The sequence below is a fragment of the Microplitis mediator genome, chromosome 7, assembly GCF_029852145.1.
Source record: "Microplitis mediator isolate UGA2020A chromosome 7, iyMicMedi2.1, whole genome shotgun sequence".
NCBI lineage: Eukaryota > Metazoa > Arthropoda > Insecta > Hymenoptera > Braconidae > Microplitis > Microplitis mediator.
This window is the reverse complement of record NC_079975.1, coordinates 9,818,209-9,962,387: the sequence shown is the minus strand read 5'-3', so window position 1 is coordinate 9,962,387 and position 144,179 is coordinate 9,818,209. Positions and strand designations below refer to the sequence as shown.

The 144,179-nt window shown below is 27.9% G+C and overlaps 14 protein-coding genes, 2 long non-coding RNA genes and 1 pseudogene across 22 annotated transcripts; 10 read left to right on the top strand and 7 right to left on the bottom strand.

Moving 5' to 3' along the window:
* Positions 1-8,599: 8,599 nt before the first annotated feature.
* On the bottom strand, positions 8,600-12,744 carry LOC130671745 (nibrin-like). The gene is made up of 2 exons (XM_057475816.1): positions 11,294-12,744; positions 8,600-10,384 (listed from the first exon to the last, which is right to left on the bottom strand). Exons 1-2 carry the CDS (start codon positions 12,648-12,650, stop codon positions 8,811-8,813), a joined length of 2,931 nt encoding a protein of 976 aa, XP_057331799.1. The 5' UTR covers positions 12,651-12,744; the 3' UTR covers positions 8,600-8,810.
* Positions 12,745-15,156: 2,412 nt separating this feature from the next.
* Positions 15,157-17,234, bottom strand: LOC130671111 (uncharacterized protein MG328-like). The gene is made up of 2 exons (XM_057474814.1): positions 16,459-17,234; positions 15,157-15,382 (listed from the first exon to the last, which is right to left on the bottom strand). Exons 1-2 carry the CDS (start codon positions 17,232-17,234, stop codon positions 15,157-15,159), a joined length of 1,002 nt encoding a protein of 333 aa, XP_057330797.1.
* Positions 17,235-17,631: 397 nt separating this feature from the next.
* On the bottom strand, positions 17,632-46,084 carry LOC130672428 (jmjC domain-containing histone demethylation protein 1). Its single transcript, XM_057477017.1, has 8 exons — positions 45,810-46,084; positions 45,408-45,687; positions 42,984-43,671; positions 42,578-42,911; positions 35,351-35,633; positions 34,988-35,283; positions 33,901-34,914; positions 17,632-17,781 (listed from the first exon to the last, which is right to left on the bottom strand). The coding sequence occupies exons 1-8, from the start codon at positions 45,849-45,851 to the stop codon at positions 17,770-17,772; spliced, it is 2,949 nt and encodes a 982-aa protein (XP_057333000.1). The 5' UTR covers positions 45,852-46,084; the 3' UTR covers positions 17,632-17,769.
* LOC130672431 (uncharacterized) lies at positions 18,718-28,455 on the bottom strand. The gene is made up of 3 exons (XR_008990697.1): positions 28,262-28,455; positions 28,067-28,155; positions 18,718-24,434 (listed from the first exon to the last, which is right to left on the bottom strand). It is a non-coding gene; the product is annotated as an uncharacterized LOC130672431 (long non-coding RNA).
* LOC130672429 (glutamic acid-rich protein-like) lies at positions 18,840-28,050 on the top strand. 3 transcript variants are annotated; one of them, XM_057477018.1, is made up of 8 exons: positions 18,840-19,007; positions 22,413-22,734; positions 23,789-24,076; positions 24,157-24,479; positions 25,893-26,136; positions 26,296-26,593; positions 26,667-26,970; positions 27,736-28,047. In XM_057477018.1, the coding sequence occupies exons 1-8, from the start codon at positions 18,840-18,842 to the stop codon at positions 27,895-27,897; spliced, it is 2,109 nt and encodes a 702-aa protein (XP_057333001.1). In that variant the 3' UTR covers positions 27,898-28,047. The 3 variants fall into 3 exon arrangements, with proteins under 3 accessions (XP_057333001.1, XP_057333003.1, XP_057333002.1); XM_057477020.1 differs by having other exon boundaries at positions 26,377-26,593; positions 27,736-28,045; XM_057477019.1 differs by lacking the exon at positions 18,840-19,007 and adding an exon at positions 22,169-22,310 and having other exon boundaries at positions 27,736-28,050.
* Positions 46,085-46,206: 122 nt separating the features above from the next.
* LOC130670831 (coiled-coil domain-containing protein 42 homolog) lies at positions 46,207-53,049 on the top strand. Of its 2 annotated transcripts, none has more exons than XM_057474390.1 (5): positions 46,207-46,342; positions 49,071-49,231; positions 49,309-49,597; positions 49,690-49,929; positions 52,541-53,049. In XM_057474390.1, exons 2-5 carry the CDS (start codon positions 49,116-49,118, stop codon positions 52,889-52,891), a joined length of 996 nt encoding a protein of 331 aa, XP_057330373.1. In that variant the 5' UTR covers positions 46,207-46,342; positions 49,071-49,115; the 3' UTR covers positions 52,892-53,049. The 2 variants fall into 2 exon arrangements, with proteins under 2 accessions (XP_057330373.1, XP_057330372.1); XM_057474389.1 differs by lacking the exon at positions 46,207-46,342 and adding an exon at positions 48,441-48,642.
* A 198-nt stretch (positions 53,050-53,247) lies between these two features.
* Positions 53,248-57,692, bottom strand: LOC130670830 (coiled-coil domain-containing protein 63-like). Its single transcript, XM_057474388.1, has 6 exons — positions 57,526-57,692; positions 56,690-57,393; positions 55,653-55,876; positions 55,228-55,490; positions 53,546-53,835; positions 53,248-53,431 (listed from the first exon to the last, which is right to left on the bottom strand). Exons 2-6 carry the CDS (start codon positions 57,373-57,375, stop codon positions 53,248-53,250), a joined length of 1,647 nt encoding a protein of 548 aa, XP_057330371.1. The 5' UTR covers positions 57,376-57,393; positions 57,526-57,692.
* Positions 57,693-65,050: 7,358 nt separating this feature from the next.
* LOC130670829 (bicaudal D-related protein homolog) lies at positions 65,051-103,999 on the top strand. Its single transcript, XM_057474387.1, has 5 exons — positions 65,051-66,948; positions 90,777-91,109; positions 91,232-91,401; positions 94,395-94,671; positions 103,153-103,999. The coding sequence occupies exons 1-5, from the start codon at positions 66,706-66,708 to the stop codon at positions 103,774-103,776; spliced, it is 1,647 nt and encodes a 548-aa protein (XP_057330370.1). The 5' UTR covers positions 65,051-66,705; the 3' UTR covers positions 103,777-103,999.
* LOC130670827 (uncharacterized) lies at positions 95,696-100,697 on the bottom strand. The gene is made up of 7 exons (XM_057474385.1): positions 99,981-100,697; positions 99,762-99,906; positions 98,104-98,238; positions 97,847-98,031; positions 97,298-97,539; positions 96,396-96,818; positions 95,696-96,311 (listed from the first exon to the last, which is right to left on the bottom strand). Exons 1-7 carry the CDS (start codon positions 100,539-100,541, stop codon positions 96,029-96,031), a joined length of 1,974 nt encoding a protein of 657 aa, XP_057330368.1. The 5' UTR covers positions 100,542-100,697; the 3' UTR covers positions 95,696-96,028.
* Positions 104,000-106,749: 2,750 nt separating the features above from the next.
* Positions 106,750-110,906, bottom strand: LOC130670828 (transcription factor 25). The gene is made up of 5 exons (XM_057474386.1): positions 110,644-110,906; positions 109,906-110,562; positions 108,168-109,025; positions 107,128-107,321; positions 106,750-107,031 (listed from the first exon to the last, which is right to left on the bottom strand). The coding sequence occupies exons 1-5, from the start codon at positions 110,779-110,781 to the stop codon at positions 106,995-106,997; spliced, it is 1,884 nt and encodes a 627-aa protein (XP_057330369.1). The 5' UTR covers positions 110,782-110,906; the 3' UTR covers positions 106,750-106,994.
* A 1,506-nt stretch (positions 110,907-112,412) lies between these two features.
* Positions 112,413-116,748, top strand: LOC130671259 (SET and MYND domain-containing protein 4-like). 2 transcript variants are annotated; one of them, XM_057475037.1, is made up of 5 exons: positions 112,413-112,736; positions 113,347-114,387; positions 114,457-114,728; positions 114,821-115,126; positions 115,227-116,748. In XM_057475037.1, the coding sequence occupies exons 2-5, from the start codon at positions 113,349-113,351 to the stop codon at positions 115,476-115,478; spliced, it is 1,869 nt and encodes a 622-aa protein (XP_057331020.1). In that variant the 5' UTR covers positions 112,413-112,736; positions 113,347-113,348; the 3' UTR covers positions 115,479-116,748. The 2 variants fall into 2 exon arrangements, with proteins under 2 accessions (XP_057331020.1, XP_057331019.1); XM_057475036.1 differs by having other exon boundaries at positions 112,414-112,795.
* Positions 116,749-117,418: 670 nt separating this feature from the next.
* LOC130671104 (uncharacterized) lies at positions 117,419-122,784 on the top strand. Its single transcript, XM_057474805.1, has 3 exons — positions 117,419-118,514; positions 118,582-118,850; positions 120,890-122,784. Exons 1-3 carry the CDS (start codon positions 117,419-117,421, stop codon positions 120,962-120,964), a joined length of 1,440 nt encoding a protein of 479 aa, XP_057330788.1. The 3' UTR covers positions 120,965-122,784.
* Positions 122,785-122,794: 10 nt separating this feature from the next.
* On the top strand, positions 122,795-125,044 carry LOC130671266 (uncharacterized). The gene is made up of 3 exons (XR_008990492.1): positions 122,795-124,037; positions 124,131-124,550; positions 124,721-125,044. It is a non-coding gene; the product is annotated as an uncharacterized LOC130671266 (long non-coding RNA).
* Positions 125,045-125,863: 819 nt separating this feature from the next.
* On the top strand, positions 125,864-128,771 carry LOC130671261 (SET and MYND domain-containing protein 4-like). Of its 3 annotated transcripts, none has more exons than XM_057475041.1 (5): positions 125,864-126,058; positions 126,153-127,234; positions 127,304-127,572; positions 127,666-127,971; positions 128,321-128,771. In XM_057475041.1, the coding sequence occupies exons 2-5, from the start codon at positions 126,205-126,207 to the stop codon at positions 128,570-128,572; spliced, it is 1,857 nt and encodes a 618-aa protein (XP_057331024.1). In that variant the 5' UTR covers positions 125,864-126,058; positions 126,153-126,204; the 3' UTR covers positions 128,573-128,771. The 3 variants fall into 3 exon arrangements, with proteins under 3 accessions (XP_057331024.1, XP_057331023.1, XP_057331022.1); XM_057475040.1 differs by having other exon boundaries at positions 126,140-127,234; XM_057475039.1 differs by having other exon boundaries at positions 126,116-127,234.
* Positions 128,772-129,322: 551 nt separating this feature from the next.
* On the top strand, positions 129,323-132,444 carry LOC130671103 (SET and MYND domain-containing protein 4-like; annotated as a pseudogene).
* An 832-nt stretch (positions 132,445-133,276) lies between these two features.
* Positions 133,277-136,109, top strand: LOC130671260 (SET and MYND domain-containing protein 4-like). Its single transcript, XM_057475038.1, has 5 exons — positions 133,277-133,408; positions 133,736-134,782; positions 134,851-135,122; positions 135,204-135,509; positions 135,607-136,109. The coding sequence occupies exons 2-5, from the start codon at positions 133,744-133,746 to the stop codon at positions 135,853-135,855; spliced, it is 1,866 nt and encodes a 621-aa protein (XP_057331021.1). The 5' UTR covers positions 133,277-133,408; positions 133,736-133,743; the 3' UTR covers positions 135,856-136,109.
* Positions 136,110-137,713: 1,604 nt separating this feature from the next.
* LOC130671262 (SET and MYND domain-containing protein 4-like) lies at positions 137,714-140,344 on the top strand. The gene is made up of 5 exons (XM_057475042.1): positions 137,714-137,880; positions 138,016-139,053; positions 139,126-139,394; positions 139,476-139,781; positions 139,871-140,344. Exons 2-5 carry the CDS (start codon positions 138,024-138,026, stop codon positions 140,120-140,122), a joined length of 1,857 nt encoding a protein of 618 aa, XP_057331025.1. The 5' UTR covers positions 137,714-137,880; positions 138,016-138,023; the 3' UTR covers positions 140,123-140,344.
* The last annotated feature ends 3,835 nt before the right edge of the window (positions 140,345-144,179 follow it).

Here is a 144,179-nt window from a genome sequence, read left to right as displayed (position 1 = left end):
TGGCTGCAATGCTTTATTTTATTTTACTTTTTTTTATTTTATTTTTTTTTTTGTCAATCCTTTTTGTCATTTTTTTTTCTCAAGTTTCTTCATTTTTTTTTTTTTTTTGTATTTTTATCTCTCCACTCACTTTTTTGTCTCATGAGCCATATTTTTTATTCGATTTTTCAGCGGCTTTATTTTTAAAAATCCAATAGGATAAAGGAGCTATTTTAATCATCTTAACTTTTATGTACAGTTATTTACAATCGTACAATACAACATCAATATATTTTGAATTTAGTAATATAGATCCCATGTGAAGTTTATATAAAATTTTTAAAACAATATGATTTTATTAAAAAATAAAAAAATTTCATCAAAGCAAATTTTAAAACAAACAGCGAAAACGAATTTTTTCATTCAAATTCAAATAAAATGACATTTGTGATGAACGCTTTAGCTGCGAGCATAATGTAAGCTTTTGACAATAGATCAATTATAAATCATATTTTTATTATAACTTTAATATTAAAAACTAGCAGTCTAGTAATAGATGTTTGTAATTTTTTTCTGTTCAATTATTGTTATACAGTTTATTTAGTACACACGATAAATGCTTCGAAAAATAAACAAACATTTTCTTAAATAAACAAAAACAATATTCGGAACCGTTATCTTTGTTTCAGTTCTATTATTCTGCTGTACAGACACATAGACCAATTTTTAAATGTTAGTAATAGTGTATACATGCTCTAATAATTAACACTACGAAAAATGATAGACGTTATTATTCAGTTATTAGATTTGATAGCAATAATGAGATACATTTTTTAAATGCATAATTGTTTTTAATACATATAAAGCATTTTAGATGATCATTAGGGTGGAGTCAAAAAGAACGTAAAAATTTTTTTATCTCAATGTCTTAAGATGTCTCATTAATATAAAAAATTAAAAATCGAGGTCATTTATCGGAAAGTATGAAAATTATTAATCGATATTTTGTAAAATATACACGCTGAAAAAAAAATGATAACTATAGTTAATATATTAACATCTCGCAATAGAAAATGATTATCATATTGTATGTGATAATAATTATCATATTGTATGTGATAATAATTATCATGCTTTTGTGTTAACCATTCTTTTCTCATATAGTAATAGTAACTATCTAGATAGTAATATTTCTTATATTTGAAAAATTTTTTAATTTTGCTATCTAAGATAGAAATGATTATCATCTTGGATAAAAATGGTTCTCATCTCCGATAGCAAAAATTGATATAAAAGAATCTTCAAAACGTAAAGATGGAAATAGTTATAACTATAGTATATACTTCGTTAAGATGGGAGTCATTACCACTTTTTTCTCAGCGTGTGCGATATGTACAACAATTTTTAATAAATAACAACATATTTCACTTATTTTCAGGGGAAAAACAATTTTTATTTTTTTAAATTAGTGGAATACCTCAAACTGTTAAGACAAAATTAGTTTTTTTATACATTATGAAATGTATCCTTGGGTAAAAAAAAATGGTTGTTATATTTTTCACTTCGTCTTAATGATTAACCTTAACTACTAATCTCAATGAAATTCGCAGTTTCTATGCTGTAGCATGTTTTCGAAAACATGATGAAATTATTATTATTTGTTACACGCTGAAAAAAAAGTGATCATTCTTTCCATCTTAACGCAGTAACTATTTCTATTACTATATAGAGGGTAACTGTGCCTATTGGCAATAATAAATAGTACAATACGAGAAAAGAATGGTCAACATATCGCGTTACTAATTCTAAAAGAACTTATAATTTCGTACGCCCTTTTGGCTTTCGAGAGTTTCCTAAAACTAAAAGACCGTACATTTTTTTTTTCAATGCTAATTGCTTTGGGGACTTATTTTAATACTAAAAATTGAAAAAAAAAATTTCGAAAGCCGCAAGAGCGTATAAAATTATGTCCTTTTCGAATTAGTAACGCGATATAAGCATGATAATTATTATCACATACAATATGATAATCATTCCCTAGTGCAAGTTGGTAATTAGTTATCAATCTTTTATATAATAAACTAGAAATTAATTATTTTAAATTATATATATTTTGAACATTTAGTCAAAAGTATGTATGTGTATTTTAATGGTGTTAAAAGAAGTCAAGTAAATAATTTATTCAAATAAAGTGTCAATAATTGGTACGCTGTCTATTCTACTTAAGGACTAACGATTCAAATATTTTCATTATTTAAATTTATGTAGACCTATTACATATGTCTAAGACGATCTAAATAAACAGATCTAATAAGGTAAGGTTGGTTCAAAATCTACCTATTTCTATATAGAACTATATGGAGCTTTTTCATGGCTTCAATCTATTTCAATCTTAATCAGTTTAAATATTGAATTCGAAAATTTTTCAATACAAACTAAATTGACGTTTTGCTACTAGTGTTTGACAAAAAATAAATAGTAGAAAAACAATACATATACAAGTTCAAACTTGCTTTCTGTATCAATCAAAAGAATGCTTTTTCCAAACAAACAACCAAAAAAAAAATAAAAAAATATATTTATCGAGTTTTAATAAATTTTTTTAGTTTTATATATTGAAAAATTGGAAAATCGACAGCTTGCTTCGAAGAGCTTAAAGAAACTACTTTTCAATATTTACAGAGCTTTTCACGCGGTTACATTTTATGAAATAGTATAAATAATTTTTTTAAATAAATTAATTAATTCGTTATAGTTTTTGATTTATTCAAAAAACCAGCAATTTAAAAAAAAAACTATTTCCAATTTTATTATTCATATAATTCGCTAGTTTGATAGATTTAAAAACATAACCAGCGGCAATTCGTAAAATATTTTCGATCTTATAAATAAAATAGACAAAGATTATTACAATAAATAAATTCACATTTTTTACTTGTTACTATCCACAAAAAAAAATTCCTATTTAAAACGTATTTAATCATATTTCAGAAATGAAGTTATATATTAAGTATTTGGTGACATATGACATTTTAAAGAGGAAGTAATACAAATGTCAATTACCAAAATCGATTCACAGTAAAACGTGTTCATTATCCGATTAAAATATAGTAGTAAAATTTTGAAAATCAGGCAATTAGCAGAAGCACACAAGCGATAAGCTGTTAACGTAAAAAAAATTTATTTTTTTTTTCGTCTTAAAATGATTGAGTGGCTGTCTACCATATGCGGTGTTAATTGCTTTCTTTTAGACGTTATATCCCTCTTTTTACCCTCGTTTACAGCTCGTTCAGTTTCCATGAAACGGGACGAATGAGATAGTTATATCCTCTACATATATACATACATATATATAAATTCGTCCACGTCTGAACTTTGAGAGACCATATCAAGTGGCTAATTCGTCAACATTGCAACTCTATCCGGTCTTCATATATACATATATTATTTATAGTGTGCGTATATATATGAATCAATACCAAAGTATAGCGTCATCCCTAAAACATACAAATCCACACGTTCACCTTTATCTTTATGTGTAGTCATGGTGTGAATGTGAAGAGAAAAATATTTCGACTCGATAAAATTTACGAGCGACACGCGACAAAACCCAAAAGCTTTACTATAATAAATATTTGCATCTATTCTTTTGTTAAACTTTTTTTTCTTTTTTTTACTTTCACAATATATAGGTTTGTATGTATAAAAATAAAAAATATCTATATATATTTGATGTTTGGCCTTTTATTCCGGTATAAAAATATGTTTGAGTATATTTATTATATATCTAATAATAAAATGACAAGTCATTTATATGATGATATAATTAAAAATATGAAATGAATATGTATGTATATATATATATTGGAATATAATACAAAGAGTAAATATATATAGAGAGATATTGGATGAAAAACATTCACCTGTCACAAAAGTTGATTACTACTTTCAAACTGTCTGTATGAGTAAATTAAAACCCTCTAATCTCAGTAACCCGCGTGGCTTCTTGTCGACAGCCTACTAATTTTATCTTCCGGACATTCCTTGCCACCCTGAACTGACAGCAGCTCAAATTAGTCAGCTGATTAGTCAACAGTAAAGTTCTGAGGATGCAATTTTGTCGGCAACTTCCAAGAAGGAAATTTACGTTTCTTTTTTTTTTTATTTTTTTTTAATTAAGTTAAATGAAAAACGGATGAATGAAAATTGGTAATGGTTTTGAAAATAAAAATAACATTTTTTTAATAGGGTGGATTTCAATTCGTGGATAAGGTTCTGTGACACTTTTTTTTCTCTATTTCCGTAAACTTCTTTAGTTGATTTAGAGAAAAATGAAATTTAAAAATAACTGTATTATAAAAATAGAAATAATTTTTTTTTAATTACTTATCTAGTATTTAAATAGTTAACATTTTAAATATTCAATTATTACGGGAGTTCTCAGACAATGTCCCCCAATTTTTAAAAATATTCAATGACTTTCAACTGTCCCAACAGTATTGAAATTTTATTAATTAATCAAAAAATAATTAAAGCATTAATAAAAAATCTGAAAACCGCCTGACCCTGCGGACCATCCCCAAAACTTCCCGCTGTTTTCGAGCTCAGGGAGCTCGAAAATATTAGTACATGTAAATTTTTTAGCTCTCTGACCTCAAAAAACTATTAGACCAATAAAACACACATTTTACTGAAAATATATAATTTTTGTCCGACGATATCTTTGGAACGAATAAATCGATTTGAACGTTCTTGATGGCAATTGAAAGGGCTTACCAAGATTTAGAACTTATTATATTTTGAGGTAAATCGGGCATAGGGTTTGTGAGTTATATGCAAAAAACCAAAAACAAAAAAAATTTTTAATTTTTATTCTTCGTATAACTTGTAAACTACATGGCCGATCTACCCCAAAATCTAATCAATTCTAAGTTTTTTAAATTCTATACACGGAAAGAAAATTATAGCAGCGGTTCCCATAATTTTGTGAAATTTTTTCCTATACCATCATAGGAATTACGACCATAAATTATGGGAGCGGTTCCTATAATTATGGGAATGTTTCCCATAATTATAGGAATAGTTCCTATAATTATGGGAATGATACCCATAACACTATAGGAATAGTTCCTATAATTATAGGAATGGTTCCTATAATTTATAGGAATACTTTCTATAATATTATGGGAATGGTTCCCATATTATCATGAAAAAATTAATTTAAAGAAGTGTGGTAATCACTTCTACAATACACAGAAATATTATTAAACATAAAAACAAAAATTCAAACATTGAAAAAAAAAATCGTATTTGGCAAAAAAACATTAAAATTTTTAACAAGAATTTTTTGTCAGCACAAAACATTCAAGAAAATTCAAATTTTGGGAAATTTCTACACTATTGTGCAAAAAAAAAATTTTATGATATTATAGGGATGGTTCCCATAATATTATGGGAATAGTTCCCATAATATTATAGGAATAGTTCCTATACCAATATGGGAACCATTCCCATAATCGTATGGGAACGATTCCAATACCATTATGGGAACCATTCCCATAATGGTATGGGAACTATTCTCATACTATTATGGGTATGGTTCCCATAATATATGGGAACAATCCCTATAGTAATATAGGTACGATTCCCATACCATTATGGGAACCATTCCCATAATGCATAGCAAAACTTCCCATAATTTTCTTTCCGTGTATTTTAGCGAAATTGTAACTACGTTGTGCTTTTGTCAATTAACACTTTTACTTTTTTTTTCAATTAATAAATCACTCCGCTAAAAAAAAATTCTATTCAATCCGTATGCGAAGTGATTTTTTTTAACTCCGAAACTCCACGTGGATTCAGATTTAAATAAAATTCATATTCACGCCCGATTATTAACAGTGTAGAGAATTCAGGTTGCTCATTATTTATTAATGAATTAATTTTATAAAATGTAATATGTAGAAAAATTTATCAAAACATGAAAGAATATCTTTACTTTTTTAATTTAACGGGTATAATAAGAGGGTGTTGTTAGCAAAAACAAAAACACAATTGTCTTCGAGTTAATATATATGCGTGTATATTTTATAGAGACTAGAATGAGCGCGCAATAGTTCGTGAAAGTTGACTGGCTGTAGACAAGACCACAAGATGAGGGATGTAGCCACGCCAGCTATGTTAATTAAATGCATTACTAGCTCCTGCATAGCCCTATAATGGTGTAGGAAAGGGACAAAAAACCTTTCCAAGGGATAAGGAGGGCAATACCAGAGAAGGCTGTGCCATATAATGAATGAGAGGGTAGAAGAAGAAAGTAGACAAGAGGTAGACCATGGAAGTAGCTGTGAATATAGCAAAGAAACGGCTGCACGACCCAAATGAAACCTGCCTGATGGCTAATAACATGTCCCGGACATGACAAACGTATGCTACTCAACCAACCCATCGTTTTCTTCTTTTATTTCTCAACCCCCTTTATTTCTCTTCCATTCTCCGCTTATATTATATTACATTAGTAAAAGGACTTTTGCTCACCATCATCAGCAATGTGTTTGACACCGTGACATTCTCGACCTCTGGATTTCATGGAAATTAGACTCCGCTTAAATTATATTTAAATAGATATTATTTTAACATCAATATAATCTATTGAATAAAAATATTAATTTATTTAAATTAATTAATTTTAATTTTGTTTAAAAATTTATTCAAAAATTAGAATCTTATATATTTATCTATAATACTAAATATTGTTTAAAGCTACTCTGCAAAAAATTTACGGAGTGAACGCGGAGTAGATTATTTTTTATTTATTTAATCCCTTCGTAGAAAATTTCACTCCGAAGAGGAGTTTTGAAAAATATTAATTATAAAAAACATCTGCAGAATGAAATCGTAGTAAAAACTCATGGAGTAAATTACTAACACATAGTAAGGTAAGAGATCCAGTACCCGATCAGAGAACTAGTACCCGATCACTCACGTATTTGTATATAAATATTGACTAAATATAGATTTACAAATATACAAGTGATCGGGTATACTACTTCCCTGATCGAGTACTAGGTCTTTCACCTTAGGCTCGGTCTCTTATATTTTGCCATTTATATTGAGTACGGAAATAATTACGACCTCCCTTTACATACATTCACGTGAAATAATTTTAAAAAATTATATGCAGTTGACAATAAAAACTTTCACGTTTATGAAGTTAAAGGAATAGACTTTTTATTTTCCATTATTAATAGAATTTCCCTAAGTCAAAAACTGTCATATGACTTTACATATCAACTGTACCACGAAATAACATTTTATATTGTACTGAAATATAAATTATTCCCATAAAAAAAGATTTAATCTTTTTACTATGTATTGTATGAAGTTATAATTTAGCGAGTTACTAAAACATTTCATGAATTAAAAACATAAAATTTTGTTTAATTATTAATACTTGAATTAATTATTTATTAAAATAATTATATTTCCCATATAGAAGTAATTTCAATTAAATATAAATTTATTTAAGCATTAAAACTCCGGACCAGAGCGAATGCGGAATGGAATAAAATCCGCGTCACTCTGAAATCACTCCTTAAAAAAAAAAATCTTATTCATTCCGCATGTGGAAAGTTTTTTTTTAAAACTCCAGAACTTCGAGTGCTGGAGTGAATTCGGACTGAAATAAAATCCGGATTTACTGCCGATTTTTTTATTATATATACAGCTGCAATAATGAATATATATTTACTTGCAACTGAAAATTATTTTTATCATTGAAAAAAGTTGACTCGACTCAATATTTAAAATACATTGTGCGTAAATTTACATAGATTGTAGTCGTTAAGGACTCTAGAAGTTTATACTACTTTCAATAAATAAAAAATAATAATAATAATAATAATAATAAGTTTGTAATAGAACTGTTGATCTTTTAATTATTTCATAAAATAATAATTTTAATTTGCATCCAGTTTCATTGATTAAAAAAAATTAATGATGTAGTGAAACTTTGATATACCATTTAATAAAACAGTATAAGAAAAAATACTTTTTTTATTACATGAAATTTACAGGTTTTTTCTCAGTACGTTTTATAATTAATCATTTTGATTCCTTACACTAAAATCAACATTTCTTAAAATTAGCTCAGGAAATATTCTCTATAATAGATTATCTAGACTCATTCATTCATATACTTTAATTATTTAAGTTCACGTTATAAAAATATATTTTTATTAAAAAAAAAAAAAGAAAAAAAAAGATTTTTTATTAAGGGCATTTTTAGACCTCCCTTGCCAATTATTTAATAAATCTAATTACCTCAACCTGTCATAGCCATATTAAAATTTTATTAATTAAAAAAAATAAAAATAAAACACTAATTGAAAAAAATTTCACAAGGATATGGGTTAAAAAAAAAATAATTATACTTGTTTCAAATTAGCCCTCGGCGAAATTTTCAAAAAAAAATTTCAGCAAAGTCATCATGTTAAAATTATAATTAAAACAACTTTAAGTAATTTTTTTTTAAATCTATATCTTTGCAAAATTTTTTTTAATCAGTACTTAAAGTTTTTTTTTCAAATAATTAATAAAATTCTAATATTGTTATAAACTTCAAGATCATTGCCTTTAATTCTAATAATAAAATTATGATAATTTTTAAATTATTGATTTTTTTTTTGATTCTGTTATAATAAATTTATTTAATCATTATTAATTTATAGAAAAGCATATTTTTAATTTAATTGTATTCTATATCTCTGTATATTCATAACATAACAATCTTATGGTTTAATCGTAAAAAAATAAAAAAAATAATTTTCAAACTATTTAAAAAAAAATTTTGGTAAATTATTATCATTACTGCGATTAAAATTAGGTTTAATATTATTTTCTCCAAGAATAACATCATCATCATCAATTGGACTTTCCAAAAAAGGTGAATATGATTCTTCTCTTTCACTGGATGTGTTAGGAACTAAATGAACATCAGCTTGAGTAGTTACATAAACGTGATAATCTGGTGAATCTGACGAACTAGGTTGACTTAAATCTACATGCCGGTTTTTTTTAATGTCTTCATCAGAATAATTATCAATCGTAAATGTTACGAAGCCATTTTCATCCAAATTTGACTCCTTATCACTATCAGTTATTTCTTGACTAACTTTACTTGCTTCCCGATGATCAGTCCTTTGAATTTGATTTGAAGTCATCTCATTTAGACACACAGATTGTGCATTAGTTGGTAATTGAGAACAATTTGTTTCATTTACATCTTTCTTTGAACGTAAATTATATCTTTTTTCTTTTGGTGATTTAATGCCACTTGTTTTATCAGTAAGACTTTTAAATTGTCCAGAAGTAATACTTTCAAATGAACTATCAACAACCATTTCTTCATCTGCTTTTTGAGTTCCAGCCTCTTCAATATCAATGTCATCATCATTTTGTACTTGAGTTTTATCATTCGTTACTCTAGATATTTCCGGATTTTTAGACTGATTAGCATTTTTTAAATTATTTTCCTCCAAGTGTTGACTTTCATCATCCCATAAATTATGAGATTTATTTTTACAAGGCTGAACTTTTTTATTTAACTGCCCTATCGATGATTTCATGCCACCTGTTTTTATAAGAAAATTTTTAAATTGTCCGGAAGTAATACTATCAAATGAATTATCAACAATCATTTCTTCATGTGCTTTAGAAGTTCCAGCCTCTTCAATATCAATTTCATCATTTTGTACTTGAGTTTTATCATTCGTTACTCTAGATATTTCTGGATCTTTAGACTGATTAGCATTTTTTAAATTATTTTTCTCCAAGTATTGATTTTCATCATCCCACAAATTATGAGATTTATTTTTACAAGACTGAACTTTTTTATTTGACTGCCCTGTCGATGATTTCATGCCATTTGTTTTATGAAGAAAATTTTTAAATTGTCCGGAAGTAATACTATCAAATGAATTATCAACAACCATTTTTTCATCTGCTTCAGAAGTTCCAGTCTGGTCAATAATAATTTCATCATTTTGTACTGTAGTTTTATCATTTGTTACTCTAGATACTTCCGGATCTTTAGACCGATTAGCATTTTTTAAATTACTTTTATCTGAGTGTTGATTTTTATCTCGCAAATCATCAACTACCAAAATATCATCATCAGATGTATTTTTACCAGAGTTAAATCTTTTATTATCTTTATCCAAAGACTCATGCGCTTCCCTTTTATCTAACTTACGTTTATTGTTTACTTTTTTATCTTCATTCTGTTTATTTTCCAACGATTTAGTTGATGATTTATCACAAACATCACGAGTCTTGGGAACATTATTATTAACCTGCTCACATATTTTACTAACTCCAACTTCTGGTTTTTTTTCTTCCTGACGATCTGTAAAAAAACATTTCTAAATAAATAATAAAGTAAAAGACCTAGTATCCGATCAGGGAACTAGTACTCGATCACTCATGTATTTGTATATCTATATTTAGTCAAATTTAGTAAAAATATATATACAAATACATTAGGTCTCTGACTTTATTAAGGGGGGAAAGGGGTCTGAGATACAAAAAAAAAAGCATATTTTTGTGATTTTTTTTTTCAGAGTACCTTCGTTAAATTTTCATAAAAAACTATTGAAAAATAAGCCAGTGATAGTGGGTCGAGCTGAGTCACCTCAAAAAAAAAGTCTTCATGCCGTAGGCAGGATAACTTATGACTGCCTCATCTGAAATTAAAAACCCAGAAAGATTTCTTTAGTACATAAGTTTATTTTAGATCTGAACGAAGGTTTTTTTTTTTTTAATAACTACTTATTTTTTAATTAAACAAAAGGGACAATTTTTGGTAAAAATCAGAGTTTTTTTTATTGCACCTTTACCAAAAATTCAAAAATGAATATTTTGTTTATTCCTTCGTTCAAATCCAAGATAAACTCATGTACTAAAGAACTTTTTTTTGGTTTTTTGATTTCAGATGAAACAGTCATGAGTTATCCTGCCTACGGCATGGAGATTTTTTTTTTGAGATGACTTGGCTCTCCCTACTACCACTAGCTTATTTTTCAATATTTTTTTATGAAAATTTAGCAGAATATTCTTCAAATGATGCTTAATAATGTCACAAATTTTAAGAATTTTAATAACGAATGTACTCTAAAAAGAAAAATTACAAAAATATGCTCTTTTTTTTTTACCTCAGACCCCTTTTCCCTCTTAATAAATTATTTCAAAAGTTTAAGTGCAAAAAATGATTAAAAAATTAGTTTTATAATTTTGAATAAATAATTATCAAAATTACCTGCTATTTTACTATTAGATTTGAGTAACGATAATTGTGATAATTTATCCGAATTTTTACAAGACTTGGTATCAATCCACGGCTTTTCATTAACAAGATTCCTAGACTTTGGCTCTCGATTAATATTGTCATTATTGTTATTAATCTGCTTCTTGTATTTATTTTGATTTTCTTGTTTGTCACAAATAACAACAGAATCATTTGAATTATCTTCCCCAGCATAGTTATTTAAATTCTTTCGTTTATTTAAATTACCATCATTATCATCACGAACTTTATCATTAACTACATTACTTTTTTCCCTAACTTTATTTGATTTTTTCTTAGGTGATTCCCGCCAATATTTATTTAAACTTTTAATCATCGGGTTACAATATTTATTAATTGAGCAAAATAAAATAGCGCTTATTATTTCTTTACAATTAATCATTCTCTTTTTTGATTTACTAAGAAATAATTCCATTTCATCATATTCTCTATCACTTATTAACTCAACTCCAGTATTTCGTTTAGTTTCAGTACATTCGATAATAATAATATCCGGCTCAACAAGTTCACTAGGATCAAATGAAGATTTATGATAAATATGTGGTCTTCCACCAGCTGCTTTGATAATAATTCCATAATTATTACACTGCTGTACGTTAAAAAATATAAAATTTAAACCATCAAATAAATTTTTTCTTTCATTGACTGGATAAAATACAACATCTTTAAATTCGTTTTTGAAAATATCATTCGCTACTGTGTAATCAAGTGGATTTGGTAATTTCACATCACTTTTGACAGCACACATGAAAGCTTGCCAGTATGATTTATCAGTAATTGGCAAACCGGAACTAAGAGCAAAAACAAATTTTGACGTTACTCTATTACACATTGTCACAAAATGGGTACATTTCTGATTACACTCATTGTAAACAGTACCGCCAATACTTTCGATAGCTCTAACAATATTTCTTTTATTGTCATTGCAATAACCACAAGCCAAAAGACCAATTTCGTAATATTTCAATGTCCAAATATTTTCACCCATTCCAAATTTTATTTTATCACCTGGTTCCAGTTGATAAGATTTTCCTGGTTCTAATTTTATATGGGTATTTCTTATAATATATGTATGATATTTTGAACCATAGTCTATTATTTCACATATTGAATTTCTGTTATTACTGACTTCAAAATTATTATTTTCTATTTTATTATTTGGATAAACAAGTATTTTAGCGTGATGTTTACTTATTGATCGGTCAGCTGCTATACACAAAGTGGAATTTGAATTTCTACCAATTTTCAATTCTTTTTTACTTAATGGTAAGTGCATTATATATCCAACCGGATGCTCTAGTGACCACATTTTTTTTTTATTTTAATTATCAAAACTTTTAGTTTTTTTTTAAACCAAACAACAATTTTTTTGCGGCTTGTAGCTTTTAGTATTTTAGAGGTTAGTTTTGTAAATAACAAAAAAATAAAGTTGACTTTATTTTGAGTTTAGAATTCAAATGGTAAGTCCTCTATAATTAAATTGTGTCGGTAAAATAAAATATTATTATTACTATCGTCGATATTGAAGTTATCATCTTATTTATTCTTATTACTTGCGCGGTAAATTTAAATATTTGAAAAATAAATTATTAGAAATTGGAGAAAACTAAAAATCGTACGTCAAAATAAAATGGCAGCGGAATATGATAGAAAAATATTTTTAAAAATAAACACGCAAGTGTTTGAACAAATTTTGGTGGGGAAATAATATGCAGAAGAATGTCCTTATACACTTGGAGATTTAATTTAAACTGCTCCAAAGTGCATTGTTGCTAAAAAAAAACGTCAACCTAATAGCCTCACTCTAAATATAATTACTTAGCAAGTTCTGAAGTGAAGCATCTACAGCTAACTTAACGACAAGTTTCTGGTAAGCCTCGGCTGGATAATACTTGCGTGCAAGTTGATGCAAATCTACTGCCATCATCTGAATGTAATTTGACAGAAAAAACTAGCTGTCAATTTGAAGTGAAACTTTCAACCAACTTAACGTCATTCTCTGACAGTAACACTTGTAGTCAAATTGAATTCAAGTTACAGACAATTTACTGTCAACTTAAAGGTAACTGCTTGCTCTCAAACACTCTCCTTTAAGTTGGCTTCAGAATACGGCTGTAGCTTGAAGTTAATTTATGGATAAAGTGGCTATCAGGGAACAGCTACTATTTCCCACCAGACGATGCCAGATGATTTTGCTCAGGAACTTGGAAGATATCAGCATCAGCAATTCGCAACATTTTGCACTAGCACTGAACACTCAACACTTAAAATTATTACAGCAAAAATATTGTTTCGTAAAAAGTTAATTACAATAAAATGTTTAAATTGTAATAATAAAACTTTATTTAGTATTTGGTGCAATAACGTACTAAGTTACTTAAATTTTTATTCTAGTTAATGAATGTCCTTCTGCAATCTAGTATTTTAACTCGAATTGCTTAACTCGATTTTGCAAAAGTTTTATCCCAGATAATTAATTTGTGTTAACAATTTTTTTATTTAAAAAAATTTTTTAACGCTTTTTTCAACTACTCAAAAAAAATTTTTCAGTAACAAAAGAATTACTTGGTACAAAAATTTTGAAAATCGATTATTTGTGAGTTGACTCGTTATTGCTCATCTGCGTTGATTTATCTACTAGTACATTAATAAATTTACTTTAAAAATTATAAATATAATAATTTTAATTTTAATTTTTTATTGGCTTGTGCCAATTTATTGTTTATTACTGGTAATAAAATTTGCTAAGCAAACATTTATTGCGACTGCATTAATGTTTTATTTAATGGCATAGTGCTACAATTAAAAGAATTTTTTTTTTTTTATAAGTCTTATTGACAAAGATTCTTGAATTAAAAAAAAAATGTAAATCTAAATAAATTTAGAAGTGACCTTTTTTTAAAAAAAATTGAAAAAAACTTTTTTTAACGCTCAACTGCTTGACAAAAATTTTATTGTTACTAAGGAATCATTCAATACAACAATCTTAGAAATTGATTTATCATTGGTTGACACGTTGTTGCTTATCTACGTCTAATTATTTTCTAATGAATTATTTTGATTTAAATAATAAAAGACAAAGGTATCAGTATTCAATATTTAATTTTGTATAATAATTGTTACATAATAATCATTATAAATTTGTTAAATTATTATTTAAGGATACAAAAGCATTACCAAGCAGGACGGATACGCTGCTATTATATAATTTATATTTAATTGTCGCAGTAGTTTTTAAAACTAATTCTCTTGTATAAAGAAAAAAAAATGGTCGAGTACATATTTTTAAGTATGAAAGCTTTGTAAAAAAAGTAATGAACTAATTGTAGCATTTGGACACTAGTACATTACTGTACTACGGACACTAGTATTATAATATTTTATAAATGCTGAGGTTACTTTGTTTTTTAATCATAATAAATTTTATAAAATATTTGAGTATTATTTTTTAATTCTAATTGTTTTAGCACTTTGATTATATCAATAATGTAAATTCAATTTCCTAAAACTGTAATAAAAAATAAATTATTATTTTAACAGTAAAGGAAATAAGATTTACAATTTTATTTAAATTAACTGATGCAGAATTTTCAGCATCAAAAAAAATTAATAATTAGTCGTTTTTTTTAAATTATCAGAAAATTTGCTGACTATTCATCAACAAAAAAAAAGTCTTTAAAACGACTTGATTAAGTAAATACTAATTAGTCAAATGTTATTATCAGAGAACTAAAAAGAGTTACCGAAGCCACTGATAATACGGAACTAAACGCATTAATGAACAAGAATAAGAACGTAAACAAACAAAAAAATGTTTAATGAAATCCTTTTTTGGCGAGAATTTCTAATTCTTTTTGCAATGACGCATTGCTCATAACATCAGCGTAAGTTTGAGAAATAATTTTCTGATCGCTTTCAGACAATCTGTGCCACTCATCTTCTAATTGTTTCATCAGAGCTTCTCTCAAATGGTCACCTTCAGTAATTGGTGAATTTTTATCTTCTTCGACCCATTTATTCCAAATGCGCTTAGCGTCTTCACTGGAATTAAAAAAAAATAAACATATTTTATTTGCATATTCTTTTGTTTTAAATATATTTATTAATTATAAATTATTGATATAAATTTTTATATGGAAATGAAATTGTCTCGAATCAGTGTTTTTTTTTCTTAATAAAATATTTCTTCATTTTTTTTTTTTTATTTTTAACCCACAAGAGTCCCGTGAAGTCTCTGATACTCCAGACAATTTTAAACTCCAAATATCTCAATATCTATTCATTTTAAAGAAAAAGTAAATCACATCTTTGTTGTATAGAATTTAAAGCCCGACTAAAAAGGATTCTTACAATTTTTTCGACAATTCAATATTTACATAGATATTCTAAAAAAACTAATTACACTTTTTTTATTAATTATTTTGAAATTTCCGATGGAAAATTTTTCACTTGATTTTATAAAATAAATATACTCTTTGTAAAATTAAAATTAATAATCAATCTTATGTCAAAGTACATTTATTCCTCAATAATTTGCCACAAGATTTAATTAAAAATATTAAAAATTAAAAAACTTATTCGTTTATTTTTTGTAAACTTATAATTAAAATTTATAAAAATCAATAAAAATTTTTATAAAAATATTTGAATATTTCTTCTAAGAAATGGATTAATTAAAATTATATCATTATGATTCAAACCGGAAGTATGACTATTGCGAATTAAAATTAAAAAATTATGAAATTTTTTAGTTTCCGTCATTAATTAATAGGCAAACAAAAAGTTAAATAAAAATAACAAATTTATAATACAAAACAATTAAGATTCAGTATTAAAAACATGAGTTACTGGCTCTAAGTTGAATTTTATCGAGGTGTTACCAAGTAATTTTGGCACAAGAAACACTAATCAAAGTATAGACTACTAGCATACATTGAATCGCGAGTGAATCACTATTACGACATGATTTAAAACCCTTGGCATTGCTTAGACGGTCATGTATCGTCGCTCAGAATGATTAGCTGGTTAAATTATTTTAACAAGCAAGTCATGCATCAATAAAATAAACAAAATAAAATGCAAATAATCATAATATTAAATAAATATTTTATATTTACCTGTACATATTTGAATCAGCGCAAGTATCTTCACGTTCTTTAAGCTGAATACTACGTCTCTCGATATTCTTTAATGCCACTTGTTTATTTGATTCATCAATTTGCAAATCATCTCGCTGATAAATTTTCTTTTCTCTCAAAAGTTCCAAACGATTGCGCATATCTCTCAAACGTAAAGTTTCTTCCCAAAGATGTTTCATACTAGCACGATGTTCTCTTACCTCAAGATCATTTATTTTCTTTTTTAAATCATTGTGAGTAAGATACAGTACCATCATGTCTGATGAATTATCAATTGATGTCTCTGCAGAATCTTCTTTAACTGAATACTCAGACATTTTATCTTGTTGTTCAAATGTATCATCAACTTTTTTACTTGAATTAATTAATCCTTCAAAATCACCAAATTGCTCTTGATTATCTGTTTTATTTGTTGAATTAAAATCAATTACATCATCACCCGAATTTTCGTTATCAATATTTTTACCATTTAGATTTTCAATTGAAGTATCCATTACTGATGTTTCATCGTCATTGTTTTGTTTTTCATATGAGTCATTTGAATGTCCCGCCGTATCAAATACATTTGTATTTGCAAGACTTCTATGCGCGTAACGTTCAGTATATTTCCTATCAGGTATAAAATCCATATTTTTACCATAATTTTCATAGTCCATATGATCTGATAATGATTTTGTACGATTTTCATTAAATGCAACAGCTCTTTCATCAAATGCTTTTTCATTTCGTTCATTTTGTTCATTTGAAAAATCCATAGTTGATTTTTTTTTATAATTATAATTATTATTAAATGGCGAATTTGATATTCTTTTGTTTAAATAATAATTATTATCAAAACTTAATCGAGATAAATTACGTGTTATTGGCTCGTTAAATTCTTTCGAATCGTAACGTTCTGTTTCAACGGGATCAGTAAAATATGATTTTAATCGACGATGAGTATTTGGATTATACAAACTCAATTCAGCCCGTTTTTCTTTTAATTTATCTTTTAATACTTCTAATGATATTTCGTCTTTTGTTTTTATTTTATGTGATTTTAATTTATCACTCTCACGTTTATATTCCTCGTCTTCACTCTTTAAGAGCACTTTAAGTTTATTACGTCTTGAGTTAAGTGTTTCTGTTTTTTTAATATTATCCCAACGAACTGATTTAACTTCAACGTTCCAAGTGTTAAATTGTTTAGCTTTTTGACTTTCACGTTCAAAATATTTTGCTGTTTGATTGTAATAATTTAATTTTTGATCTGTTATATTGCGTTTATGAGCTGCTAATTGATATCTTTTTTCAGAAAGTGACCTAAATAATAAATGATTTATTTAATTAATAAACATCAAGTACATTATCAATTACGACACTGAAGTTAGCCGACATCTAATAATTTTTGGAATTTTTAAAAAATGATAAATTTGAAAAAAAAAAAATATTTAAAAAAATTGCACTTGTAGTTTTTTAAATTTTTTTCATGTGCATATTTTTAGTTTTGTTTTTTTGCAAGTGATTTGTTGAAAAAAAATTCAAAAATTATAAGACGTCAGCCAACTTTAGAGTCAATATTGTCAATTGTCTTATTAAAAAATGTTCTTGCAATAAATTATTAACAAAAATTTGTTATTTATTAGTATCCATAATTAAAACCAATTAGACAGATAAAAAGATTTTAAACCAATAAACCAAACAGTGAAACTTTTTTTTAATAAAAATAATCAATTTAGTAGCAAAGAGTAATCAGATAAAAAAATAATGCAGCATAGGATAATTATTGTAGATATGAGTCTGTGATGGCGTCCTAGAAGACGTCGATCAGCTATTTTTGTACTCTCATTTAGTGACGTCATACTCCGAAAATATAAAGTTTTTGGCCGCAACAGAGGGAGGAGGTAGCAGTCACGGCCCTGGCGAATGGTCCAGGTCTAAATCTTTCCTGACTTGAGAAAACTAATATTTTCCAAGCAAACTAACGAAATAATAAACTCAGTGTGGTCAAGCTTACCAGTGCGCTAACCCGTGTTTAAGCAATCAAGAGTATAAACTTCTGTATTATCTCTTTCTTCATTAAAACAAAAAATTACAATATTGTTATTAATTATTATTCATTATTTTTAATCTGATAAACTTTATTTTATTTTGAGAAACATGATCCGAGAAGTTGTTGAGTAAATACAAAAATAAATTTTTAACAAAATAAAATTTTATATTTATACTTTTAGTGACTTCAAGAGTTTTTTTTTTAAATAATAATAATTATTATTTTTATTTGATTTAAAAGAATTGATTACGACTATTTGATTAACGGAAGGTGATATTTAAAGAATAAAAATAAAATATAAGGGCAAAAAGCCACGAGTGAGAAAACTATGCCGGGTGCGGGAGGTCAGCAACCTCAGAGAACAACATTTAGACCGCCGTGGGTCAAGGATGGACCAAATCCACTACCAATGCCCACAGCACCCTGGTCACTTAATGCTAGAAGAGAATCTAAGACTAGTGAAGATGCACCGGCATTTACTAAAGTCACATTAAAAGTAATTATTTAATATTATATTAATGCTTGGATGTAGATAAGCAATTTCGTGTCAACTAACATAGAAGACATTCTGAGAAGATGATGTTTGAAGATTTAAAACTATTTTCAATAAAATTTATCTCGAAATTACTCGAGCACGAATTGCTTCTATGAGCTTTTATTAACAAATGTTCAGGAAAAAAAGTATAACAGTTTGATGATTGATAACAAGCAAATCCATAAAAAATGAACTTAAATTTTTTATTACGAAATATAAAATAACCAAACTAATTCTCAAAAAAGTTTCGTACTCATTAAATCCAATTAATCTAAAGTAACTTGACACTGTACTGCTAACATTATTACAGCAAAAATATTGTTAATTACAATAAAATTTGTATCTTGTAATAACAAAACTTTATTTAGTATTTGGTGCAATAACGTACCAAGTTACTAAAATTTGTATTCTAGTTAATGAATGTCCTGCAATCTAATATTTTAACTCAAGTTACTTAACTCGATTTTGCAAAAGTTTTATCCCAGATAATTAATTTGTATTAACAATTTTTTTTTACGCTTTTTTAAACTACTCAAAAAAACATTTTTCAGTAACAAAAGAATTACTTGGTACAGAAATTTTGAAAATCGATTATTTGTGAGTTGACTCGTTGTCGCTTATCTGCGTCGATTTAACTACTGGTATATTAATAAATTTGATCTAAAAATTATAAATATTACAATTTAATTTTAATTTTTTAATGGCTTATGTCAATTTATTGTTTATTACTAGTAATAAAATTTGCTAAGCAAACATTTATTGCGACTGCATTAATGTTTTATTTAATGGCACAGTGCCACAATTAAAAGAACTTTTTTTTTATAAATCTTATTGACAAATATTCTTAAATAAAAAAAAAATATATAAATCTAAATAAATTTATAAGTGACCATGAATTAAAAAAATAAATATTATATAAACTTATTTTTAAAAATTATTTAAACATAAAATAATGTATATATAAATTATCTACATATACATATAAATGATGGATTGGGTTATTTTGATTATATTAAAAGACGGAAAAAGAGATAGCGAGGGGTAAAAGATTTTAAGTTAACCAGCGAGACAACGTCTTTAGATGCAAAGTGAAAAGTGGCTCGTATATATAAGCCTCTGGGTCACGATTATTTCAAGCACACGCCTCGATTTAAAATGTCTCATGTGTGAAGCTCTATCTCTTCCTCTTCGCTAGTCATATAATATAAACTAAGTAATTTAATATGTTATTATTTATCGTTATAAATATTTTTTACAACTTTTACTTATATATATTTAATGTATAATAAATTTTTTTTTTATTCAATATAATAAACGTAATGTTGTTATATAAAATATTTAAATTCTAATAAATTGGAGCATGTAATTCTTATTAAAAAAAAAAAAATAAATGATATTAATAATAATTCACATAAATCGCTGCGAATATATATGAATGATCTATTTTTTTTTATACATCTTTTTTTATATTTTTAACTTGTAAATGATGATGGTGTAAAAGTTTATAAAAATAGAAATTTTAAACAACAGCGAATGCACGTCTGGAACTGACGTGATCAGTAGTATAAAAACATTTGACATTGGTATGTCTAATAAATGTATTATACATATTATTTCATATATACAATTAGAGTTACCAACTCAATTGTTTTTAGCTTCGGACATTAAAAAAAAAAAATCAGACAACTAAAATTTTTAATTACCCCAATAAAATAAACGAATTTCGAGTAGTTTTATTTTTTAAATAAATAAATTTTCTCACCTCCGGGCGGAAAGTGCAACTTTCGTCCCGCTGTGCAAAACGAAGTTGCCGCTTTCCTCCTCCGTCGAGGAGAAAAATAGTATACACTCCTCGGGAAGTAAATAAGAAAGCCTCAGATCACATGTTTGTTGACCTCGGCTTCGCCTCGGCCAACAATTACATGTGATCTGAGACATTTCTTACTTTACTTCCCTAGGTGTGTAATATACTATTTTAATAATCAAGCTTCTGTTTGCTAATAATTATTTTTTTATTGAAAAACAATTTTTAAAAGTAATATTCACTATCTCGAAGATATTTTTTAAAAATATTAATTTTTATTAAATCGTCTTTGCTTAATTATTTAAAAGTAGCAAACCGGCAATTGGATTGAGTTTGAATTTGTTCCTTTCTTTTGTCCATTAGTAAAAAGTTTCTTATTTTTTTAGTATTTAAAAAGTAAATGTTAAAAAATTCAAACAGAAAAACACCTGCCGGAGTGCCCGGACACTTTTAAAATTAAGACATGTCCGAGAAATTCTAGACAGATGTCAACCTTTTTATATATTTAATAATAAACTTTTATAATAAACAGACATGCAATAACAGAGCTCCCAAATAAAATTTGAAAAAACTAGATAGGCATCTTGATAGCCACATGTTCTGTTCAAAAACTTGTTCAGTATCTTGGGTCAAGTCTATGTCAAGTTCTGCTGTTTCAAGTTTTGATTGTAATATGAATACAACATGAACATGTAATACCACAAGTTGACGTAAATCTATAGCCGTAATAGGAATGCAAGTTGAATCAAAAAATTGCCTTCAAGTTGCGGAAAAAAAAACGAAGAACAAAAGTTAGTTTAAATTTGAGAGTTGCGGGAAAAAAACTTGAATGAGCAAAATTTAACTTCCAAATTTACTACAAGTTACCGACAACTATTTGCAGTCAACTTGACATCTTTTTTCAGTCGTAGATTCCTGTCACTTACGATCAAAGTGACTATCAGGACAATTAGAAAAAAATGGAGATTTCATAATAAACAAAGTGTAAGAATTATTTACTGAGGATGTACACATCAACATAAATAATAATAAATTTAATTATATCATTCATGACGTCAAAATTTTCATTTTTTCTTGTGTCATAATCCAATTAATCATGCAATTATTTTAGAATATATTTAAATATATATATAGAAGAAATATATATCAAAGTATTATTTAAAGAAAATTAAACGACTTGCCAAATTAATTTTTTTTATTTAATTCGATCTGATATGAATCATTAGTACTTTTACTTTTGATGCGACCACATTTATAATCTTACTCAGTGATTCGAAATTTTCATGTTTGATATTTTACTAAAATAAAGAAAAAAATTTGATAACTAAATGGATATTGCTGGAACAAGTTCTAACAGTCAAAGAAAAATACCCCCGCATAGATGGACTGCGAGTGAAAATACAAAGTACCCGATGCTAGTTGTTAAACGCAGCAGTTTAAATATTGAATTAGTTAATCAAGTGAATAATTTAAAATAATTAATGATATAATAAATAAATTAAATGTAAATGATTGATAAAAATAATTATAATAATAATTATTTTAAAAAATAAATTTTTTAGAGTGTAGCGAAACCAGCAGACGCTGTGGCACCACAAAAACAACCGTCTGAAGCTCCAATTAAAAAGCAAAGTAAAATAACTATCGTGCCAACGCAACCTAAAAGCGATAAGAATGCAACTACTAAACTAGCAACATCAAACGTCAAACAGAGTGAGAATGAAAGAAGTAAAACATCAACAGCTCCTAAACTCGGACAGCAGAATGAATCGCGTACGGAGACACCGTCTTCAAGACCTCAACTTGAACGGCAGATTCGCGTTGAAAAATCTCAATCGCGTACCGATAACAAAGTTCCTCTTTCAAAAAGTGAAAGTTCAACTGGTGAGAATATTTATTTTAAATTATATTTTAATTTTTAAAAATCAGATTTCTATTTGATTGCCATTTACGCAAAAAATAAAACAAGAAATATTACAGTTTAATATAATAACGCGATGCTTTGAATTTAAAACTGGTGACATTTGACAAAATTCTGTAATAATTACAGTTTCAAATAATTATTTTGTTAAATATTATTCTCAGCAGTAAAATTTACAGTTTAACCCTTACACGTTCATAACTATTCCAAGAGTAAAAATGTTTTTGTTTATTTACATCCATCTATTTTGATCTAATTCAACACAAAAGTAATCCATAAGACAGAAATTGTGTATATTTTAGTGTTTTTGGAATGGAGACACATATATATCCCTATATGCCTTCAAGTATACATTTTTCAATGGATTGCAATCAAATACTTCACGCTTTTGTTGCAAAATGAACACAAAATATGGCAGAAAATACAACTTATTAAATGTATATACTTATTTAAAATACTAAAAATTATGAAATTTTACAAAACAATTACGATCTAAAGTATAACATAAATGAACATTACATGGAGAGCATGTATTATTTGTGCGATTTTCCAGGTGACGTTTAGCGCACTGTATTTTTTCTATTACTAACTTTTACCGTTACATGTGAAGGTGTTCCGCGAAAATTTGAAAAAGTACTAAAAATCAAAAATTATAAATCTAAAAAAGATTTTACTTGGCCAGTATGTTATTGTAAATCGGAAAATTATGCAGGGACAAATGTGTCCTTTATGCGTGAAAGGGTTAAAATAAGCATACTTTTGACAGAACTTTTAGTTAAATTTTGAAGTCACTATTTGAAACTGTAATTTTTTTCTTCCGTATTAAAATAATTGTTGATTTAAAAATAATTTATGTAATACACGATTTACTACACACATGATAAAATTGATTGGCATTAGAGTAGAGTAAACTGATTGAGTTATTTTGATCGTAACTGTCCTCATTGTCAGTTAATTATTTAATCGACCCTATTGATTAGTTATTTAATTGTATATATTGTGTTACTATAATATCAGGGGCACCGACATTATCAAAAAGTTCATCAAGAGCTGCAATACCACCGCCACCACCACCTAGACCACCACCACCTCCTCCAGCCCGTAAAATATTGAAAGATTTACCGGAACTTACGGATTCGCAACAAGAAAAATTGGAAATGCTTAAATCGAGGCCAAGAAAACGTCCGGATTGGGCATGTATGATGAAAGAAGTTGAAAGTGGTAGAAAGCTCAAGCATGTTAAATGTAATGACAGAAGTGCTCCAATAATTGAGAGGGTTAGCAAAGTTACAGAAGATCCAACAGGTATTATTTGTTTAATTTGAAAATTATTAATTAAAGATAAGATTTTTATACATCAGTTTTTACTGTTTGATATTTTACAGGAAACGCACACTTTGTTTTTGAATCAGAAACATCTAATATGCATAACAAATTGCTCAAGCAAATTGTCAGTGGAGTTAAATTGAAGAGTGTTAAGACAAATGATCGATCAAAACCAATATTAGAAGGATTGAGGAAATTTAGACGACAATTGACAATAGAGGAACAGATGCACAAATCTGATACTACACTTGTTAATGATGCTGTTCCGGACGAAATGGATGATATTGACGCAGTAAGAGATGACTTGCAAAGCACAAAACAGATGCTTGCCTTGGAGCTGAGAAATAAAGAGGCATTGGAAAGAGATAACAAGAGGCTACAGGTAGATTTAGATATGCTTTGTAACAATTATAATATTTGCATTAAAAAAATAGTACATCACGCGCCAATAGCAAAAAATACATGAAAAAAAAACAGAGCTTAAAACTTAGCAATAATTAATATGAGGACAGTACACTAGAATCTCTTGGATACGATAATTTTTACTTCGGACACAAGTAAAAATTACTATTCCATAAGTACACTGTTAAAATTTTTTTTCGATTTTCACGAATTTATCATGTAAATTTAATAAAATTCATTAAATTTACATGAATATCGATTTATCGACATAATTAAAACAATTAAAGCGTAATTTTTAATCAAATGTATGCTTGATGTGATTAATGAAGATGTGGGAATCCGTACCTAGTGGACTTTGGCAATTTCAATTTTAACTTTGAACTTAGCAATACTTTTATTATTAGAAAATCGATTTGTTCAATATACGATTATTATTTTGTAAAATCAATTACAACAATCATAATTATCAAAACTAATTTATTAATATTAGTAATAATATTGTTAGGAGTATGTATCATTATTCCTCTTGTTACAACATATATTATCACTATTATTACTATTTTAAACCAACTACTTCTATCGTAGATAAATTTACCATGTTCTTGAAGATCGAAACGTTTTACGTGTAACGAAAAAAAAAAATTGAAAAATAAAAAATTTATTGGATAACTAGATTTCTGAAATGTTTTGCATATAAATGCTGGTATGTCAGCGGAAAATCTTAGGCCACCCCCAACCTCCGGAAATACCCCTTAAGTCGCCTTTTAGCAGCCGAATTACATAAATTTTTTTCACTTCCGTTGCGCGAAAAACGTTTCGATCTTCAGGTACATAACTTACCAAAATTAAAATTTCCAAAGTTCATTGGGTCGGTCATTAGATATTATGGTGGATTTAAATTCAGAAAATTAAAAAAATTTAGTAATAACTTTGTTTTTAAAAACCTTAATTAGTTTTCGATAATTATGAGTTTATTGAAGTATTGCTAAGAAATTTCAAGTATTTAAAAAATAATTATAAATAACAAAAAATCATTTTCATTTAAAATTATGGTTTTTCAAATAACTATCACTTTTAGAATTAATTGACTTGTGGACAGTAAAAAAACAATTATTGAAATAAAATACATTTTGGTTTCAATTTTTGACATTTATGACTTAAAAATTTGGAGTAATTTAATTTTAATCTCGAGGAAAATTTCTGACAGTCATTTTGTCATCAATTCAGTCAATTTTTATTTGGATTCTAATAGAAAAAAAAAAAAATTTTCACTGTAACAAGAAAATTCATTTTATAAAATTTTTATGGGGCGAGTTCGAAATCGAATGCTTGATAATAAAATATTTAATTTGTTTTATAAAATTTAATAAAAAAAATTTTAAATTATTTTCAGGCAAGAATTTTAAATTTAGAAGCAGACAACGAAAGATTAAAAATGCAACAGAATGTTACAGAATATAAAAAACAGGATGAAAAAATATTAGAATCCTTGAGAAATGAAGTAGATCACGCAAGAAAAGATGTTGAAAAAATAGAAAAAGAATTTGCAGTGGTTGCAGAAGAAAGAGATAAAACAAAACTTGAATTAGAAGATATGAAGAGAATGTATGCTGCATTAGAAAAACGTATGAAAGCTGGTAAGTGATTTTGATAATAAAATAATGACACTTCATTTTTTTTATAATTGAATATTTTGAATTGCTATTAAAAATTGCACTAACGCTAATAATTTATTGCTGATACTAATGCTTCTGCTTAAACTAATTTTGCTTATTTTTTTTTAATCATGCAAATAGATTATTATTGGGATTGGGAACAAGTTGAACCCGTAGTAGAATTTCCAGAAGAATCAGAGGCAAAATGGTATGATGTTTCAGGAATGGCATTAGCTGGATGTCCAAGTGCTAAAGATGTAGCAAAAATAGCTTCACAAAAAAGTATTGAGAAAGCTGATAAAAGTCCAAGTGAATCAGAAGAAGAAGAAGAGGAAGAAACAAGTGAAGAAGAAGATGAAGATGAAGATCCTGAAGCTGCTGCTGAACGCAGAATGCAAAGAGAAATTAAATTATTGGCAACTAAAATTAAAAATTTCAAGTAAGTTACTCGGTTTTGTTTTTTTTTTCTTTGAAGGAACATTATTTTGAAATAAAACCATTTTTTATCACAGAGACAAAGAAGATAATTCAAAAAAAGAAAGACATGCATTAAAAGAACAAATAAAACAACAGCAGAAATTATTAAAAGAAGAAAAGAAAAAATACAAATCACTTCAAAAAGAAGTTGATAAAATGGCTAAATTGATGGCTGACACAGACGAAGAAGATGGAGATGAAGAAGAAGAAGAAGAAGAAGAAGAGGTAGAAGAAGAAAGTGAATCTGAAGAAGAATCTGAGTCTGAAGAGTCCGAAGATGAGGAATCAGAAATTGATGATGAATCTGCTGATTCAGAGGATCGAAAAGCTAAATTACAGGTTAATTTAAAATAAATCTTCTAAATTAAATAGTTCACATTAAAAAGGAAAGGGGTCGGAAATACAAAAAAATTCATATTTTTGTGATTTTGTTTTCAGAGTACCTCCTTTATTAAAATTCGTAAAATTTGTGAAATTATTAAGCATCATTTCAAGAATATTCTGATAAATTTTCATAAAAAAGTATTGAAAAATAAGCCAGTGGTAGTGGGGAGAGCCGAGTTACCTAAAAAAAAAAAAAAAAAACGTTTCCATGCCGTAGGCAGAATAACTCGTTTCTGCTTCATCTAAAATCAAAAAACCAAAAAGATTTCTGTAGTACATATACTTATTTTTTAATTAAACAAAAGGAATAATTTTTGGCAAAAATTAAAGTTTTTTGATTGCACCTTTACCAAAAATTAAAAAATGAATATTTTGTTTATTCCTTCGTTCAAATTCAAGATAAACTTATGCACTCAAGAAATATATTTGGTTTTTTTATTTCAAGTGAAGCTGTCATGAGTTATCCTGCCTACGGCACAGAGACTTTTTTTTTTGAGGTGACTCGGTTCTCCCCACTACCACTGGCTTATTTTTCAATATTTTTTTATGAAAATTGAACAGAATATTCTTGGAATGTTGCTTAATTATGTCTCAACTTTTAAGAAACGTTGATAAAAAAGCTACTCTGAAAAAAAAATGCTCTTTTTTTGAATCTCAGACCCCTTTCTCCCCTTAATAAGATGACGCAAGTAAATGATAATTATTTTTTCAACTTTTTAGGAAATTGCAAAGAAACATGAGGGACGTTTAGCTTCATTGAAGAAAGGAAACTACTTATTAAAAGCTCAAGTTGATAGATTGAAGGACGATTTAGCTAAACAAAGAGAGGACAGTTTATCACTACAAGAAGATCTTGATTCTGTTCTTGCTGAATTAGGTTAATTTGTTTATTAATTAAATAAGTAATTAGAAATTATTAAACCCAAATATAATCATACTCTACATTATTACAATAACTAAAATATTTATAATTATTTAAAGCACATACACATGCATACATTTATAAATTATATATACGATATATTATTGTAAATTAATATTTGAAACATACAGTTTTGAATTTGATGTTGACTAAATGATGAGTTAATTTGAATGATGGATAAATTTTTTTTGTTTTTCCTTTTTTGCTATTGCATTAGTCTAAGATATTTTTTAATAAAGATTATTGGACATTACTCAAACAAGCTTATATTGATTTTTTTTTGTTTTTTAAGGTTATAATACTATTTATTGCTTAGTAACTTACATTCTCTGGTTATCGATTAAATTTTCAGTCGCAGAGCAACGGCAAGCCCATGTTAATATTCAAATGTTAAACAACTTATTTACATTTAATTAATATGTTTATGCGTAATCCACTCCTTCAGATATGTTGTCTTATTTTGTTTTATTTTTTTTAACGACCGACGCGATTTACGTAAGTATCAATTTTTAAATTTAGTTATACCAACATGAAAACGTCAAAATAAATATTTTGGTCACTGTAGCCAACCATTTAAAAAATAGCGGGAATTCAATAAAGGTTTAAAAAATTTCTGGTAACAAAATTATTAATTAACTTGATGATAATTATAATAAAACAATCATACGTAGACAGAAACTTATAAAAATTATTTACTAAATATTTTCACTTTCCTATAATTGTTTTTTAACTTCCCGCTAAGAAAATTTGAAATTTTCAAAAAAAAGGGAAGTTATTGGTTTTGGTCCGATTTTCGAAAATCGAATTTCTATCAAACCTTGACGTTTTGAGATTCTGGGAAACTATTTTGACTGAGTTTAAAATGATGTCCGAGTGTATGTATCTGTGTATGTACGTACGTACGTACGTATGTATGTAAATATTCTGTAACTTTTAAACGGCTAAACCGATTTGGCTTCTTGCGGTTGCGTTTGAAGCGGCTCGTTAATTCCAACAACCAACAACTTTTGAAAAATTGAGCATAATCGGTACAGTAAGTTCGGATTAATTCCCAAATTAAATGAGCTCTGAAACTTTATAATCGCGTCGAATGCCACCTCAACCATCAAAACCGATTCTTTCGTTCAACAGAAACCGTTATCGAAAGAATTGAAAAAAAGGGTTTATTTCTAATAAAATCTAAATTTTTGAACTAATTAATGGCCGCTTTTTTTTTAACGTAAGTGATTAAAAAACTGCGTCGAATGTCACCGTCAAAATCGATTCATGATTTCAAAAGATATTGGTGATTATAAATTCGAAAAATAACGGTTTACTTTATTTATTCGGAATGACTCATAATATTATTTATCAGATGTTTAAAAAAAATGACCAATGTTCAGAAAACTGCGTGATATGTCATTTTAAACGTCAAAATCGGTTCATTATTTTCAAAGATATTGCTGATGCAAATTTTTAAAAATCAACGATTTACTTCATTGTTTTTTTTTTTTTTTTTTGTTATTGTTTATTACTTGAAGTTTCGCAATGGAATGTGTGACATTACTATTGTTGAGCTTGAAGAGCTTAAAAGTGTATTGACAATAATGTTTTCGAGCTCAAGGAGCTCGAAAACAGCGGGAAGTTTCAGGGCTGGTTCGTAAGGTCAGGCGGTTTACGGATTTTTTCTTATTATTTGAATGATAATCAATTTTATTATTTTCACATTACTTTCCAAGTGGTCAAAGTAAATATTCGATAACTTTATGATGAATTTGAGTTAACAATTTATTATTTCAATACCAAAATCAATTTAAAGTATAAAAACCGTAAAAATTAATTGAAAATTATTTATTACTATTTTTAATTATTTTTTAGATACTTAGAATTTTTTTGTTGACTTAAATAAATTTACAACCATCCAAAAATAATTTAAAGTTTTGAAAACAAGTTGATATTGCACTTTAAAAATGTTTCAATTTTAATGCAACTCAAGATCTTCATTGATCGCACAGAATATTTTTTTAAATTTTTAATTAATTACGGGGAAAAATGAAAATCAATGTTTTATTAATAACTTGTTAATGATGTATATACACCGGTTTTATTTTTATTTATTCAAGTTTCTAAAGCTGCCCTAAAAATGACTGTGCGAGCATTAGTTGCTGAGATATCGATAATCAAAGATAAAAGGATCCTTTTTCATTTGAAGACCGATATCTCAGCAACAAATTGTCGTACAGAGACAACAAAAAAACAAATTGTAAGAGAATAAATTTCCTGAGCTGTGCGTTAATTTTCTTGAAAAAAAATTCCCCGGGCCCGTAGACTCAAAAAACTAAAGCAAAAAAATTAGAAAATTTTTGCCTCGAACTATTTCTTATAATTACGCGAATTCTTCACAAAAATACTGCCTTCCTACTCTCTTAAAATGAATCAGTGGAAAGTAGTCCAATCAGTGAATATTCACTGCGAATCAGTCCCAAGTATATCACTGATTGAATTAGTGATATACTTGGGACTATTCGTGCAGTGAATATTCACTGATTTTCAGAATTTTTTATTGATTCATTTTAAGAGATCAAAATCACTAAAAAATTTCTACAATTTTGTTGTTCCTTTAACTTTTTGGATAAGTGTATATTTTATGCTAATAATCATATTTGAAATATAATCCTCACTCAATTTATATTTACTTATTCATTTTATTTAAATGATGTAATAACTATTAAATTATAAAATATTAATAAATAATTCAATTTTAAATTGAAAGTAATGAAAATAAAAAAAAATTTATCCCGTAAAACTTTCATGCAAATGATTACATTATTTATAAAAAAACAATTTATAGTCGTAATATAAGTGCCCAAGTAGCACACTTGCTTTTGTGACATCTATAAGACATCAGTTTTTAGGCTGTTTTTTGACATATTGATAAGGCACCAAGATGTTGGCAAAACGATCAGAAATTTATGTCACCGAAAAAATATCTACTAAAAGACTTGACACAAGCGACGACAAAAAGTAAATTACAAAAAGTGGTAAAATAAGTCATCTAAAAAATTTTTTAATTGACATGTCTTTTTTAAGCCAGAAAAAACAACAAAAATTTTCTATGTCTCTTAGGACCAACATCTGCGTGTTTTATTTATACCAAAAAAAGTGACGTTGAGACAAAAAAATTTGTCTTATCCTTTTAAAAGACATCTTTAAAATATCTTAAAGTTGTCTGTGTGCTACTTGGGTAAATGAAATCAAATCTCTACCAAATAAATAAATAAATAATTATAATAGTATTAATAAATAAAATGGTGAATGAAAAAAATAAATTAATCGTGTTTATAAAAAATCGTATTTTATTTAATGAATTTATAATTTTTATAATAAAGTTTAAAATAATTACGAATAATTAAATGATAAATTTACGAATTCATAAAAAAAAGTCGAATTACAAGCTGTATAAAATTAAACGATTACTTAATTATACAAGCTATAGATATATTTTAATTAATCAAAAATTTTGTCGATTGTACTTGATGCAGAATAAAAATAAAATTTTTTTTTTTACTATCCAGCGGTAATGTGATGTAAAAAAATGATAGTATTTTTAATGGCATTGTCACATGATTTTTACATATAATAAATATTGTGTCTTTTTTTTTTTATTTAGATCAGCATGAAAATTTCCAGAATATCATGCACATGATTTCATGTATATATTTTTTTTCTTAAACTACATAATTTAATGATTATCATTAAAAGTAAATACTATACATGTACATAAATAATTACAAGTATTGTTGTATCATTTATTTTAAATAATATAAGTAATGAGTCTATTTGACACAAACAATGTGATGTTATAAAGTTAATTATTAAAGATAGCGATTTAATTGTAATTTATATCTAAATCACTTTTATAAAAACTAATTTGTTGCAATTTATAAATAAAACGTAAACAATAATTATCAAGATATTGTTTAAAATAAATTTAATTATTAAATTAAAAGAAAAACATTTAATGAAGAGTGTAGATGAGTGATAGTGAGCTTTTTAAGAACGTGATTTTTTTTTTAATACACATTTTATATACAATAATTGTACCATCGGCAAAATTCATTTTTTTTTCTTTTATCACTTCATTATAATATATTTTTTTATTTAATTATTATCGCGAATTATTTATTCACAATGTATCTCTAGAAAAAAAAAAATGTAACTATTGTAGAACTAAAAAGACTAAATTATATTACAAGTAATAATAAAACTAAATAAAATAATTTATGAATAATATCCGTTAATAATTTTAGATCACTTTCTTCATAATTATATGAAAATTATTTAATTGAATTTTAATACTTGTCTCAATATTAATACGTATTTTAAATAAAATAAAGTAAATCAATGTTTTAGGAAGACAATAACTCAATTAATGTAAGTTAAAAATGAGTAATAAAATTGTAAATTAATAAAGATTAAAATGTATGAGTTATGAGAAAATTGCACGTTATTATAAACTGTTTGATACTTAATAAAATATAAAAATTAGGCGTGTGCGAATAATTCAAACTTATGAATTATTCATCTCGAATCAAATCGAACTAAACGATAACTTTATGGTAAATTTGAATTATTCGTAAATTTTCGAATTTAAAAATTTATTTTTGAACGATTTTATATTGTGATTTTTTTTCCAATAATTCAAATTTTTGTGAGAGGTAAGTAGAGCTCAGACACGAATCTACGAGGAGAAAGGGGTCTGAGATACAAAAAAAAAAAAGGATATTTTTGTGATTTTGTTTTTTCAGAGTATCTTCTTTATTAAAATTCTTAAAATTTGTGACACGATTAAGCATCATTTCAAGAATATTCTGCTAAATTTTCATTAAAAAATATCGAAAAATAAGCCAGTGGTAGTGGGGAGAACCGAGTCACCTCAGAAAAAAAACGTTTCCATGCCGTAGGCGTGGAACGATAACTCATGACTGCCTCACCTGAAATCAAAAAACCAAAAAGATTTCTTTAGTACATAAGTTTCTCTTAGATTTGAACGATGGATTTTTTTTTTCAATAACTACGTATTTTTTAATTAAACAAAAGGGACAATTTTTGGTAAAAATCAGAATTTTTTTTATTGCACCTTTACCAAAAATTCAAAAATGAATATTTTGTTTATTCCTTCGTTCAAATCCCAGATAAACTTATGTACTAAAGAAATCTTTTTGTTTTTTAATTTCAGATGAAGCAGTCATGAGTTATCCTGCCTACTGCATGGAGACTTTTTTTAAAGTAACTCGGCTCTCCCCACTACCACTGGCTTATTTTTCAATATTATTTTATGAAAATTTATCAGAATATTCTTGGAATGCTGCTTAATAATTTCACAAATTTTAAGAATTTTAATAACTAAAGTACTCTGAAAAAAAAAATCAATAAAATATGTCCTCTTTTTTTTGTATATCAGACCCCTTTCCCTCGTTAATGAACTACACGGAGAAATTATTCTTGTTTTAAATACAATGATGTCATAATAAAGCCGGGCCATGTTGGCCACCTGCAGAAATTGAAATAAACATATTGCAAAAATTATTATGGCCACAATAAAATTGACAGCGATTATATTCCAAATCACTGTAACCATTGTAAATTTTACTATGGTTATGACCACTATGCCCTGCTTTACTTTGACACCGTAGGATTTAAAACGAGAATAATTTCCCCGTGTGAGCTCACCATTAAATAAAAATAAAATATTTGAAAGCTAATCGAATGCATCGAATTATTAGATTCGAACACGACTCGCACACGCCCAATAAAAATTCGATAAATATAAAATAAATAACGGCACTTGCAAACGAAAAATAATAATAATATTTTTTTTAGAGAAAAATACAAGCATTTATTGCTGATTTTATTTTATTTATGGTAAATTGATAACTATTCCAGGTACGACATAACAGATATTATTATTTTTATTTATATACCTCACGTTCTCTTGGTTTATCTTTTATTTTTTTTTCTTCAACAAGCTTAACATCAGTAACATGTAAATTATGTATACTTCTTGCAGCAAACTTAATAACACTTTGAGTTGATACTTGAGTTGTATGTCGTAGATCAAGCCGTTTAATAGCTTTACATCTAGTTAAATGTTCTAATGTAGTTTCAGTAAGTAGACGACACTCCGATAAATTAAGTGACACAAGATTATTGATGGCTTGTGCAGGAGGGGTTGCTATTTGGGCGACACCAGCGTCGGTAACTCTACCACATGATGATAAATCAAGAGATTCTAAATGAGGAAGATGTTGAGCAATATATCTCAATGCTACGTCTGTTATATTACAGCCAGCAAGAGACAAACTTTTTAAATGTTTTAATCTTGAAGTTTTGTCGATTAATCCAGGTCGAGAATCAGCTGGTGGACTTAATACTTCTCTAACACTTGAATCATTAAGTCCAGAAACAAAACTAAGATCTAAAGTTATTAATGGTGGGCATGTACAAGTTTTTAGCGCACAAACTCCAGTAGCCCAATTGCAGCCTTGCAATGATAGATGACGAAGTTGAGAAAGTCTACCTAACAGCCAAGCTAATTGTCTTTTCGCGATATTGGTCCAGTCTAAACATAAACTTTCTGGTTGTCTTCTAACAATACCAGTTAAGTGTGCGGCAGTAAGATGTGTCCGTGTTAAATTCATACGCCGCCAAAGAATTGGATCAATACTGTATCGCGCCCAAGAACGACAAACTAGAGCACAAGTCGCTAAATCTTTTGGATTCAAATATTTAAATATGGCAAGAAGTACTTCTCGATCATATGTCGCTGACCACTGGCCATTGTGTTCAGAACGTTGAACAAATGGTAATTGGACGGGTCTAACAACAACGTGAGGTTTCTTTAAAGATTTATTACTAGAACCAATCAACTGTGCTGCTAATTGAGTCCTCAAAGCTGATCGTTGATCACCTTCAGCAGGCTCTCGGTCATTCCACGTCTATAATTTTATTAATGTTAATAATTATTAATTTTTAAAAATAATTTTTAAAATAAATTATATTGACAATTACCTCAGTAGGCTCTGGTCTTGCTCTTTTACTTGGAGTGGTAGCTCTTTCAGAGTCAGTTGTAGGAGCTGATGAGGCTGCACTTGACACAGATACTTTACGAATTCGCGCTTTTACTTGACGTGGTCTATGGTCCAGATTTCGGCCACTCTGAAGGCAAGACGGACATTCCCAGCTATTAGGGACGTCTTCACTTACCACAACTTTTTGTAACTCAACTCCAAGACACTCAGGATGAGCGATATCAAAACAAATAGAACATTCCATCAGACTTGATGGTACTCCGGATATTGGTTTACCTGAATTTAATTATATAGTTTAATAAATAAATAAGTGAATGATTATTTAAAAATTAAATTTATTTACCCATCAATGGCGCTGGTTGTTGACCCCATCCATCAAGTTTACAAATTTTACAAGCCGCAGTTACTGGTAACATGGGCCTCAAACATTGTCGAGTGATACAAGTTTGTTTGGCTCGTCCACTTCCACCGAATTTAACCATATCCTGACAATAAACACATTCTCCACAATCTTGTCGCGTACATGCTTCACATTTTTTACATCTCGTACGTCGTCTTCGTGGCATTGATTTCGTTTCAGATTTTGGAATTTTTGGAGACTGTTTTTTAGGTACTTTAAGAAATTCCTAAGTAATGAATAAAAATAATAAATATCTAACTACTGTTAAAAATTTTATCGATTTTCAAAGATAATTTTTATGAAAATTTAATCCAATTTATTAATTACACATAAACATCGATTTGTTTACGTAATTTAGAAAATTAAAAACCATAATTTTTTATGAAAAAATTCAAAAAATACAGTATTAACTTTTTAAAAAAAACCATAATTAGTTTTTGATAATTTCAAGTTCATTAAAGTTTTGCTATGAAATTTCTCGCATTTAAATATTTATACATGAAAAAAAAAAAAAAAAAATTTTTAAATAAAATTATGATTTTTCAAATAACGATCAGATTTAAAATTAATTGACTCATAGACATTAATAAAAAATTATTTAAATAAAATGTAATAAAATACATTGTGATTTTGGTTTTATGATAACATCAACGACTTGGAAATTAAAAGTAATGTAAAATTAAAATAAATAAGGTAAAAGACCCTAAACCCGATCAGTACCAGTCGCTCGCTTTGAGGCGAAGCCTCGGTCAACAATTACAAGTGATCTGAGACATTTCTTACTTTACTGCCCTAGTTGTGTAATATACTATCATGATACCAGCATCGAAACTTGAAGTTTCAGTGTCTCTACAGCCCATCGAAAAAAGCTAATTTCAAGCCGATGGTGCAAGCAACTGCTAGCAAATTTGTAACTCACAAATACTTTCATACAGCGGGCAGAAACATGCGTGTTTCTTCCCTTGGGAAAGAAACACAATTGTTTTTGCCCGGTGTCAGTTATATTTAATGTTCATTTGCAGCCTTATTACTCTTATTTGTTTACTTGTCACTTCAGTTTACTCATTTTATTTTTTAAGTGACAGTTTTTATAGTTTTTTCATATATTTCTCATTCTCCAACAGTTTTCCGCATCATCGGCTTGAAATTAACTTATTTCTTACTGGCTGCTGACACTGAATCTTCAAGTTCTGATGCAGGTAATCATGAAAAATATGGTGTGCGACTCAGGATAAAACACGATTTCAGACTGCGGGTGATGTCAGCCAACTTCACCCTAGTCTGAAATCGTCTTGTTTCATCCCTTGTCACACAATATACTATTAATAATTGTTATAATTATAAGTTATTCTATACATATTTTAAATTTGTAAAGATTAAATAGAGTCATATATGTAAGCTACTCGTTCCTGAATATCGAGCCTTTTGCTCGATGGGTATCTTGAGGCCTGTAGCCTCTGATGTCAGGAGCTACCCCCAGCCTGTGACAAGGCTCACCCCCACTAGAGAAGGGCGAGATGGACATTGAGGCTGACGAAGAAGAGGCATTCCGACGGGGCCCTCCGAGAGGACCCAACGTGACGTCATCTAGCTACTCTGTCCCTTTCCCTTATTATATTACTTATTATTAACTGTCCATATTATACGATTAGTTGTCGGGCTCAATAATGTTTAACTGTTAAATAAATATCTGGTTCTATCTACTAGCAAGTGAAATATATTAAAGTGTCCTTCTTACATATCAGAAGTGGGATTGGAAATCCGTGTGCCAGCATAAAGTGCAGTGTGGTTACAATAAGTTAATAATAAAGTAGTTATTTTACAGAAAATATAATTAGATCACATCCACGGAAAGTTCAATTCGTTATGGTGAGTGCCATTCCGTGGCACAATGGATCCTGTGTACTACGATGGGAAGCAGCGATTAGTCAACAAATAAGTTCAAATTACATCTGAATACATCCTCGCAATATGTGCAACTCCTGCAAGTACAGAAGTTATGACGGGAATAGCCATGATTATTATTGACGAGTACATCATCTGAATCTTCACATCATCACGAAAGCAGCAGCAGGGATTGATGAAAATTGTTGAACTCATCGCTAAAGTAAACTGTATACAGACAGTACAATGACTACATAAATGTAGTGCATCATTGAACAGAAGTTCAGTGTCAAGAGCTGGTGAAACTATTATTGCTCAGGTTGCAATGGGACACCGAGTGTCATTGGGTTTGTTAACTTCACGAGCTTGGTAATGTAGAAAAATATATCTTATTAATGACTTGCATGTTGAGTTAGTGTACTGGGACAGATTATCAAAAACGCAGTAATGTAATATTTGCTAGATATCTAAGTAACGCGTATTACAAAATCGGGAGAATAGTTATACAATTTGTATTATTGTTAAAATAAATAAATGTCAACGAAAATAAATGAAGTACAACGTTGAAACCGAAGAAAATAATAAACGAATAGAAAAATACATAACCGACCTTCATAAGACATGCCCAGGTATCTAAACGGCCAGGTAGTAAGCCGAGACGTACTGTAACCATAATCGGTGTTGCCGCATTAACATAATTAGATCGGTAGAAATCACAAACATAAGTTTATTAAATATAAATCATCAGTAAGCTTTAACGCGTTGACTCTTCAATATTTAAAAATGAGATGATCAATCATTTCTGAAAATACGAATTCAGTAATATAATCAAATACATTCAGTCAGAATTTATGTATGCGTTATCAATATGAATTTTACAGTAATAAACCTAAGTTACAAACACATTGGTTATTAAAGAATTTCTGAAAATAGTAGGCTTGAGGTAAGCAAAATATGTTGAGAACAATATACAGAAGTTGAAGGTTGAGATCGGGTTTAGTAGTAATATAACAACCCAAAAATGTTAAACTGCACATGTTTAGTATTTGAATTCTTATTGACGCTAGTCGTTTTAAGATTCTGGTAAAAGCTTGTCCTTAAATTCTGCGTTGAAACTAAATGTCACTATTAAAGTAACGAGTAAAACTTATGTTCATAGAGAATTCACATAACGCGGGTTATAGTAAAATATAAAAACTTAGGTACACATAACAGATGGCTTCAAGGCCATAGTACAAAGATTTTTACTAAATTAAGAATTCTCGAATACAATCGTTCGTTCAGTCCGCATCTTACAAGGACCCTTATTTTTATTGCTTTATGACGGTACGAGAGAAAGTTGACTAGAGACCAGATGTTAAAAAAACTGAGGATTATGAAAAACCTAAAACTACAAGTTCTAGTCAGAAATGCATTTGTCCTTTCCAAAGATTTTATATTATTCATGTAAATATGCCAATATTTTCAATGCTTGACAGTATTAATGGAAGGAAAAATAAATTGAGTATCAATTCTAAGTCTTTTACTAATTGAGTGTTTATACAAATAATCTTCGCGATAAATAAATTATTCTTGAACTGGCTCGAATATTTAACAAAGAAACTAGTAATTAAACAATACTTTCGACACAAAATATTAAATTCAACCTTAAACATTGATCGGTACAATCACACCAATCATTAGTTATTAAAATTATAATTTAAATACATTGTTATACTTGTAAGTCAGAAGAATAGATAGTTTGCGAAAACTAACGGAATTAATAACGAGTGGATTGAAATGACTGGGTTAATTGTATCAATTAAATTAGTTTATCGTATTGACCGAAAAATTCGGGAGGAAGATAACTGGTTAATTATGAAGCGCTACAATTCTTCTAGATACTTATAAATTGAAATTAGCCGTAAATTAAGTATATTTCTGAAGAAAGACGTTAACATACGGTATCAGTAATAAATACATAAGTTAAAAATTAAAATTGTGATTAACTTGAAGATACTGATTTAGAAATTATTATTACAAGTTGTACTGTACAATCTGTTTTGTACCAATAGATTGATAAATGGATAAAAATGGAATGGTTGATAGCACATGATAGAATATGTGATGAAACTCCATGTATTGAATATTATTAATTAAGGATTTCATAATAGTTGCAAAATAATAGTTGTAATTCTTCTGGAATAAATAGTTACTGTAGACTAGAATTTCATTGGGATTGTACTGCTGTTGGAATCAGTTAGTAGGAGCTCACTGGGTTAGCCTCTGGAAGGTTGCGTACAATACTTATGGGTTTAGTTATATACCAGTCACATGATGTGTATCATTTTACTGCATAGTTAACTTAGTTCAGCGTTGAATGCATTAAGTACCTTAACAATTGCTTATTGAAAAAGTTATGTTTGACTTACTATTTTCCTGAGTAAATTAAGAGTATCGTGAATTTAAAGAGTTGAAATTAATTCGGCAGTATTCAACTATTATTGAAGGTGAAGTTGCAATTGTCTTACGGACATGCAACAGGCACCAAAGTAAAAGATTTAATCGTTGACTCTTATTCCTACAGAAAACTAAAAATTGATAGTTACTGTACTAACTACAACGTTAAATCTAAATAAAATAAATGTTTAGCGATAACGATGGTTACGATTAACAAAACATTCCCAAGTACGCTGGCTCGTATCAAGTTATTAGAATTCTCGACGATGAGATTCATACGTCGTCGAGGACATTGTTGTTTCAGGTGGAACGTTGATTCGAACTGTCAGTCTCAGTCAAGTTCGAAAACAATTTGGAAGGATTGTCGCAGTTACAATCTTACTTGGTGTGCAATGGCGTAAGATACAGCAAAGGATTATTACTTTGCTTAGAACTACTTCTATGACCAGCCTCAGGGATTGTAAGAGGATCTTACTTCAATTGACAGTAGTTCTAGGAGGTTCGCCTACGCACGGATTTGCGGGTTCATGGGTGATCAAGTGCTGATAGCACAGTGATCAGCAACCCAGAAAGAAATTCTGATGGTGAGATACTTCAGTCGTTGAGAGCTTTAAGTTGTTTCAGGTAGAATATTCATTCACATCGTGGAAGTTGACAGCTCGACTTCAAGGATGCGCAGATAGGATTGTCACAACAATAATCCTATCTGGTGTGAAATTGCGTGGAATATTGCAAAACAAAGCTAACTTGCGTGAGACTACTGTATTAAACAAAATAGAAGACTGCAGATGGTTTTGGCGCAGTAAACGGCAGTATTCGGAGGCACGTGACGAATGGATTCGTGGGATTACATAGAAGCACCGAGTGATCAGTAATCCAGGAGATTGATAATCTCAAGGGAGATTGTACCCCAGATAAGGACCAACTACACTAAGGCGGGTACCTTGGCGTGGAAATATCGGACCATACTTGCTCTGATATCAGAATGACTTCGAGAATTGCGAAACATCGCGAGGACGATTTGCGCCGGTTGGCGGTGATTCTCGAAGACTTAAGGCCTACCTAGAACTGCGAAAAGTCGTAAGATACGACCTGCACCGGTTGGTGGTGGTTCTAGAGAGGCAAGGTTGCACTAGAATTGCGAAAAGTCGTGGAGTACGACCTGCACCGGTTGGTGGTGATTCTAGATGCAGAATAAGACGTTGACAGAACTGCGAAGGGTCGTCCATACGATCACACCGGTTGGTGGTGGTTCTGGAAACGGAAAGGGGTCTCTAGGACTGCGTCTCTAGAGGCTGAACTATCGGAAGAACTGCGAAAAGTCACACTTTGTGTGACCTGCACCGGTTGGTGGTGGTTCTGACGAGAGTAACAAGGCACTCGAACTGCGAAAAATCGTAAAGTACGACCTGCACCGGTTGGTGGTGGTTCGAGTTGCGAGGCCCGAGGCTGACAGAACTGCGAAGGGTCATGGATCCGACCACACCGGTTGGTGGTGGTTCTGGAGACCGGCAGAACTGCGAAGGATCGTGAATACGATCACACCGGTTGGTGGTGGTTCTGAGGGCGGACAGTCATCTCGAGTTGCGAAACGTCGTGAGATACGACCTGCACCGGTTGGTGGTGGCTCGGGTGACTGTAGCTTTGATGATCTGGCGACATGATAACGTTGCCAAGGTCAGCAAGACGAACGCATGGTGCTACTCGGAAAACGTCGAGTAGCCACTTATGACTTAAGCATGTTACATTAAATGAAGACAGTTGGGCTGCACCCACAGCTGTCTATCCGCATGTTATGTTTACTAGGAGCACAAATTATTAATAATTTCTATTGATATAGAGTTTTATTTATATGTTATGAATGCAGATAATGTTTTATCCGGTTTTTACGGAAGAAGTGGCAGCATGATATTGCATGATAAATTACACTGAAATAATACTAATAAGGTATGAATTAATTTTCTAGATTAAAGGTAAAAACGGAGTTGAGGCGCAGTGATGAAAACACTTGGAGCTTCAACTGACTATTTGCCGCGAGGACGCGACCATCATCAGGACGGCCGACTGTAAGCTACTCGTTCCTGAATATCGAGCCTTTTGCTCGATAGGTATCTTGAGGCCTGTAGCCTCTGATGTCAGGAGCTACCCCCAGCCTGTGACAAGGCTCACCCCCACTAGAGAAGGGCGAGATGGACATTGAGGCTGACGAAGAAGAGGCATTCCGACGGGGCCCTCCGAGAGGACCCAACGTGACGTCATCTAGCTACTCTGTCCCTTTCCCTTATTATATTACTTATTATTAACTGTCCATATTATACGATTAGTTGTCGGGTTCAATAATGTTTAACTGTTAAATAAATATCTGGTTCTATCTACTAGCAAGTGAAATATATTAAAGTGTCCTTCTTACATATATATTTCATAAATTATTTTCCAAATCAATAAGTTTATCATAATTCAATTGATATTGTTTTTGAGTGAGTATAGGCGACCATTAATTGATCAAATAATGGGTACATGACAACTTTTAGTGAACGACTGTGGGTACACTCAATGATCTTATTCAAAAAATTAATAATAATTATTTAAAATTTTATTCTAATATTTAAAACTATAAAAAAATGATTTTTCACTTCATTTATCAATTTATATTGAGTGGTTTAATCTCACTCCAATGAAAAGTGGGCGGATAATGGGACTTTTACCTTAAATAAATTAATTTATGTTTATATTCTACACTTATGACTGAAGTGAACTTGTCAATAACTTCAAGTATTTGGTTTTAATTAAAAGTAATTTTTAAATTGAATATTTAAAATTAATTTTTGAATAAAATAAAGTATTTACTCGTTCGGCGATGCTCAGAGGTGGTGGTGCTGGTAAAATTGGACGCCCTGTAATAGCAGCATCAGGATTATCATGTCTGTGTTGTTCAACAAGCCCTCTTACGTCATGAATCAAAGCAACAGGATCGCGGATTAAATCTGGTACATTTTTTTTAGTTGACGGTAACGAGTGTAAATACATAACTATTGATTTTAATCCATGTAATTCATATGGCGTAAGATGTTGATGATATTGCGGCGGTGATAAACGATACCAAGAGTGTTGACGATGAGCTTCAGGAACATCTAAATGACTACGACCCAATAGCACGTGAACATAACGTTCTAACACGTACCTAAAATAAATTAATAATTAAAATATAAATTACTAATAAGAGTGAAACTAATAATTAAATTAAATATCTTACCAGAGCATTTCTGTAAAAAATGGATAACGATATTTCTGAGGTACTTTAGTATGTTCCTCAACTTGAGCTACTTTAAGTTGTTTTTCTATACCAAAACTATGTAAGAAATTACCACCAAATACTAAAGAATCTGCAGGAGTATAAACAGCGTGAATCCAACCAGTCGGGATAAAAAGAGTCATACCAGCTTCAAGACAAACACGACCACAACGATCGACCATATCACCAAAAAATACGTCTGATTGTTTACCACTTAGAACCCACTCTTGATATGAATCTAAATTTTTTTCCGTTGGCGGAATCAACCAAAATACTTTTTTTCCTCTGAGTATGTGGTACCAGACACTTGTTCCACCAAAATCAACGTGAAAATCGGTATAGCAACCTTTTACCGACATTAAACAATATAATTTAACTTTTGGATACATCATATCCCCCAAAACGTTTGTCGATTCTGTCTGGGCTTCGATTAAATGTTGTGGCCACACTGTATCTACCCAATCTAATCGTCTAACTATTGTTGGAGATTGGACATAATTTTCTAGCTTAGTATGACTAAATTCTAATGATATAACATTAAGTAATCTCTCTTTTTCAGGATCTTCGTAATATTTTTGCCAATCTTTCATTGACATCTCTTCATTTTTTTGTGTATCCACGTCCATGACTTCCAATATTCTCTTTGATCCTAAAAAATAATTTATTAATTAATATCCGTAATTAACTCATAGGTAATTGGACTCAATATTGTTGTTATTATTGAATGTTTATTAACAATTATTGTACAACGTTTCGTGCTTTTCAGAACTTTATCAAGTACTGAAAGATAAAAGTAAAATAATTTATAAAATATATAAGATACTATAAATAATTAGTAAAAACTTAATGAGATGATTAAATTCATACCAATTCAAATTTACAATCAAATTTAAATTTTAATTGCTAGTCATTTACCTCAATTGGTTAAACATTAAATGTCAGAACTATAAATAGATAATTGAGACATAAAATAATAGTAAAAGACACAATACGTCTTTCCCAGTACATAAATAAACATTCTTAATACACGAAAACAATTATAAGTCAAAAAATTATTAAAAGCGGTTGACAACTAACGTCTCAGTTAACAGCTGATCAAATTTATAGCTCACAGTTATTAATTAATGTTAATTTATTTAAACGAATTAATTAATCCATAATTTATAATTAGCAATACATGTGTTAATATCCTTGACAAAATATCCTCAGTCGATATATATTTTTAATAGTATTACAAATTTATTTAAGTTAAAAATTTAAGAAAGTGTGAGTAGAAAAAAAATTTATTTAATTTTTAATAATAATGATAATGATCAATAAAAAATAATTGTAATAATATTTATAGTAATAAATAATTATTTACATAATTTAAATAATAATGACAGCGATTCAATTTATCAATTGTAAACACAATGACCAATTAACATTTTTTTAAGAAATTCAAAATTGTATTCAACATTGAAAGTGATTAGAAAATAAAGTAGAATAAATTATAAGTGTATAAGTAAAATTGTTTTTTTTTATTCTATAATTTAAATATTAAACCCTTATTATCTAAAAAAATAATAATCAAAATACTGTTTTCTGTAGATTCAATTACAAAATATATATATGAAACTAAAAAAAGCAGATATGTAACTTTTTTTGTATAATTAATTTACATTATTTTTAATCAGTAATTTTAAAATATGAAAACAGAGATTAAAATCTTTCGTATGTATTTAAAAAATTTTTTCTTATTAATAATTTTCGAAAACTCAAAATCTATTGCAATTAAATTTGTCAATTGACTTGAAAATAATTTTAAAAAATTGATATGATAAAAAAAAATTATTAACAAAAAAATAATTCAATGGTTTAAAATTTTAACTGTGTAATTATAATTTAAAATTTATGCAATTATTAAATTTCGTTGTTGTTCAAAATTTTTTCTTGCAAAATGAATAAATAAATATTAAATTTTGTTTTTCATAAAAATCATAGATATTTTTAGGAACTTAGGCAGCTTTACTCAGCAGAAGTTCTCTGCAATCTGCCGTCAAGTTTACATCAATTTTAGGCTGGCAAATTTTGGAGTAAAATATAAGTTGAGCTTTGACTGCAGGTCGACGTAAATCTACTGCCACAACCTGAAGGTAAATTGAAACAAAAATTTGCCATCAAGTTGCTTGCAAAAAAATTTAGTAGCAGGTTATTTAAAATTGACTGCAAATTGGCGTCATTTTCTTTGCGCATAAAACTTTTGCAGTCATCTTGACGTCAGTTTGCGGCAGCAGTTTTACGTTAATTTGCCGCCCACGTGCTCATCAGTTAATATTTTGCCTGAGGATATTTTGTCTGAAGATCAAAACGCAGTTAATAAAAAAAAAAATTGTAATTACTTACCAACACAAGTTCTAACATCATTGATTGAAAAATTAGAACTTGGTACTCTTAAACCAAGTCCAGAACTGTCTCTAAATAATAATGGAATATTTAAACCATTTTTTTGTACATAAGCAAGATTAAGTTCTGGTCCAGTCATTTCACGGAAAAGTCCCGAAAAATTTTTAAGGTCATATCTTTCACATTCGATTTTTTCATCAAGTTTAAAAGTTCTTTTACCCTCGATTTCTTCATCACCATATGTGAAATCATCAGTATATAATTTTCTTGTACGTTCTCTCTGTAATAAATAATTTATATTTATTATTATAAATAATTATTTTAAAAATAAAAACATGATTTATTATACTTATAAAAATATATTAATGTATTGTCGGCAAATATTATCAGCCATTTGTTTACCAATTGACGCCGCCTGGGCAAAGGAGTGGTATTATCGGCCATTACGAACACGCTGTCAGATCACGTATCACTTTTATTACAATAGATATCGATTTATTTATTATTATTTATATATATAATACTTTACAATAATAATAAATGATTATTTCTCACATAATATATACATGTCACATTAATAAATCACAATAAAACAATTATTATTACACGGATTATTATTCCATTGTGACTAAACAGCACAACGCTGTCGCCATTTTGATTTAGTAACAAAATAAACAACTCAAAAAAATTTTAATTTTACCCGGAAAATTCAAATGTCACTAGATTTATTAAACTAGGGATATTTATAGTTGTATAAAATAAGCGGCATTATTTTTAATTATTTGATCAATAATGATATTAGTAAACCATCGGTAACTTTGATAATAATATCCATTGGAAATTTGATTATGATAAATTTCATCAGATTGGGGTAAAATTAAAAATATTTATCTACTAGAAAATGATAATATGATTCTCGGGATTTATAATATAAGGTAAAAGACTTAATTATTAACATTTTCATTTATTTCATTACTTACTTAAATTATTTAAAAAATTTTTAATACTTTTATATAATTTTTTGAATATATAAAATTCTAGGAAACGAACTTTTAGTTTACAATACAAAAGATTTGACAGGAAAAAATTCAAATTCAAATTTATTTAATTGTAATTGACAATTTATCATTTGATAAGAAAAAACATTAGTCATAAATCTAAAACATAAATATCATTAATAACTTGATTTATTTACATACTTGATCATTACTCATGTAACGATTTCCATGACAAGTTGCTGGTCAAGGCACTAATCAATTTTTTGATTGATAACTATTAGTAGTTTTTACATAGAGTAGAGGTACCATTTGTGGTCACTGCTCCATTTTTGGACATTTAATCCTTTACTTTAATTAATGAAAAAGTGTAAAATAAAATTTTCATTTTAATTGTGGGATAGAAGTGTCTTTAAACATATTTAAAAAATTCTAACGTTATTGGGTCTTTTACAAATTATGTTATTTAAATTTGTCAAGTGTCCAAAACTGGCCCTAAAGTGGCCAAAAACGGTACCTCTACTCTACCTGTGAATCTGTTACAAAATATTAATGCAAATTTCTGAGACACGATTGTTGTGGGATTTGCACATTATATATAATGTCTAAAAGAACTTGAGGATGTCTTGCTCAAAATGTCTTAATAATGTTACTTACGCGTATCTTGAGTAAGTTTTGCACCAGAAATTACATGCAGACATTAACGCATATTTTGCGGCAGATCTGCTCAAGAAGTCTCTTATTACACTATCTATATTAGACTGGGCCAAAAAAATTGACTATTTTTTTATTTTTTAGCTATATCGAGAATATTATTCAGAATGACAAAAAAAAAAATTTATGAAAGTTTGAGCTCTTAATATTAATTTTAAGAGGTCTATCATCGCTATTTTTAATTTTAATTCATAATTTGATATTTTACGTCAGAACTGCTAAAACATTGGAGTAAAAAAAATTCATTTCCACTTATTCTTATGCAAAATTAATTTCCCTACAAAAAGGTCTGATTGAAAATTTTCGCAGACAAGTCGTTTCCGATTAATTAAGCTTAATAAATTGATATATTTTTTCGATTTAATATTTTTACTTTTGAATTTTGTAACTGACGAATCAATGAATATCTAAAAAAGACCATGACAGATTTTTGAAAGAAATTTAATACTCTACAAAAAAGGTCTCTTAACATTTTTTGCTAAATTCACTCTTCGAAAGTTATTCAGGTTATTATTAAAATCGTTTTGACTCAACTTCAACCTTGAATAATTTTCGAAGGAGTAAATTGAGCAAAAAATGTTAGGAGACCTTTTTTGTAGAACATTAAATTTCCTTCAAAAATCTGTCATGATCTTTTTTAGATATTTATTGATTCGTCAGTTACAAAATTCAAAAGTAAAAATGTTAAATCGAAAAAATATATCAATTTATTAAGCTTAATTAATCGGAAATGGCTTGTCTGACGAAAATTTTCAATCAGACCTTTTTTGTAGGGAATTTAATTTTACATAAGAATAAATGGAAATGAATTTTTTTTACTAAAATGTTTTAGCAGTTCTGACATAAAATGTCAAATTGTTAATTAAAATTTAAAATAGCGATGATAGACCTCTCGAAATTAATATTAAGGGCTCAAACTATCATGAAATTTTTTTTTTGTCATTCTGAATAATATTCTCGATATAGCTAAGAAATAAAAAAATAGTCAATTTTTTTGGCCGTCTAATCTATATATTTCACTTCTATCTCTGTCACTTTAACCTAGGATCCTGTATCGTATGCCAATGGAGAGGATAAAGTAACAAAGACAGAAGTGATATAGATAATGTAATATGACACTTCTTGAACAGATCTAGCGCAAGACATCCCTGACTAAAAAAAAAAAAATAATTCAAAACAATTCAACTTTAACACTGTATAGATATACATTCACCATTGAGTAACTCATTGTCTGTAATCAGGGCAATTTCTGAAGTACAGTAGAACACAAAATTTTTTTTCAAGTCTAGGACAAGACTTACAATTTAAAACTTTGTATCAGTGTCTGCAGGAACATCCATATTTTTTTAAAAATGTAGACAAGTAGTGTACTGGTGACTACAGGCTTATCCCTGATTAAGAAAAATGATTTGAAATGATTTAAAACAATTCGAATTGACTAACATATAGATATAAACTTAGCATGAATCAAATCATTTTTCTTAATAAGGGATATTCAGCAAGATTGTTATACGATTGTTTCATGGGTAATTATGGTTATTAAAAAAAAAAAGCTATTACTGAATTTTTTAAATATTTTCTGAGTTAAAATCCAATTCAATATTTTGATTGATCACATGAGACATATGTTTTTAAATAGTCACGTTAGATTTTCATTAATAATTACGCTTTCATTTTTTAAATTATGTGAACAAATATTGAATTAATAAATATTTATAATAATTATCCATAAAACTCGAAAAAATTTTAACAGTAATTTATAAAATATATACAATTGATTTTTCCGAATTTTCATGTGCATTTTTTAAAATTATTATTTTTTTTAAATACTTAATTTGTTTATAAAAACAAAGGAATTATCATTTGTCTGTTATTTCCAGGATAACAAAAATATTTTTTTATTTATTTTTAATTTAGTAAAACTAATTAATTCATATATTAAATATATTTTCAGGTTTACTGATCTGTCAGAATATTTTAAAATAATTAAATAATAATTATGGAGATGTTAAAAAATAATCCAAAAAGTTTAATTCAGCGGGCATTAATTAGCACTGATCGTCAAAAATTAATTACAGAATATTTTAAATCTAAATTTGAAAACAATCAAATAAAGTAAGTTAACAAAATTTAATACAAACATCCGCGAAAATAAATATTTATTTGTATTTATGTATCTTTTAATATGTTAGAAAATACCCTGAATCAGACGTTGCAAAATCTGGTCCGGATATTGAATTATTGAAAGCATGCAGAGAGTTATCACAAAATGAAAGAGAACTTGAAGCAAAACATGAAGAATATGTTGAAAAACGTAAATTTATGAATCAACAATGGAATGAAATGAGAAGAAAAGAATCATTATTACGGGAATCTTTTATAAAATTTGATAATTTCGTTAAGGAAAATTATGAAAAACGTTTACGTGCTCAAAGAAAAATTAATGAAGAAAAAGAGCGCCAGAAAATATATCAAAATCAAGTTATTTTATTTTAAAAAATTTAACTTATATAATTGTTTTTATTTTATACTTGAATAAATATTGATTAATTAAATTTTGTTGTTGTTTTTAGATTTCAGATTTAGAAGAAAAACTCGTGTATCTGGCAGCTATACGTGATAAAATGCAAAAATATGTAAAAGATTATAATTCATCACAAATTTATTTAGAATCAGTTGTGAATAAAATTGAAGAATTTCAATCAATTAATCAGATTTTTAATCGATACGAAAGTTTAATGGAAGTGAGACAAAATCTGGCTGAACATCAAGACAAAGATCTTCACACTCTTGAAGAAATTGGTATTGAAATGGTATTTATTTATTGTTTTGATTTATTAATATAATTACTACACTGTAAAAAATTGGAAGTGAATTTGGAGTGGTCTGGATTTTATTTACATCCGCATTCATTCCAATTCGAAGTTTCAATATTAAAATAAATTTCCCTTCGAAGTAAATTTCACTCCGTGAAATAATTTTTTATTTATTACTTCAATATTTGAATCTAAATTAATGATCTTATCACATTAATATTCAGTAATTGGAATTTAAAAAATTAAACTTTGTATTAATTAAAAATGAAAACATATAACTTCTATGACGTATGGGTATGTTGTCTCTATCTACTCGTGATTTTTTTCCGGAAAATTTTAGTATTAGCAATAGTATAATTGATAAATCGAAAAGTTCAAACTTTTAAAATTTACCATCAACGGTCAGACTTCTATGACGAATTAAACCGGTCACAAGGGGTCTATAAGGCTCTAGTCTGTATTAAATATTGAAATGTTTTTATAAAAGCTAGCTCTGATTTTTATTATTAATTTTAATTTTAAGTGTTAAAAAAGTAATTATCACGAAACAAAAAACCAAAAAAGTGACTTTTTGCATAAAAATAGCAATAATTGTTAAGAGTAAATTTTTTTAACCCAATCTTATGGCAAATTTTTGGAAAATGAGTATAATTCGACATAGAATTGATGAAAAAGTTTAAATATAAAAAAAGTATATTTACTTTAGTAAATCAAATAAAAAAATTCCTATCGTAAATTTCGAAATTACTATTAAAAAAGTGTAATTGGTTTTTTGAAAATATATTTGTAAGTATTGAGTTTTCTACAAAATTACAAGTCACCTTTTTTATAGCGCTTTAAATTTTCTATAAAAAAGACATCTTGTACTTTTTTAAAAAATTCAATAGTTATTGATATATTTCGAATTTAAAATTGCTTGAGAGCTTCGGGATCTCACGTGATTGTTGAGAGTTGAACATTAACAGCTAAAATTATATAAATTTTATTTTCTTAGTTTTAAATTTATTAAATTTTCAAAGCTTGAATTTCCAAAGTTGAATTTTTCAAAATTTCTTAAATCAGCCACCGAACATATTTTATCATTAATTAAGTTGCGGTAAAAAAATAAATCAAATTTAAAATATCTGAAAAATTGTAATATTTTAATAGGCTTACTTTACTATGTGACAAATTTAAATGCTTTCGAAGAACTGAGCGTTATTAAATCATCTGGTAATTTAGCATTTATAACTTATTCTCGTTTATAAGGATTCTTTTATATTGGCTAATATATATATACATATAAGCGATAATATCAAAACGTGTTTGTCAAGGTTATTTTAAAAAATATCTTGTTATTAACATCCAAATCATCAATAATATATATTATATAATTATAAAATTATGAATAAAATTTTATACAAAAACACGCGCGTTTTGATCCCCGGGACAAAATATCTTCGGACAAAATATCCTTAAGACAAAATATCCTAACGATAAAATATATTCATAATATATTAAAGATTATTATTAGAGACAGTTAGATGCGCTGTGTTTCCTGTTTGTTAAAGAACGGATAAAATTTAATGTATGTGTCTTTATTTATAAAATGAAGAACAACTTATTACCTGATTACCTGAATAAAATTATTGTAAAAAGTGATCACAAATATAGTACGAGGATCAAAAATAGACTTCTAGTACAGAAATCAAGAACAAAAGCGGGAGAAAAGACAATAAATACTTTTGGCTTTTTGCTGTTTAATTAATTAGAAAAAGACACACAAAATGCAACTAAGTTAGCAATATTTAAAAGATTATTAAGACAAGAAATAAAGAAAAACAATATTTAATTAACAACTAAGACAGATACAGTGTATATTTTATGTAAATAAAAGATCTGTAATCTTTTTTATATTTTTTTTTCATGTAGCTAAAAGCTAAATAAATGAGCATTATTATTATTATTATTATTATTATTATTATTAATTTTTTTTTTAATTTCACTTTATATCGCTATATTATTTTATATTCCATCAATTTATGAAAATACAATTTGTATATATTTTAATATATTTTATCGTGATAGCATACACTTAAAACGTGTGAAAAAAGGGCATATCCTTATTTTAAATTATTCTTCTGAAAAAGATTATTTATAGTGATGAAAGAATCAATCGGAGATATTTAGTCTGAGGGATATTTTGTCCGAGGATATTTTGTCCGGGGATCCAAAGTCGCCGAATCTCATTTTCTAGCTAAAAGTCAATAATGGATAGTATTATTTTGGACATTCTTGTCATTGAATAGAGAAGTTTCGGAGTAGAGTAAGTCCGAAGAAAGTTGTTTTAAGTAGAGATGTTTTAAATTAATCAATTCAAGAATAGTTTCATTTTACGATAGACATATTTTAGATATAGACAGTTTTTATAGAGTTGTCTGTGCATAGAGAAGTTTTGGAGCGACTTGTTATAATAGCGATTAATGAATTTTTTTTATAAAAAGTATGAATGAATTATTAGATTATAACCAAGTAATCTTTATGTTATTATTTGATAAGAAAAAATATTTAAATGATAATACAAATATTCAAATGCTTTTATTACAAAACTTTTTTTTTTCATATTTAGCAACGAATGACTGAAGGAAAAGGACACACATTGATCAGTTTAAACAATCAACTTGCAACTTTACAAAGCAGATACGACCGCGTTAAAGTAGAAGCACTGAAGTGGGAAAGTGCAGTATCGCGAATAAAATCAACATCAGCTGAAAAAACTCTCGAGTTAATAAGAATTCGATTTGCATGCTGGAATCTTTATACTCAAATGTGTAAACGGAAAGGCATTCCAACAGACGTTTCAAAAAATGACATTGAAAATCAATTAGTTCACATTAAACGAACAATTGTTGAACTTAAACGAATTGTGAAAACAGCAAAAAAACGTTGCACAAAAGCAAATAAAACTCTTAATAAATAACAAAATAACTATTAAAATATTGTCACCGACGATTACTCAATCAGTAGAAAAATATTTTTGTAATTACAATAATTTAATTTTTTTCTTTATAGTGAAACTAATTATTATTTTAAGTTTTATTTGTTATAAAAACTAAAGTAATTGCGTACTACAAGCATTAAATTTTTTATTTAAAAAAAATTAATGAAATATTTAATTGTTTAGTTAAATTATAAACTTTGTCTCAGTTTTAACATCGCAATAGTCTGTAAAATTACAATATTCTCATAAAACGTGGGAATGTGTCCTTTATTACGTTTAAATAAACAAAGACAGAGCTAATTTACAAAAATGAATAATAAATGGGCCATTAAAATTTATTGATATCGTTTTTGCATAATTTTTCGAGCTGCTGGTAAATAACATCCAGAGACATTATGTAATATTTGAGAGTTATCATAAATTGATTGAGTTGTATCGAGTTTCTCTTGGATTTCTTTACGCGTTAACGGAACTTCTAAACCTTCAGATACAGATTGCAGCACTTCTTTTTCAACACACCTGTTATTTATAATTAACCCAAGGGAGTATTTAATAATTATGATTAATTTAAATAGAGTAGCGAGGAAATTGGATGGGAATAATTTTAATAATAAGGAATAATAAGGAACTTACAAGGAACAAGGTTGTGATGGAGCTATTTCAGATAATACTGGAATATTTAATTTAGGTTTACGTTCTTCATCTAATCTAACAGTATCTGATTTTCCATTTGAATCAACCCAGTGGACCTTATTAAGCATTTCAGTTATTCTTTTTTCGATAATTCCCAAGTAGAGCATTATATTATTCATTGTAACATGATTATTGTCACCAAGAAGATTTAAAATTGAAGAATTATCACAACCAATTGAATGGAAAAGTGCATCTATTCCTTCAAGTAATTTTTCAATCACTTCATTACACTAAAAATTAAAAAAAAAAAAATTTTATCTTAAACTTTAAGGGTCACATTGAGACCTAAAAGACTTCAGGCAACTTTCAACTTCATATATCTCAATAGATATTCAGATAAAAAAAAAGTACAAAGTACTTTTTCGTAAAAAATTTAAAGCGCTACAAAAAAAAAAAATTCTTGTAATTTTTCGAACAATTCAATTTTTACAGAGATATTTATAAAGAAAAACAATTAAATTTTTTTCGTAATACCTTCGAAATTTTCGATGGCACTTTTTTCATTTATTTTATTAAAATAAATATACGTTTAGTAAGAATCAATTTTTTTATCGTTTCTATGCTAAAGTACACTCATTCTCTAATAATTGGCTTCAAAATTTAGTTAAAAACTTCAAAAATTAATGAAATTATTGCAAAAAGTAATTTCATTAATTTTTAAATAACAATTTTTTTAGAACTCAAAAAAACGTGAAAAATTCATTATTAATTTTTATAAAAATTGTTAAATAATATCTCTATAAAAATATCGATCAATTTTATACTATCCATGTAACAATTTCCATGACAAGTTGTTGGTCAAGGCACTGATCACAAGAATCTTTTGACAGATACTACATGGACTTGCCTAAGATGACATACATAAGACAATCTTGTAGTAGTCTTGTACTATTTTTATGAAAGTATCTTGCGGAAGACCCCTTGGTGTCTTCATATTTATATAGCTATCAAATTGTCACAAGATATTAATGCAAGATTCTAAGACAAGATTGTTTCAGGACTTGGACATCATGTAATTGTACAAAAGAACATTGAAGATAACTTGCTCAAGATGTCTTAGTAAATTACTTGCAGACACTAACGCATATTTGCTCAAGAAGTCTCATATTACATTATCGATCTCATTTCTATCTCTGTCACTTTATCCGAAGATCCTGTATCGTATGCCAATGGAGGGGATAAAGTGACAGAGACAAATGTGAGATAGATAGTGTAATATGACACTTTTTGAGCAAATCTGGCGCAAGATGTACGTTAGTGTCTGCAAGTAATTTCTAATATAAGATTAGCTCAAGTAACTGTACCAATGCTCCTTGAGCAAGACATCTTCAATATTCTTGCACAATTCTTAAAGTCGAACATAATACAAAGTTTTTTTTTAAGTTTATCCAAGACCTGAAATTTAAATCTTTGTAATAGTGTCTGCAGGTATTTATATATTTACATAAAAAGGTAGACAGCTAGTGTACTGATTACCAGGCCTGGGCAACATTGTCATATGTGTATAGTTGATAAAAAATGCTAAAGTCTTATAGATCCCTTATGACACTTATGATTTTTGCCAGATATGTGACTGTAGGATTAAAAATAATGAATTTATCAATTAAATAATGAATATTTACTTTAACTAAATTATCCTCAGCAGCAGTAGCTTTATTTTCCTGTTCTTCCAACTCTTTAGCTATTTTTTCAAGTGTCTCGGCTTGCTGACAACCACGACGAGCATTTAACGCTCTTGCTTCATCAATATCATCTCGTAATTGAGCCACGCGTATTTGTAAACCTTCTAATTCATCATTAAGTTCATTAACATAACTAAACAATGCAAAGTTTTCTTCTTCTTGCTTGAGAAAATAATTTGAAAGATTATCGATGTCATTTTCACCTGCAATTTAAAATTTCATGTTTACATATTTGCATATTTACTATACTCAATCTTACAAGTTTACTCAGGATTTAGTTCGGCCAAACATGCCCCATCATTCATATATATTACTGATACTAAATTAAAAAAAATTAAAAAAAAAAATGTATTAATTACACTAACCAGTAAATTGCTTAATTAGATTTAAAATTTCACTATAAGATGCAATTTTATTTTGTTTTTCCTCTTGTTTCATACGAAGCTCAGCTTCTTTTCTAGTATTTAAATCAGCAGTTTCTCGGTACTGTCCTTTAACTCCTAGAAATTCTTGTAGTTTTAATTCATTATCAAGTGTGCGTTGTAATTCACACATTTCCGATGTGTGAGCCTTTAAATCTCTTGTTCCTCTAACAAAATAAAATTCAGTACCAAGTTTAAATCTTTAAAACTTTACATATCTCTATTAATTAATACGACATAATACCAAAGTTGACTTTTTTTTATTGATTTAAATTTTGATAAGTAAATAGTGTATTAAACGAATTATCTAATTCCATAAAGTATAAGGCTTTTTTAATAACAATAAAGTAAATTATTTTTATAACTCCGACTACATGACGTTGACTTTAGATATTTAACGGCGTTTTTCATCGTGTATTCCATTCCATAAACTATTGTATACATCTAGTGACATCGAGTATATAGTATACCCTGATTAAAAACTCCGATTGAATCCTATTGAAATCCGATAGACTTTCAATCGGAATTCATTGGTTTCAATTAGAGTTTTAATCAGGATACCGATTCCACAAGATGTATAAGATACTTTTATTACGTTCCCATGACAATCATAATTTTTATAATAATAATAATTTATTATTCATACAATTAAAAAAAATCGGGAGTGAATACTAATTGTATATAAATCCAATTCACTCCATCACTTGGAATTCCGGAGTTAAAAAAATAACTTCACATCCGTACGGAATGAGGATTTCATTCTTAACCGAGAGATTTCGGAGTGATGTGGATTTTATTTCAATCCGCATACACTTCGATTTGGAGTTTTAACATTAAAAAAAACTCGCTTCCTGAATTCATTTTATACCGAGGGGATTAAAGAAATGAAAAATCATCCGCGTCGCATTCACTCCGAATATAATCCGCGTTCACATTACAAATTTTGACAGTATAAAATTAATCTAATTTGTTATTATTACCGTTCTCTTAAAGCATAAATTTTATTAAGCTCTTCATCACGTTGATTAAACGTTATTGTCGCCTGTTCAATAATATCACTGATTACCATTTTACCAGTATTTAACTGGCCAATCATTTTAGCCCAAAGAATATTGAATTGAGCACGTTCTTTAAGTAAACAATCTATTTTAGCACGAAGCTGTGCATTCTCAGCAACGACAATATTAAATCGTTTCGTCGCAACATCAAGTCGATTCTCCAGTATACCAATCATACGATTATGCTTTTCAGTTATTTCTCGTGACTGTGAATCTGTTCGTATTTTCATTTTTAATCCAACAACTTCTTTACATACTTTTATTATTTGTTCTTGTAATTCATCAATTTGTTGTCGTTCATTATTTATCATTTTAATGTATTTTTCACGTTTACTAAGTAAAAATTTTAACTTTTCATCCATTTCTTCATCTTTTTTAGCATTTGATTCTGATTTTGATGTTTTTATAGCCAACACGAGCTCTGATTTTTCGTATTCTAAACGTTCAATCATATTCTGTTGATTACGAAGCTGTAGTCGGGCTTTTTCTCCATAAGTAGTGCGATCATTTTCCATCATTCGATACTGACGTTTTAGTCTTGACAATTCAGCTTCTGCCATTGTCTCCATCTCCAACTCATCTTGGATTGGTTGTTGTCGGTATGCCATGATTTACAATTAATTAATCTAAAAGAATCGTTAAAAATAATTAATTAAAAAAATTCATTGATTTATAAATGATTTATATTAAACAATTAAAACACTGCTGCAATAATGAATTATTAAATCAATCGAACATCAATTGTATAAATAATCTACCTTTAAAAATCAATTTATTAAAGGTCATAGAAATAAAATATTAAAAAGCAAAATATCCCATCTGTTTTGTTAAACTTTCCCGGAAGACACCAAAAAAATAACTTCCTTATTGAGTGTTACAATGATCCTCCCTTAACGCGTTCATTTTCAAAGAGACATCTGCTACTTTACTTATAACCCTATACAGTTGAACATCCGGGCTAACAAAACTGTTTTTTACGTTGCCACGGGCATCCAATCGTTTCCATGGTTATTTCGATACTCAAATTTTAAATTTATTGCCGCTAAAATTTTCAATCTGCAGTCATTACGTGACTGTCCAGTATCACTACTAAATTTATTGAATATGATTTAAATTTAATTGTTTATTAAATCCTTGTCAATTTACTTCTAGATATTTTGATTATTTTTATTATCATTGAAGTTTAAAATGATAAATCTGGTCATTAAATCGCAAGCTTATTGATTTTGATAGTTGTATCATCATGGGATTCTTAAAAAAATTCTATACACACTCAAATTTTTTTTATTAGTCGTCTTATATATATTTTCTTTCAATAACTCAGCTACAATGAAAGATTAAAAAAACTGATTGAATTTTGATGGTTTTCCAAAAGAGTATTGTTTTTAATTGACACAAAAAAATTAAGTTCCTAATCTCAAAATATCAAAAAATTTTGATGTTAGTAATTTTATAATATCATATCAACATTTTTAGCGCGAAATTTATATATATTAATAAATATTTATAAAACGTTAAGACATTGAACTGACAATTGCATAAAAACATTCAAAATTATGAAAAGGCACAAATTTAAGTCAAGACCTTCTCACTGATACCAAATTAAATTTGTTTCATTTTTATTATCATAGAGATATGCCATGGACTGAATTTTTTTATTCTCTCTTAATGATGTAGATAATAGCTATATATATTTAGTGATTTTCAGTGACAGAATATTTAAAATAGTAATTTATTTAAAAAAAATACATAAGACCGTCTTTTTTTCCCGCGTAATTTAAATGGATATCGAACGATATCGATAAATTTATTTATCTCAATCCTTATCGATAAAATAGTTGGAACCACAAAAAATCAAAATTTAAGTAGAAACATTTATAACTACGAAATTTAATAACGTTCACTAATTTTATCATTCAGATATATATGGCTAAAACAAAATTTTCCTTATTTTCTTAATACATTATATAGATTATATCAATATATTATTGATTGATATAGAAGATTTTTTTACTAAAATAGGGGAGGGTGGGGCAGAGCGGCCCCCCTAAGCCAATTATTATTTTTTGTGGCTTTCAACCATATGATCACTTTACTTTTGTCCTATATCGAACAAATTTATGGACATTTTGCCAAAATTCTGAAAAAAATTTTTTTTTTTTTTGTGGGGCAGAGCGGCCCCCCTTCAAAAAGTGATAAAAAAAATTTTTTTTTTCGTTTTTTTTTTTTTTAAATTGTTTTCATCATTAAGAATGTATTTCTTTCTCTTGACAACTATTTTTGGTTTTATATTACTCGAAAAAAATTTTTTAAAGCGTAAAAAATCGTTCACTCTCGATTACCTTAATTACTAATTGTTATTTAATAAAAAAAAAAAAATCAATTCTATTATTTTACTTTATTTCAAAAATTTATCAACTAAAAAAAAAAATTTGATTTTTATAAATTTTTAGTGACCAAATTTGCCTCTTACATCAAGAAACGGCCGAAAAATATGAAAAAATAATTTTTTCGGAAGTTTCGGCTGGTCCATTTTGCCCCAGGTATTATGCGTAGAGCTAAAAATGTGGAATTATAATAATTTTTCTTAATTTGACGATAAAAATATGAAAAAATCACTTTTTCAAAATTTTGGGCTTGTCCATTTTGCCCCAAATGTCATGCGTAGGGGTAAAAATGCGCAAACATATCGGATTTATAGTAATTAGTCGAAAAAAAAAAAATTTTTTTTTTGGTCAAAATTTCAGGGGGGCCGCTCTGCCCCATGGGGCCGCTCTGCCCCACCCTCCCCTATATAATAAAGAGAATAAATAATTTTTGAACTGAAATATGTTTTAAAATAAATTTATTAATTATATTAGGTTTTAACATTTAAATATGTTAATCTTATGAAATTTTTTATAAAAATTAATTTAAAATGTTACGAATTAAATATCAAATAATAATTAATTAAAGTGACTATCTTAATTATCCATAACTTATTTTTTATACTTATGTTGATCAAGTAATATACATATATATATATATATAATAAAACGCACGATGATTTCATTGGTAGTATCTAATAAAAATTATTTAACTCAATGAATAAAAAAAAACAATTTTAAATCCAATAATCACTACCCGTTTCTTTTATTGACCTGTTTTTTTACACGTATACAAGTGTTCAGTTTTTAATCTAAATCTCCAAAACACCTTCAGCTGTGTTGTCATGCATGTGCTAATATTCTCACGACTTTGCTATTTTTATTAAACACGTGTTGTATACTTGTCAATATTTATAAATAGTGATTTACTAATTTAGAAAAGAAAATACTAGTGATATTAATAATGATTATTAGTATCTTGATAACTATTTTATTTAATTTTTTATATTTGTTGCTTTTTTACGATTTAGGGCAGAGTGAGGTAATTACAAGCGGGGGATAATCCCGTAGCGACTAGAGTACCTTGAAAAAAAAAAAAAATTCAGTTTTTTTTTTTTACATTGGCAAATAGATCAGTGTGTATCTTGTATCAGCAAAATAATTAATGATAAAGGTTATGTGGAATATTTAAAAAAAATCTGTCTATCGGTTGACCCTGCGGGCCAGCCCCAAAACTTCCCGCTGTTTTCGAGCTCCTTGAGCTCGAAAACATTGTTGTGGATACATTTTCGAGCTCTTCGAGCTCGAAAATACTTTTGTGTGCCATTGTTTTCGAAAAAACCCGATATTAGCATTTCTTTCTCCCACGATATCTCAGGAACGAATTGACCGATTTTGATGGTTGAGGTGGCAATCGGCGTATTTTATTGAGTTCTAGAGCTGATAAAATTTTGAAATTGTTTGGATCAGTTGTTTCGAAGATATTCGCAAAAAACCGTTTTTTACCATTTCTTTTGCCCGCGATAACTCTCAAACGAATTATCCGATTGAGATGGCTAAGGCGGCAATCGACGCGTTTTATCAAGTTCTAGAGCTGATTCGATTTTGGAGTTGATCGTAGAAGTCGTTTCTGAGAAATCAATAAAAAACTAAAAAAAAAAAAATTTTTTTTTCGTAATTCGCCAATATTATCGAGTCTACTTGATCAAATGATCTGAAATTTTTAGAAAAGTTGATGGCCAACAAGCTCTTTCGATTGCCGCCTCAACCATCCAAATCGGTTCATTATAATGAGAGAAAAAAGTGTATATTTCCAAGTAAAATTTCTTGATTTAAGTATTATTTTACTTAAATAGAGCCAAGTAAATATTTTCTTAATTTTAGTAAAAATGCATTGTCTGTAGAAATTTATGAGTAGATTTAAACAATTGTTATAAAGATAAGAAATATTATACTTCGATGTAGTAAATTTTTTCTTGTTTTCAGTATTATGAGTTAAGTAAACATGGTTACTTGAATTTAATTTTTTTTTCTCTCAGTGTAGTTAAAAAGTTATGGACCGGTCACACACATACACACACACACACACACACACACACACACACACACACACACACACACACACACACACACACACACACACACACACACATGCATACAGACACTCGGACATCATTTTGAAAATAGTCAGAATAGCTTCCTATAGGACCTCAAAACGTCGACATCTGATGAAATTTCGATTTTCGCGAATCGGGGTGGAAACAATAACTTCCCAATTTTTCGAAAATCGTCGATTTTTTTAGCGGGAAGTTAAAAAAAATTAGTGGAAATGATTCAAGTTGACAAAAACCTGACTTTAAGTTTAACGACAGTAGAGCACTACCTCTGCGCTTCGCGTTCGAGGTGTGCATAAAATTATTATTTAATTACATTCACTACTTTGCAAGTTAATTTTTGTCAATATATAATTTCATATGAATTGCTGGCATGCACATTATATAATTAATATTTTTTTATCGTAAAATAAGCACAATAAGAAAACGAGATATACAGAAAAAAAGGATTTTTTGGCGTAAGAAATTTTTACTCATCCCTAAAAAATTTTTACCCGCCCAAGAAATCTTTTTTCTGTGTACAATATGAAAAAGTTACCATCTGTATGGTAGTTTCTGTAACTTGGATGAATAGCGTAGCATTAAGTATTATACAGCAACTGAAAATTACTGAACGGTTGGTAATTTTTCGAAAGCAGATCGATAAAATTAACAATTGGTAGAGATAGCGTATACGAATATCTGTTACAAGTTCAGAAACCTTCGTTCAAAGGAGACATCGGACCGACAGACTGAGCACGGAAAAAAAAAAACAAGAACTATTATTACAGTGTTACAATGTAAACTGTAAGAATGAGCTCTATGAATTCAAAATCATAAAAATGGTAATCCATACTGTAATTTTTAAATTTAATGCAGTAGTGAAGATACTGCAGTTCATCATTTCAAAATATAATTTAAGCTAAATAAAGTTCTTAAATATTACTGACTTTTTATTTTGTAAGTTTTCTTTGTTCAAAAACTAGTTGTTCATACTAAAAACTGATTCTCTTCAAATATATTTTTTGTTTTATGAAGAGATATTAATTATTTATTTGAAAAATAAAAATTAAGTCGTGAACTACCAAAATAGTCAATATGATATATGGACTATAAGAAACATTACAGGCTGAGTGGGCTGAGGCACAGGGTTAGAATACATTTCCGCCGAAGGTCGATGGTTCGAACCCACGATTCGGTAGAAAATAATTAAGATCACTATACTATCCCGATCTGATTACGCAAACAATAATAATACCCCCAAAAACTCGTAACTATTTCCATAAATGAAAAATATAATTTTTATTCATTTACTACTATAATATGAAAAAGCATAATTTACAGTTTGAAATATGTAGTAAATTTATTTATTTTTTGTGTAGAAATTTTAAAGTAAGAATTCAAGAAAAAGAAATACATTTTATATTATGAAACACTTAAAGTTCATTTTTATTTCATTTAATAAAAGTTAAATTATTTATATGAAATATTACAGTGTAGTATTGTAATATCTATATTTTTTTTAAATTCGTCTTACTAGAGAAGACTGAAAGATGTCTTATTTGATACTGTAATAATTTTTATGCAACGACAATGCTGTAACTTTTGAAGTTTCGTTTGCGAAGTGACGCGTTACTGTTTGAAAATGTAATAAATATTCAGACGTAATTATATCAATAGCAGTTGTTCGATTTTTCTCGTGTAGACAGGATTCGCACGCGAGAGATCAGTTCGAATCTCGGTCAAGTCAAGTCATTTTTAAATATTAAAATTGACACCAATACTATTATACATGCTATTACACATGCTATAAATAATAATAGTAACAATGATAATAAAAAGTTGAAAAACTAATAAAAAATTAATTCTTTTCTAATATAGTAAAATTTACTATATTGGATAGTAAATTTTATTAAAGATATATTAGTCAAGTTTACTATTGAAATTTATATTTATTGGCATACTCAAATAATAAAAATTACTTAATATAAACATAGCTCAATAAATATAGCTGATGGGAGAAAATATCTAACATTGTGCTGTGGGTTTAATATTATTAATGAGCATCTTGATGCCTCAGAGCTGCTTGATATGTTTTGGGTTTTGCTGTGTCAAATATAAACCTGAGATCGAATACGATAATGGAAATTCCTTTAGTATTATACAGAATTTCCAAAATTATCAATGAAGATGCCACAGAAGTAGATTTTTTTGGAGCATCATCGGACAGTTGCAAAAAGAAAGCTAGAAGGATTTTTGTTGTTGTTATTATTATTGTTATAGTTATGTTGATGATTAATTATTCACACTTTATATTACTTTTGTTATTATTCCTATGTATAATTGCCAGGGGTCTTTTATAAATAAATCAATAAATAAACACAAATTTAATTATCAAGTTTCGTGTATTTCGTATTTCTTTAGGTCACTTTAACATAAAACATATTATATCGACGTTCTAATTAGCAAATTGTCTAACTCTATTTCAGAAAATTCTCCATTTATGCGAAAAAAAAGTAATTCAAAAATTTTTTTTTCATCTAAAAATCAATTTCATATCTAGTACATATATAATATTTTTGTCTAGGTTACTCAAATAATATTTTTTCTTACTATTACTATCTGAAAATTGCACAGAATCACCTGCTAAAAAATATTAAGTCAGACAATTTGCTAATTAGAACATCGATATATGTTTAAAATTATAGAAATCATTAATTAATGTCTATAATTAGTCAACAAATTAACTAAATTCCCATTTACTTTTTCTCCACATCAGCTTTTGTTACTAATTCGCTCGTAGTTACTCCGCTCTCCCCTAAAGCTTTTTTATATTCTTTAGCTGCTATTATATCTTAATTATATCTTAACAAGGGATGACTCCAAGCTTACTCTTATTATTATATACTTTACATATAATCCTATACTCCCTATATTAATTATATATCATTATCACTACGACATTAAAGTGCGTTTGCTTACTAGTGTCATCGGTTAAATTTAAAGCCGTTATGCGATAGTCATTGGTTTATGAATGTATATATGCATATAAATATCTATGATATTATTTATTATTGATGCAAAAGTAAAATGCACAGAAATTTTGCGGTGTGGGAGTAATAGTCATATGGTATTAATATTCACCTGGTTACCAGGTGGTCTAGTGGGGGATCAGACCAGGCTGACTGTTCAGACTGTAGGTATATTATTCTATACATACACATGCATATATATATTTATATATATTGACTACTCAGACGATGGAATGGTATTGAACATAGCCAAGCACAGTGCACAGTACTCAGTGGTGCACAGTATTAAGTTCAGTAGTATGGTAGTAAATGTTTAAGCTCAGTACATTCTACATTATTATATAGGTAGACAGTATATTATGTTAGTGTAAATTTAGTACCTGGTGGGGGCGAGGATTGACCAAATAGAGGGGGTAGCAGGCAGGTATTGCTCTAAACCGGGTACCAGCCGCGCACGAGTCTACAACAACAGTCAGCAGTGAGTCTGTTTTGGAGTAGAGTTCTGTGGAGTAGCATAGTGTTGAAGAAATATCATTAATCTGGATTTTTATTTTTTTTTTTTAAACATTTTATTTTTGTGTAAATAGTCCTGTTTGTATTACTCATTACAGGCAATACCGCGACTATAGATCACTATTTATAACTGACATAAACAATTGATAAACTTGGAGCGTGAAAGAGAACGCCGAAGTGTGACGTCGATCAGTGAAAGGAAGAAATATATATACATATATATATAAATAACAGAAAAGAGGGAAGGTGGTGGTGGTGGTTCTTGTTGTTACTGTTCGTTTATACAAAGTGGAGGATATAGCACTCCTTTTTGTTCTTGTGGTCGTTCCAGGATACAGGATGATTCCGTAATATTTATTTTCCGATCACGAGTTGAGTATGAGTCACTCTTTATTATTATTATTATTATTATTGTATACAGTAAAATAATTAAGTAAAACAATAAATAAAAGCAGCGATGGAATTTATTTTTTCAACGTCATTTTTAAATACAGTAATGATATATCGTACTGTATGTATGGTAAATAAAATCCATTTATCACGTGTAAAGTATCAACGATAATTTCATCACTTTAACAATTGGATTTAAAGTTAAGTGAAGTTAATGTACGACGATAAAAAATCAAGAGGATTTATTTTTTATCCTAAAATAATAAGTCAGGTTTCCTATTATCACTATTATTATTTTTTATAATAATTTTACTGACAATCAATTTTCATTTTTTTGTGAAATTCATTTCCTGTTAATTTACTGTTTATTGTAATAATACAGTGACGCTTTTACAACAGCAAATAATAAACGAACCAAATCAAATGGAATTTTTATATTCAAAATAATAATAATATAATTGTGTGAGAACAGCTGTGTTTATTTTACATTAACTGGTTTATTGCTCAATTTATTGAAGAATAATATTTTAAAAATTTTAATATAAAAAAAAAAGAATTAAATAATAATAGAGTAATTATTCAATAATTCAGTAATGTGACCAACAATAAATGGATCTGTGTTATAATAATCAATAAATAACTTGCGTGTCACCACCTACGTTAAAAAATATCAGTATAATTTATTTAGAAGGGATTTTTTTCATTGGTTTAAAAAAAATATAACAGTATAAACATTTATTCAAATTAAAACAATTTCAATGTAAAGAAAAAAATATAAATAAATAAATAAATAGTGAAATTTATCGTACGTGTTATTAAATAGATAACGATGTTTTTATCTAATGAAAAAACTGCTGATAGATGTCTGCGTACTGAAGGTATAATGTCATGGACTGAAATAAATGAATTAATTGTCGAGGCCACGTGGTAAAAGTTTATGTAAAAAAATTAAAAAAAAAAAGTAACTCGTGCGCGGTCGATTTTACCTCGAGGCAATTAATTATATTGCTTTTATTATTTAATGACTCACTGTCGTATCCAAACACACGGAATATTGACACTGTCTCGAGTTATTCAAAAGCTCATATACTCGTACATATTTTATTTTAATTATATTAACTTTACGATAAATTATTTTGTGATTTAAAAATAACTCAAAATTTTATTTGTGTAAAGTAATGTGACTATGACTCAAGTTATAGAACTATAGGATAATCTAACAAACATTTAAATTAGTAAATATCATCAGGATATATGTGACGTAATAAGTGATAATCGATGTCGACAGTTAAATGTTTATGGGTCCTATTAAAACGTCATAGAGTAATAGTTTAACTGGAGAAAAAGAAAAGTAAATAAATAAAATAACACTGCAACGAATCATTAACGATCATACGTAATACGTCATTGAATGTATTGACGTAGTATTGATAACGTCGCGGTGTAGCACCCGCGACGATAAAATTTGTTGGTATTAAATGTAAAGGCATATAGTTTGATATATAAATGGACTTATTGCCGTTTTAAAATAAATAGTTATAACAATGCTGCCAAAGAAAGATGGTCAATTAGAGCCATTTTCGCTAGAAGATATGATATCTGACTTACAAACGAGAAGACACTCTTTGGATAGTGATGATGATGTGGGAAATCCACATGAACTTCTTAAACAACGTGAGAGAGATCTTGTGCTTGCAGCTGAACTTGGAAAAGCATTACTTGAAAGAAATCAGGAACTTACAAGACAGAGTGAAGCCATCGCTGAAGAATATGCAAATAAACTTGAAGTAAGTGTTTATATATATACGTAATATTGTTGTTATTTTTTGTATACATTTAGCATATAATATTTCATATAGTCGACTGCATACTTGTCGGCATAATATTTAAATTTAAATTCATAGTATATGTCAGAGTGCACATATGACAGTTAACATATGAGACGTTTATATACTTACCGAAAAAAATCTTCACCCCAGTGACTTGAGCCTAGAATCTTGTTATTTTTTTTACAAAAATACTTTCACCAACTGAGCTATCGGTGATCTCATTTTCTCTATATTTTAATTTCACTTGTATTCATTCAATACCTACTTACATTACATTATATTACCTTCGCTGATTTCATATTTATCAATTTTAATTGATTTTTACGTAAAATTTATTTTTATTCAATTATAACAATCTTGTATCTCATATTTATTATTATTATTATTATTTATAACAATGGTTTTTTTTTCATAGAATTATAATTGTCTTAAATTAATATTTTTACTAAATTTTTTTATTTTTCTGTATTATTTTAAAATAAAATAATCATTCTGTTCAAATATTTTACTGATAAATGATTATTGTCTTAAAGAGATATGATTAATATATTCTAACTCACACAACTCTTTTTATATATATATAAATTTATATACATTTTTATTTTATAAAACAATTATGTTGATAAATAAAAAATGAATTGTTGTTTTTGATAAAATTTTATCAGGTAAAAGCTCTAAACTCGTAAAAAACGTTGTGACTCATATAGACATATATATATAGAAAAATATTTGTTAAATTAAAGTCCGTTAATTGGCTGAAAAAATTGCTGCAATAGAAACTTTATATATTGAATAATTTAAAAACAAACTGTTGGGAAACTAATTTATTTATAACTTTTACAATTTTTCTGAGATGATATATTTATTTTAGTAATTATTCTACCAAAACGAATTAATTTATACGTTAATTTTCAAAGACTGGTGCGGTTATTTTTAAATTATATATTTATAAAATACATAATAATAACTCATGACGTGGAACATTAATTAACAATGAAAATTTAAATTTATATGAATATGAATATTCATTTTCCGGTATATTATCTAAAGAAATATAATTAAAATTCTAAAATCAATAGATCTAAATATAAATTGAATAACTAAACATTATTTTTTATATTTAATTTCCATATAAATTTTTATAAGAAACAATAACCATTTTCTTATAACTTTTTATCATTCCCTGAAATCATTATTAGTTTCCTCATTTTCTGTCTTGTTTGTTATTACCATCACCATTATAATTAATATAGTTAAATAAATTAACAATTAACGTACATAAATTTATTTAAATTAAAAAAATAATTTGATCTTTTCGATAGAAAATGGATAAAAATTTCATTTACGGCCTTGAAGCCTACAGAAAATGAACATATAAATAGCATTAAACGTTATCATCTACTGCAAAGTCATATGTGTAATGAGTAATGATAAGATAGTTTTGATACTGATATAATCGATCAGGTTTCCTTAAATAAACATGGAACATGCAGCCCCATAAACACAAATTATCATTGATAATATTGATAATTAGGTCAATTGAAATAAAAAAAAAAGAAAACAAAACAGAAATCGTTATTTTGTTTTATCCGAGTATAATAAAAAATGAATAGTCAAAAATGGGTAAAATAATTGTAAAATAAAAAAAATATATAGTTACAATGTAAATTGCAATATGTAATGCATAATTGTGATTTGGCGCGATAAGAATTTAAAAAGCTATGAAAGCGTGGAAACAAGGCACTTGGGCTTAAGCAACTTAGCCCAAGAGTAAGAAAAAGACAATGCCCGGTAACACGCTCTGTCTACCTTTCCGTGCTTTACCGTTCGGCTCTTTTTGACCTCTATTTACAGAGTAAACATAATACTGTCATCTTAACACTTAATATCTGAACTTACCCGCGAGATTGTCTTTACCTCTATTTGTTTCAACCTGTGAGTCGGGACTCTATCTATCCATTAGATAAAAATTTTTAATTTAAAAATGAGAACAGTTACGCTGCATTAACTTACTCAATCGTCTATAAAAAAAAAACTTTCCTGACAAATGATGAAATATTGTTGGCTTTTTTTCATTTCAATAATTTTTACATAAAATATGAAAAATTGTCAAAATATTATGATGTTAATAGACGAAAATTTTTTATTTCTTTTATTTTTTAAAATAGAAAAATACCATTTTCTTTTTTTATTTCTTATGTCCACTTTAATAAAATAAAAATTATTGGGCACTTAATATTATTAACTGCAAACTACACGTACTATACTTTAGTATATAATCAATAGTTATAAATTATTGCTGAGGCACTAGAGAAAAATCAATAAAATCGAAGTAGAAGTAAGAAATTAATCTAAACTACCCATCATGCAGATAGTCTATATGTATGGTCTATTTTAAAGTGTATAAAGTTAAGTCAGCTTAAAGTTTAAATATTTTTTTTAATTTACTTTAACACAATCTTTTAAAAAATTAATCAACAAATCATGAGGGAAAATTAGCGATGCGAAATGACCGTCGTTTTTATGTTCGTCAAATTATGATTCATGAGAAACTTACTGACAATTATTTGGGAATTGACGTCAAAAATTTTTCGGTCAAATTTCGATTAGTTTTTCATAAAATAATTTCCTGGACGATACTAATGTACGAGCGCTAAAGATCGAAAGTAAACTGCAAGTCGTATCACTCAACATAACGTCTGATTTGTATATTCAACAAAATTCCTTAAACATTTCTCTTCACTTCTATTTAGATGCGAAATGGCAGTAAAAAATTTTTCGGTCAATTTTTTATCAAATGATTTTCTAGCCAAAATCAAGTTGGCTCGTAAACTGCCACTTATTTAAAAAAATGACCGTTGGTCAATTTTTCGCTGGTCAATTGGCGTCAATTGTCAAACAATTTCTCTGCCTTACATCACTAGATAAAATAAAGCTATTATTTGTCAATCGTAATAAATTTTATTATTTATTTACATTTTAACATAAAAATTAAAAAATCAATAAAGCATGGCATTAACAACTTGCACGATAATTTGAAAACTAGTTTCACAGTATGCAAGGGAAGCCAAGAAAATGATAACCAGTGATCCGTAAATTCAGTTTGCATTGACCACTGAATTGCTGATATATTTTATTTTTTTATGTATCTAACTTCTGTCGCACAAGTAGATTATAGAATATAATGTATTGATAACAAGACTATTTTGTATTTAACAATACTGTTCATCATCGAATAAGAATAGTTTCATAAAACTATTTATTTTATGTACACTGCGACAACAAGTAATTTTTTATACGAAAAGAAAATCGTTTTTGATCCGAGCGATTACAATCTCAGTAAATATTTTTGAAAAATATATTTTATTTACCACAAAATTAAGTATTAAAAAAAAAATTAACAAATTTTTCACTAAAAGCTTTAAATATCTGCTGACAAAAAATATTACATGCATTTATTGCAATCATAAAATAAAACTGTTTATTTTTCGACTTCATTTTTAAATTTTGTAATGATTAAACTTTTTGGTAATAATTAAAATGATTTGTTCTTTCACTGTAAAAAGAGCGGTGTTAAAAATGGACTCGTTTTAACTCCGCCCGGTGTAAAAATGAAATTACACCGGTGTAGGAGGAGTAATACACCGGTGTTAAAAATACCGGTGTAAAAGCGGAGTAAAACCGGTGTAAAAGCGGGGTAAATTGCGTCCGCTTGGAGTATTAACTTTAAAGATTATAAAACACAAAAAATGTCAGTTCTTTATGAAAATTAATAAAAAATATCATTTATCAACAAGTAAAGTGATCGAGTAAGTAAAAATATTTACAAAATAAAATATTTTAAAACCAGTAAAGAATATCTACACCGGCGGCGGCGTTATTTTAACACCGGTCTAGAATATTTACACCGGTGGCCGCGTTATTTTAACACCGGTACAGAATATTTATACCGGTGGCCGCGTTATTTTAACACCGGTACAGAATATTTACACCGGTGGCGGCGTTATTTTTACACCGCTTTCGGGGGTAAATTTAACACCGATAATTTTAACACCTACACCGCTTGGACTTACCCCGGTGATTTTTTACAGTGTTCAGTATATATTACTAAAAGAAAACATTTGTTGTTTATTTTATTGACATTATTTGAAATAAATAGAACAATTTCTTTTTATCAAATTCGGTATAACATATATACGGAAGTGCAACATATTTTTATGCGAATGAAGACCGAGTCTTTCACCATTGTTCCGTCGAAGTGTAAATTATACACGACTACGGGAACTTGATCTTGTGGATATCCTGTGAATATATAAGAGATGATGTAAAAAGTAGATCGTATAAGTGAATGACATGCTATGCACGCATCTACATCCGGCTATAAATTTGTATGTATCTCATCATCATACGTACTAACTTTAAGATGAATTCTTTAAATTTAGCAGATGTTAGATTTTTCGTGTAGCTGAAAAAAAGTCAATTTGTGGTATAAAAAAAAAAATATATGCATGCATTTGTTCATACATATACATCTAATTACATAGTTTCTTATTACTACAATTATCATTATTTTGTACAAACAACTAAAAAAAAAAATTTTTTTTCTATCTTCCTATTCGCGGTTATTTCCGCGATTGTTTGATGTTAACCCACATGGCAATTCACTTGAAGAGAATAGGCTCACAGAATTAGCTAATTTAGAGTTAGAATTATAAAAATGTAAGGAAAAGATACACAAGATGCGTATCCGGGCTATGAAACTGTAGAATTATATGGGATGAGGACAAAAGATGATTAAATAAGGAGAACGGAACATGCAAAACAAAATGGAATAAATAAATTAACTTATTTTATTCATAATATTATACAAATAGTACGCATGTACATTTATATTTATCTAGTTTTATGAATTTTTATTTATAAATATATAACGATATAGTTAAGTATATTAATATGGTTTTAAGACTGAAAGTGTAACTATTTCATATATAATTCGCACTCATAGTTATTGCTTATTACAAATTCTAAGTAAACTTTTCTTTCTCTCACCTTTAATGAGCTCTTAGAATTGTACAACACATAGTCTATAACATAATGCCTACTAACCTATTTAACATCCAGTTATCATTAATACTTTAAATTAATTTTTATTAGATCCATTAATTAGCAATAAAACTATAGTAAATTATATATCACGACTAGATGACAGTGGTTTTATAATTATAATTAGGTCAATGTGTCATTAATTTTTATTTACGAGATATAAAAAAAACACAGATGGTAGAAAAAGAGTTGAATTTTCAAAATTTCCGAACTTGATAACGTGACACAATGGCAAATTACACGGAAAAAAGAGCAGTTGAAAAATTACAGTTTCGTATAGTAGTAAAGCGCTCCGATTCTGAAACTGTAAAAATTACATTTTTTATCAGTAAATTTTACGGAAATAATAAATATTACAGTTTCAAACTCGATATTGTCGATTTACACTGTAAAATTTGCTGCTTAAAATTGTATTAATTTTATTACTGTAAGAAATTTCTAAAATTACAGTTTAAGCTTTAATGTTTAAAGATTTTTGCCCCGAAAGCCTTTTTTACTGTAGAAACTGTAATTTTTCAACTGCTCTTTTTTCCGTGTAGTTTTTTGATTTTTTATCAAAAATATAGTATATAGTGGGCATTATCATTGAAAATAATTCATTGATTCAGCGACGTTTCGATTCTTCTAGTGAATCTTTATCAAACATTTAAAAAAAAAATTAAACTATTTATTTTCTAAAAGAATATACTTCTCTGATTCTAAATTATTCAGAAAAGAATATGCAGAGTTTTCTCCCCCGAATTTTTTCCCGCTTAAAAAGCGATAAAAAAAATCTAAAGTCGGCTTTTTCAAAAAATGTTGACAAGTTGTTTGTTGTTTTAAGTCAACTATTATTTTCTTCTTATATTTTCACTTCAAAAATAGTTTTAAGAAGTTTGCTACTGTGTCGCGTTTCTGAGTTCAGAATACTCAACATTTTTTCAATCTTTCGTCAACAATCATTTATTTTCAAATAGATTATTCTTAATGCTAATAAAAATAACACAATGAAGTGTTTGCAATATTTATTATTTGTTATGATCTAGAATTTAAAAGATCGATTATTAACATATTATTTGTTTAAAAAAGTTTTTGAAACTGGCGGTTGTTTTTTTTTCTATTATAAGATGAAATTTGAAAAAAGGAACAATTAGTTTATAGTACATTTTTAAATGAAGCAATTCTGTATAAAATTTGTTTGTTTTCTAGTTATTTTTCGACCCATGAGCAAATTAATTTTGATACGGATATTTTTAAAGAACAGGAAGGCTGCTATAAACATACCAAAAATAAAACGTTTATATATATGTATATATGTATTTTAAACGCGATATTTTATAGTAGTCCATCAAGCTTGGTTGAATATATATACTACTTTTTATAGACAGAGCATAAAAACATTCACTTAAATATTAATATTTAATGTTAATTTAATTTTGCATTCTATATTCGTAATAATTGTAATTTCAAATCACATAGTTTTAAAATATTCATTTTAATTTTACTATTTTTTAGAATAAAAAATAAAACAATTAATTTTTAAAGTCATAAAAAAAAACGTTACATGAAGGAAAAATTTCTTCCGGTGCGATATTTATTACATCAATTTTAAAACTTGAAAGTGAAGACGACATTAATCAATTTTAATCGACTTTCATTCGAATAAAAAATTTATTAATTTATATATTCAAAATTATGATCTATATATAGAAATTTAAATTGTGAATTTACACTCATCAAAATAACTCACTACATATAATCTTGTGCTGTCATATTGTAAGATTAAGATTAAATAAATGATAATTTAAATTTTTAATTTACACGTTCTTCATCCAAAAGTACGCTTTCATTTTGATACAAAAAAAAAGTGTAGAAAATATAGACGCTTTTTATAGACGTCTGGCAATTTTGCCTTCTCAAAAATAGAGCCCATTATGTTTCCTTGCTTGCGATTAAATCAAGTTCATGATATCGATAATACTTAAGTATATCAAATATAAATTTAATTGATAATATCAAGAGTTCAATATCATCAATACTTAAGAAGAATATTAAGGAGAGTCCATAAGTAATTTTTCTCCAAGTTTTTTTCTCAAACAAAACCTTTAAATACAAAATTAGAATGAAGCTCGATGTTCTAATTGCTCTATAATCTAGCAGTCTACTTTTTAATTTTTAAAAAATGTTTACGTGTTGAAGAGAAAAACGTGGTCAAAGTTTTCATTCACTGTGCAAGTGCAACAAGGATAGTATCGTTCGTTGACTTGTGTGTGATAGAGAAAAAAGTTCAGGCCCCTCTTAAATAAAAGTTATATGCTCAACTTTAATGTAAAGTTTTGCTCAACAAAATATAAATATTTCATATCTTTCCTGACACAATAACATCAAAATCTACATGTTCTTTAGTAATTTCAATGCTCATAAATTAATAATGAATTTTAAATAGTTTGCCTTAAATTTATTTATGCTTATACTTCTTAAATCCTATTATAAACATATGAATGCGTGCTCTGTGTTCTGCAAGTGGGCATGGATCATCTCACTTAAATATATCTTCAAATTGATTTTCTTGATCATATTAAAAATGTTTAACTCATTAAATCAAAACATATGTTTGATATCAAAGTAATATATATATATATATATATATATATATATATATGTTTTTATCTTTTTTCTAATAGTCATAACATGTATTACATTACTCATCAATTTAATTCTTTTATTTATTTATTTTTAATTCATCAGATTCCAACTTCATACAAAAAAAATTTATTATTTAATTTTTAATCTAACTTATCATCATTGTAACATTAATGATTTACAATAATTAATATATTTAATATTTAATTATATTATATTAAGATAATTATCTTTTCATTTATTTTTTTTTTTTTAACTAATAACATAAATTTATTGCAATTTTAAAATTGAGGTTACTTATAATTAGACTATTACAAGTATTAAGTACACTGTTAAAAATTTTATAGATTTCAAAGGATAATTGATACGAAATTTAATAAGATTTATTAATTTTACATGAACATCGATTTTTAATGAAAATACAATGTGACTATTTAAAAATATATGTTCTTTGTGATTAATTAGGTCATTGAATAGGATTTTCATTCAACACGTTTTAAAAATACAATACTCTTTTTTTTTTATCAAACCTTAATTAGTTTTTGATAATTGTGTTGATTAAAGAGTTTTTATGAAATATCTCGAATTAAAAAAAATAATAATAGATGAAAAAGAAAGAATTTTTAATAAAAATTAAGATTTTTCAAATAACTATCACTTTTAAAACTAATTGACTTATGGGCAGTGAAATAATAATTTTTGATATGAAATAAAATAAATTACATTGTGATTTTAATTTTTAAGACATTCATGGCTTGGAAATTTTAAGTAATGTAGAAATAACGTATGTAATTAAATTTATTTATAATGTAATGATATTTATATGTCCTTATATATTTGACTGATCGAAACACGGAAAAAAATAAACTTTAAAAATTAGTGTTTGAAATTATAACCCGGAACTCGGATGTCGATATGGGGAATTTTAACATTCCAAATAATAAATTTCATAATACGTGTCGTCAATTTTCTAAGTATCAGTTACGATTTTTAAAGTTTAAATAGTAATTTTTCTTGCATAGACAATAAATTTTCATACTTATCCTGTAATTATTCACGTTTTAATCATAAATGAAAAAATTACTATTTAGAATGATAGTACTTACTGATCACTTTATCATTATATTACTTGTCGTTCTCAATTTATATAGTTAATTTTTTTCCGTGAACTTGTGAATAACTTAAAATAATTTTTTTAAATTTAAAAGAAAATTTTAAACAGTGTAACAACAACAATAATAATATTAAAAAATTAATGTATGTAATTTTTAACCTTCAACTTTAAGTTACATGAACCTATTATGATTATTACTATCATAAATTTATTTTTTCACACCTATTGTTTAAAAAATAATTTTTATCTCAAGTAGTTAATTTTAAGTACTTCGAAGAACTAACGAACATCTAAATTAAGTAATAAATTCATTAGGGTCTTCTGCCATTTCCTTAAAGCTTGTGAATCTGACGATTAGTTTTTTTTCATCATCGCTATTATTATTATTAAAGTTTAAGACTTCTCTGGACTCCGTGATCAAAAAATTATTAATAGACTTTCGTTCAACAAAGAAAATCGTGTTACAGACTGCTTGCCTTTTTTTTTATTGGAAAAAATAAAGATTATTGCATAGAATACAACTAGAAAATCTATTATTTCAGACTTAAAGATTAAATAATAGTTATTAAAAATTACTTGCCATTATTTAAAAACCAAAAGTACCACAGTCTTATTAATAATCCTAGTATGACATAACGTTACATAGTCATGAAAAATATCTTGGAAAATACGTGTCTAAAAATCATTAGTTTTTGTTCTCAATACCTTCAAGCTATAATCTATACTCTTCATTCCATCCATTGAACACGAACTTTAACGGGTATCTAATAATTAGGATGCAGATAATTAATTTACCGTAGGAAATACTTAAAGAAATTTTAAAATAAATATTTGGTATGAAAGTGGATTTTAAAAATAAATATTTTTTTACTTGCCTTTGAAAGTCGTTAAGGTAAAAGACCCTAAATCTAATCAGTACCATTAGTCACTCACTTTAACTAATTAATGCGTTTTTATTATTTTTATAAAGGAAAGATTCAAACAAAAAAATCATCATTGATAAATAATTATTTGTGAATTCCAATATATTACAATATGACGTATCAAAATATTGTATATTTTATTGTAAATTTAAACTGACTGTTTTCAAAATCGCGCTAAGCCCGTTATTTTTTACTTTAACGTTCGTTATAGGATTAAATTTAGTTTACGTTAAATTTTTAATAATTGATATAATTATATGTTTTTCATTACATATTTTAAAATTAAATAAAGTAATATAGTTTATGAATCATTCTGAGAATCAATAAATTTATCATAGTTCAATTTGTATTGTATATGAGCGAGTATAGGGCCATGTGTTGATCAAGTAATGATAAATCATACTTTTTAGTGAGCGCGCTCACTGAAAGTTGTGATGTCCTGGGTCAAAAATAAAACTTGATTTATAATTGATCGTCTTAAATCATGACTAAGTAAGTCAGTTGTCTAAACTAAGGCGAATTCGCGTAAATTAGCCTTGGTTTAGACTTAACTGACTTATACTTAGTCACGATTTAAAACGACCAAGTCTAAATCAAGTTTAATTTTTGACCCGGGCGACTATGAGTACACTTAACGATCTCATTTAAAAAATTAATTATCGAGATTATTCTTCAAATTAAAATTTTATTCTAATATTTAAAACTGCAAAAAATAACTATAAAAAAAAAAAAAATTTTCATTTTATTTACCAATTTACATTGAGTGGTTTAATCTCACTCCCATGAAAAGTGAGCGGATAATGGGTCTTTTACCTTATTCATTTATTTTTTATTTTTTATAACAGAAAAGGGTGAACGAAGCCTTGAAAAAGTATAAGTATATAAACTGTTACTAAAGCCTTTGCACTTGCACAAGACGTGAGAAAGGATACTTTTTAGTATAGTAAGAAAACAGAAACTCAGGAAACGGGAAATGTATGAATGGAACAAAGAACCTTAATGTGGGCTATGTCGTGTTTTGGAGCAATATAATTTTTTTTTTCGCTTTTTATCAAAAAATTAATTATTACATTGTTAAGTTGTTTACTGTACGCTCAATTACTTTAATTTTAATTGTTATTATTTATTTGTTAAATATTTTTATTGTACAAAAAAAAAAATGGGCTGAAAATTATCAAGTGATTTCTTTACTTGTAAAATAAAACTTTTGTTTTTTTTGGAAACTTAATACAATTAAAAAATCTTAATATGGTACATTCATCATTCGAGGCATCATCGCTCGGAGAAGGTGTAGGCCACTTATCATATTTAATTCATATGCTTTCATTGTTTTTTTAATTTATTTGTATAAATATTTTTTTCGTTCAATAAAAACAAAAAATGCCATTTTAAAAGAAAGTTATCGTATATAATTAATTAATTGGCTTTTTTTCCACGAAAATAAATTAAATATTAATACTAAGAATTAAAATAAGAAAAAGTCGATTTAATTTACATTTAAATTTGTAGCAAAACTAAAAATTTCAAATTAAAATTGTAGGAAATTTATTTTCCTTAAAAAAAAATTAAAAACTTCTTAATGCATTTCTGATACACTGTAAAAAGGATTCGTCAAAATCAACACATATACTGTGTAAAACGAACGTTTTACACTTATTTATACATTACTTTAACATGTTATGAGAGTTAAAAAAAAGTTATACACGTATATGTTAAAAGTAAAAATTTTTCAAGAATTCTTTTTTGATGGTCGACATTATTTTTAACATATTTTGTGTGTTGATTTGTCAGTAACATAAAAAGTGTTACTTTCGAATAAAATAACATTTTTGTGTGTTAAAAAAATCAATCGATTGCGACAGTTCACAAAAAATAAAGACTGTGTGTTAAATTGACAGCCAAAAGTGTCAAAAATTTAACACTCAGAATTTTAACACACACTGTTTTTTACATTTTGACGATTCGTTTTTTACTGTGTAGATCTAATGTGACACAGTTAGAAATTTGGTGTATTTGTGGTAAAAAATGATTTGGTTGAAATTTTTGTGTTGATTTTTAAAACAGAAATCTTTTAATTCAACACAAACCGTTTGTGTTATTTTACTTTAACAGATTTTTTATGTTAAATGATTGGAAAATCTAGAATATATCACATTTCTTGTGTTTTGAAATTTAGATTATAATTTATTTACAATTAAATATATACATTTTACAATTAAACTTAGATAACTTTCATACCTTTTTAATCTGGTTCAATTGTTCACTAAATTGACATAAGTTCTACTAACGGTAGATCAGTATACTTGAGTTGGTTCGATTGTGCGCGTATGTTTATTAGTGGATTTTAATACGAAAAATGTGTTAAATTTACACAAATGTTCTGTTAAATGTACTCAGATTATCTGTCAAAAGAACAGATTTTATGTGTTCAGTTTTATTTAACATAAAATTTGTGTTAAAGATCAACACAAACGCAATGTGTTGAATTAACACAAAAATTTGTGTAGACCGTTTGCAACACACGATTTGTGTTGAATTTAACACAAAATTTCTAACTGTGGATAGAAAAATTAATTAAGAAATCAATAAGTTTAAAAATTACGTTAAAATTTATTTTTTCACTTTAAGTTGTAATTACGTCAAAATAATTATATGTACGAAAAAAAATTATGAGACCCTTTTTGTGGATAATTTTATGACCTGTTGAATTGTTTTCATACATTTCTGTCGTAGTTATACTAGTTGAGACAGAATTTTTATTTTTTTAAAAAAACTTTTGAAGAAAAATTTTAAAGTTCATAATAAATAAAATATATTTAAAAAAAAATTAAATCGACGCCCAAGGAAATGAGTGAGGCTACTGATAGTATATAAGTAAAAAAAACATAACAAATGATTGTATAAAACAATGACTAATTGGAGTATGGGCTGTAAAATTAAATATTTTTTATTTTCTATAGAATGAATTGTTGAACATTTAAGATTCACAAATGAGAAAGTACATCACTCTATGTGGTCATCACATACAAGCTACTAGTTTTTTATTCTACATTTTATTCTGTTGTTTACTATATATACAACACGATATATTAAATTACGGTTTGAAACGAGAGCTTCATGTACGGGTGTAATAAAAAAAATACATTTGCCCAGAAAGGAAAGACTAAATTACAAATTTTTTTACTATCGGAATATTTATTTTTGAACGTATAATTTTAAAAAATCAAAAAAACAAATCAATCAATCAATAAAAAAAAGTAATGAATAATTTGAAAAAAAAAAAATTAAAACTTAAAAATACTTATAAGAGTGAAGGTGAATTATGGTTTTAAAAGAGAGAGGCGTTTAATATTCTGTATAATTAAGATCAATTATCATTACAATATTAGCATATTAATGTTACTCGATAATGTGAGAATTAGTAGTCTACAATATCATTGAAGCCTTTATTAAGCATTCGTAAAAATGTTTATTTATTAGTCTTATTATAAGTCAATTTATGCCAAGATTATAATATACAAGTTTTTTTAAAAGTTATTTTCACTTTTTTTCTTAAAAGAAATATTTATCCAATTTTAAAAGCATGAATATAAAAAATAAAAAAAAAAGATTAATTTTACGGAATATTTTTTTATTATTAAATTACGTAATAACTTTTATTTAAAAGTTAATTCGATTATAATTCGTGGCAAATAAAATTCTCATCATAAGAACAGAAAAAAGAGTTAAGATGTTACAATAGAGAATGTGCAATATCTATTTAAAGAGGTAAATTTTATAAATTTAATGAAGAAATTAACCATGAAAGGTTCATTATTTTATTATTTATTGTAAACAAGTCGATTATAAGATTATGTATTTTGTTATTTACAAATTTTTGCAAAATAGTAACCCTAGGAAATTTAAACAAAAGTTTATTTTTTAAGTCTTTTTGTTTAACTTAATTTTTATAAACCTATTAAATAAAAATAAATAAAAATTTCTTAACTCTTTCGCATGATTTCGATTGTTTTCTATAATCATTTCCAGTTTCTGATTGCAAATGCTTAGTTTATGGATGTGTAATTAAATGTAATTGCTGACTTTTTAATGTTTATTATAAAAACGTTATATTTTATTCGACTTTTAATTAATCTCACATACATTATATATAAATTGATGAGGATCTAAATCTGATACTGATGTGAAGAAGCCTGTTAATTGTTGATGACTAAAAATTCTAACATTTATTTTGACATATCAATTCAGTATCAGTTTCTTTACATACAGCCTGTTGTTAAATATCGAGAGTAAATTCGGAGTGAATTCTTAATCCAAAGTCAATCAATGGACGAAGTAGGGGAAAGGGGGGCAGAGTGGGCCCCTTAAGGGAAATAATTATAATATCATTAATTTTTTTTACCCGTTTACTTCTTTTTAGACCCTTGATACTTATTTTCACTTCATTATGCTGCGTCCATTAAAATTGAAAAATTGAAAAATAGGGGCAAAGTGGGCCCTCCAAAAAATTTCGGAATTGATATTTTTTATTCTTTGCACGTGTGATATCTGCAAATAACGATAAAACAATTGTATTTTAATAACATCAAAGTCATTTTAATAGTCTGCTGCGATATAACTTTAAGACGTAATTTTATTATCTTTAACTTTCTTAATAAATTATATTTAATGAACAGTTTTGGTGGTCTATTTTAGCCCTCATTATATAAGAAATTTCGATAAGTTTATTATCCGTCCGAATTTATTGGCGTACAGAAAATTTTGAGGGGCCCACTTTGTCCCCATATTGTTTAAAGTTTTGAAAATTTTAAGGGGCCTACTTTGCCCCCAGGGGCCCACTTTGCCTCCTCCTCCCCTAAATGAGAGAGTTTTTTTATCAGTAAAGTAATTTCAAAGTCAATACGCAGACTTTTTTTAAGCCGCATTCATTGTATTGAAAAAAAAACTTTTTCATGATACCCAGACTTAAAGTTGCAATGTCTCTAAAGCGAGTCGAAACAAGCTAATTTCAAGCTGATGCTGCAAACAACTGCTAGCGAATCCCTTGGGAAGAAACACAATTGTTTCTGCACAGTGTTGTGGGTGATGTCAGACCTCGCCTGCGGCTCGGGCAGCCAACTTCACCCTAGTTTCAAATCGTCTTGTTTCATCCCTTATCACCCAATATATCATTCTCAATAAGGTAAGAGACCTCCAGTACCTGATCAGGGAACTAGTACCCAATCACTCATGTATTTCGATATGTCTATTTACTAAATATAGATATACAAATGCATTGCGTGATCGGGTACTAGTTCCCTGATCGGGTACTAGGTCATTTGTAATTACCTTGCTGAAAAAAAAAACTTTTCTTAATGATATGTATGATGTTAATCTACCAAGTTGTTGTATCTTTAATTATAGTAAAAATATACTTCAACTAAATAATATTTTCCTCATATCAAATAGTATATTATTATAAATCTTCTGAAATCGGTATTATAGTCGAGTTTGGGTTTGGCAGCACGAACATAGCGAGTGTAACCAACACACGAGAGTATATAATTTCCCTAAATTTTCATGATTTAATGTAAAAACTATTGATTAAATATATATGAAATCACACTTTTGACTAATCAAAAAGATTTGTATTTTAAAATAAAATCTTTTGAGGTTGACTTTAACCAGTTAGTGGTGTATTCTTTAGACATAAGTAACATAAAATTTTTTTTGTCACTTATACCCCTTGTTTTCTAACTCCTTCATATGTATATCGTTTATTTTCCATTTCTTTAAAAATTAATTTAACATAAAAATAATAATACTAAAAATATAGAAAAATCATGACTTGTTAATTGAATTATTTCATTTGAGTTAAAATTTTGATTCTTTGTAATATTATAAATGTTTAAAAAAATTTTCCATATTCAAATTCAAAAAACAATAATTATCTTATGATTTCATATATTACAAAAATGCTACATATATGTCTAATTTTACACGCTGAATAATAAAAACAGTTATTATTCGTAACGATTGTGCTTCACAGAGTAACGATTAGACTAGAGCATAGGGAGTAATTTTACTTTCTACCGAGAAGCAATGACCGTTTCACGATCAAGCCTGATGTTGAAAATAAAATAGCCAGAATTATGTAGAAAAAAATGAAAAGGAAACAAGTAAAATCTCGAGATTTATCGCTTGTTACTCTATCGCTATTAATATCTATTTTTTTTTTTTTTTATAAATTCTAAAAGATTATCTTGATTTTCGTAATAATAATAAAATTATTAACTATATTACAAATGATATCTGATTAAAAATTTATAAATTATAGTCAATTGAACATCGTTATTAACGTCTATTATATCAAATAAAATAAGAAATAATTTTATGATTGTGTTAAATTTTATTGCAAACTATAATCATTTAAAAAAATGTTTGATTATAAAATTTTTTTGATAATAAAAATTCATACGATAGTTTAAATCTCTGACATTTTATAGAAAAAACAAAATTATGAGTTTTGAAGTATTTATTGAAATATTAATTAAGTAAAAAAATGAGCTTTGAAATAGAAACAAAAATTTTGTGTCAAGAAATAATTTCTTACGTAATTTTAGATTCAATAAATTTTTTATTTAAAAAAAATGCAACTATTCGTAATTAATTTCAAACATAGTGACGATATTTTATGACGAAAATTCAGTGATTGGAGTAGAATGATTTTAAATAGAATCATGTTTTATTGCTTCATATAAAAAAAAAATGAAATATTTTTTTCTCGATTATCTTCAATCAGGAGAGATTAAATTCCTGTTATATAACAAAAGTATTGCATTAAATTTTTGCAATAAAATAATCTTTTGATCTGAAGAAATGTTCTCTTCGATAAAATACTTTTTTTTAACCATTCAGAAAATAATAATAATCAAGTTTATATTTTGCTAAAAATTTTAAATAAAATAATTTTTCAGCTTTAGAAACTTTCTTCTTTCATAATGTTTGTATCAGTGTTGTAAATTTTTGATTATTATAATATTTTATGTAATCCATGCCAGAAAAATTTTCCGATAACTGTCTAAAGTTAGCCTCACAAATTTTATATTAAAATACAATTCTGTTCGATTGATCAAAAGTGTCATTGAATATATATAATAAATCGTTACTTTTTATAGTAAATCATGAAATTGTAGTGAGATGTATCCACAAGATGTATAAGATACTATATTATTTAGAGGAGTTTCAAATAAACTTCTAGACTCTTCATTACTATTTCAAACAGAAGTTTTTAAAATCAATATTTCTCCGAATGTAGTAAATAATATACTAATTTTGTTTCCCAAATAAAAATGAAGATGTAATTCATCAAATTTTGGTAAACTAGAAAAAAAAAAGTGTTCGAAAAAACATCAAAATTTAAACAACAAAATTTATTTCCTTTCCACGTACATGAATAATGAATTTTCTAATGAGAATTAAAGTTTTATTTATTCCATGCTTCTAATGAGAATAATGAAAAATATTTAATTTTCTCTTTTATACCGATGAAATTATCAGAATATATTATGTTTATGAATTATTGCAATAAGACAAAATTATTCATTTCCGTCATTGAACAACTTTTTAACAAGTTTGCGAAAAAAAATTTATTACAACATGTAAATTCATTATATATTTATTATTATGTTTGCATGAAGATCTTTATAAATACTATTGTGTTTGTGGTAAATAAATATATGCTAATACAAGTATACGTTTATGATCTAAGCGCATGAAAAATATAAAATAGTGAAACTGTAAAAATATACTATGACATAAAAAATTCACAGAGCATTTAATTATTTCTATTGTCAACGTCATCTTTGTCAAGCGTCATTATAATTACTTCCCATGTAATTTGTGTAGCTCGTTAGTAGAATTGCTAATTACAAATGTTTAGAATGTAACTCACTCGCTAATCAAGATTGATATCTACGTAATTTGCAAAATACGGAATAGTTACAGTTATTTCTGATTATTTTGCGACTAAGACAAATGCACTTTTTTTATTTTGTGTGTTTTTTTGTAATTATTTTGTGACTAATTAACATAATTTGAGGTAGTTTATAAGTTAAGCTTTCACAGTTGGTCTCCTCTTTCCTTTTTTTTTATTTGCAAGATCATAATTGCATACATCTTCAAGAAAAATAAATCATAATTTTTTTGCCTCGTTGTTTAATGAATGCAATTAATTAAATTTATATAAAAATCCGTAGGTGCTTGTAGATTACTTTAGTCAATTCTACCGGAAGTTGATGATTTGTAAAAAAAATTTCTCATATATAGTATAATATCTGAGGTGTAAGCCTGGAAATTTTTAAAATAATTATTTACTTTACCGTTATTTTTTTTTTTTTTTATATTATTTTTATTTTTCATTAAATTTTCTGACATCTGTATTTGTCTTTGAGTTGACATTTGTCACTAACGTTAATTATTATAAGCTAATTTTACTCTAAAGTATTGAAATATATTTTCATGATTTATTATAAGAAGTATTGATTTGATATATATTAAATGCGACACTGTTGACAAATCAAAAAGGATTGTATTTTAATAAAAAATTACTAGGAGTGTACGAATCGGGTTCAAATCGAATACAACTATTCGATTCGAATTTCAGAATTATTCGTAACGTTTTAAATTATTCGTTAATTTTAGAATCTTCCGAAAGTTTTTGAATTATTTGTAACTTTTCAAATTACTCGATTTGAATCGAGAAAATTCTGATCAGCTTAATCAGCACTCCATATTTAGTAGAATTTAGTAAATATAGATACATAAATACATGAGTGATTGTGTACTAGTTCCCTGATCGGGTACTGGACCTCTTACCTTATAGCCTTAACAAATTGTCGGCTTCGTAGCATTCACCTAAGAAATGTTAATTATGATAGTGGATTTACTATTTGGAGTCATATTTATTACTGATTACTTGATAATTAATTATTTGTAATGCTGTAATTATTATAATTAATTTTTGTTCAGCCTATAAATAATAAAAACCCAATTAATGCTTTATTATACTATTATATAACATATTAGAAATAAAATATATAGATCAGTGTCATTACATTGCCAAGGCGTTCTCAATTACACCCGGATAAAAAGTAGTTTTATAGTTATGCCCGTTACTCTGTAGTGTTAATTTATAATTATTTAACTTGGCTTGTGACCTAATGCCTATAAAAAGTATAATGTCAATACAGTAAAACAGTAGCACCAGACAAACCTGTTTGTGCAATAAAATAAACAGAGAAAATAAAATTAAAAATTTAACAACTCAAACATAATTATTTTATTGTCATGAAAATTTAACTTTCTGCGTAAGTTATTAAATAAAAATTTGTTTGTCTATAAATTATAACCTTCAGACATTATCATTTATCGCTAAATCAAAATCATGAATACATAAATAATTGTTATTCATCAAATTAATGAGCTTTTATTTTGTTGATAAAATTTTACAAAGCATACAATAGTAAATTATATACACAAAAGATCTATACATAGACGAGTGTATAAATTAACAGACGTTTGACCTTCTCGTTGAGTGTGACCTCATTTTTAAAATAACAATTATTAACTTTCATGATTTTACAATCAAGCAAATATTTGATTTATATAGGGGAAGCAAAACGGACTACCCCACAAATTTGGTAAAGAGAAATTTTTTTTTAAATTGGTATTTATGACTCATATTATAATTTTTGCACATTGTTGAGAGTCCTCAAATTTTTTCCGAGAATTGTAGTTTTTAAAATCATTTTTAAGTTAAAACCCATTCTCTTTACAGATAATTTTCTTATCATTAAAACTGATTTTTTTTACATTTATTTATTTACTTTCTTAACTGTACAACATTTTGATTTTTTCATATATATTTTTTTATTTTATAAGAAACAATTTCTTTCTATTCATAAATATCTTGTATTTCTCTTTATCTGCTAGTCTTATCATTTGCAGTTCATATTCTTTAGTATAATTGATTATTGCTTTTTTCCGGCTCTACACTTCAGAGAGTTTTTGTGCTGTCTTTTCACCCTGTTTTCTTGCTGTCTATAGGCTATAGTCATAAAGGGTCATTGAAACTTTTTTTTCATAGAATAAACTTTGAGGAATGTTAAGCTTGAAAACTAAAGATCAAACTATAATATAGTAATTACAGATAAATTCGATATTGTCATTATGAACATTGGCACATGTATCATGGCCCACTCATTACAACTTCAGCACTGCGAGTCCACGAATCAGTGGACTCAATGAATCGTTGGCCACAAAAAATACGGGCCGTGTCCTCTTCTGAATTTAAATTTTAAAAAAGTTATTTAACTTGAATATTTTTTTTTGCTGTGTCTTCATTAACTATTGTAATGTAAATCTCTTTTTTCACTTAGATTGGATTGTACAACAATGTTCTATTTCTTTTAAATAAAAAAAAAAGTTTTTTACTTTTTTTGGAGGTGATCCGTTTTGCCCGCCCAGAAAAAAAATTTTTAGATGGCAATTGAAAATTAGGTTTAAGGGGATCCCCCCGTGTGAGAGTCTGTTTTATAAGCGTTTTTTTGGAATTTTTTTTTTTTGACGACCAACGAAAAGATAGAACTTAAAGTTTTTTTTATCATTTATTTAATAATATTTCAAGAGTATGTAAAACGAATTTTCAATAAAAATCTTCATTACAACGTAAGTTGTACCGCTCTGAAGACACCCGTCTCAAAAAAAAGTACACTCACTTCTTCCACGATTCCGACTCACCGGCCTATTTGAAAAAAAAAAAAAAAAAAAAAAAAAAAAAAAAAAAAAATGGTGCTTTAATCTGTAAGCCTAAATGCATCGAGTGAACTAGAATCATCCAAAAATTCTGAGTATTTCTATTTTTTTTGTAACGGAAAAATAAAAAATCACGAAATTTGAAACTTTTTTTTCAGAAGTCTGCTAAAAATCCAATTTTTAATATTTGCAAATGATTCTAGTTCACTCGATGTATTTAGGCTTACAGATTGAATCGCCGTTTTTTTTTTTTTTATTTCAGATAAGCCGATGAGCCGGAATCGTGGATGAAGTGAGCGTACTTTTTTTTCAAGGCGGGTGTCTCCAGAGCGGTACAATTTACGTTGTAATGAAGATTTTTATTTGAAATTTGTTTTACAGACTCTTGAAATATTAATAAATAATTGATTAAAAAAACCCAAAGTTCTATTTTTTCATTGATCGTAAAAAAAAATTCCCCAAAAACGCTTATAAAGCGGACCGTCACACGGGGGAACCCCCTTAATTACTTCAAATAGAAATCAAAACAAGAACATCCAGCGTAACTGAATCCACAAAAATCCATTATTTTCTTATCGGTCCTGTTTTGCCCGCCCTTCCCCTGTGTTTTATTTTAACATACGTATGTTAATTAGATATTATTCATAAGAGCCGTAATATTGACACGGGTCAGTGGATTTGTATTTAGCGAGAGTTAAATTATAGCTCTACATGGCATAACGTAAAAAAGTTACCAGCAAAATTAGTAGAAATAAATAATTAATTTAAAAATAAAAAAATAATGAGAATAACCACATATATATTTACTTTAATTGGTTACTTCAACACCACGAGCTTGCACAATACTTAACAACCGGGAGGAGAAAACAAAGGGTTTTCTATATAGATAGATATATGAATCGTTACGTTGTACATAATATATGTAATAGAAATAATCGTAAAATATCAATCTAATATAGGAAACCCGTCATATAGTCAAGCCTTTTGCTTTTGTAGTTTATTTAATTAAAAAATTTTCGAATTTCCTTTTTTCTATATTTGTATAACATTTTATTAAATATATATTTATGTCTAAGTATCATTTTATTTTTATTAACGTAATATTTTTTAGCGATAAATACATTAATTACATGTTACATGTCTACGGAAATAAAATAAAGTAAATAAAAATGTAATGAAGACTATAAAACTTAAGTTTAATCTTTTGTGTATTTTAATTATATTTAAACAATAATATGAACAATAAAAATTATAACAATTATTAATAATTACATTTAATTGTGGAGTGAAAAAAAAAAATTATGTCAACAATGAAAAAATATGAGATGTTTCTTTCTTTGTAATAATATTCTTAGACCTTCGCGTTTCACCTTCTTTAAACCTATATAGCATAGTCTCAATCTCGAGTTCTCCTTTCCATTTTTACGTTTTCGCATGAATAACCACCGCAAGTAAATCTATGTAAGCAGTATTACAAACTTATCAAATCACATATTATGTATTATTATTTTCTTTTTTTTTTTTTTACCAAACGATTCGCAAATCACAATTATTTAAAATAACATAATTTGGTACCTTAAAGCATTATGTCGATTTGTAAAAATCCTTGACAGTATTTAATGTAAAAAAAAAAAGTACTTGCAATAACTTGGAAAGCTAGTCACGTGAATTTTTTAAAGGCGTGGACATCATATCCATAGTAATGAATCTTTAATTTATTTATTTGCTTAAAGATATCTGATTCACTCGGCAATGACTTCATTTTTTACAATAATTATTAATTACCTATGATCTCAACTGTTTGATGACTTCAGTACTTATAAATCGATGTATTATTGAAACATACACTGTTCAAAATTTTTCAAAAAATTTTAAGCAAATTACCTGAAGTTATTAACAAGTTCAAATCTGTCATCAATATAAAATATGAATATCATTATAAATTTATATGCTTCATTTTTACATCACTTTAAATTTCCAAGTCATAGATGTCATAAAAATCAAAAACTCAAACTATTTTCTTTTATTTCACATCAATGATTGTTTTTTTATTGTCCATAGGTCATTTCATTTTTAAAAATATCAATTTTAAAGTTGATAGTTATTTGAATAACCATAATTTTAAGTTAAGGTTCTTTTTTCTTCATGTATGATAGTTTTTAAATGAGAAAATTTCATAGCAAGTCTTTAATAAACTTGCAATAATCAAAAACTAATTACGGTTTTTACAAAAAAAGTTAGTACTGTATTTGAGAAATTTTTTGAATTTAAATCTGACTCAATATCATTATTATAGAGCATATATTTTTAAGTGATTACGTTGTACGTTCAATAAAGATTATGCTTTAATTTTTTAAATTATGAGAAAAATTGATATTCGTGTAACAGTGTAATAATTCTTATTGATTTTCCATGACAATTATCCTTGAAAATCGATAACATTTTTAACAAAAAATATATAGTTTGTGCATTTCTGAATGAACTAATTAATTTAAAAATCTGATCAAGACGAAATATATATAATCTGCAGTTCCAATTTTTAGGCATTAATTTTATTTTTGAATTATCAGACTAAAACTATGACCGAATTTTAAAATATAATATGAATTTAAGAAAGTATAAAATCAAAATAAAATCGAACATTTTACACTTATTTATAAATTACACGCGTATATGTTAAAAGTAAAAAATTTTTCAAGAATTCTTTTGTGATGGTCGAGATTATTTTTAACATATTCCGTATGTTGATTTGATAGTAACATATAAAAAGTGTTACTTTCGTAAAAAATAAAATTTTTGTGTGTTAAAAAAATCAATCGATTGCGACAGCTCACAAAAAATAAATACTGTGTGTTAAATTGACACCCCAAAGTGTTAAAAATTCAACACTCAGAATTTTAACACACGCTTTTTTTTACACTTTGACGATTCGTTTTTTACTGTGTATTTGCAACCTATTTAACTTAAAACTGAATTGTTCGAAAAAATTTGAATTTCTTTCAGAAAAATGTGACAATTCAGCGATTTTCAATATGATTCAATTTCTATTTTTAATTCTGTTTATAAAAATTTTATTTATGCTTGTTCAAACATTACAATAATTGTATACTTTTGATTTTATACTAGATTAAAATAATTTAAATTTTATTAGTGTAGATTAGTGTAATGATTAATTTTTTTTTTAATTTGTAATGAAAATAGTAAATAAATTTATCATTATATAATTTCAGTGTTTGGAACAAGAAAGGCATTTACTACGTCGAAGACTTGAAGAAGCTAAAGGTGAGAGTGAAGCACGTGCTCTGGAATTACAATCAGACGTTGAGACATTGAGAAGTCAACTAGAAGAACAAAGTGAACGTGCTAGGCGAGCAGAACGGGAACAAGCAACTTTAGTTAGTGAACTGACAGCTCAAAATATTCGGCTTGCGGATCAATTAAGAGAAGCAGCTAAAAGTGAAGATCAATTGGTCACTGAAATAAAATTACTTAGAGATAAATGTACATTACGAAATACAACTCTTCAGGATCACGTCAGTAGTCTTGAAATCCTTCGAGATGAGGTAATAATTATTTTCACTTATTTTTACTTATATTTATTAAAATATTTACGATGATAATCTATATTATTTATTGAGTAATCTGTTTAATTATAAATGGATTTTTATTTATTTATTTACTTAAGGTGCAATTGGTTTCGGCACAAAGAACTGAGTTGGAAAGGCGATCACTTGAGTTGCGAGAAGAGAGAGCCAGAGCTGTTGCAGCCCTGGAGGAAGCCGAGGAAAGGGCTGCGGCCTTGGAGAGACTCAGCCATGAAGCGGAACACCGAGCGAAAGCAGCCGAGCGAGAGAGGTAAAAACACACAATAAAACTCATTCAAACTAAAAAATTATATTTATTATACTTAACTATTTTTATAAAATATTTTTTTATTATTTTATTTCTGTTATTTAAGAGATTATGATCATTTATTTGTTATATTATTACGGATCGGCTTAGAAAAAAAAATTATTGCAGCGTAGATTGTTACCATGGTTATAATCTCTAAAATAAAAGTGCCCGCATTTAAACGCCCAAGAGTGACTATGACTCATAAAGTTTGATTTTGCAATCTTGCTATATTATTTAAGATAATTGATTTACTTATTCTTTAACATATTCTATGTATAAATCATTTGCATATGATTAAAAATTTAAAAAATAAAACTAATTTCAGTATATTATAGATTCATAAAAGTAACACTCGATATACTCTTAGCAAACCGGTTGATAAAATTGTCATTATTTAACGTTGACGTATTTAAACTCCCACGCTTTAACCTTTTAGTCATATTTTTATACTAAATAAGCGAAAAAAATTTAGGAATAATAACACTAAAAAATTATAGATACAATGTAAAAAAAAAACGGTGTAAGCCCACGCTACTTTGGAGTTAAAGTTATCAGTATTAAATTTAACACCGAAAACAGTGTTGCAATAACACCTGAACTAGTTATAAAATTTTTCCCGGTTAAGCGATGCTAAAATAAAAAGTAGTTTTATTTTTTGAGTATCGAAGGTCGAACTGTATTTCAAATACAAAAAAAAAAAATTTTTTATTGTTTCAAAAATTAATGAAATCCACACTGAGAGAACAATTTATTTGAGCCAAATAAGATTTGTTTCAGGCAAATAAATCCCATATTTGAATGGATCCAATCAATACTTATTTGAGACAAAGATATGGTTCATTTGAATGAAATAATAATTTGTTTATAGTTAACAAATCTGTATTTGAATGGTGGCACTGTAGCGCCATTTGTTAGCTACAGACAAATATATATTTGAGTGAAATGAATGAGTTTGTTCAGTCAAATAAATATATTTATTTGGCTCAAATAAATTTTTCTTTATTCGCAAAAAATATTTGCTGAAAATATAAGAAGTCAAAATTTTATATATAGAAAATTTATTACAACATTGAAAATCCGTTTTTATAGTTAATGCGAATTAAAATAAAATCCAGGCTCACTCAGAAATCACTTTACTGACAAAAACTCTTTATATTCTCCGTTCGCAAAGTGATTTTTTTTTTTAAATTCCGGAATTCTAAGTGACAGGGTAAATTCGGATTAAAAATTCACTCACGATTTTTTTACGCAGTAACTATATAGTTACAATTTATTAACTCGGTTTGTTAAATTCAAGCAAATGGAACTTTAAAAAATTTCACTTGAAACAAAAAGTTAAATTTTTTATTTTAAATGTACACAATTAAATATAGTACATCTCTACAAAGATAATGTATTCTTTGAACTTCTCAGCGTTACAATTAACTCTAATCTCTTTCGCATTAATTACTTGAAAAAAGAATTAATTTTTAAAAAATCTCTACACCAGACCAGCTTTATATGAAGCTAAATTAAGGTATTATTTTATTTTTACACGTAAAAATGTATGTATGAATGAATTTAATGTAATTTATAAAATCATGATTTCTAAATGAAACTTCTACCGCTAATAGATTACCATAGTATAACAAGTTCATAAAATTGTTTAATATCAAATTTATAAATTTAAAATTTGATTAATTGAATTTTTCAAATGATTCACAATATTTTTACAAGCAACTAAATCATAATTTTTTTGGTAATTTTATAATAAAAAGAATATGTAATAATGATCAGTTATTTAAATCAACTTTTTGTAGGACCTTACTTTTATACAATTACTGTTTTTTTCAATTGTCAATTGATTAATTAGTATTTATATTTATACAAATATATGTAAATATTGAACAATTTTTTGAAGGTTCTGTTTACACTATCGTAATCATTTTTTATAGCCATATTTCAATAAATTACCGCTTTAGTTAATGTAAGAGAAAAAATATCTTTAAAACGGTCACTAACAAAAGACCCTTTCCTTTTTTCGAAAACAAGTCTACACATATACACTTTAGATCTTCGTGTATATATTTGTACATATACTCACTCATATATATGCACAGGTACGAATCTATAGGTCTTTCCACATTTCTTTATACGTATACATGTATGAGGTAATGTGGAAAGATGACTAACTCGCGGTGGGAACAACATTGGAGAAGCGTTCATTTATTAGAGCTCAGTTTCTATTAATTGGACTCTACTCGAAAATCATAATTTTATAATTTCAACTTATTCATATATGAAAATTATATTTAAATTATAAGCTTCATATAGAACTGATTCGATGTAGAAATTTTCATTACGCAAAATCTTTTCATTTCAATATTTTTCGTTGTAAATTAATTGTTTTTTTTTTTTGTAGAGATTTATACAGAGAAAAATATATTAAGTCATTTAAAGTAAACTTTTTTAAAAACTCATATTATGATGCAGAGAAGTTTTATATAGATATATACGACATTCTAAATGATTTATTTTATTTATTAAAAGAAAATAATTTTTTTAATTGTAGGAAACAAAATTTTATTTAATATTAATAATAAAATTTTATAGAACTATTTTTAATATTTTTAGTTACTATAAAATGTTTGTAAGAATTAATCTAATTAAATCAAAGTAGATTATATATATATATATATATATATATATATATATATATATATATATATATATATATAATTTGATGGCTTCATTAAATGTACTGTCTGCTAATTAAATTTATTTGAATCATGATCTAGTTTACGATACTTTTCCGATCAATTAATAAAAAATATATAGATATATTATTCGTTAATAAAATTACGAATATTTAAAAAAATAATTAGTATAACTATCAACACTTAATATTAATAATAAATAAAATATTTAATAGTCAAGTCACATATATATTTGACGATTGTTTTTATTGGTAATAGAGATGAGCTATCTGCGGCACTAGCGACGATCGAAGTTGAAAGAAGAGGTAGGTCTGGATCGATACAGAAGCCACCGAGGTCGTTGCAGGCGGAAATGGAGTGCGAGGTAAGCGGTAGCTCAATGGGGGAGCAAGAGGACATCAGGGCGGAAGTTGCGAGGGCGTGCAAACGACTACGAGAGCTTAACACGCACCTGCGACGGGGCGAGGACGACTCGGGACTGCAGAGTGACTGTGACGAGTCAATGCCCGTCATTGTCAGCGGTGTTGAGACCGAGGTAATAACCGACTCTTTTTCACCTTTAATCCTTAATATATCACATTACATACTTTAAAAGACTATTATATGTTGCACACCCCGTATAACTTACAAGTATATTGTTTGAGACATTTTACTCTGATAAAATTTAGACCATTTTTCCTTTTTATTTTTTTTAAATTGAAAAAAAAAAAAAAATTATTTATTAAAATGAGTAAAGTAAATTTAACACAAATCACATGTCCCAAACAATCCACTTAATTTTTTGTGTTAATTTAACACATTATACTTGTGTCAAACGATAATACAGATTCAAAACTTGTTGAGATCAGATAACACATTCAACTTTAATTAAATTTACACTTAATGGTGTCAAATAATTGACACAAAATATTAAACCATTCAATTTTTATACACAAGAACACAAAAGTTTCAACTATGTACCATTAATCGCTTACTTTAACTGATGAATGCGTTTTTGTAATTTTTATGAAATAAAATTTCAAGTAAATAATAATCATTAATAAATAATTATTTGTGAATCTAAATATATAAGAATATTACGTATCAAAGTATTTTATAATTTATTATACATTTAAATTAAGTGACTGTTTTTAAAATCGCGCTCACTTGACTATTTTTTACTTAACATTCGTTCGTTAGATCAAATTTACGTTAAATTCTTTGATAATTGTGATAATTATACCGCGTTACTCATTCCAAATGACTTATATCTTTATACGCCCTTTTGGCTTTAGAGAGTTTCCTAAAGCCAAAAGGGCGTATAATTTTTTTTTCATCGCCAATAGTTTTGTAAACTTATTTTAAAGCACATTTTTTTTCAATTAAAGCTTTAGAATAAGTCCACGATATGAGTAGCAATTGAAAAAAATATACGCCCTTTTTGTTATAAGCTTATTGACTAAAGCCAAAGGGGCGTACAAAAGTTATAAGTCCTTTTGGAATTATTGACGCGATATGTTATTCAATACATATTTTAAATTTGTGAAAATTAAATAAAGTAATATATTTTATAAATTATGCTTCAAATCAATAAATTTATCATAGTTCAATTGATATTGTCATTGAGCGAGTATAGGCCAATGTGTTGATCAAGAAATGGGTACATGACAACTTTTAGAGAACGACTATGGGTACACTCAATGGCCTTATTTAAAAAATTAACAATAATTAATTATCGATGTTATTCTTCAAATTAAAATTTTATTCTAATATTTAAAATTATAAAAAAAATGATTTATTATTTAATTTACCAATTTATATTGAGTGGTTTAATCTCACTCGAATAAAAAGTAAACGGGTAATAGGTCATACATTATAAATTGTTTAATTAAAATTAATATTTTATGCTTATATTAATATTTATCATTGAAGTATTTAGAAACATTTAAATCAAAAATTCTAAATGACAAAAATCCACCAAAACCTTCGCGACCACGATGCATAATTCCAACTCCTCCTAAAGGAAATTCAGGATAACCTTCAACTTCTAATGAATCAAAAAATGGAACTGTCGACTGCCCGGCATCTTTTTTCAAATCAGAGGCTTGAAAGCTAATAAATTGATTTGTTTTTGAGTTTGGTTTATTTCCTGGAGACTTTGTTGGTTTATCGGGATTTTCTAAAATTAATTCATCTCTAAAAAAAAAAATAACCATATAGTATAGTTAGAAAAAAGTTTGTTAAAATGTAAATTACAAAAATACGTGCTTGTGCACAGACCTAAATGTTCTGTAATTTGATGATATCCAATGTGTCTGATTATGGTTAATAATTTTTCCTTCTAAATAATCAAAAGGTGTCACTCTAATTTGTAATTCGATCGGACCTTCTTTTAATTTCGGTGAGTCAAGTGAATCTATAGCAAATCTAAATCTAACACCTGTAACAACATAATCCTCTGGTGCAAACAAATCATCAAAATTAATCATTCTTGGATGTCCATAATCAACTCCCAATGTCAGTGGACTCCAGCTTTTATCAATTTGTTGGACATAATATTTTTCAGTTTCATCATTATAGTCAAATTTTTCCAATTCTCTCCATGATAATTTGTCTACTGATCCACGAGATTTTAGTTTCCCTTCTTTTATTTGCACATGAATCATATAGCTTTTCTTGATAAATCTAATACCCACAATAACCCTGGAAAAAATGGAAATTATATTTTTGATGGTCGAATCATAATTATTCACCTGCACCAATCACATGGGATCCAAAAGACTGCAGATAAATTTTAAACACAAAATTTCTATATTTCAATCTTAGAATTTTAAACTCAAAATATCTCAATAGCTATTCAGTTTTTAAAAAAAATACAAGACATTTTTCTTGTAGAAAATTTAAAGCTCTACAAAAAAGGTTTCTTACAATTTTTTGAAAAAGTCAATATTCATAGAGATATTTGCAAAAAACAAAGTGCACTATTTTCTTGATAACTTAGAAATTTTCAACGAAAAAATTTCCACTTTGAAATTCAAATTTTTGAAACTTGATTCTATAAAATTGTTTAAATAATATCTGCATAAAATTTTTTGTCAAAATATTGATCAGTTTAATTTTTCCGGGTGATCAGACTCCTTGTGACCGTCGAAAGTCAAAGTAAAATAAGAAAAATACTCAACATATTCTTGGTAATATCTGACAGTTGATCTCTAAAACTGATAGCAGTTACAGCCATATATTCACGTTTAGATTTTTTTACACAACTACAGACGCAATAATCACAATAGGTCAATTCTAATGGATTATAATAACTATAAACAGATTTTATTTCTTGATAACATTTTTCGTTATTATTGTCACCATAGATAACTCCGTTGCTGTCTTTAAACCAATCGTACCGCCTCGAATGACCTCCATATCCCTAATTTACAAAAAAAAATTCGTTTAATTATACTGGTCAACAATTACAAAATTAAATTGTAGTGATATATATATATATATATATATATATATATATATATATATATATATATATATATATATATATAGAGGAAGATGGGTAAAAATGGGACACTATTTTTAAGAAATTTTTTTTTTTTTTCTTAAATGTTGTAATTTTTAATTTTAGTCAAGACGAAAAAAAAGTATTTCGTTAAAAAATTTCTTATTTAGCCCGCCCCCCCCTATATCATTAATGATTTCTTTATTAATTTTTAAATTTTAATTACTTTTTCACATATTTCCAAACTACTGGCAATGTATCGACATTCATATAATTCTTTACACTCTGTATGATCAATAGCAGTACGAAGATTACAATTTTCACTGCAAGATTGAGTTGCACTGAGATCTTTTTCTTCAATTATTATCGCTTGAATCATTTTTTCTAATTCATAATATGATTCTTTACTAGCTACAAAAATAAAAAAATTAAATAGCATTAACATATTATTTTTTAAATTAAATAATTTATATATTTAATTACATTTTCCTTCGCTTCTTACATCACATCGATACATGTAATGTGTGACATCTTGTAATACTTTTTTTGTAATTCTTATGTTTTCGGAAAACCCATCTATTAAAATGGATTTTTCTCTTATTGCATCAATAGATACTTCTGTTGGGAAATTAAAATGAAAATGATTTAAATTTATATACACTAAGAAAAAAACATAATACTTTTAAAAGAAGAATATTTCTTTATTTAAGAATTTATCAACATTCAAAAAACTTTTTTTAAATTTAAAATGATTTTATTGATATTTAAAGTTATCATTCTTCTATTTATTCAAATTCGTGACAATAAAGAACAACTTCCATCTAGCCAGAAAACGTTTTTTCAAGTAAAGTATTCAAGGTGAATGGCCCGGTAATTGACAATAATAGCCCGGTTACTGACCTTTTCAATATTTTTTTAATTTTAAAAATGGAAATTTTATGTATATAATTGAATGAACGTTACTAAAGTATAAAGCGACAAAAATTAATCATTTTTTATCATAATCATAAATAATTATTCAAGAACAATGTGTTTGTGTACATGAATTTTTCCTCAAAGTTTTAATGATATTACTAACAGTACTCTGGATATTTAATAATATACGTTTATATGATTTGAGTATGCAAATAAAATGAAAAATATATGTATATGTTTGAAATTGATTATATTTATGTTCGAAATCGTGATTAAATTAATAATAATATAACAATATTGGTATCAATAATTGTTACATTGATCAGTATGTCGCTGTAAGTGACCCTTAAGTTTGAATCTCAAAATTATAATATATCGTCCCCTTTCTGGGTAAACCTCGTAACAAAATTATAACTTTTTCAGAAATCGGTCAAAACATCTATTCTGTTAGACGTGCGTCAATGGAAATATTAAAATTCAAAAGTCTCTTGAACATTCTGTTATAATTATTAAAATTTAAAGTTTTTTTTACGCAATAGTAGTACTAAAGAATGTACGAGAACTTTAATTTTTTTAGTTTCCATTTTTTCCATGGACACAGTTGAAAATTTTGTGGTCTTGTGTATAAAAATTGAATGGTTAAATATTTTGTCAATTATTTGACACCATCAAGTGTAAATTTAGTTAAAGTTGAATGTGTTGTCTGATCTCAACAAGTTTTAAACCTGTATTATTGTTTGACACAAGTATAATGTGTTAAATTAACACAAAAAATTGAATGGACCGTTTGGGACATGTGATTTATGCACTGAGAGAACAATTTATTTGAGCCAAATGAGATTTGTTTCAGGCAAATAAATCCTATATTTGAATGGACCCAATTAGTGTTTATTTGAGACAAAGATAGGCTCATTCGAATGAAATAATGATTTGTTTATAGTTAACAAATCTTTATTTGGACTTTTTTTTCAACCAAGATTTGTTAAATATAAACAAATATATATTTGAATGAAATAAATGATTTTGTTCAGTCAAATAAATCTATTTATTTGGCTCAAATAAATTGTTCTCTCAGTGTGTTAAATTTAACATAAATTTTTCAACTGTGTAATTTGTTACAAATATTATTAAAAAATAACTCTTGAGTAGGGAAAATATTTACTATATAATTATGATTAATTAAAGTATATAATTATGTAATTAAAAAAGTATTTATATATACTTACTGTCTCCACATCTATCCTTAATAATGTGAAGAAAGTAAAACATGATAAACTTTTTAAGATACGGAGTCATTGCTAAATGATAAAAATTAAATATCTCTTGTTGAAATGAATAAGTTTGACCACAAAAATTACTTTCATCTACTTCCTTTAATCATACAATTAATTTGATTAAAATTAATAAAATCATTTATATTATAATATAAAACATACAATACCTACTTTCATATCAGATGAAATAGCAGCCATTAATTTTTGATATACTTTCTCATAAAATTGCCCGTATTCTAATACATTAAGAGTCCTAGTAATTTTTGGTACGAACGGACAAAATTTAATTACATCATCAAAATAATTACGATCACGGAAAGAAAGTAATGATCCAACATATGCTTCAATTTGCTCACGTTTTTCATCAATTGTCGTTAAATAACTTTCTATAAAATCCGTTCGAGAATAATCATTTTTTATTTTATATTCTTGTAACATCTTTATAAAATATTTAAGACCTCCCGATTCATTAAAATCTTGTTTATCATCGGCTACTTTATTTAATTTTTCTAATAGATCTGTCATATCAATCAGAATAGTTTTTAATATTATATTTTTGTCATCCTCAGACAATGTTGAATTTGTCAATTGATAATCAACAATTTTGGTTTCAATTGAATCCACAAACGTTGTTATTGATTCGATATCATAAATATCCATCCTATTAATAGATTGCACGAAATTTTGTGCAATAAAAATTAATTGCAGCATTAAAAAATGTTTTATTATCATTATTTAATATATTTTTATTACAATTATTATCATCAACTGAATAACCTAACGTGTTTTAATTAGTTAAGTTGATTAAATACTCAATTGTTAACAAACAAAACACTTTTTAATAATAATTGCACATTTTCAACCACTTGTTATTATCTTTTATTAATTATCAACTATTATGTATAATATTAAATGAGAAAATTTTTAAATATTTTGAACTCAAAATAACTTGTCTTAATAATGTCTCGTAAACTCTGAACTTTACTTGCTGAGAAAAGTAGAAATGATTAGATTAAATTATTTTCTATTAAGTCTAAGTTGTTTTAATGCTACATCTATGGCATTAGCGGTGATGGCTATTAGATGCTTTGAGTTCTACTCGGTTGGTAATAATTTAAATATTGAATATATTTTGAAAAAAAAATCTGTTTCTTTTTAATTAAAAATAATATTTAATATTCTTTTACTTCTTTATTGAAAGATAAATCAATCGACTAAAAATGATTTTTTCTGATGGAAAATTTTTTCATGTAGAGACTGCCCAGTTCTTAGTCTCCCTTTAAACTCAGTGTTTTATTTCCCGTACTACAAACTAATGGAGTCAGGGTATTAGTAAATAAATTGTGTGTTTGAATTTCACTTAAAAATAACTATTATATTTTAAGTTGTTAAAAAACACACTTTGTTGAATTGTATGATTATAAATTGTTACACTTGAACTTATTAATACTACGTTAGACTTAACTACTTGATATACTTGTTTGTGATATATTGATATATAGATATGGATAGATAGATATATAGATATAGATAGATAGATCAATGGATAGTCGAAGACCGGCGACTTCCAGTTCTCAGTTATAAGTGTCTCGATTTTTCACTTAAGTTTTTCGACAGCAATTCTCAGCGTACTTAGTTAAGATAGGAAAGGGCAGAAAAGGTGTGGTTGTTTTTATTTAAGTAAAATTATTGGTCCTGCACTCTTATGGGAGTATGAAGGAGGACCTTAAAGATTGTACGAAAATATTCGTAGAATTAAAAGAAAAAGTAACAGATGTTCTCCAAATGTTGTTTAAAATTAAGAAAGTTTGAAGTAAAAATATCTAAATTGTTTTATTGGGGATTAAAAAAAATGCATTTTAAGTGAGAAAAAACTCAAGGGCTTTTTCTAACCTTAAACGAAAATGCAGAAAATAGAAATATAAGCACGGTACAGGGTCGGCTTATGGCCATAAATCATCATAGAAAGGTTGAAAGTAAATGAAAAAATATACTTAAATATTTATAAATAAAGTTTAAAATAATGTTAAACGCTACACTTAGCCCTCTGAAATATTATTTTTCATAAATTTATGTAATACAAAAACGTTAAAATATTTCTGTATATTCTGGAATAATTGAACTTTATTTTGATGCTTACCATTATTTATAAAATATCATACTGAAATGAAAAAAAAAATTTGAAAATTTGAAAAAAAATATCTGTAGCGAGTCTCCCTTTATCTTTGATAATAATCATTTGAAGGTATAAAATTAACTGGTTTTGTAATAATCCATCTAATCAATCTAAATGACAAAGAATTCGTTTAAAAGAAGTTCAAAAAGTGTTTACTAATGGCGTGTTCGGCTGCTTGCTCTGATCCGCTCGGAGCAGGACCGATTAATACCGAAAGAATCCGATTGTTATTTTCAAATTGGAAATTATTTTACTCTGAAAATTTATTGACGAATAAGGACATTTTTCCTTATCTTTACGTGATGACCTAAAATATCATCATTTGTCACAATGATTAGGTCGTCGTTACCTATAACCTTTTTTTTTTTTTTTTAAATTAATTTACTAAAAAATATCCTATGTATAACTACCCTGATTAAACAACTGAATTCGATCGAATTAAACAAAATTAAATTTTTCATTCTATATTTAATTCAGATAAATTCTGTTAATTCGGTACCTAACTTAAAAATGAATTCTGTCTAATTCGGCAGGAAAACCAGAATTTGTCCAAATTAAAACTAATTTAAATAATTCTATTCGGTTAAATTCTGATTAATTCGAAAATAACTCTCCAATTTCTGGTTCTGAATCCGAATTAAACTGAATTAAAACGAATTTAAAATTTTCAAATCGGTTTTATTCTGTTTAATTCAAATTCAAATTTTCAATTCAGTTGAATTCTGTTTTGCAGAATTCGACAGAATATAACAGAATTAAAATTTTTAATTCGGTCGAATTCAGTTGTTTAATCAGGATAAACAATGTATGATTTTGATAAACATATCAATCAGCTTATTATTAGAGTGGTAACTGTTTAAATTATATAAATATAAGGTGTTCGAAAAATCTCACTCACTTTCGAAATTTTTCTATCTTAAAACCATTTTATGAATGAAATATACAAAAGGCTGATTCAGTAATCAGGTAGGGGGCCAACTATTGGGTGCCACTCTAAAAATAGTCTAGAGTTCAATAGATCAAATTAATTAAGACAAATAAATTATTATCTAAATGTTTGCATTGAATAAAGAAACCATTCCAGGGTGTGGTCTTTAAATTTACATATCGCTATAATTTAACTTTAAATATAATTCCCTAATTGATCATTTAATTTATTTATTTCAGGACTATTGTTCTGGAGCGCTTACCGAACTTGTTGAAGAGGTTTACAGTCTCGCCTTGACCGGACGAGGAGCGCCAGGAGAGTTGGGTCTTGCAGTGGAGTTGCATCGTGTCACCGAGGATTTGGAGCATACAAAACAGCAACTTAAACAAGTTCAAGACGAGTTAAAGAGACGTGGTGAAGCTTTACTGGACACGACAAGTAAATTGAGTGTATGTGAAGCTGAATTACGTGGGGTAAGGGAAGAACGTGATCGTGCCAGAGATGACATTGAGGACTCCGAGCTCAATAGAGATGAAGTTATTGCTCAAGCATATGCAGTAAGAGATCAAGCTGTTGCACGAAAAAATAGAGCGGAAGTCGAATTAGCGAGAACAAGAATAGATGTACTACAAGTTAACAGTCAGCTGATGGAAGCGATACAGCAGAAAATCGAACTGAGTCAGCAGCTGGAGCAATGGCAGATGGATATGCAGGCTCTCATAGACGAGCATGTTAAAAGTAAACTTACCCCCTCTAGTGCTCATATAGGAAATGGTAATTCAAGTGAGAATACAGACGTTACCGCTCCTGTAAGAAAGAAACGTAGTACAGGAAATTCTAAAAAAATGTTTGGACTATTTTAGCAGACAATTAAATTTTTTATAAAATAAAATTAACATTAAGACTTTATTAGATTATTTTAATGGAAAAATATTTTTTTTTTATTAAAAATATTAAGTATTAAATTTTTATTTAAAAAAAAAACATTATCATGTTATTGATTTATTTACTTTTTTTAAATTAAATAAACAATGAAAGATAAAAGTGAATAGTGTAATTAATCGATCAGAAATTTATTTTTTTTTAATTGATCTCGTGTCAATATATATATAGTCTCTGAAGAATTAATTTTTATGTTTATTATTAAATACAAATTTTTAAAATAAATATAATGTAAATATTGTAAGCTAATATAAATAAAATAATTGTATGTATTATTTATTAAAAAACTTTCGTATTATGTGTACTTAAGAAATAATTATCAAAATAGCTCATTTGTATGTGCATAAGTATTGAGTCTTTTTGTAAAAAAAAAAAAAAAAAAAAAAAAATTAACCAGTGAGAAATATATTTTTTTTAAACTGGTAAAAAATATAAATCATAAATGATCCGTCCTATTATAATTATTAGACGTTTGTGTAATACATTAATGTGAAATTTATTAAAATTTTAAAGTCAAAATTTAAATAAGAAAATAACTTATTAAAATGTTAGAAAAAATAAAATTACATAAAAAAAACGTTTTTATACTAAATATTGTTAATAGGATTAATTAAAAGATAATAAAGAAAAATTCTTTGCATTTTAGATTTGCATGATATATTAATATGTTTTACACGAATTCTAATATCAAATTATTTAATAGTAAAAAAAAACATTATTTGTGAAAATAAAATAACGTTAAATTAATAATAAACGACGTATGTTATTATTAAAATAAAAATATATGATGCATATTTATTTAATAAAAAATGATGAATAAAATTAAACGGCTGTTTATTTTTTTTTTGTAACAAATATTAATATTTACTTCAGAATACAGTTGATATTGTAATAAAAATTATAAATTTTCATGATATCTATTATGATATCTATGAATCCCGGAAAAAATAGATCCGGAAAGACAATATTTTTTATTCATTGAAAGCAAAGATCATCGTGAAATGAATTTCTAAGATCAAAAACAAGCTAGAAGTCGAACCTTGATTTTCACGATAATGTCCTCAAATTCATCCTCCAAAACAGTGATACATTAAAATATACCCAAAAAAATTTTTAAATTATAATAATAATAATACTAAATTTTTTTTAACACAGTAAGAGCTAAATAATGGTAGGTCATTAATATGAAGTTTCCAAGTTGATTGAAGAAAAATAAACATTCTTTCAGGATTTCAAAAATTGTAAGAGATTCTTTTTTTTCCCCGTGTACTTTTACGTTCGCAAAATAATAAAACGTACCTTTTTCATCTGGGGGACTTCGTCCCCAACCCCTACCGGGGCTCCTTTGAAGTACCTTTTTTCCATGGAAAAAATTAACAAGGAATTGAAAAGCAATGTAAGACATGATACGACCAAATAGTAAGGCCGAATATGAAGTTCCACATGAGATCAATAATCAGTTGAAAAATTGATTTTCCGAGCCTATTTTTTCCGGAGTTATTTTTTTCGATTACCATCTATTAACTATGAAAGTCATTCAAAATATGCTTATTCTCAAATTAAAAACTTATTTTTTATCAGAATTTCACGGGTGGCAAGGCAACGTTTATACGGGATTCCGAAATAACTGCCACAATTACTCGTAAACAGGAAAATTAAATAATGTCAAAAAATAAAAAGTATAATTTTGCTTGTCCATTTGATTGCTGCGAAAACCACAACAACGTATCAATCAATTTGATGTTTAGAATAACTATATAAAATCGACAGGCAACAGTTTTAATTTGACGATTTTAGGTCCCTGATAGGTTTAGTTAATCCAGATGCTATATTTTTTAAATCAATTTTGAAGAATGATTTGGTAAGGTATAAAAGAGAAGACTCCAAATTTATGAGATTCTTATTCCATTGCCAACTTCTTAAATCTACATGAATGCTTTTAACGTTAGAAACTTTGCTAGTACACAAAGTTTATCATATGATGCCATCTTGTATGTAGACTTCATTGTAATCAGGACTTGTAGTTGCAGGGCCCTAAGAGCCTGCCATTCCTCTTTCCCACATAAGCCACTCCAATGCACTGCCACGTAAAGAACATCGGACAGAAAATAACCCCCGCAGATGGTGGAAATTTCCGGAAAAAGTAGTCCCTTTCAGTCTTTGTGAGACGGCGTAAACGACCACAAGCCTTTCCTAATTTCACGCACCTTGTCTTTATGTTTTTTTGAGGCCCTGATCGAGATGTACCTCTAGGTATCTAACGCTTTTCCTAAATACTACTCTTGTGTTTCCTACTACAATTTTCGGTGGTTCTGATTCATACTTGAGCTTTCGTTGTCTCTTTGCTTTATAGGAATACGGATATTTGTCTTTGCGGAACGACACCATTTAAATGTCAAATTTACAATCCGTTGAGATTTTTTCTCGATATCGGCACGAAGTGCCTTTTTTGATGATAAGTAAGTCATTTTTTAGTAGATCATCAAACATAACATACTAGAATACCCTAGCACTGATCCTTATAAGCACCGCCTTGTTGTTTTACTTTCCTTCTTAAATCCCCACACTGAAAAAAAAAACTTTTCCCAAGTATAAATACTTCATTTAAACAAATATTTACTCGGTACGATACAAACATTTATATACTTAAACAAAGTTTTTTTTTTCTCAGTGCATAGCGATACTGACTTGTAAGTGAAATAATCCTAGACTACTTCGCATACACCATACGTTGTCAAATGCGCCGAAGATATCGAAGAGAAATGGGACTGCCAGGTTCTAGCAGGCGCCTCATCTCAACAATTGCATCCTCAGTCGACCTTTTGGCCATGAAGCCAAATTTATATAACTTTAAAATATCTTTTATTTTTATTGACAATGATTTTAATATTAATAGAACAAAAACATTACAACGTAATAATATACATTACTAAACTCAATAATATACATTACTAAACTTAATAATATAAATTACTAAACTCAATATTGAACTCTACAAAAATAAAGTTATAAACGTTTATATCATATTTTGTTTTTTTTATAAGTTAATTATTTTTTCAGGTTGAAAGTATTATTTAAATTATATTTCAATGCTTTTTCATAATTATTATTAGATGAAAATAGACAAGGTGTATGGAATTTAATCAAATTCATCTGGAGCTTCTCTTTCTTCATTTCTATAAAAAAAATAGATAATTATAAATAAATAATCTACATTCAATAAAATAAAATTATTTTAACAAATCTATATTGTATATATGTATTGATCTTACGGTATGTTAAGTTGATTAAGTTGAGCACGTAAATTTTCATCACCATTAGTAAAAAGTGAAGAGAGAAAAAGTGATATAATGTTTGAAGACGACGTATTAGACGGTCTTTGATTTGTCTCTTGTCTAACATAAATATTAATAGAATCTGCTGGAGGTAATGGATCATAAGAAAATATAGGCTCATCATTATGTATCTGAAATATTACAACGTTTGTTAATAATTTGTATCTATTATATGTACATTATATATTAGGGTGATCCAAAAAATAACAATTTTTTTTTTTTGTTCAAAAGTTATTTGAGGTTGAAGTCGAATTCATATTAAATTTTGAGATTTTCTTACTTTTCCGGCGAAACTATCAGACCTATTACAAAATATCATTGGACCTTTTTTGTAGACAATTTTATTCCTTAGAAGTTATATTCAATAAAAATTTTTCGAATTCCGCATTGTTTTCTGGTTATTTTTATTTTAATGTCAAGCTTTTAAAATCGATCAGAAGACTATTTTTGTTATGAGCATGACATTAAAATAAAAATAACTAGAAAACAATGCGGAATTCGAAAAATTTTTATTGAAAATAACTTCTAGGGAATAAAATTGTCTACAAAAAAGGTCCGATGATATTTTGTAATAGGTCTGATAGTTTCGCCGGAAAAGTAAGAAAATCTCAAAATTTAATATGAATTCGACTTCAACCTCAAATAACTTTTGAACAAATAGATTCCTCAAAAAAGGATACGAATCTTTTTTTGTAGAGCATTCAATTCCCTACAAAAATATGCCTGCCAATTATTCTTATGACGCATCGCTAGCTACTTATAAAAATCAGAAGACGTAAAAAAAATGTTTTCCATGTTATTCTTATGGAAAATAGAAAAGTGCGATGAGGAACCTCTTAATGTTAATATTAAGAGCTCTAATTGTCACATGCGTCTTTTTTTATCTAAATGAAACTTTTGAACCTGTTTCCGAGAAAAAAAAAAAATTTGTTATTTTTTGGATCACCCTATTATATATATTAAAATATCATTAGTACCCCAGGATGTGTAATTGTAACTTGTTTAATATCAGATAGAATAATATGACGTCGAATATTTTTAGGAAGTTGTCCTTGATATCTTTGAGTTCTTTTGGCTTTACAAAAAGTACCATACTCATCACCAGAATCAATTTTGTCCATAACAGTATTAGCAGCAGTTTCAAGCCAACTAATTATGTTTGCATCTTTCCAAAGAAGCCAAGTACGAATTACATATAAAGTTTGAAGTTTTTCCAAAGCAACACTTGTAGTTGCTTTAGCTACACTATTGAAATGATCGTGTCCTAAGAGTCTGGTGTCAGTTTGAACATTACATTTATCAAGTAGATCTGTTAAAACACCAGGAAACATGAAAAGAGCATGCTCAAGTAATTCATTGGCTGTTTCCTCATGTCCTAAATGAAAATGAGCTAACGCGAGACTGTATGCAATGTTTGGTAATTGTGTTAAATTTCTAGATACGTCCCAAACTTTACAAAAGTCAATAAGCCATTCATATTCTTTTGCACGCAATGCAAAGAAATCAATCGCCAAAACGATTGCCAAAGGATCACCTTCTGGATTAAGAGACAGTAACACTTTGCATAGCTCTAAACTTGTTCTGTAGCAACCGCGACCTCCAACAAACATCAGGTGTTTAAAAAGTGCAATAAAGAAAGGTCTATTTGTTTGATTTTTGTATGACAATCTACTGTTACCACCAATAAAATAAAAGTGTGTATGGAATGCACATTCAAAATAATGAACTGCACGTTCTACAAATTCTGCTGACATTTGTAAGTCTTCATTTAGCTTACAAAGTTCGGCAAATTGCAAAAGAGTATCTATATGATAAGGATGTGCATTTAAAATGCTCTGAAAAAAATTAATAGATTTATTATTATGCTTTATTTTTTCCATCATATTTTATGTATAGCGTATTAAGGGGGGGGAAGGGGTCTGAGACACAAAAAAAAGCATATTTGTGTGTTTTTTTTAGAGTACCTTCTTTATTAAAATTCTTAAAATTTGTGAAATTATTAAGCATCATTTCAAGAATATTCTGCTAAATTTTCACTAAAAAAATATTGAAAAACAAGCCAGTGGTAGTGGGGAGAACCGAGTCACCTAAAAAAAAAGTCTTCATGCCGTAGGCAGGATAACTTATGACTGCTTCATCTAAAATCAAAAACCCAAAAAGATTTCTTTAGTACATAAGTTCTTGGATTTGAACGAAGGATTTTTTTTTCTTCAATAACTACTTATTTTTTAATTAAACAAAAGAGATTTTTGGTAAAAATCAGAGTTTTTTGAATGCACCTTTACCAAAAATTAAAAAATGTATATTTTGTTTATTCCTTCGTTCAAATCCAAGATAAAATTATGCATTCAAGAAATCTTTTTAGTTTTTTAATTTCAAATGAAGTTGTCATGAGTTATCCTGCCTACGGCTTGGAGACTTTTTTTTTAGGTGACTCGGTTCTCTCCATTACCACTGGCTTATTTTTCAATATTTTTTCATGAAAATTTAGCAGAATATTCTTGGAATGCTGCTTAATAATGTCACAAATTTTAAGAATTTTAATAAAGAAGGCACTCTGAAAAAAAAAAATCACAGACCCCTTTCTCCCCTTGATCAATAAATCTATTGTGTGTATAAAAAAATGTTTAAGATAAAAGACTTAATACCCGATCAGGGATTTGTACCCGATCGAGTATCAGGTTATTTACCTTAGTCATAAGAAATATAACTTACGACAATATTTTCAGGATTTTGACTTTCAACAGCAGTAAAGAACTTCATTTGAATTTGCCTGTAACTAGAACTATGAACAAATACAAAATACTGAGAGTCATCATCTGATTTAATTGTCTGATCAATGATCATAGATATTCCAAAAAATTGCTTCGTAGGAAAACGACCAGTCAAAGTTGACCATGTTTTGCTTAAATGTCTGTTTTTTCTTTTATTTTTTTCACCACCTGCTTCAAGGAAATTTCTATTTCCACCACCGCACTTTCTTTTGAGCTCATTTTCTGCATTTAGAAACTTGTAATCAGTTTGTAGGACACTTTTCTTTGTTTTCTTGATTTCTTGAATAGTATCAGGGTCTTTATTTGAATTACTGCAACAAGGTTCATCTAGCTTACCAAGAAGATTATTTATTTCTCGTACAGTTTTATCAATTTCATCTATTTCAGTCGATTCATCTTCAATGCAATCAACTGTTTTACCACTTGAATAATTGTTTTTAACTAATAATTTGGTGCTGTCCTTATTTTTCTTTTTTTTGCGCCTTTTTTTCAACTTAATATTACTATTGTCATCAATCAAATCATCGTTGTCTTTAAGATCGGTTTCATCATCTTCATTATTATCAATCTCTTCATCATTGGCTGCGTTTTCTTCCAACTATTATCAAATAATTTTTGAAAATTTTAAAAATTGCAAGTCATATTAATACTGAATAAAAAAATATTATCAAATACTTACTAAATTAAATATATTAAAAGCTTTTGAATTATTTCTTAAAGTTGATGGTACAACTTGAACATTAGTATGTTTCTCATCATTTTCATCAGCAGTAATTTTAGTACTGTCGCTAATTTTTTTTAAATACCTTCTTGACATTATTGGATATTAATTACAAAACAAATTATTATTTTCCTAGAAGTGTTTAGGTACTACGTCCAGCTGTTTTGGTTGAAATAATAAGTGCACTGATAAAGTATATTAGGGTTAGGGTTAGACTAATCTACACCTACACCTACAATATCCATACACGATATGAGTGTACGAATTAAAATGATGATAAATTTTGTCACGAGATGGCTCGTTAAGTTACTTCGATGTTTGTTATTATTTTTTACGACAATTTGTATCAGTGCTGCCAGATCGTGGGATATTTTAACCCCTTCCCGCGGTCAAATAGCACGGAGTGTAATGGCAGGAGAGGGTAAAAATATCCCACGATCTGGCTGCACTGATTTGTATGCAACTTGCTATTGAATCTGACGTAAATTTACTGCCCGAATTAGAATTCAAGTTTACTTTAAAAGTTGACTAGAAAAAAAAGTTGTCGTTAATTTTCAGGCAACTTTTATGTCAATTTATTGTTAATTTGACTTAAAAAATTGCAGAGTATATTTTTACCGTCAAATTGTAAACAATTTTATGTATAAATTTGTTTACCTTCTAAAATGGTAAGAATGAACATTACTGACTTTTTTTTCGTTAAAAGCTACCTTTAAATTCAAGAAAAATTAACCGTAAATTTTTATTTTCAACTTTTGCTGTAAAATTGTCGGCAAATTCGGGCAGCAGATTTCAGATAGTTTCAACATCAAATTACCGTGAATTTCAAGCTAAAGTGGCTATTATCCCTGGTAGCCACCCTAACCGTAAGTTAACTACAAGCTACTGCCGTATTCTAAAGGTAACTTAAATGAAAGTGTTAGAGAGCAAGCAGTTACCTTTAAGTTGATGATAGTAAATTGTCTGTAACTTTTTATTCAATTGACTACAAGTGTTACTGTCAAGCAATGACGTTAAGTTGATTGAAAGTTTCACTTCAAATTGACGGCAAGTTTTTATGTCCAATTACATTCAAGTTACTCTGTCGTATTCTGAAGCCAACTTAAAAGAAAGTATTATCTTCATTATATTCTATTATTCAAGAAACACTGAATTAGTTTAAAAATAAGTACTTTTATAATTACACAATTTTTATAAAATTCCGGTTATACATTCTAATAATTATGAGCAAAATAAAACAAATGGGATTTATAATAATAATAAAAATTTTGCACTTGTTATTGTTTCAATTATATAATATTAAACGATTAATAGATGTAATTAAAGTTGTCAATTATGTATTTTACTTATAATTATAAAAAAAAGTGTTTTATATGGATAGTCAAGTAATGAATATGAATATAATTCTTGTAATTCGATTATGTATAGCTATTTGCTAAAAATTTAAATAAATACACATATTATTATAAAAAGTTATAGTTTTGTTATAATTTCATCGGACAATCTGAATTATTAATAAAAGTAAAAATTTGAATTTTGAAAATAATTCATAGAAATTCACCGATAATTATGAATAAAAATGAATTTAAATTAAAAATAATTTATTTGTTTTAGAATGTTGACTGATGATCATATATCCATCATATAGAATTTGTTTTTCTCACTAGAATATCTAAATTATAATTCAAATATTTTGTAATCATATTTACAGGTTAAAGTTTTACGTACTTTATCCCGTTGTAAATGCGGCCTTAAAATATATAAACAGGGGGATACCAAATGTATTTTCCTCATATGTTCTAAAGTTGTCTCAACGAAGGAGTGTGTTTCGAATGAGTAAAAGGGGTCCGTAGTGCGACGAACACTCGTTGGGACATCTAAGCTCATGATTTGGGTTCTATAAAAAAAAAAATAAAGAAGAAAACATTTGTTACAATATACCTCTGCCAGTGTTATAAAGGAACAAACGGCTGTCGATAAGAATAAAAGCAAAATTCCTTTGTTTATAATATTGCTGACGCAATCGAACGAATCTACAACGTAATTTACTTGTAAGATAATTTATTAATTATCCATCAAATATATTTAATGGTTTTTATTTTTCAATAAGGTAACTAAATATTATTTATCTTGTTTAAAATAAATATTTTGTTACTTAAGGGTATTCTCAAATTGTGCCCCCCCCCACTTTTTAAAAATGTGCAATGACTTTCAACTGTCATAACTGTATTCAAATTGATTTAATTAATAAAAAAGAATTAAAACCTCAATTGAAAAACAGACAATGTGGTAGCAATTTTGCCGAGATATATAATTAAAAAAAAAATACTTACAGTTGTTATCAATTAGGAGTTAAACGAAATTTGTTAGTTAAATTTTAGCCTAAAAAATTTGAAATTTCGAATCATAAAATTGACATGAAGATTTTACTGGAATTTATTTTACAAATCTCGTAAAACTCATTGATATTGACTCCAAGTAATTTTTTTTTTTAAATTGATAAAATTTTGATACGCTTATGAGAATTAAAAGTCATTGCAAATTTTCAAAAAGTGGAGGGGGGAACTGTCTTAGAATGGCCTGAATAATTAAAAAGAAAATTTTAAATACGTAATTGTTAAAAGTTATAAATAAAAATCTTTCACATTTATTTATCATTAGAAATGGATATAGATCACTTATTACGAGAGATGAATGCGCTGGTTATTCCCGATATATTATATCAAAAAATAGCTGATGAAAATTCGATTAAAAAAATGATACAACATTTAATAGAAAACGACGCGTTGCCAAGCATAAAACGTGAGTCCAAAAATGAAGAAACCGCTAAGAAAAAGTTAGAAGAAGGAAATAAGATGATATCAAGTGCACCACTCGATAAACTGATAGAAATTTATAATGAGGTGATAGCTTACGCACTACCTAGTTCAGAATTATTAGCACGTGGATTTGCAAATCGCTCGGCAGCACTAACGAATGGGGGTATGTATGAAGATTCTTCGAAGGATATAGAGAGAGCATTGGAAATCGGGTATCCAGATAATTTAAAGGCTAAATTATATGCTCGCAAAGCAAAGAATTTGTTAGCTTTGAATTCAATGATGAGCTCTGAAGTTGATGATGCTATTACCCAAGCAAACATCTGGGTAGAAAAAATGGATGATAATAATAGAAAAAGAGTGAAAAGCAGTTTAGATCAACTGAAGATAAAGAAATCTTCAAAAAAACCTTTTAAATTTTGGGAAATTAATGTCTTTTTACCTAAAATACCAGATGATAATCCGAAAATATTGAGAGCTTCAGGTGCTATCGGCATAAAAAATTCTGAAACATTTGGCCGTCATCTTGTAGCTACCAAAGATATTAAGGCAGGTGAAACTCTCTGGGTTCACAGATCTTATGCATTTACACTCATGTCTGAATACAGATATCGACATTGCTGGAATTGTTCGAGATATACTTGGAGTAGCATCCCTTGTAATCAATGTTCAAACGTTATCTACTGCAATGAAGAATGTCGTGACACTGCTTGGCAGAACCACCACGACGTCGAATGCCCAGCGATCACAGCAATTTTAGCTCAATTTGGATCTAGTGTAGAAAAATGTTTGCTTTGGGTGAGATTATTAGTTAGAGCTTTGAAAGAATTTGAAATAATTGAAGCATTGTATGATAAAGTTAACGAGATTGAATCAACACGAGGTAAGATTTAAATCTGTTTTTCTTATTTTTATTAATAATAACTTACTAATTCATACACAATTATTTCAGACCCAATTTTAAAACTTTTCACTGGAAATGTATACGATGATACAAAATATGCTAGTGTTTATTCCTTATTTCGATCAAAATCATATCCAATGTCCATAATGGGTATAGAACGTTTAATCGTTGAAATTCTATTTCTATTAAGTGGAACTACTGAAATATTATTCGGTAAAAAAATTGATGATCCAACTGAGTTAATGAACAACAAATGGACAACTTTTATTGGAAATTTGATATGTAGACACATTGAAATAGTTCTAACAAATTCGTTAAAAGTATTTGCATATTTTTATGTCTATCCTGTGTTTTTTAAATTTTTTTTATAAAATTTTCTGAAAGAATTTTTATCTCAATTGATGGGTTACAGATAACCTCAAATGATTGTCAAGGAAACTACGTAGCATGTGGCTCGTATTTGGCACCACTTTTAGATCTATGTAGCCATAGTTGTGACTATAACATCGACTCCATACGTTCAAGAGACATTGTAGCTCCGATTGCAGTTCAGCCAATCAAAAAAGGTCAACAAATATGTATCACCTATGGACCTAATTATTGGCAATCACCGGCTGCTGAAAGAAGACAATCGATACAAAAAAGTTTCAAATTTTTGTGTCAATGCACGGCTTGCGTTAATGGCTGGGGTCCAGATTATCAACCTCTACCATGTGTGGTAATTATTATTTATTTTTTCATATCGTTCATGAGACGTTAACTTACACGTTAAGTTTTCCAAATGAATCCTCACATTATTTAAAAATTTTTTTTAATAGGAACAGCTACCGGACAAAATCACCCATGAGCTAATTATAATTTCATTGAAATGTGCCACCTATATTCCTATGATAAATTTACTTGCGAAACGTTTTTCTAAAGATATTACACCAAGTAAAATTATTGAAATGATGTCTGATTTATCATCAATGCTCAATCTATTAGGTGGTGACAGATACCCTTGCAAAGAAATGATAAAAGCCAAAAAAGCATTAGCCCGCTTAATTATTTGCATTAGAAGATATACATGAATAAAAATTCGCAATATAAGTTTGAAAATGAGTAAATTTTTTACCCAAAATCTACTAAATATTTTTAATCTCAAAACAACTAAATCATACATTTTTATCGCTACAAACAAATTTTCAAGAAACACTGATATGAGAATTATTTTCATAATGAATATTTATAATGTAAAAGCCCTAATACCCGATCAGAGAACTAGTACCCGATCATGAATGTTTATATCTATATTTAGTATAATTTAGTAAATATAGATATACACATACATGAGTGATCGGGTACTAGTTCCCTTATGGGGTACTGGGCCTCCTATTTTATACTTTATATAAAATGTATGAAGTATAAGTTATAAATTAAAATAACTTCTTCAAGAAAATGAAAAAAATAAAATGTATGATGACGAAAGATAAAATTATTATGGTAATTTATGACAACGTAAAAGTTTTTTCTATGCAAACAGCCTCACTTATGACCTGTCACAAATCTGTAATGTTTATGCTTCCCCGTAATTTTAGCTGTTGATTATAATATAATCCGCATAGTTATCGGTGTCTGTAATTTACTTGTTAAACGTAATAAATAGAGTTAATTCAATGTAAACTAAGATATTTTAAGTTTAGAAAAAAAACAGTATCATTATAAACAGAGTTAATTCAATGTAAACTAAAATATTTTAAGCTTCGAAAAAAACAGTAAAGAAAATACAAAATTAACATTCTTTAATTTACAATTACATTGTAATTAGTTTAATTCATTAAAATAATATAATAATAAATAAATAAATGTAAACATAATAATTGCATTAACATGACTGCACGGAAAAAAAATGAACTATATAAATTGAGAACGACAAGTAGTATAATGGTGCCGCGACTACATATCCGCAGACAAAATAACCGCGACAAAATATCCCGGACAAAATAACCGCACGACAAAATATCCGCGGAAAAAATAACCACACGACAAAATGTCCGCGGACAAAATAACTACATGACAAAATGTCCTCGGGCAAAATAATCACACGACAAAATATCCTTAAGAAAAATTTATATGGTAATGGTCATATTTTTATAATCACACACACACACAAAATTCGTGAAAAAAGGGCGCTATTTTTCATAGCTTTTTTGTGTGTCGGCACATTTTTGTAATCGCACACACACAAAATTCGTGAAAAAAGAGCGCTGTTTTTGACAGCTTTTTTGTGTGTGGGTATATTTTTGTAATTGCACACACACAGAATTCGTAAAAAAAGGGGGGTTTTTTTTTATACCTTTTTGTGTGTCGGTACATTTTTGTAATCGCGCACACACTAAATTTGTGAAAAAAGGGTGCTATTTTTTACAGCTTTTTGGTGTGTGGGTATATTTTTGTAATTGTACACACACAATGGTCATAAATGACTATTGAAATGTAATTCAATCATGACAAATGTATACTCGATAATTTGAATGTATTTATGAATTACAATATTTATGCCATTAGATCATTACATTTGCAGATCATTAATAATATTGTTTTACATAAAAATTATTCTTGTATACTTCAGTAATAAAACTTGTCAAAACTTGCTTGATAATTCCTAATTAATCATTATAAATTAGTTATTCAAATATATCGATTTGACGTTTTTTTGGCAACTGATATTTGACCGTACAGTTATTTTGTCACGGTTGCTTCGTCAACTGATTTAGTTTTTCCGGTAAATTTTATCGCGCGGATCGATTATGTCTTGTGGTTATTTTGTCGTTAGGATGTTTAGCCCGCGGTTATTTTGTCGTGCGGTTATTTTGACCTCGGATATTTTGTCGTGTGGTAATTTTGTCTGCGGTTATTTTGTCTTCGGATATTTTGTTACGGAACCAGTATAATGATAAAGTGATCAGTAAATACTATCATTCTAAATATATATATTTTAATGACTCATTATTTTGTCTGAATTACAGCTATGGATGGAGAAAAACTAGCTCGGGAAATAGAGTCATTCACTTTCAGAGAACGTACAAGTGACAGTTACTATGAGAATTTAATTGAAGACGCTATTCAAAAAACAATAAAAGAAGGAGAGATTTCTATTAAACATGAATCAAAAAATAAGGAAATCGCAACGCAAAAAATAGATTTAGGAAATAAGGTGGTATCAATCGCACCTTTGGATGAATTGATAGAAATTTATAGCGGAGCAATAGCCTGCTATGCACTGCCGGGTTCAGAATTATTAGCACGTGGATTTGCAAATCGCTCGGCAGTACTAGCAAATTTTGGAATGTATGAAGATTCTTTGAAGGATATAGAAAGAGCATTTGAAATCGGGTATCCAGATAATTTAAAGGCTAAATTATATGCTCGCAAAGCAAAAAATTTGCTAGCTCTTAATCCAAAAATGTGTCCTGAAGTTAATGACTCCATTACCCAAGCAAATATTTGGGTAGAAAAAATGGATGATGATAATAAAAAAAAAGTGGAAGACAGCTTAGATCAACTGAAGATGAAATCTTTCAAAGAACCTGTTAAAAAATGGGATGATAGTTTATTTTTGCCAAAAATGACCAATGATAATCCTAAAATATTGAGAGCTTCAAGCGCTATTGATATCCGGCAGTCTGAGAAATTTGGTCGACATATTGTAGCTACAAAAAATATTAAAGCAGGTGAAGTTATTATGACACACAAAGCTTATTCAGCGGTACTAATGAATAAATATTGGCACACATACTGTTGGAATTGTTTAAAATTTACTTGGAGTTGCGTTCCTTGCAGTCAATGCGCCAATGTCGTTCACTGTAACGAAAAATGCCGCGATGACGCCTGGCAGAAGAACCACGATATTGAGTGTCCTGTTATCAATGCACTTGTAGCTATTGATAAAAAGATGATCAAAATGAGTCTTATGAGTCTGCGAATACTTGTAAAGCTTGTAGCTATTGATAAAAAGATGATCAAAATGAGTCTTATGAGTCTGCGAATACTTGTAAAAGCTATTAAAGAATTCGGAACAGTAGAAGCATTATTCAATAAAGTCCAAGAAATTGATCAAATTGACGGTAAAATTTTTGTTTTATTTTTATGAAATGATTTAATTACTTATATATTTTTTTATGATTTTTATAGATTCAATTACAAAATGTTTCACTCAGGGAGTGTTTGATGATACCAAATATGCAAGTGTATACGCATTTTTACGAATAAATTTTGAAGTATGGAAATCAATATTTTATACTTGTAAAGCTATCAAGATACTTTTTATTTTGGCTGCAACAACTGATGTATTCAATAAAAAAATTGATAAGATCCGCGAGTTAAAAAATATTAATTTTGGAAATTTTATCGGAAAATTACTGTTTCAACATATGGAAATTGCTACAACTAATTCCATTGCGGTAATTATTAATTATTTTTCCATTTATCATGTAACAAAATCAATTAACAAAAGACTTATTGATTTTGGGTAATGTATCCCAAGTCATAAATAAAACTTGATTTAGACTTGGTTTACCAAGTCGAAATTTGGAGCTGTTTTTTATAAGACAAACTCGACTTTTTTTACGGAGATATGAAATCCATTGAGTTTTCGCCTTGGTTTAGACTTAACTGGCTCACTTAGTCACGATTTAAGACGAAAAAGTTGAAGATTTTGATTTAAAATTGACTTGGTTTTGATTTATTCGACTTAAATTTTAAGACGAAAAAGTCAAGATCAAGTCGAAATTGACTTGGTTTAGACTTATTCGGCTTAAAATATAAGGCGAAAAAGTCAAAACTACGGTGAAATAATTTTTATATATTAAGGCGAAAGTAAGGCGAATATATAACTTTTTTTCGACTTAATTCAGCAAACCAAAAGTAAGGTGAATGACTATCGTGCTCGAAGCAAAGGCGAATAAGTTCAAACTAAGATTAAAAAAATACAAATAAGATGAAATTAAGATGAAAAAAGTTAAAAAAAATCTGGGCGTTGGTTGACCCTGCAGGCCAGCCCCAAAACTTCCCGCTGTTTTCGAGCTCAAGGAGCTTGAAAAAATCACTGTGATTATATTTTCGAGCTCTTCGAGCCCGAAAATGCTATTACATGGAATCATTTTTTTATGAGCTTTTCAAGCTCTAACAAGTTACGTTTTATGCTAGAGTTTGAAAAGTTAAGAATCGAAAATCGTTAATGAAGAAGCGGCTTTTAAATTTTTATTATCGATTATGTTATCTGAAATAAATGTGTTGAGGCAGAAATCAAGGTCAGTGATCAAAATCAAGATTTGAATGAGTTTTTTGACTTAGGTCAGAGCAATAATATATGGAATATCCGAGAAAAACATTAAAGACTGGGTTTTTCAATTTTTTGCTGACAATATGTTTAAACTAAGGAACAAGTTTTATGACATTATCTGATGATCGAAAGAGACTATAAAGAGAAAGAGTTGGTATGATTTCAGACACATTTTAGCACATTATATTTTGATTTATCTGGAAAAAATAACATAAAATGTTATGTTTTTGACTTTTCAGCGCCGATATTTTTTGAACTAATCAACCGATATTGACGTTTGAGGTGGCAATCGGCGCGTTTTCTTGGATTCTAGAGCTGATAGAATTTTGAAATTGATCGGATAAGTCACTTTAAAGATAATAGAAAAAAACCGTTTTTTATCATTTCTTTCGCCAACGATATCTCTCGAACAAATTAACCGATTGAGATGGTTGAGGTAGCATTCGACGCGGCTCATAAAGTTCTAGAGCTGATTAGATTTTGAAGTCGATCGTTCAAGTCGTTTCTGAGAAATCACTAAAAAACTAAAAAAAAAAATTTTTTTTTTCTCGTAATTCGCCAATATTTTCGAGTCTACTTGATCAAATGATCTGAAATTTTCAGAAAAATTGAGGGCCAACAAGCTCTTTCGATTGCCACCTCAACCATCTAAATCGATTCATTAGTTAAAAATTTACAAAGAGTTTACACACAACACACACACACACACACACACACACACACACACACACACACACACACACACACACACACATACATACACACACACACACATACATACATACATACACTCGGACATCATTCTGAAAATAGTCAGAATAGCTTCCTAGGACCTCAAAACGTCGACATCTGATGAAAACTCGACTTTCGAAAATCGGGGTGAAAACAATAACTTCCCAACTTTTCGAAAATCGTCGATTTTCTTAGCGGGAAGTTAAAAAGTTGAGATCTTATCGAAAAATCGTCGGCAAATTGACAACTTCAAAAGAAAATAAGGTGAAGCGAGCCTGAATCAAGTTTTATTTTTGACCCGGGTATAACTAAAATATTTTTTTTTAATTCTATTAAATAATTAGACCAATGAAAATTAAATAGATTAATTTCATCGCATATACCTTGAAATACATTATGTATAATGCTCTTTAAAAATTGTTTTAGATAATGCCGAATGACAACAAAGGAAATACGGTAAAAGTCGATAGCGTTTTATTGCCACTTTTAAGTTCCCGATGAAAAAAGATTTTGTCTAATCATATATGAATATATATGTTCATATTTATGATCATATATGATTATATATAATCATATATGAAGTTATATATAATCATGCATGATTATATATGGGGTCATATATAATTATATATAATTATATATGACCTCATACATAATTAGATCTGATCATACCTGGCTGTTATGAGCCCATATATAAGTCTATATATGATCAGATCTGATTATATATTAGTCTATATATAATTAGATCTGATCAGATCTGATTATATATAAGTCTATGTATAATTAGATATGATCATACTTGGCTGTTATAACCCCATATATAATCATACATAAGTCTATATATGATGAGATCTATTTATATATAAGTCTATATATAGTTAGATTTGATCATACCTGGCTGTTATGGCCCCATATATAAACATATACAAGTCTATATATGATCAGGTCTGATTATATATGAGTCTATGTATAATTAGATATAATCATACCTGGCTGTTATCACTCCATATATAACCATATATAAGTCTATATATGATCAGATCTGATCATATATGAGTCTATATATAATTAGATATAATCATACCTGGCTGTTGTAACCCCATATATGATAATATATGAGTCTATACATGATTAGATCTGATCAGACATGATTGATACAAACTCATATATAATTAGATATAGGCCTATATATAATTAGATCTGATCAGACATGACTGATATAAACCTATATGTAGTTATATATGTCTATGTATGTTTAAATCTGATCAGACTTCATTGATATGAAAAATATATATATATATATATATACATATATACAGGGTGATTCAGAATTACCTTCACAGCGGAAAAATTTGAATAGAGGAGACGATTCTGAGCATAAAGTTCCTTAGCCATTTTTCAAAATTCTCAATAGTTTTTGAGTTATTTAAAATCTAAATTGACCAATCAAAGACATGCTTTGAGATTTAAAAAAAAATAAAAAGAATAATAAAAAAGTTTGGCAACGCCGCAACAGTAAACTTCAAGTTATACACTATTTATTTAATTTAAAAAGTTCGATTTGTCACAAAAGAGAAACAAAACACACAATTACAACATAAAATATATTCGTATATTTTGTTTTATCTTTTCTCTTTTTATAGAAAGAATTATTAATGGAAAATAATGCTTTAATTAAAAATAAAGCTTTTGGAAATTCGACAAAACAAAAATTACAGATTTTTAATTATATGATGAGCAACCCAGATTAAAAAAAGAAATTTGAAAACTAATTGAATTATGTTTTACCAGAATAGAAGCAATTTCAAATAGACAAATATATAGATACACATTATTTTAAAATCTTTTATTCCGCTTGCTCTGTCTCGCTCAAGACTTTGCTAAGCGCTCATTGTACGTCATACAAAACATATTTGTAAAGATCTCGCGGATTGTCTTGTTAAACATCATCCAAGTGATCTTTCTCGGCGATTAGCTATCTGACTATCTCGCTAACGATCTTGCTGGTGATCTTTCTTAGAATTTTGCTGGTGATCTTGCTGATGGTCTTGCTGGTGGTCTTGCTGGTGGTCTTGCTGGTGGTCTTGCTGGTGGTCTTGCTGGTGGTCTTGCTGGTGGTCTTGCTGGTGGTCTTGCTGGCGGTCTTGCTGGAGGTCTTGCTGGAGGCCTTGCTGGTGGTCTTGCTGAAGATCTTGCTGATGGTCTCGCTGGTGATCTTTCTGATGGTCTTGCTGAAGGTCCTGCTAGTGATCTTTCTGGTGGTCCTGCTGGTGATCAGCCAGATGGTCAGCAAGATCACCAGCAAGACCATCAGCAAGACCACCAGCAAGACCACCACCAAGACCACCAGCAAGACCACCAGCAAGACCACCAGCAAGACCACACCACCAGCGAGACCATCAGCAAGACCACCAGCAAGACCATCAGCAAGACCACCACCAAGACCCTCAGCAAGACCATCAGCAAGATCACCAGCAAAATTCTAAGAAAGATCACCAGCAAGATCGTTAGCGAGATAGTCAGATAGCTAATCGCCGAGAAAGATCACTTGGATGATGTTTAACAAGACAATCCGCGAGATCTTTACAAATATGTTTTGTATGACGTACAATGAGCGCTTAGCAAAGTCTTGAGCGAGACAGAGCAAGCGGAATAAAAGATTCTAAAATAATGTGTATCTATATATTTGTCTATTTGAAATTGCTTCTATTCTGGTAAAACATAATTCAATTAGTTTTCAAATTTCTTTTTTTAATCTGGGTTGCTCATCATATAATTAAAAATCTGTAATTTTTGTTTTGTCGAATTTCCAAAAGCTTTATTTTTAATAAAAGCATTATTTTCCATTAATAATTCTTTCTATAAAAAGAGAAAAGATAAAACAAAATATACGAATATATTCTATGTTGTAATTGTGTGTTTTGTTTCTCTTTTGTGACAAATCGAACTTTTTAAATTAAATAAATAGTGTATAACTTGAAGTTTACTGTTGCGGCGTTGCCAAACTTTTTTATTATTCTTTTTAATTTTTTTTAAATCTCAAAGCATGTCTTTGATTGGTCAATTTAGATTTTAAATAACTCAAAAACTATTGAGAATTTTGAAAAATGGCTAAGGAACTTTATGCTCAGAATCGTCTCCTCTATTCAAATTTTCCCGCTGTGAAGGTAATTCTGAATCACCCTGTATATATATATATATATATATTAAATAATATGACAATTTTTTAATATCAATGTTATTAAATTTTTATTCTGTCAACTATCAATCAAACTTAAATCCCCAATACTTAAAAAATATTCAAAGGTTTCGGCGGCAATTTAAAAGTATAAATCGATATCGATTGATATACGAATATTTATAAGTTTATAGATAAATTCATCATTAGGTGCATTATCTACGTAGGATGTATCAATTTGATTATTTGAGTTAAGTAATGCCAAAAACGTTTCTTAATTGTAAGTGTATAACAGACTAGAGGATCAGACTACAAACCATCGATAACCAAAGTTAAACAGCATCGACGTGGGACATTAATTGGACGGGTGACCTCGTAGTAAAATAATAGTCAATGGTTAATAATTTTTTTTTTTAATTAATTTTAACCGACATTGATATTGATGAAGACAATAAATCCTAATTAAACAACTTAATTAATAATTTACAGATATTCTAAATGAGATTCTAAAAAAGACTATATTCGTTCATGCATGATTATATATAATCATATATGATCATGTATAAACAGATCAAGTTATGTATGATCAGACCTGGCCAATTTTTGGATCTGATCATATATAGACAATTATGCATGACCATATATAATTAGACAAAATCTTTTTTCATCGGGTTTATGCAGCCACAGCTGTGATTGCAATGTTTATCAATATGCTTCCGGAAACATTAATGCAGTTATTGCACTGCAACCGATAAAAAAAAGTGACCAGATTTGTATCGGCTACGCGTCGTATTATCGAGATGCACCAACTCAGAGACGACAGCTTTTGATGGAAAAAAATCATTTTGGTGTGAATGCATTCCTTGTAGTAATAATTGGAACCTACAGTATCGTCCACCGTCGCGTGTGGTAATTTTTTTTCTTTTTTATTGTTAATTGAATAACTGTCTCCACGAACAAATCCTAAACCTTTATTGTCTTTAAGCTTAACAACACGGGGAACTTTTTATCAATGATTTTGTTGCATAAAATGTATTCAATGCAGTAGAAAAGTTATTAATTGACTTTTTATTTTATAGGCGCAGCCAGTGGCGATAAAAAATATGAATAAATTACTTCAAATTATGAAGAAATATAACGAATATCCACCGATAGTTAAATCATATCAAAAATCAACCCGTGATAAATCTCCACGTGATATTTTAAAAACAATTTCGGGATTATTGGAATTGCTCAATACTTATGGCAATTATGTTAATTACTGTACCGAAATAGAACATGCAAAAAATTTATTACTTAATATTTACATGTGGATTGCTGGATACTAATAATTTTTTTTAACATTTCCTTTAGCTTTAAAAAAAAAAATTTTATAATTTTAAACTATGGTATAGTAGAAATTAATATTTTGTTATGAACAGTAAAAAATAATAAAATAAAACCAAAAAATCATATAGTTTTAAAAAGAAAAACTAAATTATTACTTTTATATAATTATAACATTATTTTCATAGCGTAATGATAATTGTTTGAATTAATAAATCTACAAAATATAATTGATGGTCACTTAAATTTATCAATTGTAAAATTTCATTTTACTTTTTCAATAAAAAATGAATGATAATTTATTCAAAAAATATCGAATATTTACGGACCCACTCATATATTTATACAAATAATTGCACGCACACTAGGACATCATTTTAAAAATACAAAGACGTCAAAAAGCTAACATCAGACTAAAACCTTTTTTAAAAATTAGACTGAACCCAAGCGACACAAAAAAAATAGACTTGTGGTTAAATTTAAGTTAACGATTGGTTGCAGAATGACAAATTGTCGCCTTAAATTTAACAAAAAGTCAAGAATTCTTTTTGTGCCGCTTGAGAGATCACAAAAAAATTTCTAATTTCATAAAAAATAACTGCAGTTACATAAAAGATTAAAATTTAAAAAATTAGAAATAAATATTTCATTCAAGTTATTAAAAAAAAAATTGGAAAAGAAAGCAATAAAATATAAAGTTAAATATTTTTGCTTCAATCGTTTGATTTTTTTATTTCCCTAAACGTAACAATGCTTAATTTTTTTATATACTTTATCGACTTTAAACGCAGCCTAAAACGAAAGATTAAAAATCTAAAATAACAATTAAGCTGTTTCCTACACATACTATATATACATATATTTAGTGCCTCTCCTCTCCTGAATCATTGCGCAGATTTCAGGGAAAGAAACTTATACACCGCAATTATTGCTCGGCATCGTAAACGTCATTCAATATTAAAATAACAAACAGCTATCGATAAGGACATATATGTTACTCGTAATATAAACTGACGCAACTGAATACATTCGACACGTATTCTACGTGGAGTAATAGTTCATTCAAGTCATTTAGGACATTTCATCATAAGGTAAAATTCTATTTTATTTAATTAATCGAACAAAAATATATATGTAAATTTATTTAGATTATAGTCAATGAAAATTTTAAGTTTCTAATTGTAGAAATTTATAAACATACTTTACTCATAATACTCTACGATCGATAGAAGTAAATATGGATCATTTCTTTCGATTAATGAATGAAGCGATTTTGAACTATGTCTCACAAGGAACAAGTGATGAAAATTTGATTGAAAATACAATGAACCGTCTAATAGAAAATAAAATATTTCTAAACATAAAACGTGAATCAAAAAATGAAGAAACCGCTAAAAAAAAGTTAGAAGAAGGGAATAAGATGATATCAAGTGCACCGCTAGAAAAATTGATAGAAATTTATAGTGAGGCGATAGCTTATGCACTACCTGATTCAGAATTATTAGCACGTGGATTTGCAAATCGCTCGGCAGCACTAACAAATGGGGGTATGTATGAAGATTCTTTGATGGATATAGAAAGAGCATTTAAAATCGGGTATCCAGATAATTTAAAGGCTAAATTATATGCTCGCAAAGCAAAGAATTTGTTAGCTTTGAATTCAATGACGCGCTCTGAAGTTGATAATGCCATTACCCAAGCAAACATTTGGGTAGAAAAAATGGAAGATGATAACAAAAAAAGAGTGAAAAGCAGTTTAGATCAACTGAAGACAAAGAAATCGTTAAAAAAACCTGTTAAATTTTGGGAAAAAAGTGAATTTTTACCTAAAACACCAGATGATAATCCGAAAATATTGAGAGCTTCAGGTTCTATTGACATAAAAAATTCTAAAACATTTGGTCGTCATATTGTAGCTACCAAAGATATTAAGGCAGGTGAAACTCTCTGGGTTCACAGATCTTACGCATTCACATTAAAGTCTCGATACAGATATCAATATTGCTGGAATTGTGCGAGATATACTTTGAGTTGCGTTCCTTGTAATCAGTGTTCAAACGTTATTTACTGTAATGAAAGATGTCGAGATATCGCATGGCATGAGCATCATGATGTTGAATGTCCAGCAATTACTGCAGTTTTAGCTATTGATATTGATAATGAAGAAAAATGTTTGCTTGGGGTGAGATTATTAGTAAAAGCTTTGAAAGAATTTGGAACAGTCAACGCATTGTGGGAAAAAATCAAAGAGATTGATTTAATAGAGGGTAAGATTTACAATATTCTATTTTTTTTTTATATTGAAATATTTACTAATTCATAAATAATTATTTCAGACCCGATTTTAAAACTGTTTACTGGAAACGTATACGACGATACAAAATATGCGAGCGTTTATTCATTATTTCGATTAAAATCGAATCCAGTACTTACAGAAGGCCTAGCATTCAAAATCGTTGGAATACTATTCCTGTTAGTTAGAACTACTGAAATACTTGGGAAAAGATATGATGATCCAACTGAGTTGATGAACAACAAGTGGGCAGTTTTCATTGGGAACTTGATGTTTAGGCACATGGAAATAATTCAGACGAATTCAATCGACGTATTTCCATTATTTTTATCATTATTCCAAGACTTTGATCATGTATAAAATTCTTTGATGAAATATTAATCTATTATGTCTAATATATTGCAGATGTTCTCAAATAATCGTCAAGGAAGTAATATAAAATGTGGTTCCTTTTTGGCACCACTCGAAGATTTATGTAGCCATAGTTGTGATCGCAACACCTACCCATTATCTACAGGTGATATCAATGCTACAATTGCAGTTCAGCCAATCAAAAAGGGTCAACAAATATATCTCACCTACGGGCCATATTTTCAAGAATTACCGGCGTTTCAAAGAAAACAGTTTATACGAATGTTTTTCAAATTTTGGTGTCAATGCACGGCTTGCATTAATGAATGGGGCCCAAATTATCGCCACGTATCTTGTGTGGTAATTATGATTTCTTTATAAATAATTAATCAACTATTCCCTCGCAAATTTGAATCACGGTGGAAACACCGTGGAAGTGGAAGCACCGTGAATCCACCGTGGTTACACGGTGTATTTGTGCTATTTCACCACTGTGGTTCCATGTTGTGTCCACCGCGTAATCACAGTGGAAACACCGTGTATACACAGTGGCCAAGCCACCGCGTAATCACGGTGGATACACCGCATAATCACAATGGTAAAATGGAACAAACCCACCGTGTTTCCACCGTGATTCAAATCTGCGAGGGTTCACATACGTTCAGTTGTCTAAGTTAATCTTAATGTTTATTGAAATTTTTTTCAATAGGATCAACTACCGGAAAAAACCAATTACGAGTTGATTAAAATTTTAAGAAAGTGTAACACACATATTCCTATAATAAAATTACTTATGAAGCGTTCTACTAAAGATATTACTTCGAGTAAAATTATTGAAATAATATCTGATTTATCAAAAATGCTTAATACTATCGGCAGTGATAGATACCCCTGTAAAGAAATAGTAGAAACAAAGCTTGCATTATTCGAAATATTCAACTGTATCGCAGGGTATATATAAATGAATATAAATCAGTACGATGAGTTTGAGAATAATGAGCAAATTTTCAAGCCAACAAAATATTAAATCTCACAAATTTGCTAAAAAAAAATTTTTTTATTCAAGAAACACTGAATTAGTTTAAAAATAAGTACTTTTATAATCACACAATTTTTATAAAATTAAAATTATAAATTATAATAATTTTATGAGGAAAATAAAACCAATGGAATGTATAATAATAATAAAAATCTAATAAAAATTTTGCACTTGTTATTGTTTCAATTATAATAATAAAAACTAATTGATGTAATTAAAGTTGTCAATTATGTATTTTACTTATAATTATAAAATTTTATAGAATTGTTATAATTTAATCGGACAATTTAAATTATTAATAAAAGTAAAAATTTGAATTTTGAAATCAATCCATAGAAATTCACCGATAATTAGAAATATTAAAAATCAATTTAAATTAAATGTAATTTATTTGTTATAGAATATTGACAGATGATCGTATGTATGTACATCATATAAAATTTGTTTTTCTCACTTAAATATCTAAAAATTATAATTCAAATATTTTTTTATCATATTTATAGGTTAAAGTTTTACGTACTTTATCTCGTTGTAAATGCGGCCTTAAAATATATGAATAGGGGGATACCAACTGCATTTTCCTCAAATATTCTAAAGTTGTCCCAACGAAAGAGTATGTTTCGAATGAGTAGAGGGGATCCGTAGTGCGACGGACACCCGTTGGGACAACTATGCTCATTGTTTGGGTTCTATAAAAGAAAAAAAAAGAAAGAAACACACGCAAAAGAAACTTTTGTTTCAATATACCGCTGTCATAAAGTAACAAACGGCTGTCGATAAGAATAAAAGTAAAAGAACTTTGTTTATAATATCACTGACTTAATTGAACAAATCTACAAGGTAGTTTATTGATAAGATTATTAATTAATTATTCTTCGAATATATTTAAAAGTTTTTATTTTTTAATAAGGTAACTAAATATTATTTATCTTGTTTAAAATAACAATTTGCGGTTACATATAATAATTAACAAGAACGTTTTAAGGGCATTCTCAGACAGTGCCTTCCACTTTTCAAAAATTTTCAATGACTCAATTGTCATAAACGTATCAAAATTAAATTAATTAATTAAAAAGAAATTAAAACTTTAAATGAAGAAAGAACAACGTACAAGTAATTTCGCCGAGAAATAGAATTAAAAAAAAAATTACTTACAGTTGATGCCGATTGGGAGTTAAACAAAATTTGTTTAATAAATTTCAGTAAAATCTTTATGTCAATTTTTAAGTTCGAATTTTCAAATTTTGTAGGGTAAAATTTATTTGACAAATTTCGTTTAACTCCCAATCGGCATCAACTGTAAGTAATTTTTTTTAAATTCTATATCTCGGCAAAATTACTTGTACGTTGTTCTTTTTTCAATTAAAGTTTTAATTTCTTTGTAATTAATTAATTAAATTTTTACAAAGTGGAGGGGGGAACTGTCTGAGAATGCACTTGAATACGTAATTGTAAATAGTTATAAATAAAAATCTTCCACATTTATTTATTTTTAGAAATGAATATGGATCACTTATTACGAGAGACAAATGCGCCGGTTATTCCCGATGTGTTATATCAAGAAACAGGTGATGAAAATTTTATTAAAAAATTGATACACCTTTTAATAGAAAGCGAAGAATCGCCAAGCATAAAGCGTGAGTACAAAAATGAAGAAACCGCTAAAGAAAAGTTAGAAGAAGGAAATAAGATGATATCAAGTTCACCGCTAGAAAAATTGATAGAAATTTATAGTGAGGTGATAGCCTACGCACTACCTGGTTCAGAATTATTAGCACGTGGATTTGCAAATCGCTCGGCAGCACTAACGAATGGGGGTATGTATGAAGATTCTTCGAAGGATATAGAGAGAGCATTGGAAATCGGGTATCCAGATAATTTAAAGGCTAAATTATATGCTCGCAAAGCAAAGAATTTGTTAGCTTTGAATTCAATGATGCGCTCTGAAGTTGATGATGCTATTACCCAGTTTAGATAAACTGAAGACAAGTAAATCTTTTAAAAACCCTGTTAAACTTTGGGACAGTAGTGAATTGTTACCTAAAACACCAGATGATAATGCGAAAATATTGAGAGCTTCAGGTTCTATTGACATAAAAAATTCTGAGATATTTGGCCGTCATATTGTAGCCACCAAAGATATTAAAGCAGGTGAAACTATCATGGTACACAGATTTTATGCATTTACACTAAAGTCTGAATACAGATATCGATGTTGCTGGAATTGTTCGAGATCTACTTGGAGTAGTGTCCCTTGCACTCAATGTTCAAACGTTGTTTACTGTAATGAAGAATGTCGTGATACTGCTTGGCAAAACTACCACGACGTCGAATGTCTAGCAATTACGGCAATTTTATCTTTGTTTAAATTTCATGAGTATTTAGACTCATGTTTACTTAGCGTGAGATTACTAGTAAAAGCTTTAAAAGAATTTAGAACAGTCAACGCATTGTATGAAAAAGTCAAAGATATTGATTTAATAGATGGTAAGTTTTACTGTATTCTATTTTTTTTTTTTTTTTTACATTCTGAATTATTTACTAATAAATAATTATTTCAGACTCAATTTTGAAACTTTTCACTGGAGATGTATACGACGATACAAAATATGCAAGTGTTTATTCTTTATTTTGATTAAAATTAGACCCGATCGCCACTATGAGCATAGGACATACAATCGTTAAAATACTATTTCTGTTGAGTGGAACTACTGAAATACTTGGGAGAAGATTTGATGATCCAACTGAGTTGATGAACAACAAGTGGGCAATTTTCATTGGGAACTTGATGTTTAGGCCCATGGAAATAATTCAGACGAATGCGATTCACGTATTTTTGTTATTCTAAGGCTTTATTTATTTATAAAATTCTTCAAGGAAATAATTATTTATTACGTCTGATGTATTGCAGATGTTACTAAGTAATCGTGAAGAACATAATATAAGTTGTGGCTTATTTTTGGCACCACTTTTTGATTTATGTAGTCATAGTTGCGACCATAATATATACACACTATATACCGGAGATATAAATGCTGAGATTGCAGTTCAGCCATTCAAAAAAGGTGAACAAATATATATCACCTAGGGAACTCATTATCGAGATTCCCCGGTTGTAGAAAGAAGACAGTTCATACAAATGAAGTTCAAATTTTTGTGTCAATGCACGGCTTGCATTAATGGCTGGGGTCCAGATTATTCACCTCTACCATGTGTGGTAATTATTATTTATTTTTTCATATCGTTCATGAGATGTTCACTCACGTTAAGTTTGACAAGTGAATCTATATTATTTAAAATTTTTTTTCAATAGGAACAACTACCGGAAAAAACCTAACGTGAGTTAATTATGATTTCAATAAAGTGTAGCACTCATTCTTTTATAATGAATCGACTTGAGAATCGTTCCGCTGAAGATATCACTCCAAGTCAAATTATTGAAATAATGACAGATTTATCAGCAATGCTTAATCTTTTGGGCGGCAACAGATACCCTTGTCGAGAAATGGTAGCAGCAAAATCTGAATTTATCAGTTTAATCGATTGCATTAGAAGACATATATGATTAAAAATCCGAAATATAAGTTTGAGAATCAGTAAATTTTTTAACCAAAAAATATTAAATATTTTGAATTTCAAAACAATTAAATCATACATTTTTACCGCTACAAATAAATTTTTAAGAAGCACTGAGAATTATTTTTATAATTAATATACTTTATATAAAATGTATGAAGTATAAGTTATTAATTTAAATTACTTCATCAACAATATAAAAAATATAAAGTGTATGATGACGAAAGCTTTTAAAATTTTTCAAAAATTTTCTTTACGTAATTATTTCAATTACAATATATGTTACAATGACTAATAATTATGTTTAAACAATAATCAAAATTACTAATTATGTAAAAATAAAGAGTAATAGCCTTATAATTTTATAACAATGATGGTATGTTTTCTTATATATGACCAGTTATGAATACTAAAAATAAATTCAAATTAAGTATAATTTATTTATTATAGAATATTAATTAATGATTATTTGCATTTATATACATATGGAATTAATTTTTCACACATTAGAATATTTACATTATAATTCAAATAATTTCTAATCATAGTAACCGGAATATTTAACATAAATCTTTCTCATTTAATTTCTTATTTATCATCTCCATTTTCTTCATCATCTTCATCTCCATCGTTATTCATACGATCCTCATAATTATTCAACTCTTCATCAGACAATGCCAGATCAACATGTTCAAAAAAATCATTCTATTTGCAACTGTATGTTCTTGTACACAGTTGCAAATACATACGTGACTATTATTCAAATACATTACACTAGATCAAAATTTTTTCATTTCCCCATGTTATTTAACATGGGGAAATTGATCTTAAGCTGTAAGTCCTGACTATTAATATTGGACATATTGGCTTTGATGTTGTCCCAACGAAAAAGTATATTTCGGATGAGTAGAGGGGGTTCGTAGTGTGAGAGTATACTCCTGTCAGTGTCAGACAGTGCTGCCAAATCGCGTAATATTTTTACCCCCTCTTGCCATTACACTCCATGCTATTTCATCACGAGAAGGGGTAAAATTATCGCACGATCTGGCAGCACTGTCAGTGTCAGTGTTAAAAAGGAACGAGCGACTGTTCAATTGTTGATAAGAATTAAGAACAAAATCAAAAGACCTTTGCTGATAATATCGCTGACGCCATTGAACTAGTCTACAACGTATTTTACTGGTAAGATTATTAATTAATTATTCATCAAATACATTTACTGGCTTTTCTTTTCAATAAGGTAACTAAATATTATTTATTTTGTTTAAAATGAATATATGGTTACATTATAATTAAAGAAAAAATTTTAAGTGCGTAATTGTAAGTAGTTAGTCCTCCCAGAGATTAAGTCGCCGTCGGTTTCAACCCCCACTCTTAGAAAACTAGTCTAATTTCACGCAGTCCCTACGCATTATCATTACAAATCGAAAATTTTCGCGGATCCCGACGGCGAATTATTCTCTGGGTGGACTTTATAAAGAAAACTCTTTCATATTTATTTATTATTAGAATTGAATATGGATCACATATTACGGGAGATAAAGGCGCTGGATATTCGCGATGTGTTATATCAAGTAACAGATGATGAAAATTCGATTAAAGAAATGATACACCAATTAATAGAAACCAACGCATTGCCAAGCATAAAGCGTGAGTCCAAAAATGAAGAAACCGCTAGAAAAAAATTGGAAGAAGGGAATAAGATAATTTCAAGTGCACCGCTAGAAAAATTGATAGAAATTTATAGTGAGGCGATAGCCTACGCACTACCTGGTTCAGAATTATTAGCACGTGGATTTGCAAATCGCTCGGCAGCACTAACAAATGGGGGTATGTATAAAGATTCTTTGAAGGATATAGAGAGAGCATTTGAAATCGGGTATCCAGATAATTTGAAAGCTAAATTATATGCTCGCAAAGCAAAGAATTTATTAGCTCTTAATCCAAAAATGCGCTCTGAAGTTGATGACGCCATTAACCAAGCAAAGATTTGGGTAGAAAAAATGGACGATGACAACAAAAAAAGAGTAAGAAAAAGTTTAGAGCAACTGAAGACAGATAAATCTTTTAAAAAACCTGTTAAACTTTGGGAAAAAAGTGTATTTTTACCAAAAACACCAGATGATAATCCGACAATATTGAGAGCTTCAGGTTCTATTGACATAAAAAATTCTGAGATATTTGGCCGTCATATTGTAGCCACCAAAGATATTAAAGCAGGTGAAACTATCATGGTACACAGATTTTATGCATTTACACTAAAGTCTGAATACAGATATCGATGTTGCTGGAATTGTTCGAGATCTACTTGGAGTAGTGTCCCTTGCACTCAGTGTTCAAACGTGATTTACTGTAATAAAGTATGTCGTGATACTGCTTGGCAAAACCACCACGACATCGAATGTCCAGCAATTACGGCAATTTTAGCTCATTTTAAATTTCATGATTATGGATACTCATGTTTACTTAGCGTGAGATTACTAGTTAAAGCTTTGAAAGAATTCGGGACGATTAACGCATTGTATGAAAAAGTCAAGCAGATTGATTTACTACACGGTAATATTTAAATTTGTTTTTTTGTTTTAATATTTAATTACTCGATAGTTAATAAATAATTATTTTAGACCCAATTTTCAAACTTTTCACTGGGACCGTTTACGATGATACAAAATATGCTAGTGTTTATTCCTTATTTCGATTAACATTAAATCCAATGGCTACTCCGGGTATAAAACTTTCAATCGCAACAATACTATTTTTGCTAAGTGGAACTACTGAAATACTTGGGAGAAGATTTGATGATGATCCAACAGAGTTGATGAATAACAAATGGGCAATTTTCATTGGGAACTTGATATACAGGCATATCGAAATAATTCAGACAAATGCAGTCAAGGTATTTTTATTATTCTAAAGCTTTATTTATTCATAAAATTCTTTAAGGAAATAATTATTTATTATTTCTAATGTATTGCAGATGTTATTAAGTAATCGTGAAGGAAATTCTGTAAATCATGGCATGTTTTTGGCACCTCTTTTGTCTTTATGTAGCCATAGTTGTGACTGTAATATATACTCACTGCGTACAGGAGATATTAATACTGAGATTGCAATTCAACCAATAAAAAAAGGTCAACAAATATGTATCAGCTACGGTACTACTTATCAAAAATTACCGGCTGTAGAAAGAGGACAGTTTATACAAAAAGGTTACGGATTTTTGTGTCAATGCGCGGCTTGCGTTAATGGCTGGGGTCCAGATTATCGATTTACACCATGTGCGGTAATTATTATTCATTTTTTCATATCGTTCATGAAATTCTAACTCTCGTTGAGTTTGCTAATTGAATCTTTATTTTATTTCAAATTTTTTTCAATAGGAACTACCGAAAAAAACCGAAAATGAGTTGTTTACGATTTTAATGAAGTGCAACAACCATATTTCTTTAATAGATCGACATATGAAACGTTCCGCTAAAGAATTTACTTCAAGAAAAGTTATTGAAATGATTGCTGATTTATCAGCAATGCTTAATCTTTTAGGCCCCGACAAATATCCTTGTCAAGAAATGGTAGCAGCAAAAATTGGATTAATCAACTTAATCACTTGCATTAGAGAATACATATGAATAAAAATCTAAAATATAAGCTTGAGAATCAGTAAATTTTTTAACCCAAAAATACTTGATATTTTGAATCTCAAAACAACTAAATCATACATTTTTACCGCTACAAATAAATTTTTAAGAATTATTTTTATAATAAATATTTATATACTTCATATAAAATGTATAAAGTATAAGTTATTAATTTAAATTACTTGATCAACAAAATAAAAAAATAAAATGTACGATGACGAAAGCTATTAAAGTTTATTAAAAAATTTGTATCCGTAATTATTTAAATTATACTCTTTATCACAATGACTAACGATGATTTTTAAACAATTATCAAAATTACTAATTATGTAAAAATAAAGAGTCATACAATTTTATAACAATGATGGTATATTTTCTTATACGTAAGTAGCTATGAATATTAAAAATAAATTTAAATTAAGCATCATTTATTTATCATAGAATATTAATTAATGATTATTTGCATTTATCTATCTGGAATTTATTTTCACACATTATAGAATATTTATATTATAATTTAAATCCTTTTTAGTCATAGTTACTGTCATTTTTAATATTAATCTTTCTCAATATTTTATTTCTTATTTTTATCATCTTCATCCTCATCATCATTCATTCGTTCCTGATAATTCTTCATCTGTTCATCAGACAATACCGGATCAACATGTTCAGTTAGATCAGTATTTATAACTTTCAATGCAAGGAATTCACTATAACCCGGCGAATTTTAATGGTAAATACCAATTCCGCCTAAAGCGATACTTGGTAAAGCCGTAACTGGCCATAAGTCAAACAGAGAAATTGTATAATTTCCCGCCTTTTCAAATAGACTCGACGTGCCAAAGTCAAAATATTGGTTAACTTTCGAGTCCGGTAAGTTTTCTGGTGATGTTGTAGGATCATCTGCAACCAAACTAATATGAATAAATTAAATTCCTAAAAATGGCTGACTTATTCAAAACAATTTCACTCATGCAGTAACATACATATTTTTTCCAATGTCGGATAACCGAGGTCTTAAACTAAAAGATCGGCACAATACATAGAAAATCTAGTAGTTTAGATTTCTTACAATGTAAGAAATCTCCGGAGAGATTTTGTGAGATAAAACGTACCTACCCGATGAAAAAAGATTTTATACAATTGTATAAAATTATATACAAAAAATGGCCCGATCCAATTGTATAAAACTGTATAGAAATTGTATACAATTCTATACAAATTGAATACAAGTCTATATAATTATATACAATTTTATACAAATTATATACAATTTTATACAAATTATATACAATTCTATATAATTATATACAATTCTATATAATTGCAATATATAGAATTGTATATAATTATATAGAATTGTATACAATTTGTATAGAATTATATAGAATTGTATACAATTTCTATACAAATTGTATACAATTGGATCGGGCCATTTTTTCTATCCAATTATATATAGTCTATATATAATTATATATAGTCCATATATAATTGATATATAATTCTATACAATTGTATAAAATCTTTTTTCATCGGGTAATAACGCAATTATATTGATGAAATTATCATATTTGTAATGAAATATATATTTATGAAAAGAATAATAAGTGATGTTGTAGTTATTTATAGATTATGTATAATACAGCATAAGAAAGTTACTATTTTTGATTTTTATTATTTATATGTTTGTGCTTTTTCGCGCTAATGTCCAACTTCTAATCTTGACTTTAAATGGATATTGTAAGTAATGCCTTAAGGATTTAAAAATTAAAATCAGGGGAACACCAAACCAACTATTGCATTCGCTATTCCCTTACGTACATATATTGTACTTCTTACTCGAGATATTTTTGTTTTTACTTCATCAGAAACGCAACGCAACAATGCTTAGCTTATTATAGTTAGCTTTTTGTCTTGGTTTTAAAATAACATTCGACGACGCAGATTCCAGATAAAGAAACATATACCTCAGATAATTAATTCATTCAAGTTCTTCAGTGGATATTTCATCATAAGGTAAAATTCTATCTTATTTAATTAATCTGACAAAAATATATGTATATTAATTTACATTATAGTCAGAGAAAATTGAGATTTTTAATTAAAAAAAATTATAAACATACTTTACTCATAATACTCTACGATTAATAGGAATAAATATGGATCATTTCATTCGATTAATGAATGAAACGATTTTGGACTATGTCTCACAAGGAACGAGTGATGAAAATTTGATTGAAAATACAATGAACCGTCTGATAGAAAATAAAATATTTCTAAACATAAAACGTGAATCAAAAAATGAAGAAACCGCCAGAAAAAAATTAGAAGAAGGGAATAAGATGATATCAAGTGCACCGCTAGAAAAATTGATAGAAATTTATAGTGAGGCGATAGCCTACGCACTACCTGGTTCAGAATTATTAGCACGTGGATTTGCAAATCGCTCGGCAGCACTAACGAATGGGGGTATGTATGAAGATTCTTCGAAGGATATAGAGAGAGCATTGGAAATCGGGTATCCAGATAATTTAAAGGCTAAATTATATGCTCGCAAAGCAAAGAATTTATTGGCTCTAAATCGAAAAATGCGCTCTGAAGTTGACGACGCCATTAACCAAGCAAAGATTTGGGTAGAAAAAATGGATGATGATAACCAAAAAAGATTGAAAAGCAGTTTAGAGCAACTGAAGACAAATAAATCTTTAAAAAAACCTTTTAAAATTTGGGAAAGTAGTGTATTTTTCCCTAAAACACCAGATGATCATCCAAAAATATTGAGAGCTTCAGGTGCTATTGACATAAGAAATTCTGAAATATTTGGCCGTCATATTGTAGCTACCAAAGATATTAAAGCAGGTGAAACTCTCTGGGTCCACAGATCCTACGCATTCTCACTTAAATCTGAGTACAGATATCGTCATTGCTGGAATTGCTCGAGATACACCTTGAGTAGCGTTCCTTGTAGTCAGTGTTCGAATGTTATTTACTGCAATGAAGAATGTCGAGATATTGCGTGGCACGAGCATCACGATGTTGAGTGTCCAGCAATTACTGCAATTTTAGCTATTAATATGGTTGATGAAGAAAATATTTTTCTTTGGTTGAGATTGTTAGTAAAAGCTTTGAAAGAATTTGGAACAGTCAACGCATTGTATGAAAAAATCAAAGAGTTTGATTTAATGGAGGGTAACATTTACTAGATCCTATTTTTTCTTTTACATATTGAGTTATTTATTAATTCATAAATAATTATTTCAGACCCGATTTTAAAATTGTTCACTGGAAACGTATACGATGATACAAAATATGCGAGCGTTCATTCATTATTTCGGTTAAAATCATATCCAGTACTTTCAGAAAGCCTAGCATTCAAAATCGTTGAGATAATATTTCTGTTATGTGGAACCACTGAGATACTTGGGAAAAGAATTGATGATCCGACTGAGTTGATAAATAACAAGTGGGCAGTTTTCATTGGGAACTTGATGTTTAGGCACATGGAAATAATTCAGACGAATGCAATTAACGTATTTTCATTATTCTAATGCTTTATTTATTTATAAAATTCTTTAAGGAAATAATGATCTATTACGTCTGATGTATTGCAGATGTTATCAAATAATCGTCAAGGAAATAATATAAGTTGTGGCTTGTTTTTGGCACCACTCGAAGATTTATGTAGCCATAGTTGTGATCACAACGCCTACCCATTATCTACAGGTGATACCTATGCTATGATTGCAGTTCAGCCAATCAAAAAAGGTCAACAAATATATATCACCTATGGAACTCATTATCTAAAGTTACCGGCTGTTCAAAGAAAACAGTTTTTACAAATGGGTTTCAAATTTTGGTGTCAATGCACGGCTTGCATTAATGACTGGGGTCCAAATTATCACCACTTATCTTGTGTGGTAATTATAATTTCTTTTTAAATAATTAATCAACCATTCACACACGTTCAGCTTTCTGAGTTTATGTTTATTAAAATCTGTTTCAATAGGATCAACTGCCGGAAAAAAAAAGAAACGAGTTATTTAAAATTTCATTGAAGTGTGAAATGCATATTCCTACAAGGGAATTACTTAAAGAGCGTTCTACTAAAAATAATACTTCAAGTACAATTATCGAAATAATATCTGATTTATCAAAAATGCTCAACATAATTGGCAGTGATAGATACCCCTGTAAAGAAATAGAAGCAGCAAAGCTTGCATTATTTGAAATATTTAACTGTGTCGCAGGGTATATATAAATAAATATAAATCAGAACGATGAGTTTGAGAATGAGAAAATTTTCAAGCCAACAAAATATTAAATCTCACGAATTTGTCAAAAACATAATTTTCATTCAAGAAACACTGCGAATTATTTTTAAAATGGATACTTTAATAATTACAAAATTTTTATAAAATTCAAATATAAATTCTAATAATTTTATGAGCAAAATAAAGCGATTGGAATGTATAATAATAAAAGCTACTAAAAACTACTAAAAATTTTGCACTTATTATTATTTCAATTATAACATTAAAAGACTAACTATTGTATTTACAAATATTAAAGTTATCAATTATTTACTTTACTTATAATTATAAAAAATTACAGATTTATCATAGTTTTATGACAATTGTCATAGTTAATTAAATTAATTTAAACAATTAATGAAAGTAAAAAATTTGACTTTTGAAAACAATTCATATGAATTCGACAATAGTTATGAATATCCCAAGTAGCACGGAGACAACTTTAAGATGTCTTAAAGATGTCTTTTGAAAAAGGATAAGACAAATTTTTTTCGGTCTCAAAGTCACCTTTTTTGGTATAAATACTACATGCAAATGTTGGTTCCGAAGACAGAGAAAATTTATGTTGTTTTTCCTGTCTTATTCCAATTAAAACGTCATTTAGATGACTTATTTTACCACTATTTGTAATTTACTTTCTGTCGTCACTTGTGTTAAGTCTTTTAAGTAGACATTTTTTCAATGACAAATTTCTAATCGTTTTGTCAACATATTGGTGCCTTATCGATATGTCGAAAAAGAGCCTAAAAACTGATATATCTTGTAGATGTCACCAAGGGAAGTGTGCTCCTTGGGTATTAAAAATAAATTAAAATTTTTAAACTTAACAAACGTATCTGGCAATATATAATCGGTTTTTTTTAAATGTAAGCCCTAATTAAAAAAAGCGATTTAAAACGATTTGCAATGTTAAATGCCCATAAGAAGAGGGATTCAAAAGTATTCAAGGTATTCAAAAGCATTAAAAAGTATTTAAAATTTTTTATTTCGAATCGTTTCAAATCGCTTTTTTTAATCAGGGAGGAGCAAACGTTTAATTAAGGAGTAATTTTATTTATTTTCAATAACTTCTTCCACGCTTTTAATTTATCAACTTTTTACGAATTATCAAAAAAATTTTCTAATAACACTGAACGATCACCAGCCTCCAGAAATTTATAGAAAACCGCGTTTAAATTTTTCGTGCTTTACTCCGAAATCTCTTACTGCACAAAATGGCAGGTACACGACCTAGCCATAAACGACCCTACCAAAAATAAAACTCTACCCAATTGGAGTCAGCCGCATCATACCTACCTAGAAAATTCCCGCTCCAATAAAATATTCTACTATCCCAAAATCTCCACCAATGAAAAATTCTACCATATGATATAATCACTGCTAGAAAAAAAACACTACCAAGTTGCATTTATGAATAAACTTTAGCGTTTAAAATCCCTACCATCAACTTTAGAATATATATTTTACAGACATTAAATTAATTTTTAATTAATTGGGAATCATTTGGGAAGATTTAGGAATATGACTTTACTATTTAGGACTAATTAATTAATGAATAATTAGCATTTGGGATCTTAAAACCAAAATAATTAATAACTTTCTCCCCAAATAGTTTCCTATTAACTAATGAAAAAGTCGTGTTAATTATATTTTCTAACATGTGCACTAAACGCTCAAACAATATTAAATAATTACCCTTTAATTAAGTAGTGCTGAATAATAAAATTATATTCCTAAATCTTCTCAAATGATTCCCAATTAATGAAAAATAAATTTATTGTCTGTAAATATACGTTTTAAAGTTGATGGTGGAGATTTCAAACGGTAAAGTTTATTTATAAATGCAACGTGGTAGAGTTTTTTCTGGTAGTGATTATATCATGGTAGATTTTTTCATTGGTAGAGATTTTGAGATGGTAGAATATTTTATTGGAGCGGGAATTTTCTAGGTAGGTGTGATGCGGCTGACTTCAATTGGGTAGGGTTTTATTTGTGGTAGGGTCGCTTATGGCTAGGTCGTATACCTGCCCACAAAATACTCAATTTTTTTACTTTTTATGTTCTCTAAATATTCCAACTTCTATTTTAATTTTTGTGACAGACACTTGAAATCTACGACATTTAGCGCCTATAGCCGGCAGCTAAAAATATTAGATAAGATACAGCTGGTAAAAAAGATACCTAATTGTTCTAATAGTGACGTCATCATCGGATCAAAAAATATTTTTTGGTTACATGTGCGATAGCGAACGACCAAAAAATATCGAAGTAACTTAACGAGCCATCTTGTGACAAAATTTATCAACATTTTAATTCGTCCACTTACTGACTTCTCTCTAATTTTCAACATATTCTCAAAACAATCTTACCAAATAAATAAACGCGGATTTATAGCCTGCCATTTATAGGCACCAAATGTAGTAAATTTCAAATATCTGTCACAAAAACTAATGTATTTATCTAGTAGAATCGAGCCTAAGACGCTCGCACTCGATAGATAAACTACTATTTTTTATTTCTTAAGTAATAATTTGCTGTGTAAAATTTATTGATTATGTAACAGCATATGCATTTACTCGGCAGGTATTGGCAGGGAGCCTAGTATATGGTGGGGACAACTGAAACGATCGCAGCGCTCGCTGTAGATACAATTTCGTTAAATCATGCTCTCTTTGAATATAAACACGTGAAAATTAAGTTTAAAAATAGTTCATAATAGTTATTGTGTCGTTAATGTTTGCCTTTGCTCATCGTTTGAGGTTAAAACAATATTCTATAATTTATTGATTCAAATCCGGTTTGGATAATGATTTTTATCATTGCCTAAAAATTATTTTTTAACCCTTCGTTACTCGCGCTATACGGTGATTCCCTGTACAACACTACTTAAGCTAATAGAGTTGGCGTGAATATGACCCTAGCAGATCCGAATTATGGTAAATTACAGCAATTTACCCTAAATTACCGCAACTTACCGTAATTTAGCCGAAAATCTACGGTAATTTACCGTATATTACCGTGATTTGCCGCAATTTATGGTAAATTACCGTACCTTACGGTAATTTACGGTAAATTATCGTAGATTTTCGGCGAAATTACGGTAAGTTGCGGTAAATTGCTGTAATTTACCGTAATTCGGATATGCTAGGGTAACATCTAACACCGCAAAATAAGATCATACTACGGGAAAATATACTGGAATAAAAATACGGCATTCTATATTGATGAATGTAGATCAAATTATTAATTTTTTACATTTATTAGAAAAAATCAAAGTAGATCGAAAAATTAAAAAATTATTAAATTGTAGATTCTAATCTATACCTTTAATGTGAGAAAATCTAAGTTATCTGAATACTTGTAATGATATCAATGTAGATCTACAATTTGAAAGTTCGGTCAACACTGATGAGAACAGATTTCTTTACGATTTGAATAATATCCAGCACTACACAATACCAAATCTTAAAGACACGGTACCGATATGTCAAGTAAAGACAGTTGTTTACAGTCAAATATCCGATTATCAACAGACATTCCAGTGAAAAGCTTCACATTACAGTAAAATACAGCAAATTTACCGCAATTATATGGTGAAATACCGCAATTTAACAAAACTTCTACGGTAAAGTACTGCACTGTTACCACAACTTTACGGCGAAAATGCGGCATTTTTACCGTAAACTACCGTACTTTCACCGCAACATTGCCGCAAATTTGCGGCATTTCGCCGGAAATTACGGCAATTTACCGTAGATTACCGTAATTTACGGTAAATTGCAGTAATTTACGGTAATTCTGCTAGACGCCGTAAATTGCGGTAAACCACTGTATTTACCGTAATTCGGATCCGCTAGGGGAGTGAGACACTAGAGAAAGCGCGTGTAACGGAAGGTTAAAAAAACATTATGTTTTTTTAGTTACGATTTACAAGCAAATTATCATGAATTAAAATAAAATTATTTTCTTCAATTTTGTTAAAAAACTCAATTGACTATTTTACTA

Excerpts from the sequence above, each read along its gene's own strand:
- LOC130671259 (XM_057475037.1), top strand. The coding sequence starts at position 113,349 with ATGGATATAGATCACTTATTACGAGAGATGAATGCGCTGGTTATTCCC. Across the intron at positions 114,388-114,456 it reads CGAGATTGAATCAACACGAG|ACCCAATTTTAAAACTTTTC; the intron begins GTAAGATTTAAA and ends CAATTATTTCAG. Across the intron at positions 114,729-114,820 it reads TTCTAACAAATTCGTTAAAA|ATAACCTCAAATGATTGTCA; the intron begins GTATTTGCATAT and ends GATGGGTTACAG.
- LOC130670827 (XM_057474385.1), bottom strand. The coding sequence starts at position 100,541 with ATGATAATAAAACATTTTTTAATGCTGCAATTAATTTTTATTGCACAA. Across the intron at positions 99,907-99,980 it reads CTATTTCATCTGATATGAAA|GAAGTAGATGAAAGTAATTT; the intron begins GTAGGTATTGTA and ends GTATGATTAAAG. Across the intron at positions 97,540-97,846 it reads GTTTGGAAATATGTGAAAAA|GGATATGGAGGTCATTCGAG; the intron begins GTAATTAAAATT and ends TTTGTAAATTAG.
- LOC130670828 (XM_057474386.1), bottom strand. The coding sequence starts at position 110,781 with ATGTCAAGAAGGTATTTAAAAAAAATTAGCGACAGTACTAAAATTACT. Across the intron at positions 107,322-108,167 it reads TTACAATTACACATCCTGGG|ATACATAATGATGAGCCTAT; the intron begins GTACTAATGATA and ends GTAATATTTCAG. Across the intron at positions 107,032-107,127 it reads CTTAATCAACTTAACATACC|AAATGAAGAAAGAGAAGCTC; the intron begins GTAAGATCAATA and ends TTTTTTTTATAG.
- LOC130670830 (XM_057474388.1), bottom strand. The coding sequence starts at position 57,375 with ATGGCATACCGACAACAACCAATCCAAGATGAGTTGGAGATGGAGACA. Across the intron at positions 55,877-56,689 it reads ATTTATGCTTTAAGAGAACG|AGGAACAAGAGATTTAAAGG; the intron begins GTAATAATAACA and ends TTATTTTGTTAG. Across the intron at positions 53,836-55,227 it reads CTGAGGATAATTTAGTTAAA|TGTAATGAAGTGATTGAAAA; the intron begins GTAAATATTCAT and ends TTTAATTTTTAG.
- LOC130671111 (XM_057474814.1), bottom strand. The coding sequence starts at position 17,234 with ATGGATTTTTCAAATGAACAAAATGAACGAAATGAAAAAGCATTTGAT. Across the intron at positions 15,383-16,458 it reads GCTGATTCAAATATGTACAG|TGAAGACGCTAAGCGCATTT; the intron begins GTAAATATAAAA and ends TTTTAATTCCAG.
- LOC130671104 (XM_057474805.1), top strand. The coding sequence starts at position 117,419 with ATGGATGGAGAAAAACTAGCTCGGGAAATAGAGTCATTCACTTTCAGA. Across the intron at positions 118,515-118,581 it reads AGAAATTGATCAAATTGACG|ATTCAATTACAAAATGTTTC; the intron begins GTAAAATTTTTG and ends TGATTTTTATAG. Across the intron at positions 118,851-120,889 it reads CTACAACTAATTCCATTGCG|ATAATGCCGAATGACAACAA; the intron begins GTAATTATTAAT and ends AAATTGTTTTAG.
- LOC130671260 (XM_057475038.1), top strand. The coding sequence starts at position 133,744 with ATGGATCACATATTACGGGAGATAAAGGCGCTGGATATTCGCGATGTG. Across the intron at positions 134,783-134,850 it reads GCAGATTGATTTACTACACG|ACCCAATTTTCAAACTTTTC; the intron begins GTAATATTTAAA and ends TAATTATTTTAG. Across the intron at positions 135,123-135,203 it reads TTCAGACAAATGCAGTCAAG|ATGTTATTAAGTAATCGTGA; the intron begins GTATTTTTATTA and ends AATGTATTGCAG.
- LOC130671261 (XM_057475041.1), top strand. The coding sequence starts at position 126,205 with ATGGATCATTTCTTTCGATTAATGAATGAAGCGATTTTGAACTATGTC. Across the intron at positions 127,235-127,303 it reads AGAGATTGATTTAATAGAGG|ACCCGATTTTAAAACTGTTT; the intron begins GTAAGATTTACA and ends TAATTATTTCAG. Across the intron at positions 127,972-128,320 it reads ATCGCCACGTATCTTGTGTG|GATCAACTACCGGAAAAAAC; the intron begins GTAATTATGATT and ends TTTTTTCAATAG.
- LOC130672429 (XM_057477018.1), top strand. The coding sequence starts at position 18,840 with ATGCCGGGTGCGGGAGGTCAGCAACCTCAGAGAACAACATTTAGACCG. Across the intron at positions 19,008-22,412 it reads TTACTAAAGTCACATTAAAA|AGTGTAGCGAAACCAGCAGA; the intron begins GTAATTATTTAA and ends TAAATTTTTTAG. Across the intron at positions 26,594-26,666 it reads ACTAAAATTAAAAATTTCAA|AGACAAAGAAGATAATTCAA; the intron begins GTAAGTTACTCG and ends TTTTTATCACAG.
- LOC130672428 (XM_057477017.1), bottom strand. The coding sequence starts at position 45,851 with ATGGCCGATAATACCACTCCTTTGCCCAGGCGGCGTCAATTG. Across the intron at positions 43,672-45,407 it reads TGATGTTAGAACTTGTGTTG|GATCAAAGAGAATATTGGAA; the intron begins GTAAGTAATTAC and ends ATTATTTTTTAG. Across the intron at positions 35,284-35,350 it reads ACAACCAGCGCCATTGATGG|GTAAACCAATATCCGGAGTA; the intron begins GTAAATAAATTT and ends AATTAAATTCAG.
- LOC130671262 (XM_057475042.1), top strand. The coding sequence starts at position 138,024 with ATGGATCATTTCATTCGATTAATGAATGAAACGATTTTGGACTATGTC. Across the intron at positions 139,054-139,125 it reads AGAGTTTGATTTAATGGAGG|ACCCGATTTTAAAATTGTTC; the intron begins GTAACATTTACT and ends TAATTATTTCAG. Across the intron at positions 139,395-139,475 it reads TTCAGACGAATGCAATTAAC|ATGTTATCAAATAATCGTCA; the intron begins GTATTTTCATTA and ends GATGTATTGCAG.
- LOC130670829 (XM_057474387.1), top strand. The coding sequence starts at position 66,706 with ATGCTGCCAAAGAAAGATGGTCAATTAGAGCCATTTTCGCTAGAAGAT. Across the intron at positions 91,110-91,231 it reads TTGAAATCCTTCGAGATGAG|GTGCAATTGGTTTCGGCACA; the intron begins GTAATAATTATT and ends TATTTACTTAAG. Across the intron at positions 94,672-103,152 it reads TCAGCGGTGTTGAGACCGAG|GACTATTGTTCTGGAGCGCT; the intron begins GTAATAACCGAC and ends TATTTATTTCAG.
- LOC130671745 (XM_057475816.1), bottom strand. The coding sequence starts at position 12,650 with ATGTGGTCACTAGAGCATCCGGTTGGATATATAATGCACTTACCATTA. Across the intron at positions 10,385-11,293 it reads ATCTAATAGTAAAATAGCAG|ATCGTCAGGAAGAAAAAAAA; the intron begins GTAATTTTGATA and ends GTTTTTTTACAG.
- LOC130670831 (XM_057474390.1), top strand. The coding sequence starts at position 49,116 with ATGGAGATGTTAAAAAATAATCCAAAAAGTTTAATTCAGCGGGCATTA. Across the intron at positions 49,232-49,308 it reads TTTGAAAACAATCAAATAAA|AAAATACCCTGAATCAGACG; the intron begins GTAAGTTAACAA and ends TTAATATGTTAG. Across the intron at positions 49,598-49,689 it reads AGAAAATATATCAAAATCAA|ATTTCAGATTTAGAAGAAAA; the intron begins GTTATTTTATTT and ends TGTTGTTTTTAG.